The sequence below is a fragment of the Pelmatolapia mariae genome, linkage group LG8 (genome assembly GCF_036321145.2).
Source record: "Pelmatolapia mariae isolate MD_Pm_ZW linkage group LG8, Pm_UMD_F_2, whole genome shotgun sequence".
Taxonomy (NCBI): Eukaryota; Metazoa; Chordata; class Actinopteri; order Cichliformes; family Cichlidae; genus Pelmatolapia; species Pelmatolapia mariae.
The window spans coordinates 22,782,231-22,924,554 of record NC_086234.1 but is presented as its reverse complement, the minus strand read 5'-3'; the positions used below and the strand labels follow the sequence as shown (position 1 = coordinate 22,924,554).

General features: G+C 41.9%; 7 protein-coding genes across 21 annotated transcripts; 3 read left to right on the top strand and 4 right to left on the bottom strand.

Moving 5' to 3' along the window:
• The first annotated feature begins 22,184 nt into the window (after positions 1–22,184).
• maff (v-maf avian musculoaponeurotic fibrosarcoma oncogene homolog F) lies at positions 22,185–28,111 on the top strand. 3 transcript variants are annotated; one of them, XM_063481611.1, is made up of 3 exons: positions 22,185–22,586; positions 25,105–25,198; positions 25,374–28,111. In XM_063481611.1, exons 1-3 carry the CDS (start codon positions 22,498–22,500, stop codon positions 25,815–25,817), a joined length of 627 nt encoding a protein of 208 aa, XP_063337681.1. In that variant the 5' UTR covers positions 22,185–22,497; the 3' UTR covers positions 25,818–28,111. The 3 variants fall into 3 exon arrangements, with proteins under 3 accessions (XP_063337681.1, XP_063337683.1, XP_063337682.1); XM_063481613.1 differs by lacking the exon at positions 22,185–22,586 and adding an exon at positions 22,623–22,709; XM_063481612.1 differs by lacking the exon at positions 22,185–22,586 and adding an exon at positions 22,732–23,025.
• Positions 28,112–30,163: 2,052 nt separating this feature from the next.
• On the bottom strand, positions 30,164–41,646 carry tmem184ba (transmembrane protein 184ba). 3 transcript variants are annotated; one of them, XM_063481608.1, is made up of 10 exons: positions 41,298–41,646; positions 41,167–41,209; positions 39,316–39,549; positions 37,923–38,088; positions 35,132–35,222; positions 34,334–34,501; positions 33,885–34,054; positions 33,601–33,795; positions 33,262–33,288; positions 30,164–32,658 (listed from the first exon to the last, which is right to left on the bottom strand). In XM_063481608.1, exons 3-10 carry the CDS (start codon positions 39,547–39,549, stop codon positions 32,429–32,431), a joined length of 1,281 nt encoding a protein of 426 aa, XP_063337678.1. In that variant the 5' UTR covers positions 41,167–41,209; positions 41,298–41,646; the 3' UTR covers positions 30,164–32,428. The 3 variants fall into 3 exon arrangements, with proteins under 3 accessions (XP_063337678.1, XP_063337680.1, XP_063337679.1); XM_063481610.1 differs by lacking the exon at positions 33,262–33,288; XM_063481609.1 differs by lacking the exon at positions 41,167–41,209.
• A 3,124-nt stretch (positions 41,647–44,770) lies between these two features.
• LOC134632797 (casein kinase I-like) lies at positions 44,771–54,064 on the bottom strand. 6 transcript variants are annotated; one of them, XM_063481603.1, is made up of 11 exons: positions 53,595–54,064; positions 52,180–52,277; positions 51,977–52,087; positions 51,371–51,519; positions 50,140–50,368; positions 49,773–49,943; positions 49,511–49,659; positions 49,232–49,430; positions 48,997–49,142; positions 47,858–47,923; positions 44,771–46,075 (listed from the first exon to the last, which is right to left on the bottom strand). In XM_063481603.1, exons 2-10 carry the CDS (start codon positions 52,253–52,255, stop codon positions 47,891–47,893), a joined length of 1,263 nt encoding a protein of 420 aa, XP_063337673.1. In that variant the 5' UTR covers positions 52,256–52,277; positions 53,595–54,064; the 3' UTR covers positions 44,771–46,075; positions 47,858–47,890. The 6 variants fall into 6 exon arrangements, with proteins under 6 accessions (XP_063337673.1, XP_063337675.1, XP_063337676.1 ...); XM_063481605.1 differs by having other exon boundaries at positions 44,771–46,078; positions 47,869–47,923; XM_063481606.1 differs by having other exon boundaries at positions 47,869–47,923.
• A 1,733-nt stretch (positions 54,065–55,797) lies between these two features.
• tnrc6ba (trinucleotide repeat containing adaptor 6Ba) lies at positions 55,798–80,615 on the bottom strand. 3 transcript variants are annotated; one of them, XM_063481598.1, is made up of 22 exons: positions 80,172–80,615; positions 78,453–78,542; positions 77,827–77,848; positions 77,041–77,478; positions 73,535–76,426; positions 71,266–71,430; positions 70,854–71,050; positions 70,240–70,314; positions 69,885–70,091; positions 69,557–69,676; positions 69,231–69,356; positions 64,919–65,089; positions 64,306–64,422; positions 63,982–64,177; positions 63,622–63,789; positions 63,354–63,500; positions 61,554–61,697; positions 60,766–60,858; positions 60,154–60,357; positions 59,791–59,858; positions 58,815–58,954; positions 55,798–58,242 (listed from the first exon to the last, which is right to left on the bottom strand). In XM_063481598.1, exons 2-22 carry the CDS (start codon positions 78,507–78,509, stop codon positions 57,675–57,677), a joined length of 6,315 nt encoding a protein of 2,104 aa, XP_063337668.1. In that variant the 5' UTR covers positions 78,510–78,542; positions 80,172–80,615; the 3' UTR covers positions 55,798–57,674. The 3 variants fall into 3 exon arrangements, with proteins under 3 accessions (XP_063337668.1, XP_063337669.1, XP_063337670.1); XM_063481599.1 differs by having other exon boundaries at positions 78,453–78,539; XM_063481600.1 differs by lacking the exon at positions 69,557–69,676.
• On the top strand, positions 79,610–86,269 carry si:ch211-141o9.10 (probable endonuclease 4). The gene is made up of 8 exons (XM_063481607.1): positions 79,610–79,858; positions 80,622–80,770; positions 80,849–81,058; positions 81,172–81,354; positions 84,294–84,425; positions 84,577–84,681; positions 84,764–84,893; positions 85,029–86,269. The coding sequence occupies exons 2-8, from the start codon at positions 80,623–80,625 to the stop codon at positions 85,114–85,116; spliced, it is 996 nt and encodes a 331-aa protein (XP_063337677.1). The 5' UTR covers positions 79,610–79,858; position 80,622; the 3' UTR covers positions 85,117–86,269.
• An 11,966-nt stretch (positions 86,270–98,235) lies between these two features.
• On the top strand, positions 98,236–126,980 carry cdc42ep1a (CDC42 effector protein (Rho GTPase binding) 1a). 4 transcript variants are annotated; one of them, XM_063481596.1, is made up of 4 exons: positions 98,236–98,328; positions 118,558–118,661; positions 121,806–122,799; positions 125,223–126,980. In XM_063481596.1, exons 3-4 carry the CDS (start codon positions 122,328–122,330, stop codon positions 125,939–125,941), a joined length of 1,191 nt encoding a protein of 396 aa, XP_063337666.1. In that variant the 5' UTR covers positions 98,236–98,328; positions 118,558–118,661; positions 121,806–122,327; the 3' UTR covers positions 125,942–126,980. The 4 variants fall into 4 exon arrangements, with proteins under 4 accessions (XP_063337666.1, XP_063337664.1, XP_063337667.1 ...); XM_063481594.1 differs by lacking the exon at positions 98,236–98,328 and adding an exon at positions 113,553–113,732; XM_063481595.1 differs by lacking the exon at positions 98,236–98,328 and adding an exon at positions 115,052–115,165.
• A 151-nt stretch (positions 126,981–127,131) lies between these two features.
• sh3bp1 (SH3-domain binding protein 1) lies at positions 127,132–140,813 on the bottom strand. The gene is made up of 18 exons (XM_063481593.1): positions 140,513–140,813; positions 136,003–136,045; positions 135,597–135,701; positions 135,436–135,512; positions 134,852–134,963; positions 134,294–134,370; positions 134,109–134,196; positions 133,954–134,022; positions 133,763–133,853; positions 133,534–133,670; positions 132,673–132,784; positions 132,283–132,364; positions 132,126–132,206; positions 130,496–130,609; positions 130,290–130,387; positions 129,585–129,741; positions 129,080–129,450; positions 127,132–127,748 (listed from the first exon to the last, which is right to left on the bottom strand). Exons 1-18 carry the CDS (start codon positions 140,560–140,562, stop codon positions 127,462–127,464), a joined length of 2,151 nt encoding a protein of 716 aa, XP_063337663.1. The 5' UTR covers positions 140,563–140,813; the 3' UTR covers positions 127,132–127,461.
• Between the last annotated feature and the right edge of the window lie 1,511 nt (positions 140,814–142,324).

Sequence of the window (142,324 nt, the reverse complement as noted above, 5' to 3'; positions counted from 1 at the left end):
GGCGACATAGGTTAAAAGAAAAGAAAAAATCTGCAGAGCCATAGTAGTATCTGCAGTAAAGATCTTTTCATACATTGTATACATTGTACCATAGGCCAAGGTGTCTCAATTTTTCAAATTTTTTAATAATATTTTGTACATTTCAAGGGCTCTTCTATTTTTGGAGTGTATTTTTTATGTATCTGTATTGTATTATACACGCACTCTAAAAGTGAATCTCTGTCCAAAAAATGCACTCAGTTTACTTTTTACTCACTATGAGCATCATTCATTATTCTCCTGCAGTAATTAAGGTTAGGATATGTATTTTTTAAAATTCCAATCCATTCTTCTTTGGCAGTAGTCGACTTTAGCAGCATTTAAATAACCTTTATCAGATTTGATGGTTTTGTTACAGACTTTTCAAAAAAGTGTTTTGCTTTTCTTTCACAAATGTGGGGATTAAATTGTATTAAAATGTACAAAACAGTGATGTCATGTTTTGTGACGAGGACCCAGGCACAGGGAGACTTGATGAATTTAAGAATCTTATGATTTAATAAAGAAATTTGCAGACTTGCACAGAGAGGGTAAAATTATGATGACTGATAATGGAGATGAAGACAACAGACGATGAGGACAGGGAGGAACAGGGGTTTAAATGCACCAAGGAGACAGTCAGAGGGAACTTGGGACAACTGGAGACATTTAAGAATGCAGGGACTGACAGAGACAGGGAAGAAGTCTCATCGTGACGAGTAAAGTTTACCTTGCCTGGATGGGCAGCTCTCTGGGTGCTCAGCACCCCCAAAGCTCTGATCCTAGAATCGCCCCTGCCTGGGATGTTTAAGATTTTAGAATTTCTCTGGTTCATTAGCTTTAGTCAGATAAGTCAGTAATCACTCAAGATTAGTTCCCAAGTCCTCCTGAATTCAAAGAAATATTCAGGGGATTCGGCGCTGTGCTTTTCCACAGGTGAACTCAGGTGAAATGAAAGAAGCAGTGGATGCCCTCCTCCTCTGGTACAATGATAACTCAGAAAAGCTCCTTGGAGTAAGGAGATCAGGCTCAGAAGTGTTTTTTTTTCTAAGAATGTATATCTGTATTTATAAATGACATACTAAGGATGAGTAATGCTTAAAGAATGAGGAATTAAGCAGTGACCAATGACACGTTTAACAGTGTGTCATTGTTATCCACTATTCTATGGATGTTTATGAGTACAAGATCCTTTTTTCTATCACGTAACCTAAAAAATGACTGACTGCACCTTTAAAAATACTAACTTAAATAAACCAAGATAACCCAGCAGTCCATAGGAAATAATGTGTGCACTATGTCACTAAATTTATTGTCAATGCAAATGTAAAAGTAAACATAAATGAACCAAAGAGGAAGTGACATGACTTTGAAGACAGATGTGATCAGGTGGAAAGTGCAGAAAGCTGACTGATGTCGATCTGTGGCTGCATTAAATGTTGGCCTGTCCTGTATTAGGCATTCAGGATTTTCTTTGATGGCCATTTAGCTCTTATGGCATGAACTTGCTCAGTGCATTATTATTTGCTTTTCTACAGTCTGATATTTGTTTACTAATTGATCGATACAGTGTATTAAATAAGTGCATAAATAAGATGTCAAAAACCTCATCATCATATCAAACATGATAGATTTGGGGGGAGTTTGTTTGGCACATGCTGACTGCTGTCATGATCCTGGGCCATGTTGGCCCAGCATTCTTAGTTTTCATGTATTTTTGTATTTTGTTCTTTATTTAGGCCATGGTTCCTGGGTTGCTCTGTTAAGTTGTTTCTTATTTGATTTCCCCTTGTGACTTTTGCCCCTCTGTGTATCTGTGAGCCCTCGTTTCCCCTCGTGTTTCATTCTATGTCTTCCCCAGCCCGTTATGTCTGTCCTCTCTCTCTCCTCCTGTCTGAACCTCTGTACTTCCTGTTTTACTTTGTCAGTCTCCCGTCAGTGTCGCGTCTCTCCTGCCATGTCTTGTTACAATTATCTGTGTCAGCTGTGTTCCCCGTGTGTTCCCACTTCCCTCGTTAACCCTCTGTGTATTTATGTGCATGTCTCTCTCAGTTCAGTGTCGCGTCATCAATGTCTCCTCCCGAACCTGTGTGCCTCCCTGTGTTCCCTCGGTCCTCAGCTTAGTTCTCCCAGTTTAGTTTTGTTACTTTGTCAGTCCTGCATTAAAGCAGCATTTTTGAGTTCCACTTCAGTCTCTGTGAGTTTTGCATTTGGGTCCTCATCTGCCTCCACACAGCGTGTCCATGACAGTATGACGCGACCAGTAATGGACCCAGCAAACTCCCTACGGAATCGGCAGCGTGCAGACTCCGCCTTCCCTAGCGAGAGGAGAAGGCAGGAGGCTCGGCATGCCCGGGAGCGCGAGTCTGCCTTTTATGGGACTCGTTTGGCTCTAGGTGGGCCGCGCAGCCTCCAAACTGCAAACAGCACTGCCTTTCCTCCACCTCGTTCCCCGGTGATAAGAGTTGGAGGATTCAGCTTATCGCCTGCCACAATTCCTCCGACCTCCTCAACCTCCAGTCCACCTCCCCAATCACCGCCCATGTCCCGCGCAAGGAAGGGGGTTACCCGGCGGCCGAAGAGAGATTTCGTGCCTCCAACAAGCAGCCTATCTCCGCTACAGTCCTTTGCGCTCTTCCTGGGACTTCCACGCTCGGAGCTGCACAAGCTCCCTGTCTCTTCGACGCAGCTCGGCCCGTCATCGGCTCAGTCAGCCGACGTCTCAGAGGTGCCTGCGTCTACAGCCCCTGGATCTCACGGCACAGTTCCCAGGAAAAAACGACGCTCACGCCGTCGCCACCCTAAAGTTACTGAGCAAACTCCGGTGGTGAGTGAATCTGACTGTTCCTTCCATGCCACTTCCGAGCTGGACCGACTCGGACAATATTCTATTCCTGAGCCCGCAGTTTTCCATGTCTGTAACTCAGAGAGGAATAGTAAGTTTGTACATGACTGTGTTTCCAAGCCTCATAATGTGTCTAAGTCCACCTCTGCACCTATTAAGCATGAGACTGAGTTCATTGTCCCCCTAGAGACTGCTTTTCACGCTGAATTAAATAATTCTGACACTATAGACTCTGTGCGTGTCATCCCAGAGGCCGTTAATTCAGTGTCTGGTAAATCTGGGTCAGTTAATCCAGAGCCTGCATTACCTACCCTCACGCCCATGTTTGAGAATGACTGTTTTTCCTTTGCTCCTCTCAGGTCAGCAGTAATTAACACACAGACTGATACTCACACCGTCGATAAGCAAAAGACTGTTTTTGAGGTGCATACCAGTGAACTAAATATTAAAACAAACAGTCCTGAGATTCCTCTTCCTGCTGAAACCGGAGAGGACCCCCTGGTGAATGAACTGTGTGTCTTCCAGCCTTCAAGGGTTGCGCTTTCTGTTCTTCAGGTTGCTTTTGACCCTCTGTCACATGTAGCTTTACCTACCATGTCTGTTAGCTCTGAAACTGTATCTCCAGGGGTAAACAATGTTGCTCCTCTCGAGTTAACAATAGCTGCGGCGAGGTCTGTCAACTCCGGTTTTGCAAATACTAAGACTGTGCATTCAATCACTGTTGTTGAGGTTAAGGGCAACAAGTTACCGTCCGTCATGTGTAAACTGCTAAGGGAGCCCGAGTTGCCTATTCCTGAGTTAGTTTCGCACCCAGTTGCTTCAGACACCACCTGTGTTAACTCCCCTACTCCTGTACCTGCTGAACATGAGACTGTGAATGGTGTTTCTTCACTCCTGGACTGTGTTGCTCACCAGCCTGCATACGTAGAAACAGGCTATGTGAATGCTCCTATTTCCATAACGGCTCCTTCTGAGCCAAGGATTACAGACTCTAATTTTGCTGGATCCTTCTGTAGAATGACTGTTTTAAAGACTGCTACTTCTAACATGGACAGATTAAGAACAGCAGAGTTGCTAAAATTGGCCTGCCATAAGTCTCTGTTTTCTGAACCTGTGTTTGGCGCCATTAACTTGGTTTTCCCAGTGTCTGTTACTGTTCCCGTGCTTCGCTCTCCACCTCCAGTTCCTATACCCAGGGCAGCTCGGGCCCAGCTTCCCCTTGCACCCGTATCAGTTCCTCGGGTGAGGGTGGCTGAGGTCCAGCTGGTCCCTGCTTCTGTCTCCAGCCTGGCAGAGGCTCCATTCATCCCGGCACCCGTACTTGCTCCTCGGGTGGGGTTGATGGACACCCAGCCATTGCCAGCACCTGTTCCGGCTCCCCGGGTGAGGTCAGCTGTGACCCTGCCAACTCCTGCACCCGTCTCAGTTCCTCGGGTGGGAGCAGCAGAGGTCCAGCTAGGTCCTGCACCTACGCCGGCTCCCAGGGTTAAGGCTACAAGAGCCCAGTTCGTCCTTGCACCCGTATTTGTTCCTCGGGTGGGGATGGCTGGTGTTCGGCCAGGCCCTGCACCCGTTCCTGTTCCTCGGAGGAGAGCAGCCAAGACTCAGACACCTGCTCAGTCACAAGTTCAACTACCTGCTGTTTCACCATCACTACAACTCGCACTTTTGTCCATAGCGCAGTCATTAGCTCAGTTAGTAGCACAGTTTCCTGTTCTGTCACCAGCTCAGTCTATAGCACAGTCATCACCTCGATTATCTGCCCACTCATCCATTTTGTTACCATCTCAGTTCCTTGCTCCATTGCCTGTTCAGTTATCAACTCAGTCATTAACTCTACCACCAGCTCAGTTATCAGCTCAGCCACCTGCTCAGTCACTGCCATCCTCTGCTGAGGGCTCTTGTGAGCCCACTCAGCCAGCTGAGGACTGCGTGGTGCTGACAAAGCTTGGACAGACTGTTTGCACTGCACAGCCCCAGCCGTTGCATCCCAAGCCGACTGCGTGCCCTGTGCAGCTGCAGTTAGCGTCCACTGAGCCAGAGGTCTCCGCACCTGCTGGCTCTGCACCTCTTCTCGCTGGCGGTTCAGGAGAACCGCTCCAGCCATCCCTGGTCTCCGCTGGGGGTTCAGGAGAACCGCTCCAGCCGCTCCTCGTCTCCGCTGGCGGCTCTGGTCAGCCCGGCCAGCACCTCCTCGTCTCCGCTGGGGGTTCAGGCGAACCTCTCCAGCCGCTCCTCGTCTCCGCTGGGGGTTCAGGCGAACCTCTCCAGCCGCTCCTCGTCTCCGCTGGGGGTTCAGGCGAACCTCTCCAGCCGCTCCTCGTCTCCGCTGGGGGTTCAGGCGAACCTCTCCAGCCGCTCCTCGTCTCCGCTGGGGGTTCAGGCGAACCTCTCCAGCCGCTCCTCGTCTCCGCTGGCGGCGCTGGTCAGCCCGGCCAGCACCTCCTCGTCTCCGCTGGGGGTTCAGGCGCACCTCTCCAGCCGCTCCTCGTCTCCGCTGGGGGTTCAGGAGCACCTCTCCAGCCGCTCCTCGTCTCCGCTGGCGGCTCTGGTCAGCCCGGCCAGCACCTCCTCGTCTCCGCTGGAGGGTCCAAGTCTGCTTCTGCTCCGCCTGGTCCGGCTTCGGCTTCTGCTCCGCCTACGCCGTCGCCTGGTCCCACCTCGTCTGGTCCTGTGCCCACCAAGCCTCGACCGGTACGCCCGACGCTTGAGAGCCGCCGTCTTCCACGCGGTCGGCCTCCGGACCCGCTCTGTAGCCGCCGCCGTCTTCCACGCGGTCGGCCTCCGGACCCGCTCTGTAGCCGCCGCCGTCTTCCACGCGGTCGGCCTCCGGACCCGCTCTGTAGCCGCCGCCGTCTTCCACGCGGTCGGCCTCCGGACCCGCTCTGTAGCCGCCGCCGTCTTCCACGCGGTCGGCCTCCGGATCTGCTCTGTAGCCGCCGCCGTCTTCCACGCGGTCGGCCTCCGGATCTGTTCTGCCGCCGCCGTCTTCCACGCGGTCGGCCTCCGGATCTGTTCTGCCGCCACTGCCACTTTTCATGTGGCCGGCCCCCGGAACAGCCACGCTGAACTTTTCTGCTGTCGCCCCCCTGAGTTGACCTTCTGCCCTTTTTGGACTTTGCTTCCTTGTTTTGACCTGTTTTGTGTATTTGTGGACTCGGTTTTTGGTATCTTGCTCCTTGTGTTTTGTTTGGTTTCGGTCCCGCCGTCCTGGTCCCCCGCCTCCCGCCCTGGGTGGGTTGTTTTCTGTTTTTTCGTGTTTTTGTTCTTGGGTTTGGGCTGTCGGGAGCCAGCCCTTGAGGGGGGGGTGATGTCATGATCCTGGGCCATGTTGGCCCAGCATTCTTAGTTTTCATGTATTTTTGTATTTTGTTCTTTATTTAGGCCATGGTTCCTGGGTTGCTCTGTTAAGTTGTTTCTTATTTGATTTCCCCTTGTGACTTTTGCCCCTCTGTGTATCTGTGAGCCCTCGTTTCCCCTCGTGTTTCATTCTATGTCTTCCCCAGCCCGTTATGTCTGTCCTCTCTCTCTCCTCCTGTCTGAACCTCTGTACTTCCTGTTTTACTTTGTCAGTCTCCCGTCAGTGTCGCGTCTCTCCTGCCATGTCTTGTTACAATTATCTGTGTCAGCTGTGTTCCCCGTGTGTTCCCACTTCCCTCGTTAACCCTCTGTGTATTTATGTGCATGTCTCTCTCAGTTCAGTGTCGCGTCATCAATGTCTCCTCCCGAACCTGTGTGCCTCCCTGTGTTCCCTCGGTCCTCAGCTTAGTTCTCCCAGTTTAGTTTTGTTACTTTGTCAGTCCTGCATTAAAGCAGCATTTTTGAGTTCCACTTCAGTCTCTGTGAGTTTTGCATTTGGGTCCTCATCTGCCTCCACACAGCGTGTCCATGACAACTGCATTCTAATTATAACCAGAACAGGAGGCGAGAGCAGCGAACAAGAGTGCAGCAGTTTGGTGAAAGGAAGAGGAAAGGTGAAGAAGAGGTGAGCATCCAAAAGACGCGCAAGAGGACAGTTTCAAAGGAGACATTATGGCACAATAAAAGCTGTAAGAGCAGTGATTCATTCATATTTTTAAAATTTTTTCTTTAGCTTTTACTCCCGCTGCTTACAATAAATCCAATATAAAGAACAAACAAGAACAACTCAAATTGCATTGATTGTTTATTTCAGTATCACTCTGTGATTGTTTGACATTTCATATATGTGACTGTAAAATATAGTCAATAATATTAAAAAGGTGCTGTTACTGAGTGAAACTTCCAAAGATTTCAGGTCTGGATTTAGCCCCAGTGTTTTAAGATCCTAGCAACACTCGTATTTATGGCCACATTTTTCAAAGATACGAGCTTTCTGGGTGCTGACTCAGGGGAACCACTTTAGTTCATTGAAACTTTAATGCCAGTTTAGTTTAAGACATTATAAACTGGTTGCGTTTTGAATCCGATTGATAATAACAGAACTATGCTGGACATAAGCAACTGTGTTAGTGTGACGGCCTGCATATTTGAAGGATTACGATACACTTCCGTTCTTACTGAATTTGTAACATTGCCTTGATCTGCCTACATCATTTTAAAATGCATTTTTTAAATAGTTTGTGTTGTTAAATGAGTTTTGTGTCACTGTGCACAGTGAAAAACTCACCTGATGTAGTAAGGCCATGTTCACATCAGAGCACACCCCTGTGTCATGTGACCTGGCTGGCGTTGCAAAGCTGGACTCAGACCTCAGGAAGAGAGATCTTTATCAGTCAGCTGGCAGATGACAGTGCTCTTCCTTAAAGATGTTTCTCAGGTTTCAGTTGCAATCAGCACCCTTGGGTCTTTCTCCAGAGCATCGGGCCTCTTCCTAAATATATGGATACTCTTTGCTCCTTCTGTAAGATCGCCCCAGAGACCTGCTCACATCTATTCTAGTCTTGTACCTCTACGTAGATTTTGTGGAACGATATCGCTGGTTTCATCTCTTAAGAACATCTTATCAAATTTTGTGCTTTTTTATCAAAATGTGTTATTTGGTTACACTGACTTTAGTAGGAAAGACTCGAATGCTTTTTACCTTATTAATCTGATTTTACTCCTCGCCAAATACCATATCCATAAATGTAAGTTCTCAAGCAAGAAACCTCACTTTCTCACTTTTAGGAAAGAAATTGAACTCTATGTGAATACAATTTGCTCCTCTCACAACAAAAAAGCTTTAAAAACTACAAATGTTTATAATATGTTTAATGTCCTTGTTCAATTATTCAATGTCATTGTATCTCTCGCATTTTTTATTTTTTTTATTTTTTTCTTTAATTAGATGTTTAATTTGACACGCCGTTTCATTGTATTATGATTTTGCATTACATTGTATCCTCCATGTGTTATATTTGTTATCACCTGAAATAAAGATGGAGAAAAAAAACAAAAAGCTGGACTCAGACCGGGCGGGCCAAGCTGTAGCAATAGCTTTAGCCTAGCCTACCGGCTAGTGTTTCCGGTTCGAGAGCTGGAGGGCCGCGATCGATTCCCCAGCGTGGCAGCACTTTCACTTTTTCTTAATTCATTTTCTAATCACATATTGTGAACACGTGAACATTCCCAATTGTGTTTTCGCGTCTTAGCCGTGTGCTTTACAACTCCCACTTCGCTCGCAGGCCAGGCTGCAGGTTTAGCATTAGCTTAGGCTTTCGGCTAGTGTTTCCGGTTTGGAAGCGGGAGGGCCGGGATCGATTCCCCAGCGTGGCAGCACTTTCACTTTTTCTTAATTCATTTTCTAATCACATATTGTCAACACGTGAACATTCCCAAGTGTGTTTTCGCGTCTGAGCCGTGTGCTTTACAACTCCCACTTCACTGGCGGGTCAGGCCGCAGATTTAGCTTAGGCTACCCTACTGGCTAGTGTTTCCTGTTTGGAAGCATTTCAATCTTTTTTCTTTTTTTTTTAGTTTTTTTGGAGAGAAGGCCGGCATTTCCTTAGCAGATGTCTTAGAATGAAGCCATAACATTATAGGACATAGGAAAGTGAAAACATTTCGTTTTGGTGTGAACTCTTCCTCTAAAATCTGATTCGGATGTTGTATAATCTAATTAATGATATCGTCATTTCTTCTTCCAGAAAACATGCAGGGCTTGCAATCATTAAAATACTGAAACCATCATAACATTTTGACTTTGTAGTAACAAAAACATTTAATAAAGACACCTGCTTATCAGTTCCACTTGCATTTCAGCTACAACCAGCTGATTAGAGGTCATGCACCAGGGGAGGAAAATGTTAGCGCAGTATACAGCCTGGATATTGAAATTACTTTTTTTTATTGCACAAAAGGAAAAGAGAGATTTCTTTCATTAGCAACCACAGCATTTTTTTTTTTATCATGTAGAGAAAACTGAGACATACTGTTGAAATTGCACTTCTTTTTCCAATATTGAGATAGCTCAGAAGTGAAATGTGCAGTTAAACTACTTTACACAGGAGATTTTCACTGGTGGCATGTATGTAGCCCTCGATGTAAAAATCAGTTTAACATCTCTGGCTTAAACAGTGTAAAGACAGTGTATGGGATGGAAATCATGAAACATCTGTGTACATCTTGTTGGATTCAGATGTGTAAATCCACAAAAAGCAGTAAACCTCAGGTCAAGATCAGCTGATCACAGACTCTATACAGGTTTGAGTTCAAGGAGGCAGATTATTGTAAGTAGCCTCTTAACAGCTTAGTATTGACATATGTTTCTCTGTTTCTCTAAATTACATTGGAAATACATTAAAGGCTCACAGTCAGTGTGACAGGAAACAGAGGCACAGAGTTTTAGAAACTGTGAAAATGTGAAAGCCCTTTTTTCTGACAGTTGGAGCTACAACTACTACATCCTCAGATTGGCACCATTAAACAGGATACATCTCTAAATTAGAAAAGGATGATGATTGAGCGAGTGTACAGTGACAGCAATAACCTAGCACAGCCGTTTTCATAAAGCTAAAAACTAAACCTCTTTCTAACAGGAAGTTGTTACTTTGGTGCCATTACATAGTTTTTTAAAAGTATGGACAAAATAGTTTTATTTTATACTATCAAGCAATAAAGAGGTCATTGTTTAACAAAAACAGTTTTACATCAGCGTAGGATCTCAGTACATTAATATTTCTATGACTGAATTATTCATATATACATGTGTGTGTTTTAAGGACTTGGATAATCGATAAATGGAAAAAGAATAAACCAGACAATGAAACAATGATCTTTTATGAGTGTTTATTTTTAAACCAGCCAAAATGATTAAATTAGAAACTAAATATAACAGCTGCTGGCTATGCTTCTAATTTCTGGTTGAAATTGTAGTATTCTTTTAGGCTGGACGTCCAAATTGGGTGAGACGACTTGAGGTTTGAGTGGGAGTTTAATTTGAGTACATTTGATTTATATAGCACCATTTCACAATAACAATTGTTAAATATAATAAATAAAAGACCTTAAAAATAATAGAGACAAAACCCTAACAATTAAATAATCCCCTATGAGCAAGCACTTGGGGATGGTGGGATGGGAAAAAACCCTTTTAAGAAATGTTCGGCAGAATGAGGCTCAAGGACGAGCAACTGGTTGGGGATGACAGAAAAGACAAAATAAGAAAAAAATCAAGAGCATACGAGGACAAGACAAACCACATGATGGGAGGAAGAGGACCAACGTTACTGACACGCAGTAGTGATATATTAACACACTGAGAGTAAAAGACAGAAGTGCTCGGTGCATGATGGGAAGTTAATGAGCAGTTGTGGCCTATAACAGCGTAACTAAAGGATGGGACAGGGTCAGCTGATCCAGCTGTAGCTATAAGACTGATCAAAAAGGAAAGTTATGAGTTTAATGTTAAAAGACGAGAGCATTTCTGGTTAAACAGGACAGGGACAGGAAAGCTGAAGGCTCAGCCTCCCATTAGACTCATTAGACCTCACCAGAGTGAACAACTTTCTCTGCAGCAACACAACTCATAACTTTTATTCACACCCTGTCCTGATACTTCTATTTCATCTGCTATAAATAATAACCATACACTATTATTGCAATCTATACTACAGCTCAAAAGTCTGTAGAGAATTAGAAATGTCTTATTTACTGACAACAGTGAAAATCTTTTTGATGTTTTACTAAATGTGAAGTCCTACTCTAAAGGCTGATCTGAAGAGTTTCACACAACAGTTACATTTATAGTCTCTGGTCTCCAATTTCTACAGTAAATCCCCCACAATGGAAAAACACTGGTTGTCCAGGGGTGCTGACACCCTGACCCCCATCTCCTTTTAAGGTAATGTACATTGGCAATTGTCTGCCCCTCACCCTCAGTAAATCTTGCTACTGACCTGTGTTTGGGGGTTAATTGCCCCACTTCCCTGTACCCCAGTTCTTTGTTCCCATCCCAGGACTATTTTCTATTTTGTAATCTTAAATCCTATCAACAACAAAATCATACTACAACACACACTAATAAACTACATTCACTATGACCTCAATACCTAATACACAGTCCATTATTTCTACAGTGTACTGTTATGAAAACAACAGAATGATGATGAGACACTGTGGTAAAGTTTTACAGGTATATTTGCAGATAGTTATGAATACAGGATAAACACTATGGGCTCCAGGAGACGGGGCAGAGGTAGTGAAGGTTGTCTGGAGGCACACTCAGCCACTGTCACAGAAGGTTGCGGAGATCCGTAACGCTGAAACGTCTGCACAGAAACAGAGAGTGAGCAAAGGCAAAACCTGATGGAAAATGTGACATGACTGTGGCATGATACGTTACCTTGGTACAGCAATGATCTGCTTGTTTAGAAGCTAGCATGAAGACCTCGTGAGGAACAAGCGAGTAATCAGCTGATTGTTCACAAGTGACTGAGGGACGGGAAGGTGGAGGAGCATCCCCTAAAAAAGACAAGCACACGGACAACAACACAGGCATGCACCGAAAGAGGAGAGAGAGGAAGAAGCAGGCCAGAAAAAGAGGGCAAGGGAACCATGACATCTACAGAGGCCCATTTTTATTTGGTACATCGTGTTGCCAGATGTCAGTTTGTGATGTTACATCCCAACTTGTCAGTCACGAAACCTTTTTCCAAAGATATCAGCACAAACCAAAATCATTGTGCGGATTAAAAACAGCAAATTGTTGAAGTTTGTGATGGATCATCCCATTTTCTGTTTGTACTCATCAGATGTGTTCCACGTATATAACCATGTGATCGGTCCACACAGGAGTGATAGTTACTAAAAATGGGCCCATGTGTAAGTGTGTAGACATTTCCTAATGCATCATGGGTGATTTAACATAAATGATTCATTAAACACACATCTGTGAAAACATTACTGATCAATTTCATGTAATATTATGTTAAAGTAAATGTAAATGATTAATTAAAAGACGACTGAATCAGTCTGACCACAAACTTTTGAGCAGTAGTGTGTGTTGTATGCATGTGTCTGTTTGTATCTGATCAGGATTTTGTCATCGGTGTCAACAAAAAGCTCATTTTTTTTAGCTGTGTCTCTCATCAAAAAGTGACTTCAAGTGTTTCAAGGCTGATGGGAAACTCTCCCTAACAAGTCCACTTTATTGCGTGCTCATTTATTCTCTCCTATAAGTGGCTCATAGGTACTAGTTCACTTTCTGCATGCTTCCTAATCTGTCACGCTTATCAGTGGCTCATGGTTGCTTAAAGCCTATGTCTGTACTGGACCACAGAGGCAGAGCATCATTCAATCCTGTCAACTGCCTATCTTGGTAGCATTTCAAGGATGACAGACTCCACTTTCTCTGCAGCAAGACAGCTCATAACGTTTTAACAGTCTCTCCCTGTCCTCATACTCCTATATCATCTGCTATAATCAAGAGCCATAAACTATCATTGCATCTACACTACAGCTCAAAAGTTTGAAGTGCATTAGAAACGTCTGATTTTATAAAAAACACTGAAATTCATGTTTATAATTTTTACATTAATCAGAAATGTCAAGAAATATGAATGTTTAAAAGTGACATTGATCACAGTTGATGAATGAGGTTCAGTGGAATATCTACATAGGTATACAGAGGCCCATTTTCAGCAATAATACCTGCTGTGTTTCAGTGGTACATTGTGTTAACTACTGTCAGTTTCTCATGTTCAATCCCAACTAGTCATACAAGAAACGTATTCACAAAGACATCAACCCTCTCCAAAAGTGTTTTGCTTCTCAAGAATCAAACATTTCCCCACAATATTGTACTGATCATCCCATTTTTTCCTTCCAAGGTTCCACTTTTCTATCAATATACAAAGTCAGGTGTTCAAAATCTTTAGGTTTTTCTTGTTTACCACATGGAATAGTTTTCATTTCTACAACAAGATTTTCATTTTCTCTTTTTTCGTGCCTTTTCAGACCAGTTGAACACATAAATCTGAAGCTTTAGACCCTGACCTTACCTAAACTGTTGAGCAGTAGTGTGTATTGTATACATGTATCTGTCTGTATCTGATCAGGATTTTCTCATCACTTCCAATCCAAGGCTACATTTTTAAACTGTGTCCTTCCTTAAAAATTGACTTCAAGTGTTTCAAGGCTGATGGGAAACTCTCCCTAACAAGTCCACTTTACTGCGTGCTCATTTATTCTCTCCTATAAGTGGCTCATAGGTTCTAGTCCACTTTATACATGCTTCCAAAAGCCCCCAGAGAATTAACATTTCTCTTGTCAGAAGTGTTTTTGTGTCGAGTCCTAGTTATAGGTTCTTGTTAAATCATAGACCTAAGATATCTAACTTCATAGTTCACACTTCTAATTTCTTGTTTCCTTTTGGATTCTTAGTTCATAGTTCATGGTCTTGACTTTTTGCATTATTGTGTTTATTTCTAAATAAAGCTTTACAAACCATGCAGTCCTGTGCTTCCATGTGAGTTCTGCTCTGAGTCAACCTGACAGTAGCAATTGGCCAGTACATAGACTCAGCGGAACCCACACAGATAGCAATTGCAGGGCACCAATTTAGGAGCACACGAACAGTCCATTCAATATTTGCTAAGTTGCGTCCATACTCTCTCTAGTCAGCAAGTGACAATGCAAGCCCCTGCCCAACCCTTGCCTTCTAGTAAGTCCGATGCTGACGCCGGTTTTCCGTGAGCAAAGAAGCATGGCTGATTATCTGATTGACTTCCATACTGCCGCCGCTGAGACAGAGTGGTCGGATCAAGTGTTGCAGGGGATTTTCCTGCAGCCAAATAGAAAACTGCTTTTAATATGCCCCTTGGACACTTTGAATACCTGGTAATGCCGTTGGAATAACCAATGCCCCAGCAATCTTTCAGGGCCTAGTTAATAACGTCCTGCAGGACTTTCTAGATCATTTTGTTTATGTATATCTAGACAATATCCTCATTTTTTCCAACACTGTAGAGGAACACACAACTGTGTGTGCAGTGCTGCAGTGCATTCTTGAGAATAAATTGTTTGTGAAGGCTGAAAAATGTAAGTTCCATGCACATACTGTCTCTTTCTTGGGTTTTATATTGTCGGGAGGGCAGGTGAAGACAGATCCCACTAAGATAAGAGCAGTTATGGAATGGCCAGTTCCAAAGACACGCAAACTCCCACAGAGATTTTTAGGATTTGCTAACTTTTATAGACGTTGAAGAATGACCACTCGGTAGCTTTCCTTAAAACGTTGCTTTATTGAACGAGCACCAAGCATCCATCAGTTATAGCACTCTACAACAGGTATGACAGCTAGGTATATACTGCCACTAGGTATATACTGCCACCAGGCAGCCCTGCTGCAAAGGCACATCAGTTGGCGTAAAGCCGCAATACACCACTACTCAGCATAGGCACAAACATAATCTATTATATGACATTCTCCCCTTTTCCTGTTATTTCCAATAACGAAACCGTATTTAATAGCAACAAGATAATGACAACATGTGACTATCTGATAGCCACTGGGAGGTTCTTTTAAGGATTTGGGTATAATTATCTCGCTGTAGGCCTGAAGGTCAGTGTCCTCAAAACAGGACTTATTAAACAGGTTAAGCCGTTATAGTAATTACATCAACCAGGTAACAGTGGCATTGGTTGTGTCTCAAACCATAAAGTGAGAGAACAGTAAAAATACATTCTGACAACACCCCAATCCTTCCAGTCCTCCCATTACCCCAGTCCAAATGGTAGACACCCCAGTGTCTACAGATCCAGTCTCATGACTGGCTTGCATACCCGGCTGTACCTGGTGCATACCTGAACCAGTGCGTCTGTATGGACAGGTGTAAGTGTTGGGGCAAAAGCCCACTGGGATGGCAGCCCCTCCGTATCCTCGGTGGGTGGTGGAAGGGGTTTTGGTGTAGGCTGTGGAGATGGTCTGAGTCGGAGATGGCGGTGATTCCGTCGCAGCACCACACCTTGAGGTGTGATGACGAGATAGGACCTTGGGGTGATGCTCTCCTTGGAGACAACGGCAGGTGTCGCCCAAACCTTCTCCCGGTCCAGCTTGGACTGCATCCCCTGGTCGGAGTGGAGGAAGAGGCTTGGCTCCATGGCGGCCATTGTCGTAGAATGCGTGTTTGGCCTTCTGAAAAGCATCCCTGTTATAAGTGCGAAATCCGTCTCTCTCGCAAAGTTCTGAAACTCAGACCACGAGAACTGAGGGCCTTTGCTAGGTTTGGGATCTCTGATGAGGTGGTGAGTGACAAAGGATCACTTCAGTTTCTGAATAAACTAAGCACTGGTCATGGACGGTAGACGCAGAATTTCCAAGAAACATGAGTAGTAATCCCATATGACAAGGTAGTTATGCCGGTTATATTCACAGAGGTCAAGAGCTATTCTTTTCAATGGACGATCCGGCAAAGGTGTGGAGATAAGCAGCTCCTTTGTCTGTGTTGGCCTCTTACCAGACAGGCATGGCACTGCAGCACTACATCCTTTATCTTGGTGGAGAGTCCCGGCCACCAAATGAATTAACCCTTTCCCTGCACTTGGTGAGGCCTTGGTGCCCGTCGTGTAGTTTGTCTAGAATGGCTGTTCTCTGTGACTTTGGAATAAAAATCCTGCCTCGTATGACCTGCTCATTCTTCACCTTCATGTATGCTTTGATGTTCGGCGGCAGACTACCTCCATATACGGCCATTGCCTTCGTATGTAATTAATGACAGTCTGTAGTTCACCATCCGGTGCAGTGGCCGCTTTATTGCTTTCCATTCGGCTTGGAGACACTGGAATGCCCTGTATCACAGTGGCTATGTAGCAGTCCACCTTGCTGTAAGTGCTAGTCTCGTCCTCTGCCCGAGTCTGTGGGCTCCGCAATAACGTATCGGTAGAGTCAAGCTTTTTGCCAGGTGACATAGAAGGCCTCCGGTTTATACCTCATGAGCTGCACTTGGAGGTGTTGACACCTCAATGGAACATTGTCCTAAGCCCGTAGCTACTGGCGTTATCGGATACTGCTGTGGGTTTGTTGACGTCATAAAAGGCAAGAACAGGTGCTATTGTAAGCGCTCGCTTAATTTTCTCAAAAGCTGCCTGCTGCGGGTGGCCCCAGGTCCAAATGTTCTTGCTTTTGACTAACTCATACAATGGTTGGCATATTGTGGCAAGAGCAGGAATATATCTGCTGAAGTAACTGGCCATGCCCAGGACTTGTATAAGTGCTTGCACGCTTTCTGGCGCTGGCAGCTGAAGAATAGCTTTCACTTTCTTAGGGTCTGGCCTGACCCCACAGTAGTCGATCAGGTGCCCCGTGGGAGAGGTCCTTGTCTCATATCCCAACCACAATACGGTCACGGATGTTTTCCTCTTTACATGCATCAAATTCACAGTACTCTGAGAGGTCATACAGGACTCTGATAAAACTCTCTGCCTTCTCGCCTGGCCGCTGGACACATTGGTGAAAACATGCTTTCTCGTGTACAATATTCCTCTGCAGGGAAAAAATACTCGTCAAACTTCCTCATTACGATGGTGAAGTCGTCATGATTTTCATCAGCGGCAAAGGTGAGGGACTTATAAATGTTCTCTCCTTCGTTGCCCATCTTTGGTCCAAGATGCCAGAGCTCAGGCACTTCAGTCTGAACCAGATACGAGGACGGCTCTGACTAATTGGCAGTTCGTCCCAGCAGCATGGTTCAAGGTAATACATTGGATTCACATGTCCCGGTTTGCGTGCCATCCCGGAAGAGGCAGAACTGATTCCCTGACTAAGAGGTATTTTTGGTGGGAGACACTGGATAAGGATGTGAGAGACTATGTAGCAGCCTGAGCCATTTATGCTAGGAATAAGCCCCGGGGTCAATGTCACGCCAGTCTGCTGCAACCCCTACTCATCCCACATTCTCCCTGGTCACACATTGCCTTAGATCACAGGACTTCCAGCCTCTTCAGGGAGGACTGTCATACTCACAGTCACAGACCGATTCTCTAAGGCCGCACATTTTATCTTTTTAGAAAAACTCCCAACTGCTTCTGAGACTGCTAAGCTTTTAGTTGAGAATGTTTTTAGGCTGTACGGCATCCCCGTCGAGATTGTCTCCGAAAGGGGGCCCCAATTCACCTCGCAAGTATGGAAAGTGTTCTGTATTGCCCTATGAGCTAAGCTTTGCTTAAGTTCGGGTTACCATCTACAAACTAACAGGCAAACGGAACAGTTCAACCAAGAATTTGAAACCACTCTCCGTTGTGTTTCCGCTCACAATCCTACGACTTGATCCACTTACCTCTCTGACTTCGTCCACCACAGGTATCTCGCCGTTTGAGGCTTCACTTAAGTACCAGCCACCCCTTTTTTTGTGTCAGCAAGTTAGTGGCTGCCTCCTTTATTCACTCCTCCCTCTTTACTGACCTCCATTTGTCAACTATCCCTTACACTCTCTCTTCCTCCTTCTCTCCCTAATTCACTCACTCATCATTATTGCTCACTCAGGCCCTTGTATCCCACTTCTGTCATTGAGTACCCCCTTCTTAACTCCCTCTCTTAGTTACTTATCCCTCACTCTTTTACTCACCTAGTTGCACACAAACACACACACTCTTACACCCACATTCACTAACTGACTTACTCATTCCCTCACCCATACACAAACTTACTAATTTCTTCACTCACTTATCACTCACTCATTCACTCCATTGCTAACTCACTCCCTTGCTTACTGCCTCCCTCATTTAATCCTCCGACTTTATCGACCTCCCTTAGTCATTTATCCCTCACACACTCTCTCCCTCCTTCTCTCCCTCACTCATTTCATCACTCACTCAGTCCCCTGCATCCTACATCCCTCATCTATTCCACTCTTCCTAGATCCCTCCCTTAGTCAATTATCACTTCCTCACTCATTCACTCCGTCACTCACTCACTCATTCTCTCCTATTCCCTCCCTTACCCACCCTCTTCCTCACTCACTCCCTAACTCACTCCTTCAGTTACACACACACACACACACAGAGATTTTTATTCCTTCACTCACTAAATCACTCACCCCCTTCCTACCTCACTCATTCACTCACTCGATGGCACACAAACACACACGCTCACATAACCCTTCCTTACTCACTCCATCCATCACTCACTCACTCACTCACTCACTAACCTATTCCCTGTCCACACCCTCCCTTACTCTCTTGTTTCCTAGCTCCGTCACTCATTACATCCCTCCTTGTCTCCCTGTCTCCATACTTCACTTACTCATGACATCACTCAATAGCTCACTCTTTTCCTCAGTCAGATGGAGTCTGGGTGTCTAAATCAGACCTCACCTGGACTGTTAACACCTCAACCCAGCACAAAGGACCATTAACAGCTACTGCTTCTTGAGCTGCCTCCAAAAGCCACCAGAGGAGCCTTTTTCACTACCAGTCAACCAGAAGCTATTATATTTAAGTTTAAATTTAATAACTTTTATCTTGTTTCAAAATCAGTGTTAATACAAAGACAATACTCTTTCATTATATGCTTTCTTTATTAAATAATATATATGCTGGTACAATTTGTTTGGAGGAACTGAGGGTTTCTCCCCTCCCCTTCGCTCTCAGACAGTTACAATAGCAGCTGTAAATGACTGACAGATAAATCAGCAACATTCTTTTGTGGAAAGATCAACCCTCACCTGACTGTCATGTACAATTAGAGCACAGTCGTTTAACATATTTATTGACTCTTAAAGGAACAGGAAGTAAATGAACAGGGAGTCTTCTTCTCTGACCCGAGATTGGGAGATGTGGATTAAAACAAAAACAGTAAAAATCAGTCCTCAAAGCAGACCGTTGCCTTACAAATCTACTGCAGTGGAATAAATATTCTTTCTTTAAACTGTCAGCATTTTTTAAATGCTTTTTGATATTATTTCAGATCAAGTGTTGAAGTTAAATGGTACAGCATCCGAAATAGAAGAGAGGTTTAATTCTGGCGTCTTAAACTGTTTGTATTGTTGCATTTGATTTTGAGTGTCTGAAGAGGAAAATGAGAGACTGGATATATTGTGCACATTAATTTAATCAGAAGACACTACACAGACATTACATTATTACAGTTTTTCTGAATTGCTAAAACACATTTCCTAAAATCTCATCTCTGTGTGTCAAAACACTAAACACAAACTGTAAAATTCAAGCTACACTCACATAACCTTTAACTTGTCTTGCAAAACCAAACATTTGACCCAAAACTATTTTAACTTTACTCAAAATCAACCACTACTGTCAAAAGCCACACAAAACCAGCCAATGTGCAACAACTTAGCAACGATTACACACTACAAAAATAAATACAAAACACTGTGAGATAGCTGGAAAATAATATTTATCTATTCATTTATTTATTCTTGTACTCACATTTTAACAAAAAAAAAAGAACTGCAGTAAAAAAAGAAAGTTATATATACATTAAAAAATTATATATTTTTACAACATATTCAGATAATTTATCCTGCCTCAGCATCACGCCTCTGTGCTGGGTCAGGCCACAGGACTTCATCCACATTACATGCTATGGTCTCCCTTGCAATGCAACGATGAAAGAATCGTTTAGGATGCGGAATCCAGCTCTGGCGAGATTCCACTCCTGTCTCACCACATGCTCCATTCAATGCTTGAAGTAGATTTTCCTGTGTTTAAGGGTTTCAGTTATATACTTTACATCTCCATGCTGAGAAAAACTCCTCAATAGGGTTCAAAAAGGGAGAGTATGGTGGAAGAAACAAATTCATAAAATGCTTCTCATTGTGAAACCAATTGTGTATTCTTGGACCACGGTGAAAGCTCACATTGGCCCAAATGATATGGGATGCTCTGCCTACTCGCAATCTCTCTACTCAAGCAAAGCATCCCGTAGACCATCCAGGAATGTTGCTATAAGTTTGTTGTTGTATGGCCCAACAGTAACATGACTGTGGAGAACCCCATAGCTGCTGATGGCAGCAGAGAAGAGATAGTTACATTTCCACCACGCTGGCCAGGCAGTTCAATAATGGCACGCTGACCTATGACATTGCGAGCTTTTCTTCTCCTTTTTGTTAGATTCAAAATGTATGTTGTCTTCTACATTCCCTTGCTGCATTTCATGCAGTCAAATTGCATTTTTCTGACGGACCATATCCACAATAAGTGTCTCCTGGTGTTGTGAGTGCATGCGTGTTCTTCCACCCTCATGTGGCCGTCTTTAAATTCTAAACAAAATACCATTTAGTTATAAGTATACTTGTATACATAGCACATGTATAGATTATACTATTTCATTTACAGAACTAAAATTAGTGTGTTGTGTAAAGAGAATCTTTGAGCTTGACTCAATGGTTAGGCCTTATGAATACATCTTCGTGGATGAAGCTGTATTCAATCTAGCAAAAAGCAGAAGAAGAGGTTGTAACATGTGTTTTCAATTTTGAGTGGTAGTGTGTTAATGATGAAAACAGTGTGTTAGTTGTGTTTAACTTCTGTAGCCTGTGTGCACCGTTCTGGGTACAAGTGCACCACACTGCTAAATGTGTTTTGTGTTTGAGAATATGTTTAAAGTTCTGGTAAATGGGAGATTCAGATTGGCAAATGGTGTCCTAACCAGATGAATAGTGTTTAAGATTTTGGCAACTGTGGGATTGATTTGATGAAAGAGTTTTCATAGTTGACAGTTTAGTTTTTACATTGGGATTTAGTGTTTTAGCAATTCAGAAAAACTGTAATGTAAACACCATGGGTTTAGAACTGAACTCAATTGGTTAAAGTTTTTACATTGACAGGAGTAAAAAATATATTGACAGACTTCAGATTATATGGGATCATTGTAGTTCCTGAATTAATTTAATGGGAAAAACAAAACAAAAATCACTCTGTCTGTTTTTGTTACAAGTCACGTCCTTGTTATAAGACTAAGACCTCCCTGACGGAGCACAACGTCCTCTGAACGACAAGAGCTGAACTAAAACTTTGATGCTTTTATTACAACATACTGACCTCAGCCTGGTTTAATACAACACACTGATGTCAGCCTGCTGAATGTAAAAATGTAATGTTTATGACTCAGGCCCTGTAGGCGAACCTGCACACAGACAGAAATGATTAAAAAAAATTCCCTGCCTTCACTGTGGTAACAATAAACAACAACAGATTGATGCAGTTTAAAAATTAATTATTAAACTCAATTTTCCACACATGAATACTCTCATAGCTTTAGTTTTAATGGATCATCTTGCTGATGTCAGCATGACAATATCAGCAATATTTTATAGATCATTGGGCTGACGTCAGCAAGATGACATCAGCAGTTTATATAGGTCATTTATGCTGATGTCAGCACTGGTAATATGGAAATCTATTGTAGTGTATTAATCTTTTTGTGTCATTGTGAAGTCATATAATGTCTTGAAAAAATATTTTAAATGACTAACATTATTTCTTTAAAGTTTGGAAATCATCCAGTGGAAACTAAAGCTTTTACCTCATTTTAATAACACGTTTTGGAGCCTATAGTGCTGCATCACTGTCCTGCTGCACAGTGTTTATATATCAGTGGCAAAGTCTAGCCCTGTGGGATTTGCGGTAAAAGAAATTGAAGAAATAATTATGGAAACTTTCTGATGCTTTTATTAAAAACAATGCAACAAAAGCAACAAAGCAATTTCAAATTGCTTTTAATGTTAAAGTTTTTTAACGCAATTATGCTTCTCCGCATGTTTTCCAGTAGGGGGCGGTAATGTCCCTACAAACGGAGGCATCAGTAATCTTTAAATTGGACCCAGAAGAAGACGTATTCGACCTTTTATTATTACTATTATTAGGTTCCTAAGAGGACGGTGTTTCGGCGAAAAGACGCTCGTAGAAATTTCTCCTAACTATAAGTTATAGCTTTTGATAAGTTGGGTTTTAGCTGAAGTAGTTTCTTATTATTGTTGAATTCTGCTGGATTTTTCATCTTCTGCGTCGTTGGGCTGGACAGTGTTAGGAAAGGCTGACTCTGAATCCTCTCCCAGGGTGTTATGTCTTTCCAGAGTAGCTGGGGGATGGTCATGGAAAAGTTCTGGGATTCAGGGATTCCTTGTTTACATCCTCCCGGAGTACGTCTCGGGGGCGGGCTTGGCTCCGCCCTCATTCTTTAGCCCTGACGTCATTGTCGCTTGTGTTTTTTATGAATGAAAGAATCCAACCTCAGAGAGCAGCGGAGTAATTCCGGGAAAAGGCGGACTGACATTTTGTCGCCGGAGTTGCGTCGAGCCATCAGGTAAACCATTACTTTTTTAGAAAAATACTAAACATTAAAATGTTTAGCCGGTATTCGTGGTAACAGCTGAGCACTAGAGGAATGGTATCTGCCGGGGGACGTGCCAACCAGAGTCCTCGAATGGTAACCAACCAAGGACAAATGAGCAGTCAGCAGCTGGCTTTAATCTCCTTTAGCCTGTCACTAACCGTTTATGCTAGTTGCTAACAGTTCATACTAGCATGTTTAAGATGATACGAATAATTTGGCCCCGCTCTGCATATTTCTGTCTATATTTCGGCTAGACTGACACCCAGAGGGGGTTATCACTTCCTTATTTCACAAGTGTGCTTAAATACAATTTAAATGGATTAAAGTCTAGATGTCGGAAGAGGCTCTAATGATAGCTGTTTACTATAGCGCACATTTGCCCTACGGTGTCCAGCTCCGCTCTTTAAGGGTAAGGCTAGATGCTAACTGGAGCTAGATAAATAAATAAATATAGGTCCCAGGCCTGGCTTGTATTTTCCATTCGGTATTTAATCATTGTATATTAAGTATTGAAGATAGACGGGAGTGGAATTTCTGAAATCGTGCTATAGCTTACGTTTAGCAGTGTTGCGTTCACTTGTTGCTTTCCACTTAAGACAAAAAAAACAAAAACTACTATGTCCTCCAACTGGGTATTTATAGTGTGGCACAAATGTGGATATCCTGTGTTGTTTGGACTGACCGAGAAAGACGCGGTCACCCCTGGTTTTCCTATATTTGTACTGACCGGCAGTCTTGGTGGAGCTGAGCAAGAGCTTTATTGCTGAATCACCCTGACTTTACGAAACGGCGGTCTCCTCGGTTTACAGCCGGAGTCCGACGGCTGGTTGGACAACCGCTGTTGCTGCAACCTCTACTTCCTACGCATTTCGGGAAATGCTGTTTATTGTCCGGCCATAACAGCCTTGTTTATTTAGCTTATTTTGTTTTACCATCCAGTGTGCCTGAGTTGGAGGCCCATGCAGCAAGTTATTGTTTTATTTATTATGACTACGCAGTCATAGAAAATGGGATTCCCCCCAGAGTGAAAGAGATCAAACGTGACATTTTAACTCGAATGACCCTTTTTGGTTATGTTTTGTTTGTGGTTCACTTGTTGGAAATGTAAGTCGTCTCCTGTAATATCTAAGCACATCAGCAGTCTTCTTTTTATAGTCATTAAGGCATCAGGTCTGTATCTTTTATGCCTAATTTACAGAGGAAAAGTCACAATATAACTGGGGTTTCTAAAATTGTTGTGACACAATTTAAATAAAGCTGTGAAAGCTTTTAAATAATTAAAATGAACACACACTGCTTTTTTGTGATTTGTGTTTTTCAAGAGAAAAAAGGCTAAAAGGTTGTTAGGGATCAGTCTGGGTCTCAGGAAGAAAAATAAAGAAAAAGAGATGACTGCACTCATCTCTTAGCTCATCAGAGACGCTGCCAAAAGGTCAACAACAACCTTAAAGTAAGCGGTGAGCGCTCTGTCATGACATGCAGCTTTCTGTGTTTTTTCTCAACCCTTCTGGACTACAGCGTGAGAGCAGCATAGGGAAAGACCATTCGCCATAAGGAGAAAATCCAGTGTTGCAATAAATGAGAAAGTTAACAGAGTGAATTTGCAGAAGTAAGATGGGAAAATCCCCATGGTTTGCATGATGTCAGAGTGAAATTTGGTGGTCTTCATTAAACATTATCATACAAAAAGTTTTAGCAGTATAGCTGGCCCAGAGTACCTTCATGTCAACAGACCACTTGGCCATTTGTATCCTTTACTTTCACATTAGGATCTAGGTGAAGGAAAGACAAGAAAAAGATGTCTCCAGCTGAAGTGCTGAGTGAGTTTTTAGTTTAGTTTTGTTTTGTTTTTTTGTTTTTTAAATAAGCAACCAAGGAGTGACTAAGGTGGGGGAAGAAGTTGAAGTTGGCCCACTTAGGTTAGACTTTAATCCCACGCTGTGGCATTTGAGAGGCGTGTAGCAGTCCTGATAAGAGTCTGTGTGAAACCTCCGTTTCTTAGGTAGACTCTTTAAGAAATTTTATTACATATTTATTTTTAAATCAAGTATTGTAATTTTTCAAGTTTAACTGTTTAAAAAGTGTCCCTTTTAAAAACCACGTATTCAAGTTTTTGGGGGTTTTTTTTAAAGCCAAGGGCCTCGAACCGTTGGTGTTGTGCTGACAAGGGGAAGTGCTCAGGGAATTGGTTAGGACACCTGCTTTGAGCAACCAAAGGGCAGCCACATGATAACTTCCTCCTGATAATTCCAGCTAACAGAGAAAGGCATGTCACTTTCAAAACCTCCCCTTTCTTTCACATGAAACCACAAATTATAATAAGACGGCGTGCTTTGGAGAAGCACGAAAGATCTGCAGGTTCTCCTTTTTCTTCAGTAGTGCATGACTGCATGTCTTGTGAGCGGATGGTGAATGTCAGGCACACTATGAACCAAAAATGCACAGTGTCCCACATTTCATGTGATGTTGTTTGTGTTTGTTCCTTCAGATTGTGTGTATCTGGTTTTACTGGTGCTTGGGGAGGGGAAAAAAACAAAGACAACTGGATCATGACGACAGAAAGAAACAGCAAAGCTCTGAAGGTAAAACACAGCCAGACATAAAACCGAGTCATGGGGGGGTTTTGTTTTGTTTTGTTTTTCAAGAGAGAAAACTGTAATTTTGAAAAGGAAGAAGAAAAGAAAGTATGTTTTTCTTTCTCATTCTTCCTCCTTTAAATGCTTCCTCTCTTCCTGTTTCCTCCTGTTTTTACTTCAGGTGAAGCAGGAATGCGGCGAGAACGTGCCCTTCCTGTCGGACAGCGAACTAATGTCCCTGTCGGTGCGAGAGCTGAATCTCCACCTGCGTGGCCTCTCCCGCGAAGAGATTCAGAAGCTGAAGCAGCGGCGTCGCACCTTAAAGAACAGGGGATATGCCGCCAGCTGCCGGGTCAAACGGGTGTCTCAACGAGAGGCCCTGGAGCAGCAGAAGATGGAGCTGCAGAGAGAGGTGGAGAGGCTTGGAGCCGAGAACGCCGGCATGAGGAAGGAGCTGGAGGGGCTCAGCGCACGCCTGGCTGCGCTTCAGAGATTCGCCAGGGGTCTGGAAGCGGGAGGAGGCAGCCTGCTGGCGACAGCCCCTCGCCTCAACACCGCCTCGGTCATCACCATCGTCAAGAGTCCGCAGCAGCCTCAGCCACAGAGGGAGCAGGAGCCATCCTAGAAGGAGATGCTGAAACCAGACTGGGGTTTGGGGTTTGGGATTCGGGGTGGGGACGGGGAAGCCTGCAATGCAAACACGCACACATCTGCGGGCCTTAATACTCACGCAGGCAGGAGAGCAGGATGACTTGTAATAATAGGAAAATACTAAGCGCCTTGTTCACATTACAATTGACAGAAATCCGATCACAGCTACGATCACCTTTCTAACAAACAAGAAAACAGAAACAGGTTCAGTACTGTAGTTTTGATAGAGATGTCCTCTGTTGATGATCCTCCATGAAACAGCAGTCTGGTCAAGTAAGATTTACTCAGTGATTTTTTTTTTGATTTTTTTTTTTTAATTTTTAATTTTCCTGAAGCACTCAAAGTTTCAAATTCTGTTTAATGTGAACAAGGCGTCGCACATATTTATGCACAAAAAACCCTCACAGTCTTTCCCTTGAGCTACACGGGGACTCTGACTGAAGCCCAACCAAGCCAAACAGGGTTACTGAGCACCATTAGTCCTCAGCAAACCCCCACAGCGAGGCTGGTGTAGCCTGATTATGCTACTTAAAGGCTGGGGTGCCTTTCTGCTTCCGTTTATGGCACCTGACCAACAGCAAAATGCTAGGGTGGAGCTTCCTCGGTCTCCATAATGCCTTCTAGTCTGAAATCACTAGCTTGGCTCAGCCTCGTGTTCCCACCCCCCTGTATTTTTTTTTTTTTTTTCGTTTTATTCCCTCTCAATGCAGTTTCTCACCCTTTATGTCACTTTATGTGCCGGTGGGATAATCTAATCTGTTTTCGCCTCCTTCCATTGATGGCTCTCTAGCTGCTTTAGTCATGAGACTTTTGGGAGCAGAAACGGTCAGAGAAATGCTGCCTGAGTGCATTGTGAATTTCTCTAAGTTGTGCGATTCACTAAGATTTTCCAGGGGTTTTTTTTTTTTTTTTGTTGTTGTTTTTTTTTGGGGGGGGGGGGTCTCACCAGTCCAAAAAGACAATTCTGTATTATATGTGTGCTCATTTTTCACATTAATGCAGTGCCTTCAGTGTATGAAGGAGCTCACCAGTCCTCCTGATTGTCTGAAACGACTCACTTCTTATTTCTCATTGTGATTTCCGTGGATTTCCATCTTTTTCTAAGCTTTAATCCCAAATTTCTCGTTTCATAAAAACTGCCGTGCAGCAGTTTGGCCAAGTCCAACGTCAGTGGCTTCTTCTTTCTGACGAAAGATGTTGGTCATTTTAAATAAATAATTGAATACACGAATGTGTGGAAGTAGAATCACGTCTGGTAGGAATTACGCTCAAGTCGATGCAAATCCTCTGCAAACATTCCCGTTGTTGTGTTGTTTGTAATGTCTGAGAGACGCAAATGTTGAGTGACATTTATATATTCTAAATTTTATTTGTATTTAAAAGTAGATATTATGACAAGACAAGCTAACGAGTGCTGTGATGTTCTGTATGTTTTCAAAAAGTACTTATGACTAGTCTGAGGATATTCTCACGTCTAATTATTGTGCTGCGTGGCGACGATGATTACTTTACAAAACGTTTGATTATTAGCTGTGTAGAAATATGCTCAAAGCCAATGGCCATATTGATGTATGACGATTTGTGTGTGTGTGTGTGTGTGTGTGTGCGTGCGTGCGTGCGTGTATATGTGTGTGTTTTACGTATATTTTTGCAATGTTTGTACTAGCTCGTCGTCGTGGATATCTTGGAGGGACATTATTTTTCTAAGATGAATCGTATGTTGTTTGTGCGGAGAAAAAAAATTGAGGTCATTTCTGAATGGGCGGGGCAGGCAGAGACACAGGAGGTTAAAGAGAGAGAGAAGACTGATGGAGACGAGGGTGAGAGTGGAGGGTTGAGAAGGAGCCGGATGATGGAGAAAGAAAGTAGGCACAGCAGACTGGAAAAGAAGGTGCATAGAGGTGGTGTTTTATTCACTTGAAAAGCCTCCGTCTGACGTAGGCCTGTTTCACTCAGCAGGCTTAAATTTCATGGGAGTTTAGGCCACTGAATAGTGCTAGCAATATAATATATTAAGTAGGCATGGTAACACATGAAACTGTGTTGACAAATAACTCCTAAAGATATGAGGCATATATTTAGCTATATATGAGTATTAGTGTGGCAAAGCATTTATTCTCTATATTTTAACGTCTCACATCTGTCAAACCCTGCTGGATGTTTTATAATACCTGCAAAACAGAAATGGTCTTTGTATTTATTACTTGTATTTTTTCTATTGTGAAAATTTAAGTACATTGTCTATTTTATATATTAATTATAATAAATGTTGTACATATTGTACATAAAACTGTGGTCTTGGTTGTTTTGTTTTTTTGGAACGTGTGCGGTCCATGAGAGGAAGTGGATCTACAGGATGTGTTGCACAACTTATTGATCTGGATGCAAAGATAAAGTCGAGTTACATGTGTGAGTGGTTAGCAGAACCGTGGGGAAATGAACTTAGCCTCCAGTTTTTGATGTATTTATAGCAATTTACTCTTATAGGACAACTCATTAGGTATACTTTACTACTACCAGGTTGGACTCCCTTTTGCCTTCAGATCTGCTTTCATTCTTCATGACAGATTCAAAAAGGTCCTGGAAACATTCCTTGCAGATTTTGGTCCATATTAACACAACAGCATCACACAGTTGCTACAGTTTTTTTTGACTGCACGTCCATCCTGTTCCATCACATCCCAGAGATCCTTTATTGGATTGAAATCTGGTGACTGGAGGTTATTTGAGTACTTGTTGTCAAGTTAAAAAATCAGTTTCAGATGATTTAAGCTTTGTGATACTGTGCATTATCATGCTGGAAGCAGTCATCAGAAGATGGGTACACTGTGGTGGTAACATAGAGTGAACCATGGATACAAGGTGGGATGAATCCATGCTTTCATGTTGTTTACCTGATGTGGTCTTCTGCTGCTGTAGCCCATCTGAAAGGTTTGCGTTTTACTTTCAGAGATGCTCTTCTCCATGCCTTGCCATGTAACAAGTGATTATTTGAGCTACAGTTGTCTTCCTATCAGCTCAACAAAGTCTGGCCATTCTCTGACCTCTGTCACCAAAGAGCCATTGTCCAGAGAAGTGCTGCTCACTGAATACTTTCTCTTTTTAGACCATTTTCTATAAACCCTAGAGGTGACTGTGTGGGGAAATCCCAGCAGATCAGCAGTTTCTAAAATACTCAGACCTGCCCATCTGGCACCAACAAACATGCAACATTTAAGGTCACTTAAATCGCCTTTCTTCTCCATCCTGGTGCTCAGTTTGAACTTCAACGGGTCATCTTGATCATGAATTACTGCCATATGATTGGCTGATTAGATATTTGCGTTAATAGGCAGTTGAACAGGTGTACCTAATGAAGTGGCTGTTGAATGTATATTCTGAGTCAGTGTCTTGATAAACCTTAAATATATAGTCTCTATAGAAAAAAGTGCTTATGTTATTTCAGCTCTTCTGATAAATCCCTGACTGTGACTTGCAGGGCTATTTCTCCTGGTGTTTGGAGGCTGTTTTTAGTATAAATGACATCTAGTGCTCCGTGTGGAGATGTTTTCTATCAGTCTGCTGGCTTACTTGTGTTTCCTAGAGTCTCTAGAAATATAATGGGAGGCAGAGCTTTCAGGATCCTGTCCATGTAGGAAATATCTTCCAGTTTGTGTCAAAGACCACAAGACCTTGTCTACCTCTGAGGTAAGGTAGAAAAGTTTTCTTTATGACAATGATGATAGAGGAGTGGATCATGTGACCCAGTGTCGGCCCTTAGTTATGCAGCTGCACATAAAGCTTATCCTTTGCACTTATCTATCACTCCCAATATATTTTTATGCAATTGCTACATAAGGGGAGGGAGTAGTATACAAAGGTGGATCATCAGGTAGCTGGTGTTCTTTGATATTGTAAAATCTTAATTGTTACAGGAAGCGGTGATCTAAAAAGAAAAGTGAATTGAAGATGGAGGTCATCTATGTGTAATATATGTTTGTTGCCAAAGAGCATTTACTTTGTTGTCCTAGCTCATTTTATTTTAAGACAATTAGCATCGCAGGGCAAATAGCTTCCTTTCTAGCAGATGACCTGCAAAGACTGCTCCTCTGGTGCATTCATTCCAAGCAGATGGTGAAAGGAATAACTTCAATGCTTAATGTAATATTGAAATAGAAGAAGAGGTTAACTAGTTTTAACGAGTTAATCTCCAAAAACACAATTTCATAACATGCAACTCATTAACATTTTCATTATCCCTTCCTTGGCAACATATTTGAAATATACATGTCATTTTAATGCACATTAGAGGAAAATAATGTGAATTAGACACACAAAAAACAACAGTAAATATCTTTATTTTTGTCTTCATGGTTTTCCATCTAACGTGACACAGAAGCATTGTGAGCAGCATTATAATATACAAAGAACTAGAAACAAAAAAACATATTGAAACAAAAGTTGTAAAAAAAAATAGGCCTTTGTTTCTCCTGTGATCAATCTATACAGTATATATGATTATTTAGACATACATTTACTCCTGTAGATAGCACTTAAAAATTTCATGTACTTTATGTGCAACATTAGTCTACAACAAACATTTTTTTCCCACATAAGAACAACTCACACTGCAGCAAACAGCATGGCTGCAGACAAAGATGAGGAGTACAAGGGTGAATTATGACACTGAAAGTGCAAATCAGCATACTGTCTGCTTTGCTTTTAAACTGAGAGTTAATTTAATGCCACGCAAGCAACCTGTCAGTAGGAGCTGCAGTGCAACCTCAGTTTCATCATCGCTAAAAATAACCCCGTTTTTAAAGTGTCTATAAATAAGAGGCTGCTCCTGCACGCACACGTGGCTTCTCTCCTATTTAGAACTAATAATGTCTCAGGCAGAAGCACAAAATAAGAAAAAGAAGGGAAAAAAAAAAACATAAGCACTGTCTGAACATGGGACACATTTCTGCTTTCCAATGAAAATAGAAGACAGTCCTAAGAAGACATTAAAAAAGTGACAAACATTTTCTTGGTGCATTTAAAATATGCTTCAAGCTCTGACTGTATGTTTATGACCTACAACTGGCTCCAAACGCACTCCCTGTGGCCCCCTGGTGTTGAGACAGAGCTACAGCAAAGCAGTGAAAGTAGAACTAAAAAAATGTTGGCAGGTTCGTATGAGTCATTCAGATGACTCAAGAAATCCAGTTACAAATAAATTTAAAAAAAAAAAAACAGCTTAGACTGCGGTAAACTTACACCAAAAAATAAAAAAAAGACTGACTGGAAGAATAAAAGCGAATCCAACTCAAAGAAACTCAGTAATGTCAACAACAACAACGTTTACGACCCACATGTGGTCAAGCTGAAGAAAGATAAACTAATCACAATACTGATATCTGAGGAGATGAGAGTTGTAGGTTGGCTCCATCAGCAAAGAAGCAATAATGCTTCAGCTGGAGGCATGATGTCCATTAAGGTTGTGACAGCACTCAGAATGATGTACTGTCATTTAACAGCTGTGTAGGCACACGCTAAAATGTTTTATTAAATCCCTGCAAAAATAACTGCCACACAGGCAGCTACCCACACACTCCTTGCCTTAGTTGCCAGATCTTTTTTATCAAATTCAAACTTATCCTGTTTTCAAAAATCAAAGCACAACACCTAACTAAGAGTAGAATTGAAACTTCTGTTCGCCTCTGAACGTGAACTACAGTACACCCAGCTTCGACAAAGCTCCAGTAACGAGAAAAGGCATCTAAAGTTAGCTTTAGCCTATATTCCTCTTCTGTTTTCCCCTCAATCCATTTAACCTACATTGTGGCCTGGAGAGGTCTTACTATCAGAGTGAAACACAAGCTTTAATCCCGGCCATTCAAATAACGCCCCAATTACACAAGTGTAATCCCGACCGGCTCTCCTGCCGCGGCCGCAGATGCACTCTGTAATCTATGAGCTGCTCTGCCTCCCCCTCTGCAATATCAATAACAACATTGATCCATGTGTTGTGTTTACTGACTCCTGTTTTTGACATGCTTTCCCTTTAAATGCATCACCAACTGCTGCCCAGGGTCTCTCATCCCCACTACTAAGACCTCCACAACACTGAAAACTGCTTTAAAGCGCTTTGACCAACCAGTCAATGTCTTGACTAAATATTCTTTCAAGTTTATGAATCATGTCCAAAGAAGAAACCTTGGTAAACACTGCCGAAGATCAAAATGTGAATCTGAACAAATAAATAGCAACACCTATGAAGATTACAGCTCCGCTCCAAAACACAAGGAAGGGGAAACAGGACTGTGCATAAAAAAAGGAGAGGGAGAAAAAAAAAGAAATTCAGCTTTTTTTTCAGTTTTTGTTCCAAAGCTATGAGTCATTATCTGAAAGTATGACTCACAACTCAACCGTGTTCCCGCTTGTGACCCTTGGGAAAGGCGGGCCCCTGCATTTTTTGATCAGCCGCAAAACCGGGGAAACAAAAACAAACAAGCAACTACTGATTCGTACACTGAGGGGGATCGGCTGCAGAGAGCAGAGTACCATCAGCTGTTTTGACATCAGACTGATGTCAAGTTTTGCCCGCTTTTGACCTGTTCTGCTCTAGAATTCATCATCTGAGCTGAGCAGCAGCGTTTTCTCTGTGTCCCCGCGGCCGCTGACAGCACTGTGGGCACGGGAGACCGGCGGTGGCGCCCCCTGCTCCAGCGTGGACTGCTGGGTGTACTGCTGGTAGGCCGGGGAGAAGTTGTGGATGGCGTCCTGGACCATGTCGCCCGGGTTCATTGTCTCCTTCAGGCTGCTGGAGATGCTCTTCATGGGGGCACTGCGGCCTGCGGGAGAGCCGTAAAAAAGGAGGGTTAGAGGCCAAAAGCTGGGGTGAAAAATAGAGAGACTGGATGCAGGTGAAAAAGAAGAAAAGGAAGGACGGTGGGAGGATAAACATCAAAAGAAAGTGGATTTATAACATTTAAGCACAGGGAGAGAGAGAGAGAAGGGAAAGGAAGAGAGACAAAAGAGTCAAAAACAGAAAGAGGACTGATTTAAGACAAGGGAAAAGTCTGGGAGAAAAAGGAAAAGGGCATCAGTGATTTAAAGGATGTAAAAAGAAGGAATGGGTGGGGGAAGGGGGGGGGGGCAATTGTACGAGGGCAGCGGATGAGATTTAGAGAGGAGGCAAGAAAAGGGGGCTCACAGTGATTTAAAGGGAAGTAAAACAGGGAGAATTGCATAAAGGGAGAAAGGTGGGGGGGGGGGGGGGGGGGGGGGGGGTGTTGCTTTAGGAAATGTCAGCACAAGAACCAAAACTGAATTGAAATATGAGATTTTAAAAATAAAAGAGGGAGAGAACAGAAACTGCTGGCTTAATGCAGCTCATTAAATCAAAATAGAAATAGCAGCAGTGTGAAAACACACAAGGGCGGTGTTCAACCTACCAAACTGTCCATATGTAGGAACATGTCCTTTAGAGTGCAGCAGAGAAGAGAAGATAAAAAAAGAAGATAGATATGTAGAAACAGGCAAGTAGAAAATGACAAATGGGATATCGGGAGGTGAAAAATAAAGGCGAACACAAACAAATTAAGGAAGTAGTAAAAGAAAAAAGATGGGGGATAAATGAGGAAATATGCATTGAAACGAATGGAAATGAGATGGAGGACAGACACGAAGTGAAAGACTTTTTGAATTCTTTTTTAAGACGGTAAACATTTTACGACAGATGTGTTAAACCCCGCTGTTTCTTTCCTCCCTTCTTTCCTCGCCTTCCTTCTCACCTGTTAAATCGAGACTTTTGTCCTTGTACACGCTGTATGTGAAAGCATGCCGCAGAGCCAGTGCCGCGAAAAACATCTCGATGCATATGATGAAGTTCTGGTAACCGGCGGCGACCGTACCCTCACCGACAGACACTTCCACTGAGTTGATCTGAGGGATGGCACCGCATTTCTCCAGGATGGCCAGCAGCATGCCTGACCACAAATAAATAAGCACAGGAAGCTGTCACTCCACCTGTTTTCATGACAAACGTCGTGTGGTGTCTTGTGCCGCGCTGACCTACCCTGCCAGAAGGAGAGGAAGATGACCGACTTGACCATGAAAAACTTGAGCATGGGGCTGTAAGGGCTCAGCAGCTCCCTGGTGGCGAAGTAGAACAGGAAGAGGGCGTACAGCGACAAGCTGACGGAGATATTGTAGATGATGGTCACGTACAGGTAACCGCTGGCAACACTGCAGAGTGAAGGTCAGATAAAACTGCATTAATGGTGCTGGTTTGTGTTTGGGGTTAGTTCTGACTATCTTTTGTGATTGTTGAAAGCTCCCATTAGAGATTAAAGTCTGAAGCGTTCAATTAATCTAGAAATTAAAGTGGTAATCCTCATTTTGTGGAAGCTGTGAAACGCCTGAAAACGCCTGGATTCTCACAGATATACACCACCAAGTACACCACCAACCCACGAGCTCGTGGAGTTTTTAGCTGGCAACCTTCTTCCTGTCTGCAGCACTTACTTAAAGTCTCCATCCTTGTATTTGCCGTAGGCCTGCAGGATGACGGTGATGACAGCCATGAGCGGTTTGACCACACAGAATTGCAAAGTGGCCTGCTTGCAAAATCGCAAGAAGCCAATGGAGTAGGCCTTTCCCCTCAGACAGCAGGTACCATACATACAGCTGGACCTGATGGAACCAAACATCAGGGAAAAGGAAAACATGTTGAGCAATAGTTTGTATTTTTTAAAAAGAGTCCATGCCATGAAAACAAATACTGTTTAAAGCGGACTTATTATGGCTACACCATGGGTGGCTCAGTGGTTAGCACTGTTGCCTCACAGGAAGACGAGGTCCTGCTAAAGCCTTTCTGTGTGCAAACTGCATGTTCTCACCAGTTTCACTTCCTGGTTAAATTAAAGTTAATCCATTAATTTTTTTTAAGGTGTTTTTCAGCTGCATAATTTCATTCTTGGACTTGACTAGAGCAGCTTTGCTTCACTCACAGTTCAAAATAATCCATATTTATCTTCTAGTGGGCCTCGGTGGGGCCCGTCTGTTAACTGTCTGACTGAACAAGCTGTTTCAGGACAACTTTCTGCTGATTGGCTGCTCCTCATACACAGCAGTAAAAAACAACAACATCTGAAATACAGCATTTAGAGTCTGAAGCCTGAGCTTTTAGGGACTTAAAGGGATTATTTGTAAAAACAGACCTGATTATTTTAAACTTTGCCCATGTTTAATTCAAGTTCACACCAGCGGAACAAAAGGAAAGCATAAAGAGTTCACTTTAAAGGCCTTTTAGGCTGAACTTACTCTATCGGTTTTCCTCTGATCTCCGCCATGATGGCGCTTTCTCCTCCCAAGTATTCGTAGCACAGACTCAGGAAGTTGTAAATAACAAATGCTGAAGAGACACAGGGGGAGAAAAAGAGCTGATTTGATTATAATCGCTACATATGTGATAGTTTTGGTTTGTTATTTGATCGTTGCCTACAGTAAATTGTGTTTCTGGAAAAGCTCTTTTCAGACCACTGTAGGAAACTTGAAATAAATGATGGCTTCATTGACACATTCAAGTCTCCCAGAAGCCATGACAGCGTGACAGTGAACCAACATGCACAATACCAGGAATTCTAAGGACCGCAGCTAAATGGAAATGAGCCATCATTCAATCAATTTTACAATTGATTTTCTAAGTCTGTGTTGTCCTCTGTGACTGGAGCCTGTTCACTAAAACTGTTAATGTTACAACAAACATATTAAGACTTTCTAAACATGTTTGGTTACAGATTTGGCTCCATTTGTTTTACATGTATATAAACAACTAAACATTTCACAACACTGGGTTCAAATTGTCAGAAAATAGCCCATATTTTTATAGCAGACTGAAAAAAATACAGCAGTAACTCACTCGATTACTCACAGACCTCCCAGCAGTCACACAATAACAAACACATCACTTCCTGTCACATTTGTTTTATCATGTGAACGGAAATATACAGCACAATTAAAACTGAGGCGCAGCTCAAAAACAACAGCTGACCACACATGATGTAATTATATGAAATCATTTTTATACTGTCATAGGGACATAAGGCATAATAATATTTCACTAGTAACAAAAGGGAAACCAGCTGTTTATAAATCTGTACTAAAGCATGACCTTCACACACAATCACAAGCATGCTTATATTTAGTATTAGAAAGCAACAGCTACTTATGTCCAAATCAAATCTAGTGCTACTCTACTCAATGCAAAAACACATGGACATAATTCACGTAATCTGACAAGACTTGACCTTTAGTTAATTCTTTGGATATTAAAATTTAAGTTTTTCTTTCATTAGCTAATAAATGTTCAGCCACCTATTTTCTGTCCTCTGTACTGCTTGAGTGAGAAGGTGTTCCAGATCAGGAGGCTCATAAAAAACATAACAGTGCTAATCCCGTTAACCCCCGAGGACCTTCCAGTCCTGCGTGCATACACGCACTCTTGCAGGGGTGTGTTTGAATGCATGCAAGGTAAATCCGCTCTTGGATAACTTTTGTGAACTAAATGCACAAGATGAAAATGAATTAAACACAATCCAAATAAAGACGCGGGTAGTGACTGTGCATCAGTTCATTGTAAAGTGTGAAAATGTAACATATCCTGGGTGTGTGCCATGTTTGTGCATGGGAGGTTCACAAAAGCACTGTGCATGTGCAAGCATCGTGCCATAGCACAGAAGTCTCTGTACTGCTGACAGTGACTATAGTTCATCAGCTCTTTGCAGCTGTGTTATTTCTGCATATTTTCTTGCTCTGTTTTTAAACTCCACCCAAACTCTCTCTACAACTTTCCCACTGCCTTCTATCTGACGTCAGATGTCTGTCAGACAATACTCAGGTAATAAGATGCCACACATGCCAAACACAAAAAGCTCGTCCACAGAGCTGAGTGATGAGAACTGGTTCATCTGCTTCCAGCAGCTCTCCTTGTGTCTTGGCTGTTTACCATTATGTTCTTTCACTTTTCCCCAAGGACTCCCGCCTGCAAGCGCTAGTTGCCACGGTGATACAGTAGGCCTACATACAATGAGAACAGTGGGAGCAAGTTTACAGCAAGTTTGGTTGAGATAAACTCATTATCTGATGCAGCCAATCTGGTTGATGAGGGAGATTTGTGAGCGTGGTTGCCATGCAACAAGTCGGTCCTCGCCGAGGAAAAGGGCTCAGCGGCATTATAGGAAGATGACGGCTGATGAGAGGATGAAGAGAAATGAAAAAGGGAGTGAAGACTTGGACAAGAGCGCGGAGACGGAGGAGGTGAGCCATATGTATGACAAAGCAATATGACGAACATAACGCTTCCTGCCAAAAGCAGAACCAAACATAGCGATCCCCTTCAGCTCACATTCAAAAGCATGTGACGTCATCGGTTCGCCAACACAGGACACGACACGTGAGCCCAGCGTCACAATAAGAAGATCATTTTTAGCTTTATCGTGACAACTAAACTCAGAGACTGAGGAGTGGAGGCAGTCGACTTCCTTTCACCATCTTCTGCCAATTCCTGACTTTAATAGAGCGGGATACAACATGTCGGTTGGAATGTGTTTTGTTTGAGTCACCATTGGCCAAGAAGCCGCCAACCCACCATCTCCGTTAACCAAAAAAAAAAAAGATCCCAGATTTTTTATTAAATCCATTTTTAGTGATTAAACTCATCCTGTCTCTACTGAGATTGGAGTCATGTTTCCTCTCAGAGCCAGTTTTCTAAATCCAACCAGAGAATTATGCCCAAATCAAAATGGCTGAGACACAGCCAAAATATAATGCAGAAAAGGCAAGAATCTAATAAGTGTGAGAGGGCCCTTTACAAAATAAGTATTGACTTGGAGTGGTAGATAATCTGTTAAGGATGACAGAGCAGACTATTCATTTCCACTCTAATCTGACCACAATGTGTTTCAGCAACTCAACTGGAAAAGCTGCCTGCAAAGACGTGAAAAGGATTTAAATCAGAGAGTTCTGTTAATGGGATACAAATGGCCTAGTGGGTCATGACAGCTCAGAGTTTTAGCTTGACATTGATGAGATAAAATCAACAGCACGTCCTCACCTTCATAGCAGTCTCTGACGGTGTCAAAGTAAACATAGTACTGGTCATTGGTGAAGAACAGGAGGCTGAGCCAGGAGTCAAAGGCATAGATGGGAACAATGAAGAGGATCCGTACGATATGGCGCTGCTCCCTGGGCGAGCTGTAGAAACGCAGGTGCATGTAGATCTAGGAAAGAAGGAAGAGACTTTCTGAACACTGGCAGGTTTTTACAATGACTCACAAGTCTACTTTAATGGGCATGGATGATTTCATAGGAAGTGAGCACAGAGTCCTTACAACTCAGGATGGAGCAGAGGTTTTATGAGCATCATCTGCCGTTGTGTAGATCCTCCATTCAGATTTTTTTATTATAAGTCATTTATGCCTTTTTTCTATCTTGTGAGTTGGTCCATGTCACTGACCTCACTAATCAATACATCCCCTGAGCTCAACTCACAGAAATGTGATTTTATAAACCCCTTTCAACGTTTTAAAGTGTCATCTTGTGCATATCTGTGTGTGTGTATTCATGCTCTGTGTCACAAAACACCTGCCGCGGGATGTTGCCCGGCAACTTCTCTCGGCCTGAGCATGTTTGCTGGATCACATCACCTGCGCATTAAACAAACACACCTGTCTGTCTTTTTCGTGAGCACATCCATCACAACAGACCGTCTGCTCGGTCAAACACCAACACATGCACTTCCAGCAGAGCACAATATATTATAGTAAAAGTAGAACTGAACAGCACACATCTCTATTGATGCTACTGGGAAACAAGCAGGAGCCCATAGAGATAAGTGCTGAGCCAATGTGCAAGTGCCAAAAGCTGCAGTCCCCATAATGGCCACCTGTGATTGGATCCCAACTTTGCACCATTAAGGACCTGCTCACAACCTGGTACAATAACGGTCTTCATCTCTATAGACAATTAACATTCTTATAAAAAGTACTGAGATATTTTTTGTTATATAACTCACCTTTTTAAACTTTATTAAGGCTTCAACTATTGTGGTCAGTTTGGAAGCTGACACATGCAGCTGGTGTCTTATATCTTGCTAGCTCTCAAAGTCATAACTGTTTTTGTATAAATAATATTGAATACTTGATACTACCAACACGCATCCAAGATGTCTGTTCTCCTTTTTTTGTAAATGAAACTTTAACATTATTAGTCTGTTACTTAGCACTAATTATTAGCTAACTGAGTATCTGCAAAGCATCTCTACAGTGTCTGGGTGCAGCTTACTGATCTAAGCCTGCTATTGCTAGCTTAGGTGATAAATAAGCACTCCACCCTCACGTGAAATCAAAATATGGCCCCTGCAAGTTCCAGAAATCAAATATGACAGGTAAAATTTAAAACCTGAGGTGGTCATCTTTTATATAAAGTCTACACCAGGAAGCTGTTACCTGGTGACAGGTGAGGATTAGTGCAGTCCAGACGAAGAAGCCAGATACAGCCTGCGCCGCTGGAGTCATCAGAAAAATAGGCGGATCCAAGCTGAGAAGCGGGGCCTCAGGAAGCCATGAAATATTGGGGCCCATCGGAGCTGCCGTGGGTGGGGGGCCAGGTGCCGGAACAAGCGGAGAGTCCTCCCCCAGCCTCTCTGAGAGCGGCACGTCTCGCCTCCACAGTTTTAACATCTGGAAGTGACGTAGACACTGGTAAAACATTCACATCACAAACTGGAAAGAATAAAAGGCACATCAGAGATGTCGAAACTCTTCTCCAACAGTGATCACACTGTGATCTAATCCATGAAGTATGAAGAGTCACCAGTAATCATCAACCTGAAATGTCGATGTCGTGTTATCAGTGTAATGTGTAATCTGTGATAAGAGGAGATTTCAGAATAAATGCAGACAAACTCTAGGTCAAAATATCTTCACTCTGAGTAAAGAATGTGTGTGGACTGTTTGCTCATGGGCACCCACATTCAACTCAATGTAAAACAATGTCTAACAGCAACATTTTAACTCTGGTTTTTAAGCTAACAGACAGCAAAGCCGTTAGCTATCATCCATTCAGGCCTTTCACGGCTCAAAATGTAAGAAAATGCTTTTTGAACAGAAAGACTAGCAGCAAAACATGATGTTTAAAGACAATTGTTTTTAGTTTCTGCATTTCTCTGCAATGTAACTGCATACTCAGAATAAAATCCTGATGATGTGGACCCTGGACATAATAACAACACCGAATGGGCCTAAAATAATTTGTTAAAGTTTATAATGTCACACCTTAGGGTGCATTTTCTTCATGTATGATCAGTGAGCTGAACAAGAACCACTTTCAGCCAGAGGAAATTTAGACAGAGACAAAAGATTTTAAGTCAAGCGGCCCTATCAACAGCTCCCGATGATGGGGACAGCTGCTCGCTGACTCTGACGAACAATGGGAATGTTCTCGGGGTGTCCGTGTTCTTGCTCACTGACAGACAGTTGTCACGTCACTGTTGACAGAACCAGGGGCAATAAATAAAAACAGCAGGCGTGAGTCCTATAAGTGGAAACTGATTGTGAGCGAGAGATGGTAACCTTCAGTCTCACTAATCATGCTGTCTGTCAGAGCAGCACATGGAACAAACAGCACACAAGCTGACATAATGACACCCCCTCCTCCCACACACACACATCAGCAGTCCTCCCATTTACTTTCTTAAAATAAATTACATTAAAGTGTAACAACTGAATTTAGTGGGTTGATAAAATTAGGCTACTTATAGGCGTTTCTTTGGTGGCTAAGATCTGTGTGTATGTGTGTGACAGCAGGCCATTTGTATTGGTTTGCAAGGGATCAGCATATGTCAACAAGAAGAAGTGAAGGCATCAGCAGCCACACATATAATACCAGGCACAGTAAAAAGATGCTCTGCTGAAGCAGAGGGCCATCTTTGTGTTTCATTTCAAAGGGGGGAAATAAATAAAAGGTCAGTCTATGCAGTCTCACACGCACAAGGGAATAATATAGGGAGAGGCAGGCGGTCAGGAAAAAAAAGTAACAGATGGAAAGGGGCAATGGGGGGCAGACGGGGTGGGTTTATCATTAATGGTAGCCAGACTGGATCAGCAGGCGTACAAGCAACAACAACACAAACAGTTCAAAAACAAAAAGACGCTAAAAATCTGTGTGTGTATGCCTTTCAGTTACTCCAGTAATCATTTATTATGTTGCTGTGATTTATTCAAAGTGAATGAATGAATTATAAAGTGGAAATAAGAAAAAATATTCATTTCAACAAGCTTTTATTTAAAAAGACTCACCTTTGCTAAATGTTAGCTACAACAATCCACAGCTGAACTTGAACTGTAAGCGTGAAACAGACAGATTTTTATTATGCTAGCAATGAAGTAACAATTGAAGTTTTCTAGTTTGTTTTGAAATCTAGACTCACCCGCTTGTTTAAAATCGTCCTCAGCTCCGTCACACACACACACCAAAAAAATCTTCGGCTAGAAATAACCCACAAACGGCCTTAATTCCTTCTCAAAGCAGCACCGTTGCTCCCCGGACATCCATGTTGAGTCGTCGGTGGACCGCGCCGTTAACCCCTCAGCGTCTCACCCCAAAAACTCACCTCTAAAGTTTGTCTGTCATGTTACACAACTTCTACTCTATCTTTCTGTTGCGCCTATCCATTTATAACACCTAGCGTCCACCTAGTTTTGTCGGTGTTTCAGAAGTTAGTGCAGCAAACCCTGTCACTCTCCTCCGATCCCCTGTCTGCGCTCCAGCTCCAGTCCAATCCCTGTCGGATTAACTGCAGATCACACAGCCCCGCCTACTCCGCGAGGACAAGCCAACGCAGCCAATCACCTACCTTTAAATTACCCGGAAAGGGGCGCGGTCTGCCTACTTAACACTGAGCTTGCGCGGTTCTATTCTTGGTCCAGAGACCAGCAGCAGTGAGAGTGTGGGTGCTGCACAAACAAAGGTGCTCCCGCAAACTCAGTGAATGATTCATTATTCGTTTACAACTTCCTGTCCAAACTGTGTAGTCGATGTGTGGGAAACGGATACTGTATAACGCCTTTATTTTACTTTTTCAGACCTTTGTAGGCTTTTCATGGCAGAAAAAGCACACGTCTAACTAACGGCATTAGTAATGGCTAGTGAGTTACCATTTAAGTGCAACAGTTAGCAGTTATTAAAAAACACTTTCATCGCAGTACCATTAATATAATCTAAAAAAAAAAAAAAGTTTAATAAATAAACAAATACTTTCAAAATGGCACCCTACAGGTTATTATTTCCACATTTGACACCCCGTCATAGACCTTCATTATCAAGGCCTGGGAATTTGGGAATTTTAACAACATTCATTTGGTAACACAGAAGGTGTGGCTGATGTCCTCAAGTTTATTTTGACTGCCAACATTACTTTTCATCTACAGTAATTCCTGTCTTCTTTATTACGAAATGAGTACAAAAGCTAAGAATTAGACCTGGAAGTAGAGCAAAAAGAAGGGGCCAGTAAGTGTTGATGTGGGGCTAGCATGCTTACTTTTCACGCAAGCTTGACATTTAGACGGAGCTACACAAACATGGAAATACATGACAGACTGGGGAGACAAAGGATGAAACACAGAGAGAAGAGCATGGAAACAAGGGAGACATAACTGAGATGAGGAAGACTTCCACAGGAGACACTAAGGACAAGACACAAAAAAGGAAAAGCTAAAAACCCTCTGAATCATAAGAGATAACAATGCAATGCGAAAATTCACAAGGACAAGAAAACTAAACTAGGAAACATAAGCCATTCTTCAAGATCAAAACAGTAAACAAGCAAGATGCACAGGTCCAAAACAATCAAAGACCCAGAACTAGAGAGGCCCAGAACTCTGTATCATGCCTCTCTCCAAGTGATGGCTGGAATAGGCTAAAGCTTACAAGCCCAAATAGACACGTGCTCAAGAAAGAGGATGGGAAACAAAGAAGAATACTAACTGATATTTTTGCTGCAAACTGACAGAATCATTTTATAAGAGACAATATAAACAGTGTTGTTCAAACGTCTAAGACCATAGGGGACATCTGTCATGTTGAACAGAAACGAGTGATAATATTAGCTACAAAAAAATGTGATATTTATTGTCTGGTACACTTTCCTTTTGCTTTAATAATAACTTTATGTAGAAGCTGACAACCCGTGTTATCCCAACATGATTCGACAGTGTTCCAAAGAGCCTCTGGTGATGTCATGGGTGCTTAACTTTTACAGCCTTCACCTCCAAAAAATGACCAGGTGGCTATGGAGGAGAGTCCATGAAACTCAGCACTCTGTGGATTATTTTGGTCTTTTGGAAGCCCGGAAGCCCGGGAGGATGTTAGCTGGGCACGAGCGGTGCCGAAAGGTCTTATAAGAGACAGGGCTTAGATGGATAAGACGTACAACAAGATGTCCAAAACTGAGCCACTAGAAATGGCCTATAGCTCTGGCTCTATGAAAGATAAAGCAGAGAAGCAGAGCCCAAAAGAATAAATGGCCTGTTCACCAAAGACACATCCAGGGTGTAGTCCCAGCTGGAAGGACAGAACCCCCTCGAGTAGTAGTGTCCAACTCCAGGACTCAAGGGCCGGTGTCCTGCAGATTTTAGATGTGTCCTTGATCCAACACAGCTGATTTAAATGGCTAAATGACCTCCTCAACATGTCTTGAAGTTCTCCAGAGGCCTGTTATGAACTAATCATTTGATTCAGGTGTGTTAACCCAGGGTGAGATCTAAAAAATGCAGGACACCGGCCCTTGAGGCCTGGAGTTGGACACCCCTGCCCTAGAGTAATATTGAAAGGGCATCTCGAAGAAAGACGCATCAAATAAATAAATAATTGGCCCTGAGAGCAGACCACAACAAAAAAGAGCCAGTCAACATCACAAAAGCAGACATTCAAAGACGAGTCACAGAGCTGGACAGCACCCAGACTTGACATGATCCACGCTTACTAGCTAATGATGCTAACGGCACTCCATGAGGACCTGGCGAAGCAAATAACAACAGGTCCCCACCCAGATGGCAGGACAACTTTAAACTTACCAGCCTCTCCAAAACTGGGATTTTCCTCTCAGGCATTGTAGCAACCAACCTCAGTAGCTACAAATCATCACATTCAAAGCTGTTCTTTGGATGTTGTTGGTTGTCTTTTGTTCTGGTTCCACACTGTTTGGCAGACCTGTTGCCACTGATTTTCATTCCAATGTTTGTGTAATTTGGAATAACTCAATCTTTTTCTCCCTGTTTCTCTTGCTTAAGAGCAACTTCTCGACACCCACCCTTCCACTGAGACCATTTCTGATGAGGCTTCAGTGAACAGCAGATGGATCAACTGAAGGGCCAGATGGATCTCTCAGGTTCTGTGTCAGGTCTTTGCTATATTCTTTCCTATTTCTTAAAAAGATGGCATTTAAATATTGTACACCACACACAGGTTTTCTGGAATCACTTTATTCGTGCAGAAATACTATTTTATGCCTATCAAACTGTGTTATCTTTGGCATGTTTTGAGTATTCTTCAAGTTCAAATTCCAGTTTCAAATTGGTTCAAGTCTTGTGCCTAATTTATACTTAAATGATTCACATATCAGCATTAGGTAGCTTAAAAACAGATAACACTTCTCTGGTCAGATAAAGAAACTAAATTGAAAAAGAGGGAAAAAGCAGCCAATGTCCAAAGAAAAACTTTGAAAGACCTCCAGAAAGGCCGGAGAATTGTTGCTTAAGACCGCTGGAAGTAAAATTTAAAGAAATCTTTAGACTTTTGTACAGCATTTGTATTCTGAGATCAGTTATGAATATGAATATTTAAGAATGTTTTCATCAAGAGAAAGATATCATTAGAAGTTTGTATAAGGTGTGTATATTTTTTATTGAATCAGAAAATATACACAAATATCATATTAATAAAGTTGAAGCATGGTAAAGAAATGTACAGGACATCAGTCATCATCCTCTAATCAGAGACCTCCATCCATCCTGACAGGCCTGGGTCAAAATACAGATGAGCACATTTTATATTATAACAAGAACCTTTCTGTCATTGCCTGCCTCAGTGCAAACCAAAACAAACGCGTGGCAGACTCTAAAGGTTTCCGGTAAAATTTCACTTTCTGTCCCAGGTGTGTCAGGAGGTAATCTTCTCTCCAGCTCCGTCTTTAAACAATCTGTCACATCCTGGCAAAAGTATGTACACATTTTACATGTCATATAAAATGGGACAAAAGCAAAAGTAAAGAAAAATACAAATGTAACACCAGACTTGCTCACCACCAAGATCTTACAACTTTCTCGAGTCTCTTCATGCCTGGAGTTGCAAGCTGGACTAAGGCTTCATCATATCATACAATCCACGTTATATCCCGATCTCTGCTCGCGGCAGTCTTTTTGCGCTTTACACATTCAGTAATGTTTTCAGTCTTCCTTAGGTAAGACTGTAACAAATGTGCTGAAAAATAGGAACTCTTAACAGGTTTTACAGCCTCCCTCTTCCCCTCAACTAGCTTTCCTTTCCTCTGGCTCTCTAAAGCAAAGCTGAAGGCAAAACGAACGATTAGGACAATAACACAGACAGACACGTTTACTGACGAAAAGCAGCCTCGCTCCCATCCACTAATTCACATTTATCCCCTTCCTCTGTTCCTCTCGGTGGTCCACGTTAAAGCAATCGCCTGGCTCGCCTCTCGTAGGCCTGGATACACTTTTGTTTTGCATTTGTCTCCATGTCTCCATGTTTCCTTTTTTTTTTTTTTTTTAAAGATATCTATTAATAATAAAGAATACCACAAGCAGCAGATGTAGCTCGCAAACATTAGCAGATTGATAGTTGTTGATTTTATCACAGGTGTAAACCAGAAAATAATTGACTTAGTCCATTTTGTGCACTTTGATGGTTTATTTTATGCGAGTTGAGTTGAGCCTCTGAATTGACCGAGTCGACCCCGTCCAGCAACACTCTCTGAAAAGCAGTATCAAATGGTTCCAGCCTAGAGTTCGTCTGTCCCACTGGTTTTCCATCATCTCAGCAACCTTTAACACTGGGCATGCTCACACCGCATACTGACAGACACACGGACGATCGATCCCCCTTTAAGGGCCTGTAATGCTTTCTCCTCCTGCAGTCACTCATGTTTTCATTCATCCATTTGAAAAGTAAGGGGTATTTGATACCCTGCAGCTGCTGAACCGCAAGAGAAAAAAAGAAGAACAAAACAGGAAAATGTTAGTCTTTAAAAGATGAAGATTTTCAGCTGATTTACTCTGTGCTGCTTCTGTTTTGTAGCCTTAGTCAAATTGTAGTCCACCCGTTTATATGCCTGCTAAGTGCTGTTGTACTGCGCTACTGCTACAATTAATACTACTTAAATTCTGTTTAGAGTAAATATATTAAGTCTGCTTTTGCAGCATTTTCATTTTAAAAGAAATTTAATGACAAATGTCTTATGTTACCCTTTCCTGCATTTATAAAGTCAATTGGGATGGCATAGAGCAGTGCCATAAAACAAGTCATCAAATTTATTTGTGTCATTTGTGTGCATTTTTCCCCCTGAGCAGTTTTACTACTTCCCTCGCACCCTGCTGCACCCATACACTGTATATAAAAGATGGATCCGGTTTACAGGACTGAAAACTGAAGTTAGTTAAAAAAAAAACAGCTGCAATCTTTTTAATTGACCAGAAGGTGGCCGACTCCATCCATTCACCCATTTATGCTCGCCGTTCACCCCGTAGCATGGTGCTGTGTGACGAATCTGTGACGAAACTGATGTCACATCCTCTGTGCTGATTCTGGTTGGTCATGCATCTCTCGATTTTTAACCTGGAGTGCACAGCTGTGTCTGTTTTTACTGCTATTTTAATGCCAAATCAGTACAGAAGCTCAGAGATTGACAGATTCCACAGGGGTAGAAAACAACAGACTGTGCGATGTCTTTGACTCCAGGTTTGACTTCTTCTCTTCCTATATCCGCACTGATGTTTTGTTGATAATGTCTTAGTGGTGACACCTATTGCTCGGGAGAATACTGCAGCACCTGCCTGTATCTTAATGGCATGCATAAATGGAATTGACTGGAATGGAAGCGTGTTATGATATTACTGTGAGCACACAGAGTAACCAGTGGGGTCGGTATACTGGGGCCTTTATTCAATTCAGAGTTAGGGGGTGGGCACAAATGGCCCATCTGACTGATGAGTCACTTGATTCATAACTTCAATAAATACTGATAAAATTATGGTCTCGGTAATTGGTTTAAATTCTTACCGAATACAGCATGATGCTCATTTTGTAAATTATGACCCCCTCTAGAAAAAAAATAGACAGAAAACCAGGGTATGTTTTACAGTGTGGCTGCACTCTTTTGACAAGTTGGTACCGTGTGAGCGTGTAGGGTGACTCGTGACAATCTATTTTCAAACTACACTATCCCTATGATGGGGATGGGAGCTTGTGGTTACACCCTTCTTTTTATATACAGTTTATGGTTTTGTCCCTTGGCCTTGCCTAACACACACCAGCAGAGGAGGTGCACGCATAAAACATACATCGTGAAACAGAGGAGAGGAGAGCGGCAAAACAACGGCCGCAATTTATTGGACAAAGACAATTTTCATAGCTCTGTGGATCACCACAGTGAATTTTAATCAGTACTGGTTTCCAGCTTAATTCAGCTTTACAGTTAAACAGTGTAGTAGTAAAAAGTACATAAATTGTGTCCTTATCCAACACATCCAACACATGGATTAAATCACAAAGCTAGTTGTTGTGTTGTGGCTGGATCTTTTTTTCTTCTGCTGTTCATCTTAAAGTTGTCTAATGTCTGCTGTACTCTAGTGCTGAATCACTGGTTCTGAATGTAGTACACAACATGCAACAATTAAAGCTCAAGAGCAAGGATTTTTTTTTTTTTTAAATAAAAGAAACGCTGTCTGTGTGAGTATGTGTCAGACATGTCCTCACCTGCCACTGACCTGCAGGCCAGGGAGAAGGAACTCACTTTGCCAGATGTTCAAATGGCACACTGACCTGAGTAAGGAGGGAAAACGAGATGATTAAAACAAGGCAAAAGCTAAAAAATAAAGAAAAGAGCCTTACTACGCCTAAACTATGCAAGCCGTCTTCGAGTTTAATTTAAGCAGACGGCCTTCATAGAGTTTGGATCATTTTATTCACTGCAGCAAACAAAGGACAGACACTGAAAAAAACCTGAAGTGCCTACTTATTACCTGTCAAGATCATAGGATAGTCTGGACAGTTAAGTTCCTTGTTTTATATACAAGTACATTATAAAATATTCAGTCAGTGAACAATTTAAAGTCATATTTTATCCATTTGAATTTCATGTTCGGTTCATGTAAGAATCTTTAAAGAGCTCAGTGTGGTCATTCAGGTTGTCTGCTGTCACTGCTACAGGATGAAGGCACTTAAAAGGAGGCACTGAAGGAAGGCCTTGGTGACTTAGTCTGCCTTCATGTCATATTTGACTTTAAGCTCCGCAGTAACAAAAACTCTTCATATGCATGTTTTTGTTGCTAATTATAAGTAGATTAATGATGATTATTTTCCCACTTCCAGTATTTCAGATATGGCATCACTAATTAGAGCAGAGTGCCAAGTATAATGAGAAAATTCAGTAATCTAAGTTAGTGCAAACTCTTCTCATCCACTTTCTCCACCAAAAAGAAGAAATAAAGAAAAAATTTTTTTCAAAAGAGCAAAGATTTGTGGTCAAGTTTCATAAAGTTCCTTGTAGTTCCTGTGTGCTAAACATGCTTGCATAACATGTACGGTTCTCTGTCTTAGTTTACTGTATTAAGTTTTATTTATATAGCGCCAAATCACAACAACAGCCAGCTCAAAGCACTTTAGATGACGAGGTATAAACCGTACAATAATACAGAGAAAACCCCAACAATCAGACCACCCCTTATGAGCAAGCACTTGGTGACAGTGGGAATGAAAAACTCCCTTTTAACAGGAAGAAACCTCCAGCAGAACCAGGCTCAGGGAGGGGCAGCCATCTGCTGCATGTGAGGTGATGTCTGAATATCCATCACCAGTCCTGAGTGTATAGAATGACACAGTGCTAATCTTCCTACCTGTGATGTGGTGATGCGTGATTGGTCGAGGCGTGCAGTGAGATCGGAGGAGGAGACATTAGCCGGGGCCCCGCGATGAAGCCTCATGGCCACCTTCCTCTCTCGCTCAGCTCGCTCTGCTCTCCCAGCCTGAGGAGAGCGATTACCTGTGTGAGCACACAGAAACACACACTTAAAATGAAAGCCTGAACTCTGCTGCTGCCCTCCAACACCCAGAAGAAAGCAACACCCTAACCTGACTGCTGGACCCCACGCGTAGCTGGGTTAGGAGGAGCAGCGTCTGCCTCGTTCCTCACTCTGTTGGCTGCAGAAGGGTTTGGACCCGGCGGCAAAGCTCGACCTCCCGCTCCTCTTTGGCCTCCTCCTGGTCTTTCCTCTCCATCTTTCCCCTCTCTCCTCTCCCTTTCGCCATCGTCTGTTGTCCTGCTGGCCCCCTGAGACACAAAGGAATAGCATAGATGAGAAAGTCTGCTAGAAAAGGGATAAATCTTCCAAGTCCAAGTGCGACACGCACAAACTTCAGCATGTTCCAGTCAAAGACATAGTCGTAGGAGAAGCCTTGTCGGTGGAAAAGGTTCCTGAAGAGCTGCCTTAGATAAGAGTAGTCTGGCTTGTCATCAAACCGTAGGGAGCGACACAGGTTCAGATACGTGGAGAACTCAGCTGGGAAACATAGGAGACAGAAGATTCAGAGCAAAGTCAGATGAACAGTCTGACAGAAAAACTGCAAAAACCTCTTTACTGCACTCAAGAACACCACTCTAACAGCTACTCACATGGGTAACCTTTGCACAGCACCTCAATAGGGGTGGACATTTTCTTCTCACTGATACGTTCATACTTCTGCCGCTTGGTGGCAGCCTTGAGTCCTTGCCATGGCAGAGAGCCCAGGTTGAAGTACATGAGAACATAGCCCAGAGACTCCAGGTCATCACGTCTCGACTGCTCTGTGGAGAAAAAGACGGAGCAAAGGGACGAAAAGAGAGAAGAGAATGAAACAGCAGGAAATGTAGGGAAAGAAAGGAAAAAGCTAAAGCTCTGAGAATCATGTCACAATTAATAAAAAGGAATCAGAAAAATCACATTGGGGTCTGCAGAACACACACAACAAGACAGATACGCAGGCCATCTCCACTGCCTTACCGATGCCCAGATGGGTGTTAATGGAGGCGTAGCGGGCGGTGCCGGTTAGGTTTTTATTCTCACGGTAAGGGATGTGCTGGTGTGTCCGGGCGTCACGGTATTTCTTGGCCAGGCCAAAGTCGATGATGTACACCAGGTTTCCCTTCTTCCCGAGCCCCATCAGGAAGTTATCGGGCTTCACGTCTCTGTGGATAAAGTTCTTGGAGTGGATGTACTCGATTCTGCTGATCTGAAGACAGACAAAGGGGGTCACTAGTTATCTTGTATGCTGAGGCACAGTTAACAAAAATTTCCTTTCATGAAGGTAAACAGCAGTTTTTCAGGTTTAGCTCACAGACTGTATGTAAAAGATGGACGTATGCATGTTAATGAGAAAAGGGAACCATGCAGATTATGCAAAACTATTGTATCAGTTTGGATTTATCTTGTCTTTATTGCCTTTTAGGAGTCATCTACAGTATCTTAAATGTAAGTGTCCTTGAATGCAACAAAAAGAGAGGCGCTGTACCTTTACTGCACAAAAACATAAAGCAGTCACTGTTTAAAGTACAAGACAAAGGCCTCGTGTGCACAAGCATCGAGCAGTTATTCCTTCTCACACAGTTAGTTACATCGACTGCCAGGGCCACGACTCTGCCAGCTCTCTATGTTACAGAGAGCTCAGTGTTACAGAGAGTTTGATCTGGAACTGAAAGTCTGTTTTAAAGTCTCATTGGCTGATGAAATAATAGTCGAGTCATTGGTTTTGATCAATAACCCTGCCAGCGTTTCTGCAGATATACAGAGGTCATTTTACAGGGGTAGAGATAGTTATTACTAGAGGAGAGGAGAAAGACTCTTATGTCCTAGATTGGAACTAAGGGGAACTAACGCTGAGCCTCAAGCCAGAAAACAAGCTTCATCTGTTTAGATGGGAATTCTTCTCGGGTTTTAAATGATTTGTTTAGTCTGAGCTTTAAAACGGCAACAAATCCTGATAACATTTTCTGTAACTTTCTAATGTGCCATGTGCAAGCAAAGGAGACATTTGTGGGAGAAAAGTGATATATTTCTCAGACTTGAGTCTCAGTCTTGAGGAAGTGATTTTAAAATGGTATGAAATTCTGACAAAGTACACAGAAGCTCTCATTTGAGCTCTTAACGTGATTAGTTACTACAGATGATAAGGTGCAAGGTGGAAAAAAAGAAGCCCTGATGAGCTGTTAGGTTTTTTGTGGCCAGTCGGTCTCACCATCTGGTCTGCCAGCAGCAGGACTGTCTTCAGGCTAAACTTGCGGGAGCAGAAGTTGAACAGGTCCTCCAGACTGGGACCCAGCAGCTCCATCACCATGACGTTGTAGTCGCCTTCCGCTCCACACCACTTGATAGACGGGATTCCCACTGTGGTGTGGGAAGGAGCAGAATTGTTAGGAAACTGAATCATTTGGAGTAACAGAAGATTTAGGTTAAAATTCATCACCTAAATTCAGCTTTTTTTCAGATGACACAAAAGATTCTCACTCATATATCAACCTCTGCACATAAATAAAGCTTCATGTTATTTATCTTATGTCCGTCACTGTGTTATCACCAGCTTAGTGCAGCAGGATGATCATTACTCCCAATGACCCTAAAGACACTCAAATGCTCATTAATTGCATTCCAGAAAAAGATAGCTTGAGTTTCAGTGCCTTTGTGTGCCCTGAAATGTCTTTTAAATTCACCATAATCTCTTTGCAATCATTGTTGATAGCTCTCAGCAGCCCTAAATACTCCTTAGTGACCCTAAAACTATTTACTACATCTCAGCAGACCGGTAGTAAAGCTTTCAAAGAGACCCTGAAATATTTCTCTGTACCTCCACCCTGCATCATTTTGTAGAATTTGCTCTCGATGTGGAGCTGTGGATGTTTGGTCTTCACACATTCCAGTTTGATGGCTACTTCCTCTCCTGTAGCAATGTTTGACCCTGATGGGAGAAACAGAGGTTAGATCAGGAGAACTTAAGTCTACAAACCCCCAAAATTGATGGCAATTGGTACTACTTGCTTAGATACTTACCGAGATAAATATCTCCAAAGGATCCACTCCCTATCTTCCTCCCAAGGCGGTACTTGTTCCCCACCCTCAACTCCATGGCTCCTGAGCTCTTCAACTTGCTGGAACGGTTCGACAGAATCACACAGACACACACACGCACAAAGCTGTCATCAGTCACCGGTGATCAATAGAGTGAAAGGATACTGGTGAAAAGACTTCAGACTTTAAAGTGCGAGCGATGAGGCCTTAGGCTGCTGTATCAGTGAAGGGAAACAGAACTGTAAGCCTGAGCAAAGTAAAAAAAAAAAAAAAGAGCCAGTACAATGACGTAGTGCAGCCCGAGTTGAATCTCTGGAGCCAGGAGGGAAACTGTGGCACACATGTGGCCAAACCGTCAAAGAGACACGACCTAATGAAACACCCCTGCTCCTGACGTGTGCCGAGGATGGTTAACAATAAATTCCAGGCAACAATGTAGGCCAATAAAGTATTTATAAACTGCATGGAGCAAAAAAAGGTGAGAGTGAAGAAGAACAGAGCGTGTAGTTGTGTAACATGATTTATTAAGAACTGCGGGGGGAAATCTCACACACACACTCTTCCCAAAGCACTTTAAAGGAGTCTTGATCCTGTGTACAGGTGATTTGCATAAACTTGCAATTTCTCACCGGGGTCCCCTCACAAAATTTGAATGAGTCGTGAGTCATGTTTTCCTCATCCTGGCCCTAACTGTCTGCACAGCCCTGAAATAAGGACATAAAAGTGTGAGAAGATGGAGGGGGCTTTTCGACAAAGGTTACGCTTTTACAAGCCAGCCTGACATCGCATTAATCGCTGACTAAGTCCCCCCCCCCCCCCCCCCCCCCCTTTCAGTCTTCACTGCATTGTAGACGAACCTCCACATACACACCGTGCACTGCTGCACACCGCCAAACCCTTTCCAGCAGGTTTCTCAAGCTCGTTTTCTCTCTCAGCCTTCCAGGAGCTGCTGCTGCTGCTGCTGTGCTGCCAGCGTTACAAAACTGGGACCCACTATTGCAGCAAGAGACTGCAAAAACAGGCGAGACGTGGTATTTTCACCCAGCGTGCAGTTGCCCCAGATATCACAGAGCAAATGAGGAAGGCCGTGCATGCACAAAAAACCAAAAACCCCACAAACCCAAACAAACAAATAAATAAACAACAACATACCGTTCATGTCTGGATGACCATCAGATATGGTAATAATTCCCCATAACCGCACCCTCCACACAGGACCTCTGATCAAGCGCACCCCCCCGCCCACCCCAACACGACTATCTGGACTATGTTTGGCTAACCCAAGCCCTCCCCCCCTCCACGTCTCTCTCGCTCTCTCTCACACACACAGACATCTTCACCAGCCAACATACACCCACCCCCCGAACACCATCACCACCATCCCTGCACCTTCTCACCGGCTTCGTGGTCGTCCGTCGTCTCACTCAGGACCCTGGACAGCGACGTACCGACGCGGCTTCGGACGGCTCATAACCTCGGAGATGCGTGACCCGAACCCGAAGTGTCGACCAAAAAAATTACCAGCTAATCCGAGACGACCCGGAGGTGGAGATGCGACTAGAGGAAGCTCCGTAGAGTCACGTTTATTTAATGGAAAAAAACCTGAAACTAGACACCGAGGTCCTCCTCTTCCTTTCTCCTTTGGCTGCTCCTCTCCGTCTCCCCCTCACACCCAGCCCTCCCTCACTCTACACCATTGACAATATCAATGATGTCATGCACAGGCTTGCAGAGATGCCCGGATTGTCTTAAAGCAGCAGGGCTGCTGAGAGCTGCTGCTTGCAGGCATGAATGAAGCGCCCTGACGCCACCAGCTGCACTCTGACCCCCCCTCGCTCTCGGCCGCCACTCAGCAGACTCTAAAATTAAAGCACAATAGAGAAGTATAAGATGATCACCGCCCTGCGTCTGCTAGAGTAAGCTATGTGCCTGTGTATGGAAGACCGAAGCTGCCAGGATTAAAAAATAAATAAATAAATAAAACATTAAAATATTAATACTTAACAATAAAATATCATTTCCGTTGCTTCTATTATTCAGTTTTCTATTAATTATCCTATTTATTTATTTATTTGTGTTCCCATTAAATGTTTTTGCATATTAAGTGCACTCTCATTCGCTCTGTGATCTCCCAATTTTACCCGCCCAAATAAAAAGTAAATAATTAATGATTAAAAGTCAGATGTGTACTTTATTAGGTACACCTGTCAGTTAGCACAAATAACTAATTATGACAGCAGGTCAATGCATTTAGTCATGAAGACATGCTGAATTTCAAACTGAGGATTAGGATGGAGGTTAAAGTGACTTTGGTGCTAGATGGTCAGAGCGTTTCAGAAACTGCTGATCTCTAGGGTTTACAGAGCATGGTCTGAAAAAAAAGAAAATATCCAGTGAGCAGCAGTTCTCTAGATGACAATGTTGTGTTGATGTCAGGGTAGAATGGCTAGACTTTGAGCTCATAGGTAGGCAGAAAGATCTCAAATAACCATATGCTATGCATGCATCTCTGAATGCGCAAGAGATGCGTACATAGAGATGTGTACATACACACACAAAAGACCACGCCAGGTACCACTCCTGTCAGTTAGGAACAGGAAGACTAGGGTATTGATCAGAGCTGGACAACTAAAGACTGGAAAACAGCTGGTGTTGTGAGTCTCAATTTCTGCTTCAACATTCAGACATGAGAGTCAGAATTTAGTGCAAACAACATGAAAGAATCAATCCATTTTGGCTTGTATCAGTGGATCACACTGGTGTGGTGTCCATCTACAGTGTAGCCATCTTCTGATGGCTACTTCCAGCAGGATAACGCACCACATCAGATCACCTCTAACCAATTTCGTGAAAAATTACAGAGTTCACTGTACTCCACTCACCAGATTTCAATCCAACGGAGCATCTTTGGGAGGTGACGGGAAATCATGGATATGCAGCTGACAAATCTTCAGCAGCTGTATCATGATAATATGGACCAAAATCTGTGGAATGCTTCCAACACCTTGTTGAATTTGTGCCATGAAGAATTACGGCAGTTATGAAGGTAAAAGTGGATCCAACCCAGTAGTAGGGAGATCTAACAAATAAAGTGTCTATTTCAGTGTTTTCAGTTTTTATCATTTAGATTTTATTTACTACATTAAAAAAAAAAAAAAGTATCAGCCTGACATTCCTGTTTAGCTCTACAATTACTGAAGATCTGCACTGAAGATTCATTTTATCAATTGAGAATCTAGCTAAATAAAAAAATAGCTAAAATCTAATTGTTTTGATTACAGGGTTGACTAATGACCCAACATTTTGATGCCATCTGACATTTCACCCCTGCAAATGTCAACACTTCATTTTATCCTATTAAGACATTTGATAGTGAGATCATAATTGGCGTATGATTTAAGTCAAAAGATGTGTTTTGTGAGTTCAGTGATCATGACCTTTTTTTTTCTTTAAATTTTCCTTCCTATGTCAGAGAAAATCAATTTAGTTCATCAAATCTTAGAAAAAATACTTAGAAAAAAAATCCCAAAAGCACAAATAACATTCTGTGCCGCCCTCTACTTTTCAAGAAAACTACTCAGAGGCACAAAGTGAAAAAAAGACAGTGCTTCAATTCAACCTTTATTATCTTGTTCTTTTCTGCTTTAAATTAATTTCCTCTCCTTTTATGTAACATCTGAAACAAAGGAAAACATCCTGAACAGGAGTGATAATAAAGACTGACTTAATTTAAACTGATACATAATAAAAAGAAACACAGTAAAACATAAAATGTCTTTAACGTGTCTGTAAAACACTGTTTCCAGCTCAGCTTGGTATGGTAAGATGTGGCATCTTAATAAAAATGCCTTCGGTTGGTTGCTTCGTCTTAAAAACAAAATATTCTCTTATTGCATTTAAAAGAAAAAAAATATATAAACGGGAACAAAAAGCGGCTAAAAACACAACTTAAGAGACAAATGCAATAGTGCCAATGTTTTGAACTTTTTAGCTATCACAACATCCAGTCAAGCACGCAAAAATGTGTACACACACACACACACACGCAGTCTTTCTCTCAAATGTAAGCTGTCAGATTTACATCTATTCACTTCCCTGACTGGAGAAGATAAGTGTTCAAAAGCAAGCACGCACACACACACACACACACACACACTCATGAATCTCTCATGGACAAGAAAAAAGAAAAAAAAAACAAAAAAACATTCAATGTTGCAGCAATAACACAGACACTCCCGATATAATTGTCATCATAATCACATCCTTCTCCATTCGGTCGTAACTGTCAACACTCAGTTCATGCACACACAGGCAGGCAGGAGGGCACCTTGTACAGCGAGTAAATATGTGATCATAGTCACCATTACATCATGACAATATATAATAACCAACTTGATTTCTTGAGTAAGAAAAAATACAATAGCGAGGTCAGTGTTTGAAGGGCAAATAAGAGGACATCTCTGGATTTCCACTGTTTTTTTCCACACATTTCTCTTTTCTTTTAAAACAGAAAACAAACTGATAAACAACCAACGTACATCGACAAGGAGATACAATTTTGCTTGTCATAAGAGCAGTGTGTAACTGATGAAAAGGTGTGATGACGCTGTTGACATGGAGGGTGGGTGGCCGCTGGGTGTTAGCCAAGGCCACTGCTGCTGTAACATTTAATTGTTCTTTAAGGTCTATGTAGTTGTGTTGTAGCTCTGTTTCAAAAATGGAGGGATTTGTGGAAGGATGCGTCAACAACAAACCCAGAGGCATATAGTGCAAGTTTGGCTAATGTTGTTTTTTTTGTTTTGATTTTGTGTTTTTTCCACCCTGGGTCCCATAGTGATGGCATATTCCCACCAATGTAGACGTGTCGGTACCTACTAAAAAGACTCTCTCCTTTTGCGCATCTCAAACGTTGCTGATCGTCCATTTGACTCAGTAGTGTGGCGCTGTCCCAGATTTTTTATAAAGTCCCGATCCTTCCCACTCTTAAGCTTCCAAAAGTGGGAACTCCGAAGTACGCCAGCCAGGTCTAAGAGGGCTCAGTCTGCATGTCTGACTTTTGAGATTTGACCATTAAATAGCAATATAAAATTAAAAAAAGTGGCACACTAAAAACAGCAATAGCTAAACTTGTTGACGTGTAGGACTCTGGCTGAGCCTGTCTACAGTGCATGCCTGAGTGATTGGGTCTCTGAATGCAGGTGTGTGGTCTGAAGTAAAAAGACAAAGAGCTATCCAGTTACGTCCTAAAGAGTTTAATGGATTTCACCTTTTTCCCCCGGTTCAAGTTTTACTGTTGTCTTCATTTAAAGTTAGGCGGTTTAATGTCTGTGTGAAAGTAATGTGTGCATGTAGCTTGTGTGTAGTATGACTGTTGAGTGTCTATGTTGGATGACCAGTGTAGCTTTTTTTTCCTCCACGTCAATGCAGAGCATGACGTGTTTCACCTTAGGTGTAAAATGTGTGTGTCAGCTGGCCCGTCAGATAGAGTCGGCCCCCCCGCCCAACAGGTCCCCTGGAAGCAGCGAGGCGGGGCTGCCCATCTGGTGACGATCCTCAAGTGCCGGAGAAGCCCAGAGGCTACTGCTGGGGTACCCTGTCCCCCCCATCCCACCCACACTTCCCCACAGACCCTGCCTTCCGGCCTCCACACCTCCGGCCCCACCTATCCCGGTGCCGTTGGTGCTCCATTGGGTGAAAATGCCCAATCCGGGCCCCTGGGTGGCAGACTGGTCCGACGAGCTGCCTGTGCTTTCTAGACTTTGCCATGCAGAACTGGAAGACCCAGCTCCTCCATTTCCTGTCCCTCCGACTGTGGAAGCTCCATCTACTCCTCCTACCCCACCGTTTCCTCCTGCTCCACCTCTCTCACAGCTTGCTCCGTTACTGTTAGCCCCAACTGTGGAGGTTGCTGTAGGCCCGGAGCCTTGGGAGCTGGCTGCAGCTCCTCCGCTTCCTGATCCTCCAGCCTGGGAATGTGCAATGTAGCGAGCCACATCTTCCTCACTCATAAACTCCGCTAAGATGGTTGTGTTACCCAAAACACACCTGGAGTAAACAGAAAGTCCGTCATACACTTGTAATGAATGAAGGGCCTCAAAAGCTTGTAAGGTTTTTCAGCCTCAAAATGAACTGCAAACAAAAGTTTAACACTCAGTTTGTAATGTATAGTCTACACAACTGTAAAAAGTGAAACTATACCAGAATATGGTTTGCTACACATCAAGTTTGCGAGCAAGTGAAAATAACTAGGCTTGTTCTTTCTGCAGGATCCAGATCACCTCTAAACTTCAGAACTTTATTGTAAAAACAACACTTAATGGTTTAACACTTCAGGTACCTTTTCCAGGATCAGTAACAGGGATCTTTGCATCTCTTGAAAGCCAAGCGTTATGATATTTTACAGAGAAAATGCTCAATTATGAAACAAACTAGGACAATATAATGCTGACCTTTAGATTTACTGGTAGATGGTTTTTGTTGACGGTGGATAAAGGCAAGCTAGCCATTTGCTACCACTACTAGTCAACATATTAAGCTAAGCCAAGATGCTACTTTAGTTTCTTTCCATACATATATGAGATTTGCTTTAAAAAGATGTTATCAAAATAATTCCTTACATGTGAAGTGCACTCTGAGCCTTGGCTGCCTCTTGTCTGGAGCTGTAGCGAATCAGAGCAGTGCCCTGGGTCAGGCCAAGGTGAAAGGTCAACAACGGCCCATGCTGCATGCAGATGGTTCTCAGAGTGGATCCATCAATCTGTAGTAAAAAAAACAAGTAGACAAAAGAGATCTTAAAAGGGCAGTAATAGGTTAAGATGTCAAACAGACTGGGATTTTTAAATGTGCTATGTTTCAAACACTGAAACACAGCACTGCCAAAATCAGGGACAACCATGATGGACCTTCACTGCAGTTTCAGGCTGTCTAACTAGATTCTGTTGGGCTGGCTATAGAGATAGGTGGTGATTTCCGCAGTTCATAGAGGATCATGTAACTCTGGATAATAATCGCAGGTCTGTTTGGTGTGTCAGAAGCATCTAGCTCCAGCTAAGATAGCTTTGGGGATCACTAGACCTTACAAGGTGTGCTTCCACAACAGCACCACACCAAGAATTAAGGAAGGCAACAGAGATGGTGACCATGAGGCCTTTAAAAAATAAATTAAAAATAAGTAAAACATTTGTCTAAAGATGCTTTGGCTGGTCAATACTGGACTCCATGTTCTCCATGTTCAGCAGAGAAATTCAGTTCAATTTTATTTATGCAGCGCCAAATCACAACTGTTGCCTCAAAGCACTTTAAGTTAAAGACTCTACAACAATACAGATTATTTAGAGGACTCAGTTCTACTTGTTTAGGCACGTGATTAGGATTGGACGAGAGACATCTCTGATCTGGCCTGGGAGTGGGAGTGTTAGAGATACCCCAAGAGGAGGTGGAGGAGGCTGCTTTAGTCTCAGCTCCCACTGCCACTAATACAAATGTGAAATGGACTAATCAGTTTGAATTAATTAAGAAATAGTTTTGTTTTCTTCTCTGCATTTTGAGAAATTCTTTTTCTGCAAATCTGCCTGCATGTGTGTGTTTGTGTACCTGTGGCGTGAGGTTGCTGAGCACCAACCAGCAGCTTTCTCGAGAGCTGCCGTCACTCCAGGTCGAGCCTGCACAGAAAAGAAACCGAAGAGAAAAATGGTCTTAGTAAGAGGAGTCATCCACGGAGTGTCACTTTATTTTTCCTCCCAGTTTCTCAAAATAAATGATGAATAACTTTCCCACTGCATGAACTGAGCCTCACTTAATCTTCCAAATGAAATATAAATGGATTCTTTAGCTCAAAATAACACTTTCAGTAATCAAAGACATTTTTTTTTTAAATCTCCTGACTAAACATTTTTAAAAATTACTGCGTTCAAAGGCAAAAACCAAAACAACATGAAAAATTAGTCACAACTTTACCAGTGCTGTTCGAACCACTACTCCAGCTGCGGGCAGCCAATCGAGGGGCTCCTCCTGACCAAGGGGAAGGCGATGGCTGCTTTTGACTGGCTAGGCCTGGAGGTGGGCGGGATAACTGGTTCTGGCTGCTGCCACGACTGGCTTTCCCATACTTAGGTCCAATGGGCTCTGGAGGCCAGCTGGTCTTGTATTCTGTGTACTTTGCTGTAGGAGATCAAAGGACACAGGCAAGACGGAGACTTTAAAATATCTGCAGACAGTGAATTAATGTAAGGAGCAACACAAAGCTACTCCCTGATGTCCATGGTTTTCCAGGACTAGAATTTTCTAACATATTTAAGTGCTGTCCAGATTTCACTGCAAATTATCCAAGTAGCTGCAGAATAACATTTAAACCTGAATCTGTTAAAATTGTGAGCTTCCAAGCAATCAAATCCAATTCAAATGTATATTGCAAATTCTTTCAGTACTTCATTTACTTTCTCTTTTTGTAGAGTTTATTAATAACCCGACAATTCACTATTACCAGAAATTATGAAGTAAAAATACAAACGTAGATAAATTAACCAAAAGCCTAGAAGGAAGATGGCATATATTCATGTGTGTGGTTACCTGAGTTGTGTGCGTTGTTGAGAGGACTGTCTGAGGCACTGTAGGGCCAGGCACCAGGTGAAGGCAGCAAGGTGTTGAGGGGAGGGGTGGAATCTGCATACAAAAATAGTGAGAACCAAAAAATGAATGATCATAAACTATGCCAAAAACAGCCTCCATGGGTAACATATGTAGAGCTAAAGTTGCACCTTTCCAATGTCAAACTGCTTTTTATACATGCCAAGTGAACATCAGCAAAATTTGGAAAACAACATATGAATCCAATGAAAATTAATTTTCTATTTCATTTCATAAAGCGCCGAATCACCACAAAAGTGACACTCATGACACTTTTTATACCAAAGTTACAACAACATTACAACATCCTGGAAAAAACCCAGTGACTCTCTCCGACTATGAAATCAATCACAGTGGAGGAAAACAAAACAAAACAAAAACTTCCTTTTAAACTTTTAGGAAAGCCATTAGTTTCAGTTTTAAGCACTTGTTTCCAATTAGTCAGATAAGGGAAAACACAAGAGCGAAAAATCTGTGTCAGCAGGCTGCGACCAAGTTTACTGTGAAAACAAACCCACTTGCACTGGCAGTAAAAACACTGATCTATGTGAAAAAACTAAATTGAACGTTCTCATACCTGCTCAGTAATGCAGATGAGATGAAAAATATAATTTTGGAGCGCGCCATTGTGCAAAAAGGAGCCACAACTCCCTGTTTATATCTTTACTTGGTAGCAAAATATGAGGAGTGGTATCCATAAGAGTATCGGGTGTCGACATGCAAATGCTAACCAGTATTGTCTTGTAACAATTGGTGCTCTGTATCATTGAGAGTGGGTGGCACTGTGTTTCCCATCATGCTCCCTGGGGTCATGTAGGGGTCAGACTCAGGATCAACACGGTCAATTCCTTTCCATGGCACACCAGGCTGGAACTCTAAAGAAAAAACAAACACGTGGTCCGTTAAAGCCTGAAAAGCCTAAAATTTAACCCTACAGGCTTAAAGAGGACATGAAACAGCACAATTTAGCTGGTTTTACACAAAATTAAGAGTTATTCTTTTTTCCTGTTCAAAGTAAATTACAAGTGGTTAGCTTATTACAGAGGGGAAGAAAGCCAAATTAACAGGTAGTTGGCAGAAGATGGCGCTGACAGATGATTTGACAAGCTACCTTTGACACCTTATAGTTTATGTTTTCAAGCCAGTAAGCACGAAAGACATTTATGACAAAAAATTGCTCAAATAACAATTGGTGCTATAAGGAGGTGTAGAGAGGTTGAGAAACACCACCTTATACAGGTATGGTAACTGCACAGGGATGCCACCCATGAGTGAGTCAGTCTGCATAGCTCTACCCACCCTTACCAGATACACTGCTGTGAGAGGGACATTTTGGAAGAAGCAACATGCTCGCTTTGTGAAGTCTGTGTGGAGACAGCCAACAGCAGGTACACTTATGCTAACAATAGCTTGGCTTTAGTTGAAGATGTTGAACTAAACTGACATTTTTTAAAAGTTGCTCATTTTAAGCTGAAAATAAAATCCACAGATGTTGTTTGACTAACAAGTGTTCAAAACTAGTATACCTGCTAGTTAGTAAGCTACTTTGCAAACTTGCAGTAGTTGGCAATTAAGACAGGAGCACAGACTCTAAAGTGACCATTGGGTAACCGCTATTAGTTAAACGGCTAAAGTCACATGTAAGACTATTTTAAGACTTCAATTTTGTTGAAACAGAAGCTTTACTGTTCTCCTGAAATGTTGTTTAGTGTTGTGAATGTCATCTACTTTTCATGTGGACAGCTGGCAGTGACAGTGATGAAAATAAAATGTAACAAAATTAAGCATTGTGGTTATTCTTTTCACAATCATTTACTGAGTGTAGTCTATTAGAATCATGCTGAGTACAATGATCAAACTTATTTTTTTGGGCTTTTATTAATACTAATTAATTACTGTTTATAGCACTACCCAGCCATCTCCTTGCAGCGCACAGCTAATTCTTGTGTTAGCTGGCCAGGTGGGACGATCTGTACACCTAACAAGGCAAAATTAAACACAGAGGGGCCAGCCTCAGACTTCAGCTTGTTAGTCTGAGCCACCCTTTTCTGCACACAGTCCTCATTTATAAAGTGCTCTATAAACTCTAGCATTATGGCTAATGGGTAGATTCTCCCATTTCAGCTCAGCTGGCATCAACAAAGAACCTCTTAAGAGAAAAGAGAGAAAAACTCATTGCTGTACAGAAGTGACCCCCTTAAAGTACTTTTTAGTTTTGGTTTCCTTGTTTTCCACTGGGTTAATGGTTCTGTCACTGTTTAGCTTACATAAACCAATGGTGGGCTATTAACAGCAACCAACCAACACAGTGATGTCACTCAGAAGATTTGCTCTAAAAACGAACTTAAAACATTGAATTTTTAAATCTAGTTTCATAGACTGATAATGTATGACAGGTTTTTTTTGTTTTGTTTTTTTAAAGCAGGTGTCTATGATGAAAATTAGAGGTAATACATGTTGTGTTTCATGTCCTCGTTACATATAGTGCACAAATTTGATAATCATCATCTTGATTTAAGGTAGTCACTAACCAGGGGGCCAGCTTGGTGTGGAGGCAGGCTTGGCACACATCTTGTTGCCAGGGGTGCGATGCCAACTGTCACTCAGCCCTTCTCCAACCATTATGTCATACTGCGAATATGGTGAGCCCCCTGGCATCTTTATGGGGGTGACAGGACCTGGTAGGTAGAAAGAGAGCGATCACTTTAAGATGCGACTTCACAGCTAATCTTATTAAACCTTTCTGCCTTAACAGCCTCCTGCACTATGAAATCATTTTCAAAAAAGTTATAATCTCACCATTTTTATGAAATGCATTCTCAGATGAGGAAGTGTCTGGAGAACAGTTTCCCTCCATCATCCACTTGAAACGGGACTGCTGACTCCCTAGGTCCTTCATGGCTCCAGGCCCCCCCACCACAGAGCCACCCAGGTCCAGACCTGTAAGGTTCACCCCAGATCCAAACCCTGAAGAGAAATATTACAAAGGTTATTTTGTTTTAACACATATGTAGTAAAGTGAATCCACAGCTGCCATAAAAAAACAACCTACACTACATTCAGTTAATTTCAAAATGAAAAAATGTTTCAGTTTCATTGTTGAGCTGATTTTCCACAACAGTTTTAGGACATTTTTTTATTTAAAAAGTAATTGTTTACCAGAGTATGGTCCTAGATTTTTTTGGTGCAGGTCAGCCACAGATGCTGCCAGGCCTGGGTGGGACATGGGATCAGCCCCAGGCAGTTTAGGACCCCCTCCTCCACCTCCACTATGGTGGGAGGGGGATAGTTTGGAGCTGCTGCTTAACCCCCCGACCTGCCTCTGCTGCTGGAGCACCGCCATAATCCTGGCCAGCTGAGATGATGTAACAAAAAACAAGAACAATCACTGAAGAGGTGGAAGTAAAAAAACAAAAACAAAACAAAAACAAAAAAAAACAAGAAGAGAGAAGTCTGTGTGTGTGTGTGTGTGTGTGTGTATACCTGCTGAGGGTCAGTCTGCTGACGTGTGTTTGGTGTGAACTTCCTCTGGTTTTGCAGTAGCTGCTGCTGCTGCTGTTGTTGCGGCTGCTGCTGCTGTTGGAGGAGGAGCTGACAAGCCTGAATGAACATTAAAAAAAAGATGCAAAAGGACGTGAGATCGCAACATAAAGAAAAAAGAATTAAGAGCAATATTTTTGGAAGTTCACTGTATAAGCCAGAAAAAAAAAACAAAAAAAAACACAAAGTTTGCTTCAAGACCAGTTTTAGGTCACATTTTGTTTTGCATCCTTCACACTGCAAAAGTATTTGAATGGATTTTACAATTTCAGTGTTATAACAAAAAAATCTAATTTCCTTCTAGCTATTACTTGTGTTTAGTCTAATTTGGCTATATAATTTCATATATTTGCTGACTGTGTCACACAAATTATGCATGAAAATTAGTCACACATATGAGAAAGTAACAATCAGAGGGAATGACGCCTTGGTAACGGTGGTGTACGAAAAGTACAGATCAGATTCTCCAGTGGCTGCGTACAGCCTTGCCTATGCCCTTAGCAGATGTGTGCTGGAGCCCTGCAGTAGCCTTCAGAGACATAATGCTGCTTCTCACCAGCTGAAACTGGATGTGGGGTGGGTAGATGCTGCTGAGCATTGCAATATGCTGGGGGGACAGCTGCGGAGGGAACACACCTCCCCCAACTCCTGCCACCCCTCCCACACCACCAACTCCCCCCATGTTTCCACTGGGAGGGGGCATCTGCTTCAGCACAGAGCCTGGCACCTAGAGACAGACAGCAGACGGGCACACCTGTTACCAAAGAAACATTTTGCTTTCCTGTAACTATAAGCAAGTACATTAGCTTCTTCCTGATCAACATTCAATCCCTTACATGGTCTCATCAGATGGTGACAGAGATGCACTGACTGAAAGCTTCATGAAATCTTTTCCAGTCTGAAACACTGATTTTTTTTTTGTTGTAAAAACTAAAACTGACTACATACATAATATTTCTAACTAGTGCTGGGCGATATGGAAAAAATATTTATCACGATATGAATTATTTTATATCACGATAACGATATATATCACGATATACCACCTGACCTGTGGTCATCTGGAAAGTATGCAGTCTGTAAACAGCGAGTGGAGAGGGTGCAGTCTTTATTTTGAGTTACCGTAAAGCATGTCGCAAATCCGGGTGCACGTAAAGCAGCACCATGTCGCAAAACCACAAGACGAAGTTTCTTTGCGAAAAATATCATTTTTTTATACTTTATTTTCTCTTGCATAAAGTTAAGAGTATGTATAGTGAGAAGACAACACTAATATATTTGCACAGGCTATTTAACCCTTTAAGACCAACTATAGAACCAAGTCCGCCAGAGCTTATCTTTACATTTTACATGCTGTAGTGCCATTTGTGGGAGCATTTCAAGTTGCTATACATCAATACAACTGTTATAGCCCAAGTTTTAATAATATGTATGCATTAAGTCCATAGTAACTACATAAATTGCAAAAAAGTGCAATAAACTACAAAAAAATTGAAAATCTTTTTTTTTTTTTTTTTTAACATATATTTCTAGTTAGAGAAATTTAAGAGGCTTATCCCTCAAAACTGTAAATACAAGAAAGTTGCACAAAATAGTTTCCAACCACAAGAAATTTATTTTGAGTGTCTTCATAGTTGTATTTTTGAGATACACAAATTTTTATATACTACAGGAAAAATGAAAATAAATAAATGCAAATATGCAAAAACACAGCATGTGCATCAAAATAAACTATTTCCAACAGTGTAATTTGACTTCTAAGCATCCCAGAAACGATACAGAAGAGCATAAAGTCAAACATGACTTTTAAAAACACCAACATAAGCTTTGAAGCTAAAAAACTACATTTTCCGCGAAAATGACGTCACTTCCGGTTTCGGACAGGTAATGGCGGACATGCGATAGTTCACGCTGACTTATATTCCAAGGTAGGAAGTGTTATGAACAGCTGATCGGATCGGCAAAGCGTGTTTCTGGAATATTATGTTTTCGTTCCTGCAAGTCTGGAATATTATGTTTTTGTTGCTGGAAGTGCTTTTTATGCAGTTTTTGCAAAGCTATATGTGGAAGAAAACCATGACCTAGGGCAAGCTAATGGAATAAGATGTAAGTACAACTCCTTCGGTTTCATATACAAAAAAAATTATTGCGCTACCTTACGTGGTTCCAGTTCTACAGGGATTTAAAAATAGTTAGGGAAAACGGAGTGTGCCTGCTCCGACTGGTTGTAAAGGGTTAATGATATATTTTATGTAATAATTTATAAAATTAGTGTTAGAAACGACAGAAACGATAGAAGACAAATGGCACGATGGACACTTTTCTATCGTCCACACGATATATATCGTCATATCGCCCAGCACTATTTCTAACTTTTAATAGAAATTGTAATGTATGGCCATATTAAAATATTAACCATTTACTAACTCTTATAGTCTCGCTAAGTGCAGGGGGTTACAAGGCTTTTGAACGCTTTCACTTAAATGAGAACGTTAAGCAAGAGTTGCTTAACTGACAATCCTGTATTGTAAAAAACTGGACACCAACCAAGTCTACAGACAGATCAGCAGATCTATGAACATGAGGAATGATGTATGCTACATTAGCATATTACTTTTTACTTAAGACTCATTAAGTAATTACATAAGTAATGTATGTATCCATGTATGTATGTATTCTAACCGTACTAAACTGAGCAATGCCAGAAAATGCAGGGCTCTAGAATATGAGTATTTTGTTACATAACACCAGCTACAAGGCAAATCTGGCTTACAAAGAAAAATACAGCCTTTACAGTTTCCAAGTTGAAATCATTCTGCATTTGTATCAGCTACATCTGATATAAACAATAAAAACAACATGGCACAAAATGAGAATGGTTTAATGTATGGCGCAGATGTCAAACTAAATTTACACCACATAGCCCACTCTGATCTTTAAGTGGGCTAGATCAGTTACTCTCCCCTTTCTAATAGAGTAAAGACATTTAAGTAAACATTTAGTGCCTGTAATGTCTTAATATAAGAAGATGAAGTACAATTTCAAAAACAGGTCTCAGTTTTTCTAAATAATAAATGTGAAAACTTACAGAATAAGTTCTGGTAGCTCATTGCCAAGACTATCCAATAGGGCTGGGCCATATTATACCGTTCACGGTAATACCTGTACAATGTTAGGCAACGATAAGAAAATGAAATATCGCGATAGAATATGGGTAAAACGCGCATGCGCAGTGCCTTTGTTTTCATACGCACATGGCCGATTGTTGAGTGAAACGGATGAACCAGAATTGGTTTGTAAAAATGGTGCAACTTCAGTGATGTGGAATTGGTTTGGCGTTTGTCCGTCAGATACACAACAAAGCACATTTTTTTCTGTAGAACATGCAAGCGGGTCGTCGTTATTGCCGTATTTCTCGGACTAAGGTGCTCGTAAATCTGGGAGTAATCTGGGTCCTAAACTCCGTCCGCTTCAGGTCCCAAAGTCAAACGAACACTGCAGCATCACTGAGAGTTAAAAACTGTCTAAATTCTTTAATCTTTAATAAAACGATCAGCATTGCTGCTTTACCAGGTGTAACTATGAAGTTTAACATCCAGGCATTCATGAAAACAGAATTTATTACATTTAACGGAGTTAGAAGTTAGCAGGAAGTTAGCTCGCTAGTTTCGCTAGTTACCTAAGCATGATATAGCATGTTCTGACTGAGAGATTTCTGAAAAAATTCAAACGTACAGCTCTGCTATCACTTCCAACATAAATGAAGATAGGAAACTAAACAGCAGTGACGTTTGTAGGGTTACTGAAGTTGGGCTACCTGGTATATAATGATGTGCTACGTGATCGCTAGCGACACAGCTATGTTAGCATAACATAAACAGTGAAGCTGGAGGATGAACCTAACACTTTTCCACTCGATAAAAGTTAATGTGAAGGTTCCTGATGGTTAGAGACAAATGCAATCGCATGGCAGGATGCTGTAAACAGACCAAACTTCAGTCAGGAGAACAACTGAGATAATCCATCCACAATACGAGGTTAGTCATTAATATACTGCAACAACATGGGAATAGAGCAGCTGTGATAGAATACAGCATTAATGAGTCAATGGTACAGAAGTGGAGGAAGCAAGAAGAATGAGTTGAATAAAGTTTGATTTATCTGACTGCTTTGTTTCGCTTAATGTGCCTTATAATCCCGTGCACCTTATGATCCGAAAAATATGTATTTGACTTTTTTATTTGGCACACTGCAGTTTAATGTTGCAAAGCACCTCTTTTTAACTTCAGTGGATATTATACATGGTTATGCTCAGGATATGTCAGCCCATTTCTACTGGAAATGCTTTTTGGTTAAACTTTCAGCAAGGAATTTGCATTTGCACTGTTAAATCTTTATATAGCTTTAATGCACATAAAAACAGCTTCTTGTTTAAGTGAAAATAAATGGATGGGGGTTTTTTTTGCGCTAGTAAAGTTGTGGAGTTGTATTTTGTCTCGCATCAATTATATCGTCAGTTATATCGTTATCGCAAATTTTCAAATATATATCGTGATAAATATTTTTGGCCATATCGCCCTGCTCTACTATCCAATATTTAAAACAATAATAATAAACTTCTATCGTAGGTAGTGGGAAAACAGGAACTTTTCTGTCATTTAAATTTAAATCTATTAGCTATTTTCTTTGGTTTCAATGCCAAAGGGGGAGGTCTTTATCAGAAGGAAAAGTTGTAAAACCTTTCCAGTGAGCTGAAATGGAGTCTTCGGGGAGCTGATTCTGGTCCCAAGCCCATATGTGTTTGACACCCATAATCTATGAAGTTTCTGCAAAAACTATCAGCAAAGAAGAGGAAATTCTTTTAATACCTGAGGTGACAGGAACTGATGAGGCACTTGCGCTCGTATCCCTGGTGACTGGTTTATCTGCGGGATACTTGGCTGATGTCTGGACTGGGCCATTCCTCCACTACTGCCAAAGATATTGTGACCAGCCTGCGATCAAACACAGAAAATTAAATGTCAGGTGACCTATAGTGGAGGACGGAGTACGTGAAAATCTTAAAAAATTAAGCCGAATGTGACAGAAGGTGGATGTAAAACTTTTCATATTTATGAACATCTAATGAAAACAGAAGATTTATACAAGGACTTTAAAGACATTAGGGCAGAAACAAAAGGAGTGATTATCTTACTTGTCTAAAGGGGATAGAGTGGTTGAAGAGGGAATGGGGCTTGTAGACAGAGGGTGGAGAGTACAGAGAGCAAGGACCCTCCTCCCCAAGGCACCCATCCTGATTGATCAAAGGCAATGTCTGTCACAGTGACAGCCAGTGGAAGACCAGTTTTGGTGGTATATTATGGTGTAGGGGACGTTTGAGGAAAGGAGAAATGAGGCAAATGGAACAGGCAGGAAGAAAAGGTAGAATCACAAGAGGAAAAAATTATGATAAAAGACAACATGTTATCTAGACATGAAAGACACGAGATACAAAGACTATAAACATGGTAATGAGGCATCACCTTGTCATAATAAGCCCCAGCATCCCCAGGTGCTGCCTCTTTGGAACCAGGAGGACGATAAGACACCCCCCCACCTCCTCCTCTTCCTCCCTTCCTCATGTCTCCATTGTAATCAGTCATTCCCATGCCTCTTTTATCCATCTCTATTTTCTTCTCCTGGATAGAACCTGAAGTTGGGTCAATGTTTGGGCCATTGGGATCATCATTCTGTCCAACAAAGAAACCCAATTTCACCATCATGAGCACTGCTTTTAACACTCACTGCACAGAACACTACAACATGTCAAATGTAATTTATGTTAATTTTTAGTATGAATTCCTACCACAACAAGAAGTAAGAACGTTTCTATCTTACCAGCAACCCCATGTTAGAGAACTGTCTGTTAATGGGGCCCATCCATGACTCTCCTCCACCAGCTTTCAATGGGCCCTAAGAGACAAATACAAGGAGAGCAGAGGTGATGACTTTAAAGATTTTTTTGTTATAAGAATTCACAATAAAAGCATTCCAATTGTGGGACTAATTCAAGTAAGTATGTTTACTCGCCTCTGTCAGTGCGCCCCAGGGCAGCTGTGGCTACAATGTAGCTTGCCATCACCAGTGTGTGAATGTGTGTGTGAATGGGTGAATGACTGAATGTAGTGTAAAGTGCTTTGGGGTCCATAGGGACTAAGTAAAGCGCTATACAAATACAGGCCATTTACCATTTACTTTAACTCTCCTAAGGAATGTTGACAAGACTAAATGATGGCTAAATAAATATATTTTTTAAAAAAATCATGAAATTACTTCAAATAATTTAATAAGTTTTTTTTTTTTTTTTTTTTAAAACAGAACAACCTGTTAAGGACATCTGTCCTTCCACTTAGGTTGAAGACCTCAGATATTATCGTTTTGATTTTTAATAATTCTATTTTAATAATTGATTTTTCCTTTACAGAGATTAATTTTCCCCAACAGTAACCCACCTTACTGCTGGGCTTCTTCCCACTGTGGCTCTGACCCCAGCCACCATTGCTTCCCTGTCCCCAAGATGACCCACTTCCCTGGGAGCCAGTACTATTCCACATGCCGCCACCTTCCTCCTCATCCTCCCAGCTTGGGTTACGTGACGCTGCCACAGGGCTTTCTTTGTTCCCCCAGCCATCTTGCATAGTCTTTGAACCTGCAGCATAAAAGTTACAAGCCATTATCAGATTATGATTAAAGCCATTAGAAAATGACATTTATATAAATACAAATACTTTAGTTGTGTGTCTACTGCATCATGCATCATAACAAAACCTGGTACAACCAATGCAAACCTCAAAATCAGACTGTATGACTAACACTTGTGATTCATTTCAAAGACGTGGTTTCGTTTAAAACTGATTTTCTGACCAGATTTGATGGGATTTGAAGAAGGGTTTCCCCAGCATGTTGTCTTTCCTCCAGCATCATCAGGGTCTCCCCAACCAGTCGGAGCATCACTAGGCTTCCCCCAAGCTGCTGTGCCATTGTCTACTGTAGGACTAGTTGGGGAAGTGCTCCCCCAGCCTGATGGACCTGCAGATACACATGGGCATGGTTAAGGTGAGAAACAAGAAAGAGGCTTCTTTTAATCAATGTTTATTTGTTTGTTTTTACAGGGGAAGTAAAAAATCTACACAAAGGACACTTCTTTGAACAGTTCATGGCTTCATGTGGTCTGGCTCACTGATCCAAAAATCAAAGTGTTTTGTCTGCAACCATACTGGCTTCCGCTATCAGTCAGCAATGACGCTTCACTGCTACTGTGGTTCCACAGTCACGACTGCAAAAACGTCAAGCTGCTGCTTGGTTGACTATTTTCCCATGGCTGAGCTGCTATCTTATAACACTAAACTTCAGTGATGACCTATATAACAGTTGCTCTAGCTGTCCCATTAAAACTGCACGTTCAACAGTGGATTTCTGATTTGTTCACTTCATTCAAACAGTGATTTTTGGTGGCAAACTTCAGCTTCTTCAAATTGCTGTTTAAGCAATGAACAAATATCAATTTATACAAAGCAATTATACAGAAAACTGTTTTGTTTTGATTTCAGTACATTTAATATAATTTCCTTGTGTTTAACCACAAGAAAATCTTACTAACCAATGGGATCATTTTTATTCAAAAAAAGATAAAAATAAATCATAGTACAAATCAGACCTTTCTCATTTTCACATTACAATGTGTAACAATGTATAAGGTGTGAACGGGTTCAGCAACTCTGGCCATAAAAAAGACAACAAAAAACAAAAAAAACCAACAAAAAAAGCAAAAAACAACCAACTATACCTGATCTAGTTCACCTAGACACAATGCTTTCAAAGGAAGAAATGCTTCATCACTCATCTAAAGTGAAAACAATGCATTCAGATTAACTCTATCAGCTTTATCTGATCTAAAGTGGTCTGACCTCCACTTCAAGACTTCGCTGCAACAAGGCAACACTTCCTGCACAGAAACCCTGCTTGTGAACCACTTGAGAGTTTAAAATCCTCCAGTGTATACAAAATGGTCACCATTCAATTTAAATTTGGGGAAAGATAAAAAGTCAAAGGGAACAAAAATCTGGTGAGTCGAGTGGGTGGTGATCAACAATGATGACTGGTATGCACGCGTGCCAGTGTACAAAGACACAAACTAAAGTTAAAGTGGTTTCTGCCAAATGCATTTCCTCAGATTAAAGGCTTTTTCACACCGGGTGCGTAAAATCTATATGAATATTTTTCTGCGTTAAAAATATTTTTCAGGCTTGCCCATTCTTAATGCAGCCATTCACACCAATAGTGCATTTTCACTGATATGGAAATAATAAAATGATACCATTTTACCTCAGACACACAGCTAAACACACTCGGCTCTCTGAAATTGTGTTCCCAACTCTGCCAAGAAATGTTCAAACTCGCCTATGACATCCTTTCATACGTAAGAAAGCCGTGATACAGCTTCAACTCCTGGATCAAACCATGAAATTCTCCCTACTCCTGCCTTCCTGTGAGAACTGGATGAACCCAGAATATGTTTCTTCATTTTCTTGTTTATAAACATCAGGACCAGCTCATCATCACTTCATGTCAACCTCATTTTTTATTTCAGTCTTTAAAAAAAATTCTACAAAAATGCAACGCGCTTGGTGTGTATACAGGTTATTTGGCTGGTTCTGATCCGTAAAATTCTGAATTTCGCATTGTTTTTTGCGCAGCACGTTCAGCGTATAATGTCTTTACGCAGACTTGAGTCTGACCCTGAGGGAGACTAATTCAAAATGCACAAATAATAAACAGTGACAGAAATGCTAAGCATGCGGCAGGTTGCATTCAGGTTTGAAAACTATAACTATACCACTAAAAAGTCCTGTTTGGAATCTGAGGCCAGCTATGATTACCAGCAATGATTCTCAATATCTAGGACAGATCAGTTTCCTCCATAAGTTTATCACTGCTCTTTGAGAACATTTTGACATGATGGTGGAAATGCAAACAGTCAGATAAAAGAAATTAACAGAGGTGAACAAGGAGACGAACTGGAACGAGAAATTGATAAAAAATTTTATCAGGTATTGTTGTGGATTTGTATGGGTTGAGTTATGGAACTTATGATTACACCCTGGTTAGTTAAATTAAATTCCTAATAACTTACCCATAGCGGAAGACTTCCCAGGTCCAGTGTTGAAGTCTCTGTTACCTCCAAGTGCTGCAGTCTGCCTGCTGGGCTGCTGCTGCACTGGAGGTCCCTGCTGTTGCTGTTGCTGCTGCTGCTGCTGCTGCTGCTGCTGGGCCTGGGCCTGGCCCTGGACTGCATGACCACTGTTCTTATCCCACAGGTTGACCGGTTTGTAATGATCTGGGTCTCCCCATGCTGATGTTCCATCATCTACTTCATTCTTCCGGCTTATGGACTGCGGCGAGGGTTCCTCCCAGCCGCTTGGTTCAGATCCACTTCCATCTCCTCCAGGGACACCAGGGATGGGCCCTGAAGTCCAGCCTGAGCTTTGGTTCTGATTCTGGGCTTGAGAGATGAGTTTCCTCCCCCCACCCCCTTGCATAGCCCCTTGGTCCATTGCTTGGTGCAGCTGTGGATGCTGATTGCGGGGCTGTGATTGTTGCTGTTGCAGTTGTGCCTGTGGGCCTGTGATGGAGCCCGACTGGCTGTTTGGCATCTGGTGCATTTTGTTTCCTCCACTCCAACTTTGTTGGGGTTTGGACCCCATGCCTCCAACAACACCAATACCCCCTCCTCCACTTCCTCCACCACCCGTACCCCCTGCCCCCCAGGTCCTCCGGGGAGCACTTTCCCCCCAGTCTCCCCACCCACCCACACCTAAATCCCCACCTGAGTGCCCTCCTCCATTCTTCCTCTCATTTCCCCACCCTCCTCCACCACTGTTTAATTTGGAGTCTTGCTCTCCCCAATTCTTACCTACCCCAGCCTTCTGTTCTGATCCCCACCCACCCCCTCCATTCCCACCCATGTCTTTCCACCCTCCTGTCCCTTTTTCATCCTGACTTCTTCCCCAGCATCCAGTCACAGGGTCACTTTGTTGCCCAAGATCACCCCATCCTCCTTTTTCTCCTCTACTATTGCCTCTGTATTCATCACTACCCCAACCTGTGGCTTCCTGGCAATCCCCAGCCCCCATCCCTCCTCCACCCCAGCCTGTAGCTTTCCCCTGTTGGCTAGGGCCTGGCACTACCCCTGACCCTATAACAGGTCCAGTTGGAGTCACTGGCCCAGATTGTGATACGCCAAGATTTCTCATGTTGGGGCCGATAGGTGGTGGGGCTCTCCCAGACAAAGAAGCCCCACTACTGCTACTGTTGCTGCTGCTCTCCCAGCCCTCACCAGAGGACCCAGTGGATGGAACCAGGGAAGGGCTGACCCCTGGAGCCACAGAATCAGTGCTTAAGGTCCTAGGTCCACTAGAATATTGAGAAGGACCACTGAGAGAAGGTGGATGTTTTGATGTAGCTGATGAGGATCCACCTTTACTCTGTCCTGCATGTTTATCAATGTTCCATTCTGTGTTTTGGCGGATCTGTGTCTGGCCCCAGCCTGTGTTAGACAGGACCCGAGGATCCAGATCAGAGCGATTTAGCAGGCTCTGTAAGGCAGCTTCTGCATTAACTGCCTGCCGACGTGGTCGGCTGCTATTTGGCGCGCCCCCACTTCTAGAATTTCCACCACTGGACGACGATCCTCCCCGTCCTCCTACACCCTCACCCCATTCTCCCGTTTCACTCTCTCCTTTCTGATTGTCCCAGGCTCTGGTAGTAGTGGTGGCTGTTGAGGAAGAGGAGGAAGCAGTGGGCGGGTTCCCTGCTGTGCTGCCTCCACTACTGCTGCTGTTACTGCTGCAGGCTCCACTCATTCCCTCACCTCCTGGATTTGGTCCACCAACCCCACCAGAGTTTCCACCCCACTCACTACCAGAAATCCCTCTTTCACCACCATCTCCCGATAACCCCCACCCTCCCTGAGATACCCCAGAGGTTTGACTCATGTTGCCCCCATTTCCAGCACTACCCCAAACATTAACCCCACTTGTGGAACTTGGATAACCCCAACCTGAAGTCCCATTATCCCCTTCTGCAGCTCCAAATACCCCCGTGCAAGTTCCTCCACTCTCCCAACCATCAGTCCTTGAGGCACCCTTTTTGGAGTTAGCTGCAGGGTAAGAAGGCTGGCCTCTCCATGAGGAGACAAGGCTGTGCTCTTCACTCATCCCACTTCCTCCTGCACCATGGTCCATTCCTCCCCCTATCCCTTCTCCCCCCGCAATTTTTGGTCCCGCTGATTTACTGTCCCAATTCCCTCCACCCATTTCTCTGTCTCTGGATGGCATTTGGTGAAGTTGGTGCTGATGGGTGTTTGATTGATTCACAGATAAAGATGGGTGACCCCCCAGGACACCGGCTGCCCCCAGGGAAGCAGAGTTGTTGGCAGACCCGCCAGGGCCCTGATGGTGAAAGGAAGACTGACCTCCTTCACCTACAGCAGCGGGGCCATCCTGCTGCACCAGTGCAGGCCAGGCTGAAGGGTTGGCATTTGGATTGAAGTTGGCACCTGGAATCCCACTGCTGCCATCAACGGAGCCACTGGCATCATGGCTCCCTGGCACAGCGGGGGCTTTGGAAAGTGAGGAGGACTGTTGTAGCAGAGGCCCAGCTGCAGTTACTGCAATACCTCCTCCAAGATGACCCTGGGAGGCAGCCGTCACCCACGCTGAACTGCTGGACGACTGCATACATTCATTGGGCAAAGAGAACGAGGAAGTGGGTGAGGATTGGTTGCCAGAGGCACTAATGCTATTCACAGGCATTCCGTTGTTGCCGCTGCTCCCTCCATCACTGCCAGCAATACTAGGCCACTCCTCTAGGTCATTACCATCAACAATCACCTTCTCCCTGCCCTGAGAGGAGGCCTGGCTGCCTGAGCTTGCCCCCCACATGGAATTTGCATAATTAGAAGTAGTAGTAGAAGCAGCAACTGATGATGAGGTGAGAGCCAATGAGGAGGCAGCTGTGCCAGAATCTGTAAAAGTGAATCCCACAAAAGAGCAACTTTAGACTCTTCATCAGTTAAAAAAACAAAAAACATTAAATAATGCAGTAAATGACCTGTGCTTTGACAGAGCTATGTAACGTTTGCGGATCAGACAGTGCTTTACAACAGCTGTTTCCAAACATGCAGAGACACACCAGGTGGAGCTTCAAATGTTTACATTTGCTCCAAATGTTTGAGTCAGTCACATCAGACAGGAAACAATTCTGAGAATTCACAGTGAGGAAGCAGACATCTTCTCTGCTCTGTTCACACATGGCCAAGGTAGCACCCTTGACTAATAATACAAACAATATTGGTTTAATCACCCATCTCCTGTTTTCTGCTATGTGAGAAAACCATCTAGATTATGCATTAACTTGATTTTCCTGACATTTCCCAGAATTAATGTGTGACAACAGCCTCTATTTCACAAACACATCACAGGTTGCAGGCCTTCAATGCTTGCCTGCCATCGTGAGTAATTCCTTTTTCAAATGACTCTTTAGCAAGTAGACAGGAGACTCTACACCAAAAACACCACCCTGTGATTAGCTGACAAACCCGCTTTAATACTTGTGACCAATAGCATTGTTAACACTTACCTGAAACAGCAGCCACGTTTGCATTGGGGCCATCTCCTCCCACCCCCCCTCCCAGCAGCATGGAGGACAGTGGCGGCTGACCCCTCTTCAGTAGCACTTTATGGTCCTGCTGGCAGCGGAATCGTGGCGGCACTTCTCTCGGCATGTAGCGCGGTGGCTGCTGAGGCGCCTGAGTTCCGCCTCCGCTACTTGCACTGCTGTTTCCAGCAACACTGGAGCCGCCAGCGGTGGAGGAAGAACTGGTGGTGGAGGTGGGCTGTCCGTTGGCCACTGCCAGGCGCTTGGCATTGTTGCCGCCCTGTGATGGGGTGGCAGCACTGCCAGGGCCTGAGGTGGCTGGAGATGGGGAGGCAGAGGGGGTGGGTCCAGGGCTGGGGGAGGCAGAGCTGCTCTGGGTAGCAGAAGACTGGGCAGAAGCTGGCTTAGTCAAGTCTGGCACTACAAGAAGAGCAAGGAGGCGAGAGAGATATTTGTTTAAGCAGGTGCATTTTAAGAATGCAAGTTTTATTTACTTCAAATGTAACCTCTAATCAAGCATTTGCCAGAAATGGATAACAAACTGGACTATAAAACAAAGAAATCACTGATGCAGATGAATGTGCTCTTGTTTAAAAATTTAAAAATGCATCAAGTGTTGTCCAACGCATTATTAAGCCAGAGAAATAATAATGTTACTGTGACTGTGATGCCATCACAATCTTTTTAGACATAAAAATATTCAGCAAATTTAGGAGCAAACTAATATTTATATCAAACTCCATAAAAATATATCACTGTGCTGCTTACCTTTGTTTTTTTGCTCTGCAACCTAAAATGAAGAGAAGCAGAAAGTCGTGTTAAAATTTAGTTCTTTTTTTTTTTTTGAGCCAGACAAAGAAAGGAAACTGTTGTTTTTTAATGTTATTAGTCTTTCGCTATTCACATAATCTGTCAACATTTAGTCCTCACAAAATTAATGTAACATCTAAGGACATTTAAGGACAAGAGATTTAACTGCAACAAGTTCAACAGCTGCAGTGTTGACTGCAACTCCATAGCTTCAGGAAGCCCAAATTAGCCAAGATCATGAATCAGCTATCTTGTCAAACATAGTTAGTTTGGATTTTGAATTTTTGATCTTACATTATGCCATTTCAGATTTTTGGTATACACGTATATACAATATAAATGCTGTTGTTGAACCCACTGACTTAATGTGACAGTTCAAATGTGTCCACCTGAGATAAGAGAGCGCACTGAAGTCACTTTAATAGAACCATACATATATCCATGCAGAACTGCCATTTTAAATGATATGGGTGAATGTGCACATATTTTACTGCCTGCATACTGTGTCAAGATACAAACGTTCATTTGAATTTGAGTATATCTGCCCTAGAGGACATGGAATCTGGTAATACAAACACACTCACCTTCTGAGAGGCTTCCCTTTTCCTTTTTTCGTCTTTTTTCCTTTTCTTGTCTTCCATGAACTACTGCTCCTGTCCTGATGCTCCTTTCTTCTGTAGAAAAAATAGCAGGCTATTCAAAATTGTAATTATGTATCAACTATTTTAGAACAAGCAACAGTTTGTTTTCATATTTTCTAGCTTTTTCCTGTCAACGAAATTTATTCCTCAAGGGAAAAAAAGAAAACATTTAATTCTAACTCCATATCAGACACAATCTCTGTCACTACACTTCCACTGGACAATTGGATAAACGGACCTTTAGGTCCTGTAGGTCCAATCAGTTAAGCTTGATTGACTGGACCTACATATCCAGGAACCCATACCAGATAAACTGAAAGTCTGAAATCTAGATTTGTTTTTGAGACAGTGTGCTGGCAGTTACAAATCCAGAATCATACTCTTTACTGGCTTTAAATAAATAAAATAAGAATAATTTAAAAAAAAAGCAGATTTCAGCTACAGCAAAGAATGCATTGTCATTAGGATTCCCCATAGCTCCTCTATGATCCCTAGAGCAGGATGTCAGGGACAAGCTAAACACGGTATTATTAGATTTTTCAGTTTGAAGATGGAACAGCTGAGCTATACTACGATTTTTAAACGAAACGAATGGTTTATACTGTTTATTTAACAGGGTGATAGAAATGTCATTCATTTCTATTAGAGCGGAACCAGGGAAGCGCCCGTAAATGCGCAAAATGTAAATCATGTATGCATTACAATATGGCAATAACCGCAACATTAGCATGTCTGGGTTCATGTTAGCACGTTAAAACACAAGTCGTTAGTTTTCTCCTTTAAAGTTTTTCGTTTAAAGCAAAACCCAAGCAATCTGGTATGCTCCGGCTGCCTCGGTCTTGTGTTGGTTTCGTTTTTGCTTCGTGTCGTTAACACTTCCATAAAGCAGGATTCCTACATTTGGGAAAAGCGACCTGACATCGTCCCTGAAGCATTTATGATCTCAGGCCTGAAGTATCAGAAAGCCAGACATCATCACGATGTTATTTCAATCTGTCAGATCTGCAGTATAGTAAACCTTATCCAGCAGCTCCACCAGCTTATGCGCGACATACCTGTCAACGTTATTCCAAGCTCACCAGCATTCGGCAGCTAACCCCACAGCACAAAAAGGTTCGAGTTTTGAGCTTAAATGGAAAGGCATGTTCAAAAACTGAAGACACGGGTGAATAAATCCGCTTTAGCTGAAATAGTCAGACACATTCATCCTCGCCCCTTCAGGTTTACACAAGCGGCAAGTTCAGCAGCTGCTGCTAACAAAATATTTCGTCGAGGGTAACGTTAAGGAGGGGTTCAGACTAAAATACGTGGACACGGTGCACAGCAGGCATTAACGAGTTCAAACCAACGTAAGTTCAGTAACTGCTCTATTAAGTGTACACAACGGTCTTGAACAGCAAACATAAGGGGGCCAAATACCCAGCTCAGCTAACGCAGTGCCAAAAATACTGCTAAAACGGCGCTAATGCTACCGAACATTAGCCAGATAAGCTAAGGTAGCATTACCCAGTGACAGCAGCAATTACAAGTAGCCAGGTTAATGGCGCTAGCTTGGTTTGCAAGCGCCGTGGCATGGCATTCCATTAAGATGCAGCCCACTCGCATGCATTCAAACAACGTCCCAGTGCAACGCCGAGAAATGTAAAAATTTCACCCACTTACCTCGGGAATCACATATGAAGATACGCTAGCGTGCTAGCTAGCTTAGCTAAAGTGCTTCAGTGCGATTTTTTTCTAGCTTTTTGAGGCATTCGTCGAGGCTACAAGAACAGCGACGCCTGAGCGGAGAATCAAGTAAAGTGGCAGAAAATGAAAATACACGCGTAATAACGTACTGGTTCGTGAGCACTACCGTTATAATAGTGTAAACCCTAATGTGCAGAAGAATTTAAATTCAAAGCGCTGTGGAGTCAGTCGGGTGACGGGCGGCCATTTTGCTGCTCAGCATGAAGCGTCTCCAATGACCAGCCTGTAGCAGCTGCGTGGAAGCCCTCTGACTGGCTGGCTTCTTCCTGGAGGGATGCATAAAACAGGCTATTTGACCTCCATAAACTTCTGACAGTCAACTTATTGCTTATTTCGTAAGGGCTGCTTTCAACTTTCTCTTCATAGCATGAGTCAGAGAAAAAGGGGAACGAGGAAAAGGAAAAACGAGGATGCCTCTGCAGGAGAAAAGGAGGGCGAGGACACCGAGGAGAGAGGACACAGGAAGAACATCCGCGCAACTAAGAAGTACATTGGAGCTCATGTTGGCATTCAAGGTAGGGCCTAATGTCGTCTTCTTGGAACCCTTCAAGATAAACACACTTACTTACACTTGTGTGACGTCACGTCCACAGGTGGGATATGGAAAGCCGTGGAGTCCTGTACAGAGATGGGTGGCAGCAGTTTCGCCCTGTTCCTGGGCTCCCAGCGATCGTGGAAGAGGCCTGCATTGGACCATACAGCTGCAGCAAAGTTTCAGGAGCTGTGTTCCCAACAGGGGTTTGACCCAGCTCATATCTTGCCTCATGGTTCCTACCTGATGAACTGTGGATCTCCTAAAGAGGGTCCGTCAGACACTGATTATTGTCTACCATTCCTTTCATGCCTAGTTATCTCTTATTATTCTTTGCAATTATTCTCTGTTTTGGTCTAACCTGCATACCATGTTTTCAACTAGATGTGTTTGAAAAGAGCCAGGCCATGTTGGTGGACGAGCTCAGCCGCTGCAACCTCCTGGGTCTCAGACTCTATAACTTCCACCCCGGCTCCTCCCTGGGTACCATCACCACTGAGCAGTGTGTGGACAAGATTGCGAGCGCCATCAATTATGCTCACCAGCAAACGCCATCAGTGGTTACAGGTACAGAGGGCCGCCAGAGTACCTGAAACAACCAGCAGTGTGTATCTACCTTGCAGTCATTGCCTTTTTGATGAAACCCATATGCAGAGACACAGCCAGAGGTATTAATAAAACTCGTAGATTCCATCTAAAAGATGGACATAGGTTCCCAGTCTGAAAATTGAAGCCAGTGCATTCTTTCTAATAACCAACAGGGGGCAGCAACTCTGGTTGCTGAAATTGTGGTTTTATGAATAAGACAACAACTGAAAATTCCAAGTTCCCAGTTGAAACTCTTTTGTGGAACGCCCCTTCAGCTCTGATTTCCCACTTGGAGAATTGAAGCAGACCAACATGCCCCGAGTTAGCAATCCAAGATGGCGGCACTGAACATAAAAAGCAATAAAACTATAAACGTTTAATCTGTACTGCCACTGTACAGAGCACTGATCAGGCTAAAGAAAAGTAAGTATTAGCCATTATTGTCAGTGAAACCTGAATGGCTCCACCTGGCAAAGAACCAAAACAAATCCCGTTTTTCCCAGCTTTTCCTAGAATAGCGACACTCCAGAGATCCGATATCTGAGTACACGGGTATCTGGAACGTGGCAAAAGTCTGTGGAAGAATGACTCTCTGACTCTGATCTCTGACCTCAGCAGGCACTATACCAGTGGGTTTATAGCTGGTTTGAAGTCTTATTTAAATACAGCATGAAGCTCATATTATAAAAAATGCATATGAAGGAGCACAAAATTGGGTAGACCTTAGTGTGGGCCTGTTTTGTGATTGGCAAGTAACTACCATATGAACTTGCTCATCTGGTTTTCAAAACAGAAAGAACCCAATAGCAACAAAGCTCAGCCAGAGGTTTCATAACAAGACTTTACTAAATAATGACGCCATAGTGATTGTATCCATCTTTTATAAACTATATGTGATAAAGCAGTTCTTTATTGTATTTGGTTCTAAATCCTGTGCTGTCCAGCAGAGGACTATAAATCATTACCGTAAAGGTCAGTAGCTGCTCTGGCATACTGTAAACCAATTAGCAGTGCATGTCAATCTTACTAAATGTCCTATCCTCCCCGTTTCTAAAAAATGAGTTTCTAAGCCAAAGTACAAAAGGGAGATAAACAATGTAGCAAAGAACCAGTTGTCAAAAACTCAGTGATTTATGCCTTAATACACAAAAGTGCTCCATCAAGCCTGTGTGGGTGGGCAGGGAAAGGCGTATGTATGTTTTTGTGGTTTTTGTGTACACTCCAGTTATACATCTGGTCTCTGGTGAATACATATTACTGAAAGGCTTGACTAAACAGATATGCCTTTAGCAGACTTTTTAAAAGGAATCTACTGAATCTGCAAACCTTTAGAGTGGAGGCAGCACATTCCACACCAGCAAAGCCTAAAAAAAACGTGATCACCCAGAGGACTGTTTGTGGCGGCGCTTGTAGCATAGAGGTAGTAGAGTCAGGTCGGAGTTTTTCTAACACAAGAATCCCTACACAAAATATAACTTCATGTTGTTAAGCTTTCTGTTAGTGGACTAAATCTCTTTATATATAGTTATTATATACACTCAGTAAAACCTTTATTACATAATCCATGCTACTATGGGGCTGGACCCACTTTTGCCTTTAGAACTCCCTTAAGTTTTTGTAGCACAGTTTCATCAATGTGCTGGAAACCTTATGGTCTATACTGACATGATAGCATCACACAGTTGCTGCAGATTTGTCAGAGTCACATGGGAATCTCTTGTTCTACCAATTCCCAAAGGTACTTCTTTTAGATTGACATCTGGTGACTGTGAATGCCATTTGAGTACAGTACCACCAATAAAAAAAATTCAGACCCTACCATCCAAACTCATCAGACCAAGTAATGTTTCTCCACTCTTCTGTTGTCTAGTTTTGGTGAGCTGATTTTAACCGTAGCCTCAGTTTTCTACTCTTAGCTCAGAGGAGTGGGACCCATTCTGGTCTTCTGCTGTTGTAGCCCATCTACCTCAAGATTTGATGTGTTTTGTGTTTGTGCTCTTCTGCATATCGTGGTTGTAACAAGTGGTTATTTAAATTACCTTTGCATGTCTATCATCTCAGAGCAGTCTTACCATTTTCCTCTGACTTCTGGCATCAACAAGGAATTGACACCCAATTGATATTTTCTCTTTTTCGGACGGTTCTCTGTAAACGATAGAAGCGGGAAAATCCCAGAAAATCATCAGTTTCTATAATATTTAGACCAGCCCATCTGGCTCCCGCCAACCATGCGACATTCCAGGTCACTTAAATCACCTTTTTATTTTTTTATTCTCCCTTTCCGATGCTTAGTTTAAACTTCAACAGGCCGTCTTGACCATGACAGTATGCTCAAATGCATTGAGTTGCTGCCATGTGACTAATTAGATATTTACATTACCAATCAGTTGAGCATGCATATCTAATAAAGTGCCTGATGACTGGATTTTGATGCCTATGAACAGGAATGATGTTTGCATGGCACGTCTGTTAAATACAAAGCCATTTGGACTTTGCCTGACATTTTAATGTTAACGAAAGTTTGACATAAATGCCAGCGCAACTTTCAGTGGTTAGAGCTGTCACCTCCCATCAAGAAAGTCTGGGGTTCGACCCTGCTGATTGACTGGGTGCTCTCGCTCTCCAACTTTCTCCCACAAAGGTATGATGTCATGTTAGCTGTTCTGCGTTTGATAGGTTTAGATGTGAGCGTAGGTAGCACGTTGTGTGGTGTGATGGACGCAACCAAGAGTGTACCTGGGCCTTTTACTTGTTGACACCTGAGGTAAATTCTACAGCATAATACAACAGCAAAAGCTGCGTTCAGACTCTGTTTGAAGAGATAACGACAGAGAAATATTACAAATGTATGAGTGTGTCAAATTAAAACCCTTTTTTTCCCTGTGTCTCTCTCTCTCTCTGCCTTGCTGTATGGTCAGTGTTGGAGAACATGAGTGGCCAAGGCAGTACGGTGGGCGGCAAGTTTTGTGAGCTAAAGAGCATCATAGACAGAGTGAGAGACCAGACCAGAGTAGGAGTATGTCTGGATACCTGCCATGCATTTGCAGCAGGTGAGTGAAACCTGATAGCAGCCTGTGATGTTAACCTCAAATTTGCTTTCTGTCCAACAGGGCTGTGATACCTTAAAATATTCAACCTGGCATAAGACCTGAGAGAGTTTCTTTCTGTGCTCAATTGTTGTTTTATGTCTCGTCTTGGGAGGATACGACCTTGCTGCAGAGGGAGGCGTGAAGGCCATGCTGGATGAGTTTGACCAAGAAGTGGGGCTCCACTACCTCAAGGCCATTCATCTTAATGACTCCAAAGGTATAGCCAGGGCATAGAGACAGAAAAATCACACATGCAAGTCTCTAGTTGTCTTTCCTTATTCTTTCTGTGTAACCTGAAGGTAAACTTGGCTGTAACCTGGATCGGCATGAAGATATCGGTAAAGGTCACATTGGAATCTCTGCATTTCAAGAAATTGTCAATGAGCCCAGACTGGACAACGTCCCTCTGATCCTGGAGACACCCGGACGGTGAGATGGTTGTAGAAACTGTGGGTTTGTTTGTTGTATATGGTAATGTATTTTATTCATTTCCAAGACAGGAGCTGCTAGATCATCCTGTTTTCAGGTTCCTCTTTAACATGGCTGCTATGTTCTTCCCCACAGGCCTGGATTTGAATACGCTGAGCAGATTGACCTTCTCCATTCCCTGTGTGAGAAAAGCACTACTGATGAGTCGGCACTGATAAACTGAACTCTGCAAACGCACTGTTAGCTGTGAAGAGAAGAGTTGTTTTTGTTTTTTGTCTAGTACCAAAGTGGAGGACTGACCTGTTGTGTTATCTCTAAAAACGGTCATATTATTAGTCGTTCACCACATGAACAGTTTCTCCAAATTACAAACCTCGTCTGAATACGAGTTAAATAAAGGTGATGTTGGAAGTTTTTATATGGCGTGGGGAGGAGTCTTGTTCCGAATGAGCCTTTAGGGGGCAGCAGAAACACACAAATGTAACCCAAACCTAATGAGACTTTGGTTTCAAAGGATGCCGGTAGAATAAGTGTGAGGAAATGGTTTGCACATTTGTATTGTTTTTATAGTACACGAGAGGTTTGTTTTTAACTTTACACAAAAAGAATTTAAAAAATTGCTGATAAGTGCAATAAACTGAATTAAACTGAGGAAACATAAATTATTGATCAAAAGGTAAATAAACCTTTTTGCATTACATATTTCCAATGGCAACACAAACACAGGCATACAGATAGAATGATACCTATACCTCATTGAAGTTTCAAACAACACTTTTGTTAAATACTAATTACATTTTGTTACTATGACTAAATTGCTGTAAGTTCTATACTTTTTAATCTGTCATACATTACTCAATTTTCTTTTAAATGCAGGCCTGCATGACAAAATTAGAAAGCAGTTTTATTTTCCTACAACGAAAAAGAAAAATCCCGTTCAATTCTGTTTGATTTAACTCAGTGCCTCATCAATGGGACCTGCTCCAGATTTACCAGTCTAATTCTGTATGCAACTATTACAGACCCTAACACATGACAATCGGCCATTTTTGAGATGGGGCCAATGACTGGAATTTTAAAAACTGCTCATATCACATTACAAATTATATTCCATCGCCATTTGTAAAGAAGGGATAAATAATTACATTTACTTGACAGCTGTCACACACACACACACACACACACCCCACTCGCAACCACAAAGAACCCCCGTCTTCCTTCTCTGAATGCGTCCAGCTCTCACTCTGGAGCAGCTGTTGAGCCATAGGAGGTCATTAGTTAATTTTTTCACACCTACTCTATTTAACACCCTGTGGTGTGCGTGCACACACACACAAAGGAAAACATTTGCAAGCAGTGAAGGCTTAGAAATGTACAACAGCTTTCTATCTAAGCTGAGGGGGTGTGGGGGGGGGGAGCATGAGAGAGTAAACAGACTGGGGGATATGATCTAATGATATCTCTTGGCTCCATGGCTGTGCTGTGACTCATTTGCACTTAAAATAGTGCAAACAATACCAGATGCAAGTTTGATCATGAAGTTGAGTGTCTTATTGTCTATCTTAACTTTTTCCCACAGCTGAAATTTGAATTTCAGATAAAAGATATGATATGGAAGTTTGCCTGTGGGAGGTAAAGTGGAATGGGATACAGTAGTAATGAGACAGATGGGGAATGTGATAGCTGACTTTTAACCTCATGGATGAAATCATAAAAATTTATTGGTTCAAATTCTTCATTTAGCTTTTATGTTCCAGCATTGCATCGTTATCTTATGGTTTGCAGTTTTCTGTCTCACATCATTTAGTTGTGTTCACAGCACTGTTGTGCTCTCTCCACGTTCTCTACGACTGTGAGCTTGCACGTCTTACTCTTGTTTACGTTCAACATCAGTGATATTGCAATTTAAAGCCAATCTGCTTTTGTGCTCTATTTAACCGCCTCAAATAAAGTGTAAAATAAGCACAGGTCCAGACAGTTTGTCTTTCAGTGCAGCGTTAACAGAGACAGGAAGTGGAGGTGCCTGGCTCAAGAATGTCTCTGCTCTCAGGTCCCACCCAGAGGAAATGCCTGTCCGGCCTGTTAGAGTCTGCACGGGTGAAAAAGAAGTCTCCTGTTAGTGGAGTTCTGGTTAAGGATGGAAGGAGATTGAATGATGAGGAGAGCGTCCCTTGGCGAGGGATAGTTTAGATAAGCAGATGCTTGATGGTTTTCAGAGGCGTTCTAGTGATCTGGTTGGGTCAGGGGTTACAACCCGGAGAGGCAGAAGACTAAACAGTGAACACACATTCCTGAATTCTAAATTAATCATTTTATGGAGGAGGTGTGAGAAGGAAAACACTGATGGGACCATTAAGTGCCTTTCCATTATCTAATTATCTTAAGCTGTGTGGTTGCGTTCAGTTCTGGCTTACTGTGCGCCTGTGTTTTATGAGCGCTCGTCCAGCCGTTCCTTCTCCGCTTTGTCTGTCATTACACTGTGCTGCAAATATTTTCCACTGCAGCCTAAAGCCACTGATCTAATTATACAACTTTTTAAAGACTACCAGATATTTTTGTTTCTCTCAGTATCTTTCCCAAATCATATGTAAGTGCTTCTGAAAAGCCAATTGAAGAGCTCTCCCTGGACTAAGTTTTCATCAGCTTGCCAAAGTAAAGTTGGAAAGAAGTGTCAAACAGTTACAATGAAGACATTGTTTTTGTGTTAGATGTCAGTGACTCAGATGGAGGGAAAATCAGTGGAGCAGCAGCATGTACGCAGAATACTTTGCATGAATTTTCTATGCTATAAAAGACTTCTTCAGGTTCATATACCTGCAGATAATCTCAGGAAGGTTTCCTTTCTTTGATTTTTGTTCTGTACCTGCTAACCCACAAAGGGAAATCTTGTTCTTTTTTTGCATTTGCTCAGTTATTTTATTCTCCTTAAATTTACCCAGCAGGCATTGGATATGCTCTGTAAAACCAAGCTCCCTCAGTGAATAGCTCCTTTCGCCCAGGTGCATGGGTTTGGGGGCAACTTTCATGTCATAAAACCACCCCAGTAAAATTTATGCTACTGATTTAAAAAGGTTAAAGAATATAACAAATGTCATAATAATGATTACATAATATACCAAGGTACTATCCAATACACATATTGATTTCATAGCTTGCAGTAGAACAACCTTTAGCATCAATAAGTTTATCAGTTTCACATTGTTGTGGAAGAATTCTAGTCTATTCTTCTTTATAATGTTGCTTTAGTTCATTGTGTTTGGTGGACATTCGGTTAAACACACCTCTCATAAGGTAACTCCACAGCATTTCAGTCAGGTTGAGCTCTGGGCTTTCACTCGGCCATGGCAACACCTTGACTCTTTTGGACAGATACCTTCACATTTGACTCTAGGAGGAGATCATGGTTGGCTCGGTGAATGCAAGGTGGTCAGGTCCTGTAGCTGCAAAACAAGTCCAAATTATCACCTCTTCACCACCGTGCCTGACAGTTGGCATGAAGTGTTTATGGTAGACAGTTGCAGCTGTGTTGAGTTTTCATGCATTAAGGCCAAATACATCCATTTTGGTCTCATCTATATAAAGGACATTGTGGAAACCTAAGCTATGCTGCCATGTTCGTTTCAGAGAGGAACACACCTGAATCCTACAGACCAGCAAACTGGCACAATGGCTTCCTTTACAGAGGTCCTACTTTCTGTGAGCAATTGCATCAAAGCATCAATTACATCTGGATTTAAAATAAAGAAAATAATTATGCTGCACAAAGACAGAAGGGATGCAACTGACACAGGGTCTATGGTCTGTCTGGGGACGCCACAAACCTCCAGATTTCAGATTCTGTGGTGATGGTACTCTATTCTCACTGTCTACAACATAGAGTCCTGACTTATCATAGGAATCGAGATATTAAGTCCTATTAGATTCTTTTGAGTATTGCAGTCACAGTATTTTATTTCACACACTTTAGCTGCAAGGGCTTGGATTGTTTTGTGTTTTCTTCAGTGTGTGATTTTTATTACTTTAAAAAGGGGTTTCAGTGGGATCACAGGAAGGAATGCATTGACTGCAGTGTGCCGAGACAGAAGGCGATCCACGCTGAGGTATACCAGTACAGAGGAAGGACAAATGAAGTGAAAACACTAGATGAAGACTGGGAGAGAGAAATGAAAGCGAGAGGACTGTATGCGTGGCTCTTCTGTTGCAGTGTGGCTTGGGTTGCAGGCTGTGCCAAGCTCTCTATCCATCTCTCTATGCCCACAGTCTGACTCCATCTGCCAGTAGTTCCCAAAGAACATGCCACACACACACTACACACACACACAAAATCCTCTGTACTGCCTGTGCACACATGTTCCTACAAGTTTTAGAACTCACACAAACACACACACACAGAAGAAATAAGAGCTGAAGGGCAGGGTGGAGTCCAGTCTGCTTTCTCAGCAAATCCTTTATTTTTGCACCTCAGCAGCAGCACAGGCATCATAAGTTACCTTCAAGATATGGCATTTCATTCCCCACTGTGAAAAAAAAGAAAGTAACCCTATGGGTCCTTGCATGCTATGTGTATTTTAGTAGATCCCTGCATGGTCAAACTGTGTGGGTTTCTTGTGGCATGAGTGAGAGTGTTGTAATGAGTGAGCAGCTGTCTGAGACTGAGTGGATGTGACTATAAACAGAAGAGCTGAAGAGAAGGTTTATGACCAGTGGGCGCTGTGAAAACTCTGGAAAGAGCAGAAAAAATTGCTCCTCGCCTCTTCAGCGAGGTCACAGATATATAACGTAGTAGAAGACCTACTGTGGTTCTTCCCCTCATTCCTTGGATTTGTCCTTCTCCTCTCCCCCCCTTCAACCCCTTTCTTCCAGTTGGCTCAGGGTGAGGAATGCTACCCAGTGGTGGCTGGGCAGTGGGCCATGAGGAGACAGGCAATCACACAAGCAAGAAAACGATGCAAAAAAGAAAAGGGCCCCAAACCAGAGCTGAGCTGGGAAAAGACTGAAAGTCACTGTAACAGTCGTACTTCTTCTTATCCGCTGTTGTTTCTGCGAGCTGATTAAGAAATGTAGTCCTAACTAAAACATCAGCTGCAACTGTCTACCATTCTTCACATCCCACAACTGCGCTTGGCTCCATCTTTAAAACGGTGGAGAGCGGCTCTTTGACCTCTTTACGCACCTCTTATTAACTTGTTCAGTACAGCACTGCAACACTGGTAACAGTCACCTTTTTCCACCCCACATCTGCACTTGATGAAAATGGCTCTGATATGTGCCCCTTTTGAAGATGTTACCAAAAGTTGAGATAAGTAGGGCATCCTGAAGTGAATGTTTCCTGGTTAGTATGATGAAAGAATGATAAGTAAAATATAAAGTCTATTAAAAAAGAGTAAGACGATTTATAAGTGCATCCCCTTTGGAATAAACAAAAACTCTTTCACTTAGAAGTTGTTAGAAATGGTGCACTGTAAAAAAAAAAAAAAAAATGACACTTCACCTACAGAAAATCCTCCTGGTTCACGAATGCCCTTTTAATGCCCTTTTACTCAATGCTTGCAAGTACTAGCTTGACCTTTTAATGCAACAGCTGCTGTGCTCCGTGTGATAGCATCATGCATTATCCCTAGTGGCAACAAATTACATTTAAGGGCATATGTGAAGAATTCAAGTGGCAGCCACCAGAGCTGAAAAATGAGGTCATAAGAGAGAATCTGCAGTTCCACTTGAAGCAGGCTCCGAATCCTCACAGACTCCCATGATGACTCTACAGTACAAAAATACATGTTTACTGCCCTACACCAAAACTGCTTTGCTTGTGAGATCTTGTTTCTGTCTCCTTCCTAATATTTAAGGTTGTTGAAAGGAACAAGTAAGGGCTGCTAGCTTAACTGGTCAGCTGACCAGTTTTACCTTGCAACTACTGTCAACCTCCAGTAAATGGTCCGAGAATGCACATTTTCCCCTAGTGCCACTGGGTCACTGTTCATTCTCCAGGCCCTCTAGATTTTATTTTTTGCGGTCAGTGAAATTTAAATATTTTTCATATGAGGTCTACAGTCTGTGGATGTACCTTGCTAATCAGGCTAGTTAGCATTAGCTGTTAACTTATCATTACGCTTCCTGAAAAACAACAAGTCAAAAGTCAAAATGCCAGAACTGCAGACTTCAGAAAGATAGCCTATAAACCAATGGGTCATGCTGTGGTGGTTACATAAACCCTTTAAAAACAGTCTCTGGGAGAATTCCTGACTTTAGCACTAATCAGCTGTGGTATCAAATTAGACCGACAACTGTCATCATCATGTCAACGCAGCTATTTGTACTAATTTTGAAGCAACAGGCTTTTCCACTTGTTAGCTTGAAAACATCACGTACTGTTATTTTTCACATTTAAATCCAAGCAATAACCATCACCCCGAATGTGACAAAATACAGCTCTCACTCTTACTCACATGAAAGCAGTAAAACCCCTTTCTTCCTCATCACATTGAAATAGAAACCTTAGTCAACAGCTATTTTCACACTTGCAACCTGACCACTTGCATTTACACGTTGTCATTTAGATGCCACCAGGGCAAACATACTGAGAAATAATTACAGTGAGTTGCAGACAGACGCCGGCACCCGGTGCAGTCCAGCTTAGGTAACCACTTAGCAATCTGTCCAAACACTCCTGGAGCATGTTTTTGGTTAGCATGACTGGGATTTTGTTCATGCTTTAGATCAGAGGCACGCCTGATGTGTTTGTGTGTGAGTGAAGGCAGCGCACACAGGTTCAGTCTTCTAGGTCAATCATCCATATGCAAAGACCACAGAGGTCACACACTGACATTTCTCACAGCACAAAGACATATGAGCCTTTGTTCTGATCTCCTATCAGGGCCTTGTACATCACTGACCAGTGGATTAACTGAGTAAACATTTAGTACAGTTTATATAAGCGTCTGTGTTGTCACACCTTTAGATTCACAGGCTTTGACAAAAGAATCCACACTCAACTGCATGTACACACACACATGCACACATGCACAGAAAACTGCATTACTCTGGCACATATTTGTGGTCTGTAAATAGCCGCCCTTCTCCTGTATCTTCCCCTTCCTTTGACTCTTTTGAGAGTCTGTGTGAAGCCATACATCATCCAGCTTCAGGGCTCGGCTCTCCCCGATAACCTGAAAGGTGACATAGCTGTGGTCACAGCCTGACACTTGGATATGACAGTCAGAAAAACCCATCTGTGTGTATGTCTGTGACTGAGCAGAATAAAGGAAGGTGTGTGGAAAGTTTAAAACAATGTATTATCAGCACTATTTCCCTGGTTTGAAGAGGAGACAAGAGTACTGGGAGGCTCTGTGTATGGTAAACACAGAGGTGGCAAAGGCAAAGAAAAAGGTTTGTAGTGAGTTTTCTGTGAGGACATTAGAAGGGGATAAAGACTTGAATCATTGGCTAGACTCAAAGAATGAGCTGGGAAGGATGTGCAGCAGGTTAGGCAAGGCAAGGCAAGGCAAGTTTATTTATATAGCACAATTCAACAACAAGGTGATTCAAAGTGCTTTACAGAGACATTAAAAACAAAAACAAATAAAAAGCACGATTTAAAATTGATTAAGACAAGCAAACAAACAAACAAACAAACAAACAAACAAACAAAACAGTATTTAAAATCAAAAATCAAAACAGTAGATAAAATCAGAACAGTACATAAAATCAGAACAGTAGATAGAGTCAGTAGTTAAAATGTAAGTTTTGAAATTTAAGCTTAAAAGTGTGGATTTGGTGCTTTATTCAAAAGCAGCTGAGAATAGGTGAGTCTTCAACCTGGATTTAAATAAACTGAGTGTTTCAGCTGATCTGAGGCTTTCTGGGAGTTTGTTCCAGATATATGGAGCATAAAAGCTGAATGCAGCTTCTCCGTGTTTGGTTCTGACTCTGGGAACTGATAAAAAACCGGATCCAGATGACCTGAGGGATCTGGAAGGTTCATACTGGGTCAGGAGGTCACTGATGTATTTTGGTCCTAAACCATTCAGAGCTTTATAAACCAGCATCAGAACTTTAAAGTCTATCCTCTGACGGACAGGCAGCCAGTGTAAAGACCTCAGAGCTGGACTGATGTGGTCCACTTTTTTGGTCTTAGTGAGGACTCTAGCAGCAGAGTTCTGAATGAGCTGTAGTTGTCTGACTGATTTTTTAGGTAGACCTGTAAAGATGCTGTTACAGTAATCAAGCCTGCTAAAGATAAATGCATGGACTAGTTTTTCCAGGTCCTGTTGAGACATCAGATCTTTTATCCTTGAAATATTCTTGAGGTGATAGTAAGCCGATTTTGTTATTGTCTTAATGTGTTTTTCTAAGTTTAGGTCTGCATCCATCACTACACCCAAATTTCTCGCCTGGTTGGTGGTTTTTAGGTGTATAGATTGAAGTTCTCTGGTGACCTGTAATCGTTTTTCTTTGGCACCAAAGACTATTACTTCAGTTTTGTTTTTGTTTAGCTGAAGAAAGTTGTGGCACAACCAGTCATTAGTTTCCTCAATGCATTTACCAAGAGCCTGTACAGGGCCTCGGTCTCCTGGTGACATTGTGATATATATTTGTGTGTCATCTGCGTAGCTATGATAGTTTATTTTGTTGTTCTTTATAATCTGTGCCAGTGGGAGCATGTAGATGTTAAACAGAAGGGGTCCCAAGATGGAACCTTGGGGAACTCCACATGTGATACTTGTCTGCTCAGATGTGAAGTTACCTATTGATACAAAGTATTTCCTGTTTTCTAAGTATGTTTTGAACCAGTTTAGTACAGTTCCTGAAAGACCTGCCCAGTTCTCCAGTCGTTTGAGTAATATGTTGTGGTCAACTGTATCAAATGCTGCACTGAGATCCAGCAAAACTAAGACTGACATTTTTCCACTGTCTGTATTCAGACATATGTCATTAAACACTTTGGTCAGAGCGGTTTCAGTGCTGTGGTTCTGTCTAAAACCTGACTGGAAGGCATCATAGCAGTTATTCTGTGTTAAGAAGTAATTGAGCTGTTGAGAAACTGCTTTTTCAATGATCTTACTTAAAAATGGGAGGTTTGAGATCGGCCTGTAGTTATTCATTTGTGTCTTGTCAAGATTATCCTTTTTCAGTATAGGTTTAATTACAGCAGTTTTTAGTGATTCTGGAAACACACCTGACGTTAAAGAAAAGTTTATGATCTGTAACAGGTCTGACTCCAAAGTCTTTGAGACCTTTTTGAAAAAACTTGTTGGCAGGACATCTAAACAGCAGGAGGAGGAGTTCAGTTGACCTAAGATGTCCTCCAGGTCTTTGTTGTTAATAGGGTGAAACTGTTTGATGGTGTTTAAACAGTTTTTTGGTGGACACAGTACACAGTGCAGATCCTGGATCTGCTGTTGATGTACCAATTGCTTGTCTAATCTTTTGGATTTTTTCTGTGAAGAATTTGGCAAAGTCATTGCAGGCCATGGTCGAATGAAGTTCAGCTGCCACTGACACAGGAGGGTTTGTTAGCCTGTCAACTGTAGAAAATAGGACCCGAGCATTATGACTGTTTTTGGTGATGATGTCAGAGAAGTAGGTCCTCCTTGCCCTCCTCAGTTGTAAATTATAATTGTGAAGTTTCTCTTTATAGATGTCATAATGAACCTGGAGGTTTGTTTTTCTCCATCTGCGCTCAGCTTTCCTACACTCTCTTTTTTCATATTTCACCAGTGTGGAGTTTCTCCATGGAGACTTTTTCCTTCCAGAGATAACCTTCACCTTAATGGGAGCAATAGTGTCCATTACATTTAACATTTTAGCATTGAAGCTAGTGACGAGCTCATTGACTGAACCTCTGGACAGGTCAGGTGTTAATGGGAAGACCTGGTTAAAGATCTCACTACTGTGTTCAGTTATACACCGTTTTGTGATCACTGCTGTTGATATATTTGTGTGGGCTGAGATTTTACTTTCAAAGAAAACACAGTAATGATCAGACAGGCCCACATCAGACACAGTAACCTTTGAAATGCTCAGGCCCTTGGAGATCAGTAGGTCAAGAGTGTGTCCTCTATTATGTGTGGCCTCTGTTACATGCTGAGTCAGCCCAAAGTTGCCCAGAGTGTTACTCAGGTCTTTAGTCCCTTTGTCCTGAGGGTTGTCCACATGGATGTTAAAATCCCCAACAATAATTACACAGTCGAAATCAACACAGATCACAGACAGCAGTTCACTGAGGTCATTAAAAAAGTCTGTGCAGTATTTGGGAGGCCTGTAAACATTAAGAAACACAACTTTGGATGGAGCCTTCAGCTGTAACGCCACATATTCAAAAGACTGAAAACTTCCAGGAGATAGCTGCTTACATTGAAATGATTCATTAAATAAGACGGCAACCCCTCCTCCTCTCCTGCTCACCCTGGCCTCACTGATAAAACTGTAGTTAGGAGGGGTCGTCTCGATGAGAACAGCTCCACTGTTACTTTGGTCCAACCAAGTTTCAGTTAAAAACATAAAATCAAGGCTGTGCTCAGTGATTAAATCATTAATTAAAAATGTTTTCCCAGCTAAAGATCTAACGTTTAATAAAGCCAACTTAAGTGTTTTAGAGGTATTATTTGCCCCCTCGTGTTTGGGAGCAGTCTGTGGCACACAAGGTATGTTTACTACATTTAAAGATCTTTTAGAGTGCAGCTCTTTGTGTTTTGACCAGGCCACATGTCTCCTTCTGTCACCTAAAAGTACAGAAATTTTGAAACCTTCTAATAAACAGGGTCCCAGCTTCTCCTGGGAAAAGTCACCACTGTCATAATCCTCGCAGCCCGGACCCTCCACACATCACACATCAGACTGCGGAGACAGAGCATGAAGGTGGTAAGGAGGAACTAAGGGCGGCGAGGATGCGCAGTGTAACTTTGATTGCTCTGTTGAGGGCGGGGCTCGATGGCGAACCTTTGGCTGCTCTGGTGGGGGGTTAATGGGGGACAAAAAGGGATTGGGCCGGGGGGTAGATCTGAGCCCAGCATTGACCCGCTCCATCATCTCCCCAGTGAATTTCAGGTGTGGGGAGGAGGGAGAAAGGGAGGGGGAGGAGGGTGATGGCCTGTCAGGGGTTTGGGGGACTGGGGAAGGTCGTGGTCCCTGGTCCTGGTCGTTGGTGTTGTTGAGAGAGGTGGAGGCAAATAGGGACCCCTCTTCTTGCCTCAGATGTCTCTCCTTTCTGAGGCTCTTCCCGGGTGGGGGCAGATGGAGCTCCTCCTCAAGGTTTCTGCTGGGCTTTGTTAGGTTAGGGTGACTAAGGATGGAAACATAGTAACAACTGAAGGGAGTCTGTTGAAAAAGTGGAAGGAGTACTCTGGGTAGCTCATGAATGGAGACAATGAAAGCAAGGAGAGGACATGTAGAGGAAAGTTAGTGAACCAGGAAGTGCAGAGGACTAGCGAGGAGGAAGTGAGGGCAGTTATGAAGTGAATGAAGAGTGGAAAGGTTGTTGGTCAACTTAATATACCTGTGGAGGTATGGTAAAGCTAACTGGCCATAACATAGAACAATACAATTACTGGAACAAGTTGTAGGTTAAGAAATGATGATCAGTGAGCAGCAGCATGGCTCCATGCTGAGAAAAGGCATGACAGATGTGAGATTGAGAGGGTTGATGGAGAAGTATAGAAAAGGTAAGGAGAAGTTTCACTGTCTTTGTGGATCTAGAAAAAACAGATAAAAGAGGAACTGTGGAGGCTGGCAGAGAAGTATTTGAGGGTGGTGCGGGACACGTACGAGGACAGGGAGGCAGAGATGGAGTTTAGGGGTAGGAGTGACAGATGCGTTCAAGGTGAGGGTGGGACTATATCAGGGATCGGCTCTGAATCACTTCTTGTTTACAGTGGTGATGGACAAGCTGTCAGACAAGGTCAGGACTATAATGTTTTTAGATGATATTGTGATTAGTAGTGAGAGTAAGGAGCAGGTGGAAGAGTCTGAAGGATTGGCGGTATGGTGGAGAGAAGAGGGATGAAAATCAGCAAAAGCAAGATAGAATACATGTGCTTGAAGGAGAGGAGCAGCCAGGCAGGAGGAAAAGTGGAAAACCACAGAGAAGATTCATGGATGTAGTGAAGGAGGGGATGCAGGGTGAGCTGGAGATAGATGATCCACTATAGGCTCCACGGTGACAACCTCTAAAAGGATCGGCCAAAAGAAAATGAACAGTAAAGACTCCTCTTTCATGTGGAGTAATGTATCGGTCCATCATGTTTAGACCTTCGTCCATAATGTAGTCATGTCAGACACACTCTTTCTGTGATCACGGGAGTCTCACCCACCTGCTGTTCAAATCTTTTGTTTCCATGGGACAGCCAACCAGAAGAGGAGGGTGGCCTTAAAGATCAGCCTGTTTCAAACAGTAAATGAGCTGAGGCTCCGCAACAAGAAAGTCTACAATAAGTTACGGTTCTATCTGTTGTTATTTTGTATTTTCGGTTGTCTTCTTTTTTTATGTAGATTGATGTAGCTTCTGTTTTTTCTGGTTCAGAAACAGGAAGATAACATTTTGAACCCTGCCTTCGTGGCACCGTTCAGTTAATTGTTTCTCCAGCTGGCTAAACGGAATTACTACAAAGATGTGACGCTCCAACATGCACAATGTTCAAAGGTCAGCAACCAAGCTATGAATGAAGATTAGGCTTGACCATAGAGACATAAAAAAGAGCTTTTAGTTACATAGCCACGTCTAAAAAGAATATAAGAGACCCTCCCACATCAAAGGTGAAGTATACCAGTATGTATGGTTCATATTCGTTGTTAGCTTGAAATTCCTGAATAGAAAGACATTTTCTGTCGTCTCTTAAGAGGTAGCTGTTTGGTTGAGGCTTAGGTCAGGTTCAGAATGCAGGTGAAATATGAAATTACTTAAAGACTCAAAGATTGTTACATCTTCAGAAAATATTCTGTCCCCGCTTAAAAACTGGACATGGAACATGACAGTCTTTGTGAGGGCAACTTTGAGTTTGTGTATGCATGCGTACGTCTTAGTGTGGTTTCCTGTTTTAGACTGTACTGACATAAAGCGTGGTCTCACAATAGCCCATTGTCCCGTCTCCCCTCCACGCTTCCTGTCAGCGCAGAATTCACGGAAATAAGGACACAGTGCAAACAAACAGCGGCGGCTACAGATCTCCACCCACTCTAGGGCCCTCCAGGAGGAACCCGTCCTCGACTCAGGGGGTGGGTGGTAGCGTTCCTGCCAGGAAGCTAATCAGCGTCGCATCCCACTTTGACGAATGCAAGAGAGCCACATTTACAGTGTGCATATGTGCGCGCTTGGATACGTGTGGATGTTGACTGATGAGGAATGGAGCAGGAGGTGGTGAAGGGTGGAGTAGAGAAAGAAGAGTTGGGGTATGAAAAACGAAACCAGGAATTGTGGGGATTTCCAACAGAGGCCTCTATGGTTTGTAGTATATCAAACAGTGTGATTACACTTAGAGCGAGTTGGTTTTCTTTGGTGGGAAAGTAGACTTTGCACATTTTTGGGGGTTTGGGTGCATTGTGAAGACATGACTGCTCTCTTTTTCAAAAAGTAAATGTCAGTTTTTTATTAGACGTCTGAGAAAATCATCATGTTGCGGCTCAGTTTCACAGTCATGGATTATGGGTAAATTCTTTGGTCATCTTCACTGTCTTTTCCTTGAAGTCTGGGACTAGGCTTTATCTGTGAGGCTGAGTTTCACAAGAAGTGCAAGTTAAATGATAAAAATACAACTCTGATAAAAAGCGAATAGCTTGAATAAGAAGCTCACAGCCTGCTAGCTTAACTACCTTGGCTCTGGCTGCATTCAACATAACGGCCTGCCAGCTCAATTAATGCTCAGCAATTTAAATGTTATATCTGATTTCATACACACAAAAACCGCAGTGTTAAAATTACAAATTTAAATGTGCCTTACTATTTCTTGGCCACTGTGTTTAGGTGTTTGTATAGATTAAACAAGAATGCTGATGTTGATGTTAGTCAGCTCCAGGATAGTGAGGTCAGCCGTAGCTGATTTTGTTAAGTGGTGCGGTCGGTCTTACCTTCAGTTAAACACAACCAAGAAAAAATATATGATCACTGATTACAAAAAAATGTACTCAAATGAGGACAAAAGAAGGTAAAGATTTTCACACGACATTAGCCGAGAAATAGAGGGGTAAGATTAGTAAGTGCCATTTAGCTTGAGATTGTTTGTTTTTGGGATTGCTAGAGTTGCAGCATTTGAAAAAATGTCATATAAGAGACTTTCTATGGCAGCGGTCCCCAACCCCCGGGCCTCGGACCGGTACCGGTCCGTGAGTCGTTTGGTACCGGGCCGCGAGAGTTGAAGCTCAGGTGTGAAATGTATGGTTTTCAGGGTTTTTATCGGTTTTCAGCGTTATTTTGTTATCGTTTTTATCGTTAACTCGGTTTTCCTGGGTCTTTTCACGTGTGTTATGAATAAATCTTCTTTTTTTCGGTACCGGTACTAGTTTTATTTTGTTGTATTTATCCGCGATACCTTAAAGGCTGGTCCGTGAAAATATTGTCGGGCATAAACCGGTCCGTGGCGCAAAAAAGGTTGGGGACCGCTGTTCTATGGTATATATCTACGGTTAGAGAGACATATTATAAGGTTAGAGATAAAGTATAGAAAATGGGGAGAATATCTAGACCTCATAATATCATATCACACCAACAGGGCACTTCACTCTCAGACTGGAGGCTTAATTGTGGTACCTATGTCACGGTTCTGGGTCAGTTTGACCCAGTATTTTGAGTTGTTATGTTTTGGTTTATTTTTGAATGATGGATTGTTCTTTATGTTTCTCTGGTGCTTTGTTGGGTTTTATGATGAATCTGCGTTTCAAGTTATTTTGGTGTGTTTGATTGTTTTCTTATTCCCTTATAGTGCTTGTGGTGATGATGATGATTATGATGATGTTCTATGTTCCAGCTTATTCTGGTTTATGTTTAGTTCTGCCCGTGTTAAGTCTGTGTTTCTTAGTCTGCGTCCTTGTGTATTGTTTCCTGTTTTATTGTGAAAGTCTTTGTCTTATGTTAGTGTGTGTGCAGCTTTGCTCCCCCTGTCTCGTTAGCCCTGATCTCTCCCAGCTGTGTCTCCCTCCTGTTGCCCATTCCCTCATTACCACCCTGTGTATATAAGCCCTGTGTTTTCCCATGCTCGGTGTCGTGTTGTACCATCAGATCATGCCTGTGTGTTCCCGGTTCTCAGTGTTTGTGTTCTGTTCATGTTTTGTGCTTTGCCAGCAATAAAGCTGTGGTTTTCTGTTGAAATTTGGCTTTTCGTTTGGATCCTCACCTCCGCGTGCCGCACACAGAGCCCTGACAACCTAGGATATTTAAAAGTAGAATCGGAGGATCTCTTCTGTAGAACCAGCTCCCTGTTTGGATTCAGGAGACCGACACCCTGTATACTTTCAAGATTAGTCTAAAAACTCTATTTTTGATAAAGCTAGGGCTGGATCAGGTAATCTTGAACCCTCCCTTAGTTAAAGTGCAATGGGCTTGGCTGGAGCAGTCTAGGCCTGAATCACTGTTTGGGTGTCATTCACATCTTTTCACTCTGTGTTTATGCACCACTCTGTATTTAGTCATTACTTATTATTAAACTCAGGCTCTCTTTCACAGTTTCACCCTGTCTTCCGTCCACATCCAATCAGATATGGCACATGGCTGCCTCTCCCTGAGCCTGATTACGCTGGAGGTTTCTTCCTGTTAAATGGGAGTTTTTCCTTCCCACTTTTGCCAAGTGCTTGCTCATAAGGGTTTATCTGATTGTTGGCGTTTTCTCTCTATTACTGTCAGAAGAATGTTTTGATGTAACGCTACAAAATAAAATACATTTTCCGTAAATACTCAAAGCAGGAGCTTGGATCTCATCTTCTCTTCTACAGTGTATCTCGTATATTTGTGGGTATATATGCATTAATGTGTATATACATGTACATGAGGATATATGTATATAATGTTTTAATTTCTCCTATTTGCTTTTGTTTTATTGTGGCTGAATTCTAATTTAAGTAAAAAAAAAAATTAATAGTGATGAAGCTTGTCTGACTGCTGCCAAGGAAGATTGCTGATGACTTGTTGGGCTGTTTGAGGGCGGGGGGTGCTGAAATGAGCTGTCTTCTGTTCTGATGTCCTGTATTTGGTTTAAAAAAAAAAAAATTCTTAACAAAGAAAATGAAATCTACACAGACAGAGTAGATCATGACCATTAAGGGACAGACAGTCGATGGTATTCAGCCTCATAAATATCATGGAACATTTATTGATTCAAATCTGACCTTTGCAGCAAACTGTGAAGCTGTGCGCTAAAAAGGGCGCCAACGTCTATCATGTCTAGGGATGGGTATCGTTTAGGTTTTATCCGATACCGGTGCCAAACCGGTACTTTTGAAACGGTGCCGGTGCTTAAACGGTGCTCAAACCGGTGCTTAAAGAATGAAGAACACAAAATTGGTCCAAAAACCTCTCATGTTTAGCTGTGTTTTTTGTAAAAAGATAACAATGTTAGCCTATTCTGCAGCTATATGGCAGATATGGTATCACTCTTGGCTGGAAGCAGTGCTTAAACAATGGAAAAAACACAAAATTGGTCCAAAAACCTCTCATGTTTAACTGTTTTCCACTTTTTCTTTGGTCATTTTAGCCTTTTTGGCCAGGGTGAAGGGAGTATCTGCCATCAAACAAGAAGACAGCCGCATGTAACTACGACGGTGTTTGCTAGTTCACCTTACATGCATTAATTTAATAACGTGGTTAGCCTACTCAACGTAAATTACACACGAACAACATTAAGCTACTCACGCAGAGAAGAACGGCTGCTGCTGCCATCATCATCCGTCATCATTTCTGCTACACTGGCAGGGCTAGGGGCCAGGACTCTCCTCTTCGGGTTTTTGGGGGATGTTGCTAACTCCAGGTCCGATAACAGGCACCACACCCGCAGTAGATGTGCTCGGTGTGAGGTCTCGCAGCAAGCTATCAAACACGGCGCATTTCTCGGCTTTAAAAAAAACGCTATGCGTCGCCAGGTGTTTCATCAGATTCGAGGTGTTACCTCCTTTGACAGTATCACAGTACCAGCTTAAAGCACTTGTTGCAGGCTGCTGAGTTTGCATCTTTTGCTGTGAAGTACAGCCAGACTTTGACCGCTTCGCCTTGGGCATTTTTAATCTGTAGCTCTGCTCTAAAAGAACGTACGTACCTGGGCCCGCCTACTATCCTCGGAAACGTAAAATGATTGGCTAGAATTGGCTCAGGGAAAAAAAAGCACCGAAATAAAGCACCAAAATGTGCGCTGCTTTTCGGTCTGGTTACTACCGTTTATGTCAGAACCGGACACCGGTACCCATCCCTAATCATGTCTGAAAAGACTCTCTCATTTCCACCCTGAGAAAGCCATGATGCTTTTATTTTAAGGTGTTTTTTCTCTTATCCCTTTCCTTGGTGTCATGGTTTGGAGATGTGTCTGTAAAGAACAGATACTCACTAACTCAGTCTATTTGTTAAATGGTCTAATAGACTGATTGGTGAGCCACAGCTGAACCCATCATCCCCGTACGCCAGACAGTCACACTAGCTGGCTGCTTTGATTTTACTTGACAGCTCGGTTCTAGTCCCAAAGTGCACAATAACAAGGCTTAAAAATAGCTTTGTTCCAGCAGTCATTAGTCAAATGAGTCAGATTGTTATTTATCTCTTCATTATGATGCATTATGTTTGTCTGTTGGCTGTGTTTGTTTAGAAAATGCGAGCATCAGGATGGACGACCCGCTTAGCGCAGAACAAATCTACCTCTGGGTACGAATATAGTAACCTCAACCTGAACTTTATTGATCTTATTCTGTTCCACAGGGCAGCAGCTCAGTTCACTCACAGTCTGAAAAAAGCCATTTAGAGCAGTCTGAATGCCCCCCGGCTCACAGGGTTACTTTTAAATATCCTGACCTCATTATATAAAACATTGTGAGCATCAACCATTGTAACAGCACATATATGACAGAAAAACATAACAGCTGATAGGTATTTCAACTAAGCTGAACATGAATTTTTTAAGTCTTTTGTGAGCTGATGTTTTCTTGCATAATCTTAAAAGGTGTTAACTGCCAGACTGGCCCCACACACGCATGTATACAAAACATAGACTCATAACCACATGAGCGCACAGGGAAAAACACACTCGTGCTGCCAAATCCACAGACACGCCAGAGAGTATAGAGATCCAATCAGGAAACAGTCTTGATGAAAACAAGACATTTGGGATTGTTTCCACTAAAATAGCAAGAAGGTCCCTGAACACATCATTCAGACAGAGTCATAGAGAGAGAGAGATAGAGAAAGGGAGAGAGAGAGAGCACCTGTGTCCACTGCAGACTCCCCAGACAGACGTTTGGTTCCAGACTCCTGAAAAACACAGTAGCTGCTGTTATTCTAAGAGTCAAATTAGCGGACTGGACGCTAAAATCTGGAGAGCCCTAATTTAAACCAGTCTGGCTGCTGGGGAGTAGAGAAAGGATTTACTAACTAGTGCTCAATGCCGACTGCAAAGTGCACCAGTGCAACAAAAAGAGTTATTGCTTAGACTGAGAATTTAAAGTGAATTAAGTTCGGCTTTGATTGAAAGTGAGAGTTCGGATCATAGCGAGCAGTGTCTTCTGGCAACAGGCCACTCAAAAAGCAGGGTTAAGCTTTACTTTCTTTCTACGTTAGCAGTGTCCAGATGCTTTTTTCAGGTCTACCTCTATGGGTCAAGCAGCGGCACAGTAATAAGATTGACCCAAAACAAAGCCATTCCTGTAAGCACACTCATTATAAAAGTAGTACATATTTCTGTAATGTTGCGGCACATTTTGGGAGGGAGAGCTTTTTTCTTTCCAAACCATTACTTATAATTTCAGAGGGCTGTTGTTCATTACCTGAAAATGTCTCTGGTCTCAAATGCAAATATGTTACAGTTCATGGCTGGCTTGAAAATGACTTTGGAAATTGGTCAGGTTTCTTGGGCTTTTGCTGCTGGAAATGGTTTCAGCGTTTCTGGCAGGCTTTTGCACTGTGTGAAAGTTGCTTCCTGGAAAGTCTTCCCGACTTTTTAGTCTGTGAATTATTCATCCTGCTTCAACTCACTCCACTCACACCTTCCTCCTTAAGCCCCCCGTATTCCCTCTTCTGAATGCTTTTTTTTTTTTTTGCAACTTGACATCATTTCCACACATTGATGCCCTTTTCTTACTTTACTGTATGCTTTTTAAATGTCATTATGCCATAGTGTTTTGAATCTACAGTCTGCTTAGCCCCACTCCACTTAGATGCAGTTCTTGTACAAAGCATGCATTTTACAATCATGGCAGATTTATCACCGAAATCCATATTTAGTTCGGATAGACCAAGAAAAAGATTAACAGTTCATTTCACACCTGTGTGCTTCAAGCAACTAAGCTGAGTTTATCAGTTCATGTTAGCTAGCTAATCAAACTAACAGTACGTCACGAGCTGACTAGGGCTAAGGTTTTGAGAGCAACAAGTCAGCATCCTAACACCTGTTAATTCAAATGCATGACTAACATTAAATTGGTATTGCTGTATGAGCTGGAAGCGTAGTTTGGGGGATTTACACTTTTGACTGCTAAGCATACTCGTGGACAAGCAAGATGGACAGCTTAGGCTTTCAGGATGAAGACTAATTTGTGTTATATGACATTAAACCTTAATTTCCCCTCATTTTCCACAATATCCACTCTTTTTTTGGACTCCAGAAAAAAATCCCTGGCCAGCCAAAATCTCTTTTGCTTTCGTTTCCTATTGTTACATTATATCACATTACAAGTTCTATGCAGATGCGGTGCAACATTATGTAAAGCACTGGATACCATGATGTGGGATTCCAATAAATACAGCAGAGCTAACATTAAGCAAGAAAGAATTGCACTTAATTGCATGAATCATAGAGTTGGTTAACTAATGCAACAATACTGTAAAGCTACACTCATCTTATAGTACTGGGTTGGACATCCTTTTTGCCTTCAGAACTGCCTCTTTGTGGAAAAGATTTAAAGTGTGCCAGGAAAATATCCTCCACATCATCACATCACTGCCAGCCTGAACTGTTGATATACGGCATGATGGATCCATGCTGTCATGTTGTTTTTGCCAAATTCTGACAGTGCCATCAGATGTTACAACAAAAACGGAGATTCATTGCAACAGGCAGTGTTCAATCTTCTGTTGTCCGAGATTTTTATTGAGCATGTATGAATTTACAGTCTTAGTTTCCCGTTCTGAGCTGGCAGGAGCAGCATCCAATGTGGTCTTCTGCTGCTGTAGTCCATCTGCTTCAATGTGTTGAACATGTTGTATGTTCAGAAATGCTCTTTTGCATGCCTTGGCTGTGATTAGTGGTTATTTGAGCTACCGTTACCTTCCTATCAGCTCAAGCCAGTCTAGAGATTCTCCCCTAACCTCTGGCATCATTGAGGCATTGATTTTTTCTCTTTTTCTGAACATTTTCTGTAAACCCTAGAGATAGCTGTGTAGATCAACAGTGTCTGAAATACTCAGACCAGTCCATCTGGCACCAACAACATCCCACATTTAAAATCAATTAAATCATCTTTCTTCCCTATTCTAATGCTCAGTTTGATCTTTAGCAGGTCAATTTGACCATGTCCACATGCTTGAACTGCTACATGTGATTGGCTCAGTAGATAATTATAAGAACAAGCATTTGAACACTTTACATTCATCTAAAACACATATTGATACCTGTGTAACTAAAGAAGAAAATCTTACTCTGATAAGTCAAGTTTGGGTAGAGGTGCATTAAAGTATTATTAGTGCATTAACAGTGTATCATAAACGGAAGCACTGCAATATATACAGTATAATATATACTGTAGTGATATTTTTCAGAATGGTTATTTAATCCAAACCCACGACAAACAATTTTTCTGTGATTGCTGATTCTTTCACCAGATGCATCAAATGCCATCATTTGCACACTCCAACTGACAAAGATCGCGGTCGAATATTTTCTTTTCCAGACAGCACTTGGAAGGACTCACTGAAGAAACAAGCCACAGGCAAATTAGTTGAAGCCAGACAAGCGACTCTGACACTCTCTGACACCAAGTAAATCGTAGCAGGCGGTTAACAAGCGCGTCATGTGCTGATGTTTGCCGTCACACACCTACTTATGAGGCAGGAGGGTGGTTTGGTTGTGCATTTGTGAGTAAGACACAGACATAAATATATTTTTTCACCGCTGCCATTGGTCCTCGCAGGGGAAATATTTAGCTATAAAAACAATGAGAGGGTCACTCTGGTTCACGAGGGGAAAGGCTGCCGTCCCTCCCTCTGTCTTCTGGACTGCTTGTGCGGCGATACCCAACTTTCCCCGATCCTGCTCTCTTCTGTTTTCTCTTCGGATGGTTATAATTACCCCGTCGTCATGCTGAGGAAAAAGCAAAACAGTGATCTGTATCTACATCAAGGACTGGTGGCCATAGTTTAAATACAGGGCCCTTCATGCTGTACATATTTGTGTGTGTGTCATGTACGAAAAGAGGATCTCAGCATGTGAGTGCAGCAGGTTACTTAGGGAATAATGTGTACTTGTATGTATTTTTACAGAATAAAGTGTGTGTTTGTCACATTCTGGAATCCCCTAAATCCCCAAAGGACCTAAACTCACACGTTTGCACGCATTCATCGGAGAAATGTACACTTCAGGTCATTACCCCAAAAAAGTTTTTCCAAACAAGGCAGCGATAAGCAAGTGCCAAATTGGGAATGTTTGGCCACAGAGTCACTGAAGTGTGTGTTTGCGTGTGACTCTCACAGGGACTCGACACAAGCTGCCCAGAGCCGTGATAAGTCGTGTTCTCACGTCAGTTTCTCGCCCCATGTGTTAATCAGAGGAGACATCCATAAATCACCATTTGATAAACCAGAAGGTTTAAAGACTGTACTGCCAGACCGAGCGGGACAGAAAGAGCAGGAGGTTAAAAATAAAAGCGGTAAAGCATCAAAACTCTTAAATCCAGGGATTGCGAGTTTTGAGAGGCGTACAAGCCGTAAGAGAGTTGGAAGGGGGGAAAAACAGTGCAGCTTAGACCAAGAAAAATGAAAACCAGAGGGAGAGATTGTGAAAAAGCACTAAATTTGTAATCTTGCCTCCCTTCGGGGACATGGTCCTGAACGGCATCCAAAAACTTGTGAGCTTTTTTGAACAAATAGCTGAGATGCCTCAGAACAGGGGTTGTTTATCTTGGGATGGGGTGAAGGAGGGAGACAGAAGAGAGATGTAAGGGAAGCCTAGAAGAGAGGGAGGGTGGCAAAAACATAGGGATGAACAGGAGGATCTGAGATTGTGTAAGAAAAAAAGATTAAAAATTGATGCAGAAGAGAGATGAGATGCTTGGGAAAGTGGTCTTTACAAAATAATAATAATAATACTCGGGCAAATCTACAGGAATAATATTTGGTATCTCGACCTCCAGCAACAATGAAGAGAGCAGTCTTCAAATCTAGACAACCAGCAAGCCCAAACAAAAATTTATTGGAAAAACAAATCTAGAAAACAGCCTCCACATGAGTCTGCAGATGAACAAAATACAATTTTTACTTGTAACATCTCAACAAGCTTTGCAAACTGAAGTGCTGACTTAATGCTGATAGTGTATCAACCGAGATAACTGCAGTTAAAAGTCCAAATTTATTAATGCTTTCTAACATGATTTCATCAGGCCAGTGCAGGGTGATAGCAGCAAGATACTGATTAATTACATTACAATACACAAAGGACATGGCTGTGGTGTTTAAACTGTGCTCAGTTTGTTATGAGGGACCCAAAATATGCCAATAAAATATCTCCATCACCACCTGCAGCATGAACTGTTCATACAAGGCAGGATGGATCCATGCTTCATGTTGTTTCCATCAAACACCCTACAATCCACATGCTGCAGCAGAAATGTAGGCTCATCAGACCAGGCAATGTTTCTGTAACGTTCTGTTGTGAGCCTGTGTGAACTGTAGCCCCAGTTTTCACAGACAGTGTGGTCTTCTGCTCCTGGGCTGTAGTCCATCTGGTGTAGCCCATTCATTGTTGTGAAGGAAAACCCTAATAGATCAGCAGTGTCTGGGTGCTAGAAACCAGTTTGAACAGGTGTATTATGAATGGAAAAAGCTTCGTTTAGAATATGAACTTTTTACTTAATGAAAAGAACAAGTTTTAGGATCAAAATATATGTAAATGGTTGACTGGTTCTTGTGTAGCCTTTTTCTAGTCTACCTCAAGTGTTTAATAGAACATGCCTCGTTCAGCCATTCACACAAGCACCTGTTTTCCTACAATCAACTACTTTTAAAAAAAATGTAACATTCATATACATTTACACTCTGAATCCATCGGAGAGCAACTTGGAGTTTAGTATCTTGCGTTGGCATACAGAATGGAGCGGCCCGGGCTCAAACCACAAACTTCTGATTAGGTAGGTGATCTGCACTACCTCCTGAGCTAAAGCCTCCCCTATGTAAACGTACAAAACTTTTGTCAGTATAAAAATATAAGAACATAAATCAGACTAGTGAACAACTAGTTACAACTTATAATGAAAACTTAAAATATTTTTAATGCAGGTCTGAGTGTCTCAAACCATAAAAATGTATTGCAAATTAAAACTAATTACATTTTTGTGTTATTTTTATTCATCCAAATCAAAAAAGCACTATATATAAGTTAGTTACACTACACTGCTCAAACTAAAAGCAAAGTTTTAAAATAGCATATTATTATTTGTGAGATAAATAAAACAACACTTTGAACACAGCTGATACGGTACAGCTTTACAGTGCAGCTGCCAATCAAATTGACCACGCCCCTAAATTTAAGCCTCAACAAAACCTAAATGGTTATGTTAGAAAAAGTAAGTGGTTTTACAGTGGTTATGAAGAGTAGATTTTCCCATAGGATACTTTTTTTTCCAGGTTGTAAACGTGTTCATCTGAGTGCTGAAGCTGAGCATTTAACGTTGCGTCATTTGGAGCCAGCCTGTGATGGACCGAGCTGAAAAAGCAGGAGTCACAGGAATTATTAGAAAAATAGGGTTTCCATTTATTTAACCCAAAAATTATATTTACAAAAGTAAAAAATGTTGGGCTCATAAAAGAGGTCAAAGAAACAAAACTAAACTAAACTCAGGCAAAGACTACAAACTTAACAAACCAAACGACTGCCCAAACAAACATAACTGACCTAAACAGCAAATGACACACAAGGGTACATATAATGGCTGATCAGACCACTATGACACACGAGGGGTAACTAAACAAATCACATCATAAACAACAAACAATGCAGTACAGTCTGGTTTGTTAATAAACTAAAGACCAAAGAAGAAAATCAAAACTACTGAAGCCTAAACTAAAAATTTAATTAAGTACAAATACTTTGTTTTTAATTAAAGAAAACACAAATTCTCCCCTTCAGCAGGAAGTGGTGGTGCGGTCCAATTATCCCTCTTTGTATTTAACAGCTTCAAACCCTGGCCACCAGCTTCTGTCTGACAATGCCCAGGGATCATGGCAGGTAAGAAGTAAAAGAAACAAAGGTTAGTCAAAAATCCAACAAAGTAATGAACTGGTATGAATACATAAGTAAACTAAATGTGCACACTTACAAATAGAACAAATGTATCCAAACCAATCAGTAAACTTATTGGAAACTACATGTGTTTTTGTGTTTAAATGAAGAAATGAAAATACATAGGAGTTACCGACTTTTAGAGTGTGGCCATGGGTTTGGCCATCACACAGCCAATGACCAAAAGAGGAAGTATTTGGCACTTCCAATGCATTTCAAACTGTAACTGAAAGTAAATGTCACCAAATAAGTTCATTCTGTATTTTCCATGTTCAGCTACACACACACACTTAATTCTATTTACCCCACTGGGACAACAAATCACAGACATCCGTGTTCACAGTAATAACAAAAGAAAAGTGTAACATTTCTCAGTAGCATCAATTCATTGTTAAGGCTATTTTTCATTGGGTCTGCTGAATGGAGAAACTTAATATTATTCAGTGATCTGTCAGTGTTTTAAGTGATGGTTTGCATTCCTACGTGATAACTAAATATAATCAACTGTAATTTTTCCAAAGTTTGTTACATTTGTAAAATGCGATTCTCTGTAAGAAACGCCAGTTTGACCACATAAACCAAAAGCATTCAAGTGAATATTTGCGAATGAATCTGCTGCCTGTTCGCTCATCTGAACGAATCTCTGTTGAGGCTGGCGTGAAGGCAGCAGCAGCAGCATAAGCAACACTTCATGCCTGGGAAGTGTTGGCAAAGGCAGCAGGTGACAACACAGACCAAACACAGCCATGCAGTCACTCATTCTCACACACATACACAAATCCTTGAATACCCCCGGGTACTGTTTAGACAGATTAGAGGTGTGTATTAAACAGTGTCTGTGCTTAAAGAGCTCAGCCCTTTGTCACCAAACACACTGTAAATCAGCTAATGTACTAATCATAGACCAATCAGCAACAAGTAACCAAATTTCATCCATTTGGTTTTCTCTGCTCATCTCAAAGCTCCTGAAACGGACCAAGACTGCAAATGTGAGACATTATTCAGAGCAGAATGGCCGACAGATGAACAACGTCTGTCATGTTGATTAAACATGTTCAACTATGTGCTAATGAACATCAGCAACTCATCAGTCCCTTGAAATCTGGTAACAAAAACAGAAAACCCAAAGTGGATATTTGAGAGCAGATTTGCAGCATTAAGCAACTTTATATTCAACAGAATGTGTAAGGCCAACTTAAGCCTTTGGGAATGTGAGGACAGTTTTTTTTAAACATTGAATGGTGGCAGTTTTCCAAGTTGCGATACTTCCTCTTGTGTGTGTAAGTGTGTGTGCCCCTGTGTGTGTATAGTACCTGGGGTTTGGACACGTTTTAGCTCACTTGTGAGTGGAATGTGGCTGTGGTGTCATCAGCTGAAGTGCCAGAGCTGGCAGAGCTGCAGGCCACCCCTGAGCTTTAACGACAGACGGGCCTTTTACTGGCCTTTGAGGACGGGATGAGGACTCTGTTCCTGTTGATAAGGCCCTGTTTCCTGTTGGACAGGTCAGCCTGGGACCATTGTCATGTGCACTTAATGGGGCTGGACTACCAAAGGCTGTTGCCTAAGCCCTGCACTTGGGGCGTAGTTAATTTAATTGGAGTTTAAAGCTGAACATGCTGAGACATTTATGGAGAACTCGGCTCACCTCAGAGTGCATTAGAGTAAAGCCAACTTATCCCTATGATGGGAATGCTATGCTGTAGACTTAAGAGACTTAAAAGTAAAATACATTTGTGTCATAAATAGCAGGCACTTATCCTACGACCAACAAACCTCCACTCCCCTTTTCTTACTGTTGAGTAATCACAGAAATGAGAATGACGGGTGTCATGTTTCAGGATTTCAGTTCAAACTGTTTTCTGGAAACACTGCTGAAATACAAAACTACCCTTAGTGCGATTAAATGTCTTACGTGTAAGAAATTTAACTGAAGGCAATTTAAAGGAATAAAACTATCTCTAGACCCCTATAGCGAGGCAATCTAGGGGCTCTATGATGCTGTGGAGAAACTTGGCATAAATTTGGTTCACTTATCCCCTTACAGAAAAGGATCACTGCAAATCAATACTAGCTTTTGTTACCGATCACCTTCGTCCACCTAGAGGTGAGCTTATCCAAGATGACCGAGAGCTCAGTGCAAGGTTTGTTGAGGATAAAAACGGCATGAATTATATCCTGTGATCTTCACACTCAGCAGTTCTGATTCCAGTTGGAAGCCTAGGACAGAATTTGGACCAATACGTTAGGCATCATCCTTCACAACCAACAAAAAATCACTAAATACAGAAATATTTTTTGGGGAAAATGTCCTGGCACCACCTTAGTGAGAAATTTTATGTTGCTTTTTCCTTTCTATTTGTCACTCGTCTGTGCTTTTGTCAGTGTGCAGCTGTATCAACAGAACATTTATGGCCCTGTATGACTTTATTCAAAATTTTATATAACCCCACAGTTATGTTGCCCATAGTTAAAGGAGAACACCAGTCTAACGCCGGTTGATTGCATGCACTTTTTTCCCCACTTTATTAGGTATAAATGTCAACTGATCTATAACACAAACATCTAACCAGCCAGTCACATGGCAGCAACTCATTTAGGCATGTGATCATGGTTGAGATGACCTGCTGAAGTTCAAACTGAGCAGCAGAATAGGGAGGAAAGATGATTTAAGTGACTTTGAACATGGTTGTGGGTGCCAGATGGCCTGGTCTGAGTAGAAACTGCTGATCTGCTGGAATTTTCCCACACAACCATCTGTATTTCTCACAGAGAATGGCCCAAAAAGGAGAAAATATCCAGTGGAATAGTCCTCTGTGTGAAAATGCCTCATATTAAAGGTCAGAGGAGAATGGTCAGACTGCTTCAGAAGACAACAGTAACTCAGATAACCACTCGCTACGACTAAGTCATGCAGAAGAGCATCTCTGAACACTCAACTCTGAAGCAGATGAGCTAAAGCAGCAGAAGGCCACGCTGGGTGTTGTTCCTGTCAGCTGCTCAGGCTAATGACTCACACAGGCTAAAAAAAACTAAAAAAAACCGAAGCCTGGAAAAATGTTGTCTGGTATGATGAGGCTGCTGTGATATTTGCATGGCAGAATCAGAATTTGCCTTCTATCAGCTGTTCAGGATGGTAATGGTGTGAGGAACACTTTCTTGGTGTACTTTGGGGTCCCCAGTAGCAAGTGAGCATACCACAGCTTACAGGAGTGTCGCTGCTGACCATGTCCGTCCCTTTATGACCACATCTTCTTCATGGCTGCAACGATATTGTTAGCAAAATTAGCAGCCACAACTCAAGTTGTAAATTTTAAGGAGTCTGCAACCCATAGCAACCAAGGGCTCCTCTGGAATATTTTGCTATAAAGTATAAAACTGCACTGCATCATTCAAGTGCATATAGAGAGATTAAAACATAAACACTGTGTCCGTAGTACCATCCCCACGTTGTAGACGCTCTGATATGTGACACATACTGTGACACATCAAGTCCATCTGTCATGTTACTCAGTCATTACTGGTGCTGTGAGGGTGGTGTCAGGATGATGAAGGGTTTACTGAAAAATGTTCTAACTCTGTGAAAACCCCTGGTTTAAAATTCAGTGAAGCTCACTGGGCTTAGTTTGACGTATATTAATCACTTATTAAGACAAAGTCATTGCTACACAATTTCATAATTAGGAGGTTACTTCCTCCTAGCAAAGTCAGCAGATACTCAGCTGATAAAGTCTGATGATTCCCAGTTGACCAGAGTTTGCGGGTAGTTTCTTTAAAAGAAAATATATTATATTACATATATATATTTATATCATGTTGGAGTAGGCTTCACATTTGTCAGAAAGCCTCAGTCTGGCTCTAAAATCACGGCGTCATTTCTTATCGTTTCAAAACCTGCACACAAACCCACTTTGGGGAGAGACAGAGAAGCGGAGCATGAGGCAATGTAGGAGCTCCCGTCGCGGCTCTCTAATGGTTTCGCTGCTATTTGAACCTCAGCCCGCCCCTTTCCTCATCCTCCGCGCTGCCCCGCTCCCCACACCCGGCGCACCAGCGGGACAGTCCGGCTGCACCAGCGGCTCGCTCAGACCACCCCAACCTACACAGCACTGCCCACTGAAAAATAATTAAACCTGAGGGAAGCGGTCACTGTTTCTGCGCTTTAAAGTTTCCTGAGGTGAGTTCATATTCTCTTTGGACGTTTAGCCATTATATGTTATTGTGAAGAAATTAATACGACCAAGTAAGAGCTCCGCAGTGGTAAGTTACTGGGAACACGATATGACTTTATTTTAGATAACCACGCAGAGACTTTAAGCGTGCGTGTGGAGTGCACTGACTTTGTAGTGATTTCTGTTGTATATTACAGCAGTTATGTCATATGAATATATAAACTCAACGTGAGAAATGCATTACAATCTTATGAGGGACTTGAATTCGCCTCTATCTGGATACGTTACCTGCTCGGTGAGGACATGAATCAAAAGAACTTACTAACCGCCTGCTGACATTATTGTTGTGGTTTGATGTGATTAATTATCAGCACCTTTAAAAAACTAAATATACTGTTTAATTAACTTTATAACAAAAAAGTCTTCCAGTGATGAGAGAAGGGAAGTAAATCCAGGTTCAGTTACGGCTGAGGCAGTTCATTTAAGACGTGTAATAATGTTGACTGAAGCCCAGCTGTTAATGGTCACACTGTACAGCAATAAGGGCTTTTGTTGTGTGTCTGACATGAAACTCAGTCTTTTCAGCAGCATATTTATATCCAGCAGCAGCAGTATATCATTTCACCACTGCAGCCGTGGTCAAAATAAAATCTGGCATGTGCTTTGATTTTTATCACGCTACTTTGTAATTACAGCAGTTACACGACGTAACCTATCAATTTTTGTACATGTCAGGGATGTTACCAAGATGTGCACTGATTCAGTGGAACTTGACTTGGTGAAGTTAAGGCTGGTGGTGGTGTGTTGGGTGGGTGGGGGTAGAGTGGCCTTCTGACCCTACGCCCTGCAGGAGAGCCCCTGAGGGAGCCCACCCTGTTAAATAACACAAACAGACTCACACTAACACGTATGCAGTGATAAAACAGATCCCTGGACTGCAGTAGGCAAACGTGCACTGAGGTGGTCGATAATCATCCAGCCGTGTTACTGGTGATGATAACTTAAAATTCAATAAAGCACATGCTGTTATAGATTCAGCCTTCCTTTCTGAGGACCTGTCTGTACCGTGGTTGACCTTTTCATGTTTAACTGGCTCTGTAATTCCCTCAATTAATCTCCCCACGGTAGCCATACAGTATATCCTCCTTGAGTACTTGCCTTGATATTGTCATCCTGTAGTACTGTACGCAGCAGCAGATGGCTAACACATGCAGTGTAATGAGTTTTCTGTACACCCCCCCCCCCCCCCCCCCACATGATTTGCACTAATGACATAGTTCTTGAAAACATACTTGATTAAGTAAACATGTACATACATTCCTCATTGCTTTCATCTCTTCATTTTTCTTTCTTTCTTTTTTTTTTACCTGAGTCCTACATTCCTCTGAGGGAAACTCTGTGACCTTTAGGTGTCATTGACGCAACTAACCAGGAAAAGGTCAGTTACCAAGGTGTGAATCTAGTTGCCGTATTTGCTTTCACACCACGCAACAAGTTCCAACCCACTGGTTAAAGTCTACACCAAATCTTTAAGAGGCTGAAAATGGCAAACCTATCCATCAACAGCTGCCTGGCCACTGCTGGCTGCTGTTGGCTCATGGAAAGATAAACCATTTGCAGCCTAAAAGGTCTGAGGTTCAGCCAGCATCAATTAACATAATGTAAGCATCAAACATAGAAGTGAAGGATCCATCTGTGCACGTTGTGCATATTGTATGTGTAGCCACCAAACCTATATTTGAGACAGTTTTTAATAAGATTTTTAAGAGTCACCGCCACACATAAAAAATCAAAAATCAAGTGTTTCCAACAATGATGAAAAAATTTCCTGTTTGAGACAACTTCTTAATTCATCTTAATTCATAACTTTGTATTTTAGGCCTAGTGAACAGACCTAGAGACTGGTTGGTGACCCTCTGGTAGCCTCTGGTCAGTAGGGAAACATTTGTATTCCCGACTACTTAGCGAGTAGTTGCTGACAGATTTTGTGGTTGTTGTACCGCAAAAATGTCCTTGTGGTTCCTTTCCTCACTCACAAATTATCACAGTTAACCATATTTTGCATGGAAGATGCTGCCTTGTCTGCAAAAATTCTCTAACTAGCCACTCACTGAGCACTTTCAAAGTAAAAGTTGTCTGAAACCAACAAGTTTTAAAAGTAGGAACTTTTACTTTGTAGGTAAATGGACTAACTGTACAGTTTGCATTGCTGTCTTTGGTTTTACAACCACTTAGCAAGTAGTTAACAACTGTTTGAAAACAAGCCAGTGTCTATGTTCCCTAACGATAGATAGTTATCATGGGGTCACTGGCTGGTCTTTTGTCCTGTGTGACTTAGCTGTCAGTTTCACACCAACCGCTCACAACTCATTGGGAAATATTCCTTTTTCCCCAGGAATCAGTGTTTGCTACTTGGTGACCAACTGGTTATGTGCCTGTGTGACCAAGTTATTTACTATAGTATTAAACTCTGACTACAACTATCTGACTCAATGTGGGGGATCATGAGCAAACCTGCAGCTCACTGCACCTGTGGTGTCACAGCTTAGCTAATCTAACACAACCTGAACTGCTGAACTAGAAACACAAATGATATTTAACATAACATGTAAGAAGATTGCTAAAGAACTTACCCAATGTGATACTGGGTGTCTGTACACCATAACAGATGGCCTGAAAATAGATGTTTGTTGTGTGTATTTATCCAGAAGACTTTAATGATCACTCTCATTGGGAGTAAAATATTACAGAAATTTCAGATTCTCTCCACTTCAGAATTTAATTGAAACACATTTAATTTAAGGAGGTTATTTTTTTAACAAGATTACTCAATACATTTTGTTAAGTAAAAAACTTTTTTCAGCTGATTTAATTTTGCTATAGGCTACATTACATATGTGTAGATGTGTTTTCATTAGCGAACCAGCTGTGCAGCTAATGTTAGCTTAATTATTGAGCTAGCTGTAGCTTTAGAATAGGAAAACTGCCTGCAGCAAACTAAAACTGAGACCTTTTGGAGTATAACTGCCACCGTTAACACTGTTAATGATGTACGTGTTGTGAAGAACAAAAAACTTGGCAATGTCAGCGGGAGTAAGAAACAGGGTTAGGCTTAGCAAACAAACCAAAAGGAAAAAGCTACCTGCTAAAAAGTGACACTAGCTAATTTCAATACTGCAATGTCTTGTTCTTGTTAATTCATATATACTGTACAGTGAATATTAGTTATGTGTGGTTTGTAGCACTAGTGTTTGTGTATTCTTTTATGCTCATAAAGAAAGTAAATTGACTATCTCAAAACTTGAAATATTCTAAAACTAGTACAGGAGCAGTAAAGAAAAAAGTGTATGTATGAGTATGAAAGAGATAAAAATAGAAAATACCCAACAAAGTAGGCAAATTAGGTCTGCCAGTTCCAGCAGATGGAGGAACCAGAGAGGCTCGGACAGTATGGATATTTATTGAAGCATGAAAATGTTTTCTTGACTGAGGAGGAAGTGTAGCAGTGTTTTGCTTGGATTCAAACTGAGTATGGTTGGTGAAAATAGGACGGTAATTGAAAGCCAAAGACTGACCCTGAAAAATGTGGCCTTATCTTGTATGTTTGTTCACCTGGTTAGCGGGGTTAGTGAGTGGAGGACATGAGAAGGGAGAGAGAGAGCAGGGAGGGGAAAAGCCACGATAAAACACAAAGTCTGCCGCTGATTTTACTCAAGACAAACTGTAGCAGAGTAAACATTTTGAGTTACAGTCATGAAAAGAAGTGTGTGTGTGGCCTGACGGCTGTTATATTTAAGCTTTTACATCCTTCATAAGTCAGTCAAGACGTTCAAGGAGTAGGAAAACAAAGAAGGAGCAATTAGAGGTAAAGAAAGCTAAAATGGACACAAAACTAACAAAGGAACGAGGCAGAATGAAGAAAGAAACAAAGTTTAAAAAAAGACAAATTAAAGGAAAGAAATGAAAAGAAAAGAAAAAATGGAGATTACGACGTAAACATGGTTTGAATCAGAGGAGAGGTTGAAGAGACGGATGTTTGATAGTAGTTAAGACTCCACCGACTGATGCTATGTTCAGGAATGTGTTCGTGCACACACAACAACCAACACACACGGCTCCTATTAGACTGTGGTTACTCTGGTTTATATCCAGCAAAGCCACCTCAGGAAAATACTGTACAAAGTGACATGGAAATGTTGTTCTGAGAATCCCCTGAACAGTAACTTGGCCAAAAAAACAGCTTAAAACTGAATATAAAAGTGTGATGCTCGATTTTCATCATTGGGCCACATAAAATCATACTCACATTAACACTTAATAGGTCTCAGACACTGGATCACCAAAGTCGCTGAGATTCACTGTCTGGGAACAGCGAATGTCCTGTGCTAACCCTATCCACAATAAAGGGATCTCTCCCACAAGTGGAATCCAGCCATCTTTAATAAACCTGTGCTTTCAACTGCTCTGACAAGTCAGAGTTTCTGCTGTGAGACGAGTCTGTCCATAAAACAGCTGTTGAAAGAGTGATTATATTAATAAGGTCGTGGACCAATCTCACTGCTTTTCCCTTATGTCACAGCCTGCGTTCCTTCTTTTCTCCTCATAAACATCCATCAGCGTGCCATCATCCTCTCACATCTTGTTCCCTTTGCTTTCTCCTCAGCTGACCTTTTCTCTTCCTTTCATTCCTCCTACCACCTATCCCTTTCATCCTCTTTTCCGCCTGCATTTGCCATCCTCTCCCTTCACTCCTCCTTCTTACCCTACTTCACTTTAAACTCGCTCTTTCCTTCCCTCCAACTCATTTGTATTGTATTTCAACTCTTGCAGAAATCAGAACTAGTGGTTCCAAGCTGAAGCAGCCAGGCTCTGCCCAGACAGAGGTGCCATACCGAGGATAATGGAGGAGATGAAGGATTAGGGGATAATCCAGGGTATGTCCAAGTCCCTGCTGTCAAGTGCTCCCCTATTTTTCTGATGTCTAAGATGAATGCACAAAGACTGCTCCCTGGATTATAGCATTAGACTTATTACCATTTAATGTGTTTTTGATGCTTGTTTTAAATTCATGCTGTTTATATAATTCACTGGAGTGTGCAGAAAACAGCAAGAGCACACGAATAAGTTTCTCAGTGAGGAAAGAAGGACAGTGGATGGGTTGTTGAGCTTTGCCCGGAGGCTTCAAATACATGACATGAGTCAGAGGGACCGACCCCCTCTGAGCTGTGGTCAAAGGTTTTTTTAACAGGATTACAGGCAGAAACAAAAGAGCAGAGCTTTCCGTAAGTACACAGCCAGAGTAATTAATGCCTTCATGTGTGCAGTATTCCGGTAATGCTGCAGGTTATCAATTAGGATGGGGTTTTTCTCTCTAACTTAAGATGAATATTTCCCCCTTATTTGGAATTACTCCCTTATTGTCTCTAACGACATGCACGTTATTTTAATCAGGGAGGTAGCCTGTTGCTTCAGCTCCGCTCATGGGAGCATCTACCAGGTTCTTGCAGGCCTGCACGCTGTCTCAGATTTAAGATCGCACCTCGGTATAGCGGTCCTTCTGTGTCCCTTTGCAAGCCTTGATATGGCTTTACTCAGCGCTGGTATGTGGTATATTTCCTCCCCCTCCACACCCAGATGCCCCTCTTAAAACGGCAGCCAGGGGAAGTGGAGCGGAGGGCCTGGGACTGCGGTCAGGAGCAAATTAGAAAGGCTGCCTTGGACCTGACGCAATCCCCATTTCATGAACCATAGCCAGTCATTAATGAAGCCAGACGGGGCCTGTGCACGCGTGGGAGGCCCACTGATATTTAGACGCTGCATCTGGAAAGTGGAGAGAACGAGAAGTCCATGTCAGGGTTGGCTCATGCTATTAAAATATTTTAAAATTGAATATCAATTACTCTGCTGGCAACGAACACATGACAAAGGGCCAAGACAGACTTAGAGAAGTGGGGAACTCCAGGACTGAAAAAAGGCAGCAAAAGATTATCAGTTATGTTACATAATTAAAATGGAGAATAAAAAGTTAGTTGCTAGCTGTTGTTAATTACTGATGCTCTGGTATCAGATTGGGCTATGTTTTGTTTTTATTTTTTATTCATAAAGAGTCCTATATATGCTGAAGCTTGTCAGAGTAGATGACAAAAACAGCCAGAATTAAATCTCCCTTCTGCTTAATGCTATTTGTCTAGCTGTGCCAATATTTAACATGAAATCATCTCAAATTTCAGCAACACAAAGGTGAAAAAAAGAATAAATAAATATTCCACTACAGAATATTTACAAGAAGACATTCTGCTTTGATGAGGGGTTTTTCTGCTTTCCTGCTGCATTTCATCTGCAGCCTGCTGCTCTTTTACCCTCATCTTCAATTCTCCGTACTAGGAAGGACGCAAAGTCTGCTACTGTCTCATTTAGTGAGATCAGCAGCATTTTTTGTAGTTTAAGAGTCCCCGTAATGTGTTTTACAGCATCATGGAGCGCAGGTTCTAACTTGTGAATAGGTTAGAGTTGATCCTCTCTATCAGCCCATCACAGCAGCAGTGCTATGACTTGCAAAGCCTACAAACCATGAGCGTAACATTTCTTTAGAGACACACGTCATCCACGCGTTTCTCTTTTATGTTGTTAACAGTAGTTTTCACTGTCAAAAAGTGTCTTTTTCCAGCGTCATGAAAAGTTGGAACACAACAGCATCCAGATCATGTCTTCAATGCCGTGTCATCTACGGCCACAGTTACCAGGGGCTGAAAGTGAAAGTCAGTTTCTTGCAGTGTAGATAATTCATTCATCTGTTGTTGATAATGTAGCAGAAGCAGGGACCTGTAGAGCAGAGGTGCAGCACGCTGCTATAGAGATAGAAATGTGGTGCTTGAGAAAAGGCTAATTTATGTTAAAATATTTCAGCTTCTCCTACAAAAGGTTACATAATGCCATCCTGCTACATTCTAAAGAAAAATAAAACATCTGATTAATATTACCTGAATAAAAATTAAAAGCAACAGCACAAGGCTAAAAGCTTAAACCCTAACCCTTCAGATAAATTTGACAAACAGTCATCTTAATTTCCTGATGTTGAAGCAAAGCAGACATTGAAAACATGGAAAAGAAATATAATTATAAGCTTCTTTTCCCTCAGCCACAAGGGGTTGCCAGCATGAATGAATCTGCATATTTGATTTGGAACTGGCTTTTATGTCACTTCCTGACGCAACCTTCCCAGGGATTTGCGTCTTCTCCTGGAATCTCAAGCAAATGTGTTAACCACTACACCGTAGAGCCACTGGAAAAAAATATAAAAGAAGGAAAGAGATAAATGATTAAACTTGGACTAATACCAAAATTCAGAGAAGGTACAACTAAAGAGCTAAGGGGAAAAGGTAGGATAGTGAAAGATGTATTTTTTTTTTAAAAAGAGTATAATATCTAACATTTTTAACATATTACTTTTTTTTCCTACTATACAAAGCACGTCGCCTGTACTTAGAATTGCTGGGAGCTCTATACAGCAGCAATCTGGTGTTAGAGCCAGATAGCAACAGTAATTTTCTTATCAGGATATTTTCATTATCTCTTCCTATCTCCCTGAGAATATTTTGCTTGTTTATAAACAAATGTGAGCTTGCTGAATGAAGCCTGCTGCTCCTGCTTTGAAAGCTTTTTTGAAAGTCGTTTTTCCAGGGAAGTGTAAAATGAAATTTGTGTAACCTGCTCTCCAGACAAAGCAGGACAAAATGGAAGCAGGAATTCCCTGGAAGTACACCCATTTCATGGATAAGAAGCAGACTTTGGTTTGCTTCACAGAGCAGTAACTGTGGTCTAAATTTAGATGGTTCCAGACCAGCGGACACTTGGAACGCGGAATCTTAAAAAACCTGCGGAAAGAAAGAGAAGTTACTGTACTTTACAACGCCGTGTAGCATCCAGAAACAGAAAGCACCAGGGTCTCTCTCTGAATCTCCGCTTACACATTACAAACTGCAAGTGTGATCCATTTCTGTCAATATACCTAAAAAACAAGCACATCCCTGTCTACATTTTAAAGATAGATGTTTTTTCCCTGTTTTTACTTTCAATAGATGGCTCCATGGTGTGACCGCAGAACCGTTTGCAGCTGGATTTGGACCTATTTCTGAGCTGATGTTGACAAAGCCAAAGCCCAAAGCGAGCCATTCCACCTGACCACACTCCAACTGGATCGGCTGCCTCCAGGAACACAACTGCATAGTGTTCTCCTCAATTTGTGCCTGTTTAATTCAGCCAGCTATGCATGTCAACAAGCTACAAAGACTGGGACAGAACTTGGCCTGTACATAATAAACAGACATGTTATTCTAGTGAACTATTTGGCACTGTAGGCCTGGAGTTTTACGTTTCAGCCTCAAAAACGACACAGCTTCAGATCTTGGAATAACCATTGAGAGCTATTTTCCAGGTCCACACTTTGGACTGATGAACTGTCAGTGACTTTGGTAAAACTCTAAAAGGAGACAAGTTGAAATTTATTGTTAAGTTTGACCTTTCTGTGGGATTAAAGGCAATTCCAGAAATTGTTTCGAGTTGATTCTCAAGAAGATCCGAGCCATTCTTGATTTCTGATCATGAATCTTCAGGAAAAGCTGTCAGGTCTGAAGGGTCTGGTCTCACATTCCCACAGCAAGCGTCGCCATAAAGGAGACCTAACGGTGGACATGATTAGCCCTCCTCTGGGAGACTTCCGCCACACCATGCACGTGGGCCGCGGTGGCGATGTATTTGGGGACACATCCTTCCTCAGCAATCATGGCGGGAATGCCAACGGGAACAATGGGGAAACTGATTCTGTTTCCAGTCCTGACAACAAGATCGGAGCTTTCTTCTCCAGGACCCTCCGTCAAATTAGGAGGGGCTCTGATAATCGACCCAGAGAGGCATCCAAGGATTTCTCTCCACCGCCCCCTGCCATTTCTCCCATCATCAAAAATGCCATCTCCCTGCCCAGGCTGGATGTGGATATGCCTAATGGAAGCCCCACCACCAAGGTGCTCTTCCCCAGTTCTCAAAACACGCCTGAGGAGAAGAAAAGCTCTTATGGTGAGTGGGAGATATGGTTTTTATGGATCAAATGATTATGCATGGCATAATTTGATTCACTTTTATCACTCTTATTAGCCCTTAGCAGCCTACACCAAACATCAGGAAGGAAAACTAGAAATTAGCGGGTAAAGAGACGGATTTTCCCTCTGGATTTAGTAGAGTAGTAGAGTAGAGGATATAAAATTCAGTAGGTGATCAGAAGCACAGAAACACTAAATGAATGCTGATTTTCTCCAAGGTACTGCCATGGTACTTTGCTTGTAATGAATGTTGTAAATACACTGAACAAAATGGTCATTAGTACCCTGGAGTATACCGGCTAGCAGAGTCGTATTCAAGCTAAATTTATGGATATTGTCACCACGAGCAGTGCGCTGTTGGTGCTTTATAGTCGTGCACACAAGTTTCTGTTTCTGTAGCCTCTGCATGGGTTGATTTCGCATAATTACTCTCTCTGTGTAGTTAAAGCGCTATGAAAATGGATCCCAACATGGGACCATAAATGCCACAAATCAGGTTTGCTATATAAGCTAATGTTACACTAGTTGAGCCCTGTTTACTGTGGGAAACTAATTGGATAATTCGTGGACTTCTCGGGCTCAGGCCCTAGTCCCTACGCTCTTAGGCTCACCTTTGCCCAGTCCTTCAAGAATTCCTCTAACAACCAAATCACCAAACTGTCCCTAAGTGGCTTCCTTTCTATTAAATGACATCACTGGTAAACAATGTCTCATGTGGGCGAAAGTCAAATAAGTTAAGTTCCAGCACAGTGTTCCAGCGTTAACTAGGAACTGTAGGAATGTGGGGATCATCTGTTGAAGTGCAGTGAAATGAATCCATCATGTACCCAGAGATCTAGAGGCAGACTGCCCCAGATGTCCTTATGAATCACCTTGGCTCGTAATCAGCAGCGTTTACATTGATAACACACCTAGGTCCAGACAGAGCTGGCAGCGAGCTGTCTGGAAGGCTGTTTGAATGACCCCTGTTAACACCACACTCATGGCTGATGCAGTCTGGCCTGTGTGTGTGTGTGTGTGTGTGTGTGTGTGTGTGTGTGTGTGTGTGTGTGTGTGTGTGTGTGTGTGTGTGTGTGTGAAGGGTTTGGTGAATATAAAAACAGCCCACAGGAAAATCTTTTTTTTTAACCTTTCTAAATTTTCACTTTATCATTAACTTATTTGTCTAATGATTCAGTGACTTCATGATCTTCAAATTTAAAGAAACAGGTTTACATTTTTGGATATTGTTAGAAACAATAAAGACCAGAAAAAAGCTTAAAGGACGCCTCATTGTTCTTAATAAACAAGATTTGAAGCTTTAAGCCTAACTTTAAACAGAGTCAAGGTGGCAGTTTGCCCATGTTTACCGTCTTTTTGCTAAGCTAAGCTAACCATCACCTGTTTGCAGCTTCATATTGACATCAACATCTTATAGTTAAGTGAAATGAATCCAGTTTCTTTCATATCTGTTCCTTTAAATGACGAGTGAGTGATCAGATTGTATTTGAGTTCCGGACCTCTTTAATCCCTGAAATGTGATCAGATCACCAGTGAAAGTGAAAGAAAACAGGTTTTAAATAAGTATATATAGGTATGTGTGATGTTTTTATCTGGAGTTGAGTTATGAGTTGATGTCTGCAAACATTTTTATTTATCTAAAACCTTTAAAATAATAAGTGTCTTACATTTGTAGACGGAGCTGAAGCTACTTAAGTTTCCAGTTATGTTGCGTTATGACAGACTGCACGTTTTCTTGAAACCAAATCCTCCATAAACTGGTTTAATTCTTTCTCTCTCTTTGGTTAAAATGTGTCAAACTGTAAAATCCGTAACTGTTTTCGTTGGTTGAAATGAAAACCTCCAGACTCTTGGCCTGATACAGCTGGCACTGAGAAGTGCTGTAATTTACCCATTTGGGTCCTGCAGGCAGCATTTTGTGAGTGCGTGACTTATTCTGTGATCCGGCAGCATCAGGCCGATGATTCACTGTTCAGAGCGGGACAAGTCAGCACTTTGGATGCTGAAGTGTTTTTTTGCCAGGTTTTAATCGTGAGGCAATATGAATACACACTGCCGCCTGCTGGAATGGAATGTAAAGTCATGCAAATGCATCAATCTACTTTAAAGAGCTGCATATGCAAACTCTTCAATGCAGAGTTAACTTGTTTGTATTCAGCTTGTTTTTTTGGTATTCTGTGGTTGTTTTAATTAGTTGGACTATTTTCAGGTAGAATGTGGTGGCTTCTAGGGTCAGACCATAAGTTTTTAGCTTGTTACTGCTTTAGAGGTTTCTTTGCAATCTTTGGACTGAGCTGATTTTTTTTAACAAGCTCTCAATAAGAAATAAAGCATTCAGTGTTTAGAAAAAATACAGTCAGTTATAATCTGATATATGGATTTCATGTGTCTCCTCCTCAGGTCTGGAGTCTGGTTTCGTCACCTTGCCTCGCCTTTCGCGCTCCGAGCGTCAGCAGCCATCCATCTCCATCCCCACCTCCTGCTCCACCAACATTCACCGCGGCTCTCTGACCGACCCCTCTGACATCATCCTGTCCACCTGCTCCGCCTCTGTTGAAACTTCCGACCCCTGTCGCACCACTGCCTTCTCCGACTCCCTTCCTTCCCTCACCTCCCTGGATACCTTCACCTTTGACCTCGGCCCCTCCCTCATGAGCGAGGTATTTAGCCTCATCGATGGCCACCCGGAGGAGCGCAGCCACACCTGGGAGGGAGAGGAGATAGGGTCAGCATGCGGGCTGACCGCTGAAGGTTCAGAAATGGACTCCTTGGCCACAATCTCATACGTGGATTCATTGCTGAAGGAAGACTGTGGGGGTGGAAAGATCCCACATGGGGCCCAGTGGGAAGAGGAGGGGAGCGCAATGGAGTCGAATGGAGTCGGGCTTTCTGTTAAAGTTCCTGATGTAGTGATGGGGTCTTCTGAGCGGGGAATGATGGGAGTAAGGATGGAGAGCAAACGATTTCAGAGTGCTACAGACGTGCTTGCTCGTCACTATGGTGCCGGCCTCTTAAAGGGACAGAGCAGGGCTGAGACCGGAGATTCAGAGTTCATGAGCCAGCCGAGGAAGAAAATATCCTACAGTTATATGGATGACGAGGACGAAATTAAAGTCTGAGCTCAGAAAATCAAACGTGTTGGAAAAAATTGTTTAAAAAAATGTGATGTGTAATTCCTCTGAAAGTCCAATCAAATCAATCACGTAAAATCATCATGTGGTTGAAAAAAGGCTGGTTCTGCTGACAGAACGAGCATGGAAACTTAACACCCTTCGCCCTTAATACAGAATTCCTTCTATGCAATCGTGCTCCAAGGATATAAAATTTTGATTCAAACCTGCTGCTGAATGTACCTAAAAGGAGTGAAAGACTTGGCTGCTGCACGTTTCCTGCTCTGCACAGGAAAATAACTGAAGCAATGGAGGGTATGGAAAGTGCGGATGTACTAGCGAATGTAGTTACAATCAAAGGAAAGCCCAGCGTTACTCAACGCGGAAGTTGCAACGCCTGACGTTCACTTTATCCTTTTTTACACTTCCTCATATACGAGGGGAAAAGGCTTCCGGTGCAAGACCAGATTACTAATGAGAACACAGAAAGGAAGTCGGGGGGGTTGGAAAAATATATTTGGTCTTAACACAAACTTTTGCTATCACTACAATCTCTTTTTACTCAGGAATATACTAGCAGGGGAGAAAAAAGGGAAGAACAGTACTTAACAAGAAAAGGGGAAATCCCAGAACTTACAGTATAAAGTCTCATCAGATAATCAGAGATCTCATTTATAACACTACGCGGACCAATGTAATACTACACGTAATACTGGTATTTGCTAGATGCAACTAAAGCCTGAATTATATATTGTGCATTGTATGCTGCAAACCTTCTATATAGATAATCTGTGCACCTTTTTTATGATTATGAAGTCCGACCCGTGTATTGCTTTTTTTTTTAATAGAGGAAACATCATGCATATGATACTTTATACAGCTGCACATGAAGATATCTGATGACCTCCTATGAATATGTACATACAGTATGAGCACCTGCAGTAAGTACATAGTGCAATTCACATCCATATGCTGCAGCCAGTACCAGCGATTATACTACAAAAATATAAAATGACAATAAAGGTGTTTTTAATGAGTTGTGCATTCATTTCAAGTTGGTTTAAAGGAATATTCCAGACACACTCTATAAACCCAAAAAACTGCTGTAAAAAGTTTGAATTTTCGAGGACTGTTCAAAGTGAGCACAACCACTATCGGTTTATGGGTGGGGTATCGTTTAATAAGTGAAATGCCAAAACCAGAGAAAAAAAAAGTTTTCCCACACTAAAATAGCTTACACAAATACAATTGTTTTGTACATTTATGGACAATTCCAGCCTAAAACAGGAAAATATTTTTGCTGTGAATTCATTTATCATAGGTCTATTTTTTTTCTCTGACCGTACAACCATGGGAAACATCAGAATAAATAAAAAAAATCTGCAACACTTAAAATCAACTTACTGAACAATCTAAGCGTACCCAGCACTCTTTGTCTTTTTTTTTAATGACAAAATATAAAAGTGTTTCAGCGGCTGTTCTGCTCGACTCAATAACAGACGTTTGGATGTTTGAGGGACATTTGTTTCTCACTGTGCCATAGAAGGAACCTCTTTTGCCTGTGATGGTGGGGGAAGAGGTGGAGGGCAGTTTGGAGCTTTGAGTCCAGGCTTTTTCGGAGGAGGCTTTTTCATGCTGGCCTGCTGTCCTCGGGGTGCAGGTGTCGGATGGGGCCTAGTGTCTGGAACCGTCGCAGGTGCGATCGGGGGTGGAGGGGCATGTGACTTGAGAGGTGGCGGCAGTTTTGGTTTGGAGAACTGAACCGTGACCTGCTCGTTTGGCTGGTTAGACTTGCTCAGGGGGAAAGTTCTCCTCGCTGTAAGAAAGATAGCGGGGGGAAAAATGACAGCACTGAGCGCACGAGCGAAAATCACAAACCTTAAACAACTGAATTATATCTGTGGTATACACTGTAAATAAAAGACAGATTTAGCCGCATTTTTAATGCCTGAGCTGAATCACCAGACACGATGTGATATAACAATAATTCACTCGTAATATTTTGCAATAACACATATTGCAATTTATCGCCTCTTTTGCAAATTATGTCCTCACATTTAAAAGATGTCATTATCTGTGTTATCCAATAAGATAAAGTTATCTCACTTCAGTTTTTTTTTTGCTGTAAAATGAGATTTTTGAGCAACACTGTCACTAAAACCTGCCCCAAATGTTGACATGTTGAGTCAGTCTGCTGCCAGTCTTATATCAGTCTGCAACTGAATGGCATTAAAATGGCAATTATATGCAATCTGTTTTTCCTAATACAGCAGTTAACACCAAATAAATCACATGTCTGTTACAATCTGCTCTAGAGGTTAACACACTCTTCATGTTACATAGACTATAAACCTATCACTATATACATGTGTCAAGTTTAGCTACGGTTTCAGTGCTCGTACAGTCTATGTTTAGCCGATATGTACAGATATGTAATTTCCCATTCAACTATATTTGATTTATGTGTTTAGTTTACTTCATTGACAGAGTTTCATTTAAATTCTAGTATCAAATTTCGACATCTGGTGGAAGTATATGACTACCCAGTTGCTTTAGATTGTTAAAAGTATAAGCTATTATACAAATGCACTGCATTTAAGGAAATTTTTTTGGGTAGATAGATGAACAGCATGATACTTATAAGGCAACATCTTTCAGCCAGCGAGGCAGTTACAAAAGTGTAAGAGATGACGCATGAACCTAAAGATTGATACTCTGGTCAGCGGTGTGAGACTTCCTGTTTCCTGTGTACATCCTGATTGTTAAAATAAGAGCGGTAGATGTATTTTTCCTCATAAGGTTGAATTACCAAGTCACTATTTTGACTAACGAGTCTGTACTGAGCTTTGCACAATGGAAAAGAAACAGTAAGTGCTGATAGAGATACCCTCAGTGCAAAAATAGCTCCTTTGGGAGGGATATTTATAATATAGTAAAAATTACCCTGATGATCTCATCTTTATGTACTGAGACCATGATCTTTAAAATTTGAAAGATAATGCGTAATAGGATATTCCAGCTTCGCCTGCGTCAGCTTATATTAGAGTAATATAATGTCTCGTGTGTACGTCTAAAAAACTAAAGTGCTGAAAGTGCTTCTGGAGAGGCAGTCCCAGCTCGACCTGTTTGACTGAACTTTTGACTTACGTTTAAACGGTGACGCGATCTTCACTAATGCCCTGGGAGAATCTGGTGGTGCTTCCAAAATTGGCTCGAGCTGGTTCTGTTCTGAGATCTGCCTCTGGGTGGGACTCCGGGCCTGGCCTGAGTTTGTCGCAGATCCCGCTGCTCTGGGAAGCGGAGTCGGGTTCTGGTTTGCTGTTGAGCTGGACACGGCTGTAGAGTCAGAGGCCGGAGACGGGCCGGGATCGGTCAAGGATGAGCTGCTGGGCGTCCTGTTTGGTTGAGCGGGTGCTGCCGTCTCCGCTTCAGGGCTGCCCCACGTGGAGGTGCCACTGCGGCCGCTCACAGAGCCAGATTTCACCAGGAAGGAGACGCCACTGTCCTGAGAGGCTGTGCTGCAGGTTCAAGTATTTTAAAGAGTTTTCACTTTTTAGCATTTGTAGCCACTGAATATTTAACATCATATCATAACATATCTTAAAATATAAATATCAGCCACATTATGATTACTGCACTTATTACGCAGTACCTGTTTGTCTTGGAAAGAGGGAAGTGATATGCAGACGAGGAGGCTGTGGAGGAAGAGGAGGAAACAGTTCTGCTCAGTTTCCCCTTTTCTGGGACAACGGGAGAGGGCAGAGACCCATCCAGGACCTCGGGAAGTTCTGGGATCTCGAATGAGAGAGCTGATCAAAACAAATAAATAAAAAGAGTCTTACTCATTGCACTAAGCTGATGTAAACGTTCATCCCCGTTCACATCATCTACATTCATCTTTGACCTGCTCCACTTGCCACGTGCACAGTTTCCTGTGCAAGGGTGCATCTAAGGGTGTACTAAGTTTCTGAGCGGGTGTTGCAGAGAGGTGAAAAATAACACAGGCTTTATTAATTTCCATGTTTTTCTCCCGTATTCTTGACAGAACAAAGCAACATTCATATTAACTGCAACTCGTGTTTTTAGCAAGATATCGCAGCAGAAGAAAGAACAATAAAAATAATTGCGGTTATTGCAAATACGAAAAGAAAAAAAAATGTTACATTAAAACCACCCACACACGAACAGTGGTTAGCAGCAGACTCAGTCAGAGCAACTGATATTGTGTAAAAGTGATTCTGTGAAGATCTGTATTGTTCGCGATCTGGCTTTCTTACCAGATAAGTAAGTCACATACATGTCTAAGGGCCCAGTTCTTCAAAGAACAACTTTCAGTTTACATTAAGAGTGCATTTACCTTCGGGGAAGAGATCAGAGCTGTACTGAATAAGAGGCTCAATGACTGTCACCACCTGGACTGAAGAAGCTGAAGCCATGTCAAAGAGAGCAGCTTCCCTAAAGAGGCAAAATGATTGAGAGTGCAGAGAAGGACTCACATAAAGCACAAATATTGTTAACAGTGTAAGAGCAGGAAGAACTTGGAATATGATTAAACACACGTACCCCTCAGCTCGCGGCCAGAGTAGGTTTGGTCCCAGGACGATGGCGATGTTACTTGGTGTCATTTTGTTTACAGCCTGCTGCGCAGACAACAGAGACAGGAACTGGATCAGGTACCTGATAAGCAAAAAAAAAAAAAAGAAGAAGACTTATAGGCATATTAACACAAGATATATGAAAATTTAAATAAATATAAGACATGCAAAAAAAAAAAAAAAAAGAGCAATGTTGCATAGAATGACAGCTTCCACTAGATCTGTCAATGATGTAAGGTGAAAAAGAGAAGTTGCAATGTGTATTTTTAGGATTTGAACTTGTTGATTTCTTTTGCCATGTTAGCAACACTGAGGCTGTGCTTTGAAATAATGGTGGTATGAGCCAAATGTTAAGCCATAGAGGTGGGCAGATATATCTGAGCGGTATCAGATCAAAACTTTGTTTCTTTGCTTTAAGTTCACTGCATAGCCCACTCAATGGTATTACTTTTATACCTCCAACATGCACAATGAAAAATGTCTGAACATTTGTTTTATTTATAGCCTACAGCACACTGAAATAATAGAAGCTGACTCAAAGTAACCGAGAGACAGGTACGTTTATATTCCAGGTCTAAAAAGTACACACAGTGATTTCATGATCACAAAAATGTGTTCAGAATTTGCAATGTGATGATGAGTCATCCCATAAGTCATGACACACTGCTCTCCCTAAACATAAAATGCCTTAAGGTTAAAAGTATCACCATTTGTATAGGTATTAGCAATACTGGCCCTGTATTGACTCAGTATCAGATTAATACCTACATTTGCAGTATTGCACAGCACTATTAAGCCACACATAATGATAACATGTTGATGCATAGTTCGCTGACTTAGTTGATGAGGTATGGTGGTCCTTAAAGGTCAAAAACAAGAAAACAGCAGCAAATAGAGAAATTCTGCAAAATCATGCAAAACACAAAGGAAGTTAAATAAAGCACAAAGGAAGTTAAATAAAACACAAAGGAAGTAAAATAAAACACAAAGGAAAGAGGAAAAATGGCAGCAAAAGCTCCAAAATAACGTGACAGCACAGCTGCAGAAGTGAGACGCTAACAGTAAAGGGCTAACAGCAGGCATGTGTCCACAGTTACATGAATCATGTGATTAAAACACACATTACACATTATGTTTTCCTCCCACAAAACATCAGGGGGTTTTTTTCACTTCTATTGTGTTTTTCTTTGTTGTTTATTGGGTGTGTCTTGTGTTTTTGTGTGTTTTTGCAGCGTTTTTTCTATTTGCTGGTGTTTTCTTAAGTTGCAGTGCATTTGACCTCTCAGGTCCACCATACACAGGACCAACATAACCTGGTACTAACAGAAGCTAATTCAAGACACATTAAAAACTAACTAGACATCTGAGCAGAAACACAAGGGCCAAAACTGAACCCAATACATCTTTTTTATATTGTCTTAACCACACATACTATATATAGACATACACATACAAAACAAAGAGCCATCATGACTCATGAGCCAAAAATACTGCTGAAATATTTCAGTTAGGTAAATTTAAAAAACAACAACTTCTTCGTCAGAACATTTGATCATGTGAGTGCAAAAAAAGAAAAAAGCTATTCAAAGACTACACACCTGAGGTTGTTGTAGTTTTCAGGTGGCAGTTTCTTTAGAAGTATCTTGAATTGCTCCAGCTTCTCTGACAGCTCTTTCTCCCTATGGGGTCAGAGGTCAGAGTTAAGGAACACACCACAGTAAAAATGAGAAATGTAGAAATCGATTTTGTACAGACCCTGCTGCTTTAAACCAGTCATTGTAGAGGTCAAACGTCATTAGAGGTTCGGGAAGTTCTCGGAGGTAACACTTCAAAGCTCCTGTCAACACATTCAGAAGTAAATCCCACCGTTAGATAAAAAACATATATTCATTAACCCAAAATATTGCATTTTGAATTTAACCTTCTTGCTGTTTTCTCAATATAATCCATTAATAAATGCTTTTATATTGCACTGCTATAAATAATTCTAGCGCACTGAAATGGTGTTTTTGATGTTCACAGGAAGCTGTGCTTGGAGCAAACAGAAGAGGAACTAGGTTGTTAAAATGAGCTGTGAAAGTCACATTGGCTGGCCAGATGAGGAAGAGCCCTCATGACGGGAAATGGAAGTGGGCACAGCCTCACCTGCCACGGCGTGAGGGTCCATGCTGAACTCGCTGTGGTCCACCGTCCCTTGATCTAGACATGTCTTCAGCCTCTTCATCACCGAGGCTGCGGCGGCCAAGCGAAACAGACCCTGAGGAAAGACGACGGTTCATCAAAAACAGGAGAAAAAAAGAGCGTTCGAGCGGTAGAAGTCGCAACCAGCCAGCAGTCAGTCAGTTCAAATCAACATAACCAGGGAAAGCCCCCACTGCTTAGAAAGAAAGTGTTAACACCCTCTTTACTGATTATATACGTTTAGACACTGATTTTTTTCCGCCCTTTCAGTTTGTCCATACAGTTTGTGCTTAACATGCAAAACTGATTACTTTCCCATCAATCTTAACTGTACTTTGTAGTTACTGCAAATGAACAAATATTAACACACCAATGCTCTAAACTTCTTTTTAATTTTAGTGAGTAAATCTGACTCCAGTTTTGCAGAGCTGCTGGCCCCGTACACTTTGATTTAAATAGGACCTGTGATGTTAATTTGGAGCTCTTTTCTTTGTTCCTGTGATGCTACACTAACTTTGGTTCAAAAGAATCACTATTCATACAACACTGGGCCTTTGTGCAGCTCCTCAATTCAGCCGATAGCTGAGCCGTGAGCCTGAGAAGACCATGTGATGCATTACAGTGATCCAAGAGTATACAAAGTGTCTAAATTAGTGCTTAGAGCAGCATAAATCCTGAGAGTTACATAACAGTAATAACCTCAGAGACCAATATGATGTGCACTCAGGCTTGGACGGTGCATAGCAATTTAAGTGGGCAATGAAAGCACTTTTAATTTGCATATTTCTGGGTCTGCGTGTTATGACTGCGAACACTGTGTGGTACCTCCTCTCTCATGCCTGTTCTCAGCAGCATGTGAATACACTCCTGGATGGGCGCCGCGATTTCTCTGTTGCTTTGAGACAAATGTGAGAGCAGAGGCTCCCCGTAGACCTTCTGGTTGGAGAGGCTTTGTGATGGCTCTGCAAAACACACAGCAGGCATGAGGACACGTATGGCAATATTACATCAGTGCAGCGGATGAAATGCACGGACCAGAGAAAACTCGGGTTACCTTTTTGACTGTGATCCTCTTTGAGTTCGCTGATGTTTCTATCCAGGAACATATGAGAATTCTTGTGGTATTCTGCCTGCAGCTCGAGAAGCTATTTTTTGACCAAGAGAGAAGCAGAGGCGGTGGATATAAAAAGAAACAAAAGTCAAAGTTTGAAAATAGGTCACATCATTACCGTAACGGTGACTCACACGAATAAAGTAATTTGCATAGTCATCCTCCTTAGTTGCAAAGTGATACAGGTCTGCAGAGTACTGGTCCTACGGAGACAACAGCAAAAGGTCAGAGATCAAGACTACGCCATTGATTCCAGACAGGCGGAAGACAGACACTTAAACACTTGTACCTTGATGCTCTCCAGCTTCCTCCAAGCTTCTTCCATTTCTTCCCTAAGCCCATCCTGCTTTGCCTGAGGTCCAGTGCTAGCCTGACTCCTGACCACACATGCACACACACGCCGACACATAAAAAAATGTGAAAAATTGTGGGGTGGGATGTGTGGTTAAAGTGCAGGATATTTAAAAACCTCACCTCATTCTTGCATTGTTCCAATCTGTTGTGAGCTTTGCAAACTGCTTTTTGTTCCTTAGAATTTCAGGTAAATCATCCTAAATGGACACAAAAAGGGAAAAAAAGATTTTATGTGATCATTTAGCTACATCCAGGTGATTGTGCATGAGTGTAGTCTATATTTCTAAATAATCACATACAGGGGATGGGCAGAATATAGCAAAGACTTAACAATGACATTCAAGTGGCTACAAAAGCACAAGTAGTTAACTCATCTAGCATTTAACAACCTCCTCTGTACCTATAATGACAAGTTTTGACACCTCAGTGTACATCAATAAAGTTGTGGTTTGATGACCATTTGAACAGTTGGGGGGGTTCCAGTTAATGTTTGATGCAAACTGGGTCATTTTGTTCAACAGGAAAGCCTAAACTATGAGAGAAACCCCTCCGTTCATGAAAGAGCTTCACGGGTTAAAAAGTTAAAAAGCACTTTTAGCCTAAATTATATCAGAACATATTCTTGGTTTTGCTCATCACTTATTCTGTTCAGCAACATGAACATTAAGCTGTTGTCACCTCACTAAGCTTGTTGAGTGGCTCCAGGACCTCCTTCTCCAATTTCATCTCAAAGTCTGCCAGCATGTTGGCCAGCATCTTCTCCATGAAACAGCACATTTCCAGCACCCTCCTGTCACACACACACACACACACACACACACACACACACACACACACACACACACACACGACCAAATCATGATAAATATCCACCTCAAATCTGATATACTGTTTTGGAAATATATCAGAAGACATGCCATAAATTTAATTTAAAAGTGCAAATAATCAGATAAAGCATGTTCCTTCAGATTTAAACTAGATAAATCAATATACAAAGCAAATGGCATGGATTCAACCCATCAGGCTAGCCTATTACAGCGCTAAACTCTAAATAAAGCAGATGCACAGAGCTCTGGTCACAAGTCGTAGACAGCATCCTCTTTCTTTTTTCACCCAGAACTGAAAACTCGAAAACCTCCACACTACAGTCATGAGGTTTTTGCATGACTCTAGTGTCAGTAAGAGCATTGGAGTTCAAGTACAGAACACAGATGGATCAATGGAGGGGTGGATGGGTAACTGCAGAGGATCAAACCTGTCACCTGATTGAGGACTCTGCATCGAAGTCTTTCAGACTTTCTGCCATGCTGACAGACAGAAGCATCAGAGGAAGCTTTTTCTGTAGAGAGAGGAGGACATGTGACATTTTTCAGTAACTAACAGAGCATTTCCATAAACCACGCAGATGTATTAACACTGCTACCATTCGTTTTTCGGCCTCCAGCCCCGGTTGACTCTGCATGCAGCCCTGCAGCTTTTTATGGAGGACCTGAGCTGCCTTCCTGGCTGGTTCAATCCTCTGCTCCACCTTTGGTCAAACACACATACGGTGAACCTTAGAGCGTCTAATGATGGTATTTAATTTATTATTTTACTGCTATAAATGATGTGTGCAAACGAAAAATGCTATAGTTGCATAAATTTACATGAAATAGAACGTGGGTGGTAGGTGAATGTGTCCTCCAGTAGCGCTAGTAGAGCATCGCTGTGGTAACCATTGACAATATACAGCTATGGCTGTAAACCACACTGTATCTTGAATAATACGTTATTCATAATAGTATAAGAATAAAAAAATCTGTAAGGGTAAAGCAGATTATTTTTCTCACCATAACCAGGTCTTCATGTAGAAGGTCGGTAGCATCTTGTGACCTGCAAAAAAATTGATATTAATTTAGAAAAGATCTGCTGTTTAATGTATTGTTTTAGCATGATATTTAATGCAGCGGTCCCCATCCCCCGGGCCACGGACCAGTACCCGTCCATGAGTCGTTTGGTACCAGGCTGCGAGAGTTGAGGCTCGGGGTGGGAAATTTATGGTTTTCAGGGGTTTTATCGGTTTTTATTGCTATTTTTTAATCATGTTTCCTTGGGTCTTTTCCCGTGTGTTATTTTTTTTGGTACTGGTACTGGTGTTATTTATCCGCGACACCTTAAAGGGCAGTCCGTGAAAATATTGTCGGACATAAACCTGTCCGTGGCGCAAAAAAAGGTTGGGGACCGCTGATTTAATACATATAATTAAGCTAAGGATAACACGTGTCTGTTGATATTCAGGGTTTTCTAAATTTATTTAAATCAACTGAATTCAAACATGCAACCTTGGACTGTGATATTGTGCTGCTGTTTTTATATTCTGTGGTCTAAAAATTGTTACTCGGCTAATCAAAATGTGAAAAAATTCTGTTAGCTGTAGCTAAAAAGAAATAAATGTCAAAAAAAATAAAGGGGCTTGAAATGTACATTTTGACTTAAAAATCGTATCAGTCTCAATGTTTGAAACCAACCTGTAACCCGTGCTTAAAACTGAAACTTGAAAAATGCTAGCATTAGCATGCTAACGTGCTCAAAATGAACATAGCCAACATGACATCACACACTGGTTTTGAAGTTTAAAGTTCACTATTTCAGTCATTGCTATCTTTTTTTTTACATATATATTATTATTTTAAACTAGACATAAACCAGACCTGGACTTTAAGGCTGGTAAAAATTGAAATACACCATTACTGCTTCCATAGGAATTCATTCAGAGGATAAGTAGCAGAGAAACTGTTAAAAACCGCAAGAGCTACATTTAAATTAGTATCTACAGATTACACAGACTGTGTAATCTTTTCATCTTCATGGCAGTACAGCTATAAAAAGATTGAACAAGTGTGACTTGTTTGGAAGGGTTTTTAGCAGAAAGGCTCTACAAAAAGAACATTTCAGCTCAGCACGGTGGCCGTGCCTGAAAAAAGTACAAATCTTCTGGAGCAATGTCACAGCTCCATGTTTGACGAAAAACCCCAGAGAATCAAACCCAGAGCTATACCCAGAGTATCGACACAAATGTCTCATGTATTAAGCACGGTGGTGGAGGGGTGAGGATTTGGACTTGTTTTGCAGCCACAGGATCTGTGAACCGTGCAATCACTGAGTCAACCATGAACTCCTCTGTGCACCAAAGTACTCTAGAGTCAAACGTGAGGCAATCTGTCCGTTAGCTAAAGCTTAGCTCAGAAAGGACATGCAACAGAACAATGATCCTAAACACTGCAGCAAACCTACAAGAGAATGACTGGAAAAGAATCAAGGTGTTGTAGTGACCACGTCAAAGTCCAGACATCAACTTGAATGAAATGCACGACATGTGAGAGAAGAGTGGGCCAAAATAATTCCGTAACGATACGAGAAACTGATAAAGTCATACAGAAAATGAGTACTTCACATTACTACTTCTACAAACTGTTGAATCATGGGATGTTAAATCTAGTTTTCCAGTTCATTAATCGGGTAAAATACAGTTTCAGCCATTATTACTCATTTGTGAGACTAGATAGTGGGACTATCCAAAAGTTGTCCAGTTATAAATAGAGACCCAAACATCAAGTAATACACGTGAAACACCAATATAACCTAACATAACCAAAATCTCATGAATATATTCATGAATCTTTCTCATATATATGTCTATAAGACTAGACTTGGACGATGCATCACACCCTGCTGACCATCAGAAAGAATGCCACTTTAAGGCACTTCTGCACTGGCATCAATCTTTTACATACAGTCATTTAGCAGGTAAGTGATGTTTACCATGTTGACTATCTCAGTTTAGCATGTTGCTGTGCTAATTAATATTTGCTGATTAGTCACAAACACAAAGTACAGCCCCAGTTGACTAGACTTGCTTTTAGTAACAAATCAAATGAAACTTTCACAAAGAATTCATTTAAGAGTCATCGCAATTTTTTGGTGTATTTGAGTATATCACGTGATAAAGTTATTTCTGTACCGGGTAACTGACTTTCCTGCTGTTTCAGTGCAGCGGCCTCGCAGTTTGCGCCTCTTCTGCATGGGGGACATAAATATATCTAAATGTGGGGGTGGTAAAAGATAAAGGACATTTTAGGCCTGAATAACATGCGACACCATGACAACAGCCTAAGCATGGGCGTGTAGGGTAGTGCTGTGGTTTATTTAGCACCAGGTGGGGAGGACTGCAACACCACAAGTTTCTCTGCTGTCACAAGAGGAGGCAAAGCGATCTACAGAGAGCCGATAAAAGTCACTGCAGCCATTATGTTTGTGTTAAGCTGAAAGGAAACCAAGCCCAGTTCACAAAGAGTTCAGTTATGCTTCAGTACTTCTAAGGTATAGTTTTAATTCCTCTCGTGAATCTAACATCTGGCCTTTCGAAACACAAGGAGAAGAAATCCTCAGTAGGTGCGTGTTTTAGAGCACATATACTTTATTAGGAGTTGTATGTGAGACCTTAGAGGTGTATGTGTTTAGATCAGTGTGCAATATGTCTATTTATATGTGTGTTTATTTCATCAGAGCTCAACGCTCCAGTACAAAGTGAAAAGTGCTGTTCGTGCTAGTTGGAGCCCACGTTGCCCTGCTGCAGATGCACGCTGCCGAGTTTATTATTAAACCAGAATGCGTCAAAGGTAAAGGGAGCACGGCCTGAAACCGCACTCCTCTAGCCCTGCTGCATGCAAGCTTGTACCAAGAAAACCAAATAGCGCATAGGTGCATGATTTAGTCACCCACTTCTTTGCTAATGCCAGTGACTCAGTGGTAGTCAACAACAGGAATGCCTAACACAATCTGACACCTACTTTCGACTTTAAGGTGTTGTGCAAAAGTCTTAAGCCATCCCACATTACTTCATTTTTTTGCAAGGAAAACAGGAAATGGGTGTTTACTGAAACATGTGCAAACCTGCATGGAAATACAGTATATAAGGCAAAAACAGAGTTTTGAATAACTACCAAGTCTATTTTTCATATGACATATTTATTCTTCAGGGCAGTTTGAACTCTAGTATGCAGGTTTTGTGTAGTCTTCGGGAATAGTTCTCTGGGCTTCTTGGAAGATATTCAAAGCTGTTCTTTGGATTTTGGTCTTTTGTTCTGTTCTCTGTCCAGATGTTCCCAGACTGCTTCAGTGATGAGGTCAGGGATCTATAGAGCCCAGTCCACTACTATTCCACTGTGTTCTGATACTGCTCTGACAGCGCGTTTGGGTCTCAAAGACAAATGAAGTCAATCAAACACTTTCACCGTGCAACATGGCTAAAGTCCAGTAAATCTATGTGTTCTATCAATTTTGACAAGCTCTCCAACACCACTCGCTGAAATGCAAACCCAAACCATGACAGAGCCTTCACCGTGTGTTACAGATAAACTCTCCTGACCTGAATTTCAAATTTGGATTTAACACTCCATCAGACCCAACAATTTTCAGTCCACTTCTTGTGTAATTAGGCATACCTCAGCCTTTTCTCCCCGTTTCCCTTCAATAAGCTACTTGCCAGACACCCTTCCACTGAATTTCTAACAAGGCTTTAGCGAACAGTATGTGAATCAGCTGAAGAGCCTTCAAAAAGCCCGGAGAACTGTTGTGACAAAGGCTTTTATTTTCTACTTAATGTTTGCACTGCTGAAATATCAGTGTAGCAATTTAAAAGCAACCTCCTGGCAAAGAGCCACCATCTTTCTACAGTGAGTTTCTAACATTTACCACAACCTTGAGTCAGTTTCTCTGTTCAGAAGTGCTCAGCCGCTCTGAGTCCGAGGTTTCCCTCAAAATCCAAACAGTATGAGTCACTTTAAAGAGGAACCAGCTACTTTACACACTTCCATCACAATGAAAGTGAGAACATACAAAAAACCAAATCAGATTATCAAACTGATACGAAAACTGCACTGAGAATTCCCCTCCCTCTTAGAGTTAAAGAAAATAAAGTCTTTAAAGTCTCAAAGTAAAGCGATCCATCATATTAGTAACGCAGCGGTGGATAATTTTCATGTAGTCTGATAGCAGGAGTGGCATTAAGGTGACTGGTAGTATAGGATGAGCTTAAATGACAAAAATAGAGCAGAGAAGTCTCAGTGATATTTCCCTACAGACAGCCACCGAATACTACTGTTCAAACTGATGTATATTCATTACACTATGGTCACGGCTGTGGTTACTGATTTCTTTATCTAATGCGGCCATATGTAACTCAAGGGACATCTGTCTTACACGACGCAGTGTTTGGGGCCACAGAAGGCCTTAAATTTACTTTAAATGCGATCATAATGTCGTTTAAATGCAACATTCAGAATACAAGTTCAGGCTTACCTTGTCGCAGTGCCCAACTGCTTCAGGATGCTCAGAGACTGCCGGAGCATGCTGGCAGCAGAGTCCAACCAGCCTTTCTACCTGACCTACCCACTCTTGATCGACTCAACAAGGTATCCTGTTAATTAAAAAAGAAAAAAAGTGGAGGAAAAGTCCACACAGGTTCCAGGCTGCGTTACTGCATCAGGAAGAGAAAGCACAGACCGGTGGCTCTGCCTCTGCTTTGTCTGTTTTTTTGTGTGTTTATGCATGCGTGTTTTGGCCTTCAGTTTTCGTTCTCGTTTCAGGAGCACGCTCTCAAGTCACGTCGAGCACAAGTCAGCGAATGAGGAAGTTGCACAGATGATATGCAGGCTGTGAGAGGGAAGAGAGATTTTTTTTTTTGTTGCATTGTCACACTATGATTTGACAGTCTAAAATGACACATGAAGTGACAGAGAAGAATGAGTGGGACTGTGTAGGTATCATTTGATTTTTAACTACATGAAAGGTTGATCCGCCTTTGCAGATGGATATCTCATGAGGAATAATTTGTGCAGCGCTGCGTTTGTTTGTTGCATCTTGTAATTAGAATGATGCTCGCCCACTTAAAATATCCTTCAGGCACGGCTGTGGTTAATGTGTAGTTCTGTAAACTAAGGTAAAAAGGATGTGAAATGGCCAAAAGAGGAAACTGAGCTGCTGTTTGTAACATTTTTTTCCTGTCAGCTTAAAAGTTATTTCCATTTTAATGAGTCCACTCTATTCCTCTTTAAAAATCTGGGCATTTTAATTTTTGCTTCAGGTAGTCTGCTTCCTTTTCGGTTAACATTTTTAGATCGTTTGGATTTTTTTGGTTGTTGTTGTTTTGTAAACACAGCACTGACTTTCTGCAGTCTCTTTAAGTTTAGTGTCAAATAAGCGTAACTCGCCTTTAATCGTGTCTGAAGTTACTTTACTCATCCTTTTAGCTCCGTTTCTGGATTCGAGAACCATTCTTATGATTTGGGATTTATTGTTCTTAAATTTATGGTGATTGCAAATCATGTCTCCATTCATGGCACACAGATGTTTTTATTCTTCTTGTTTCACTTTGACTTTAGATTTAGGCAAGCAGTCACAAAGGGCTCTACCCTTCCTGTTTGGGCTCAGACACTCTTAGTACGAAATCTATTACCAAAAACTACAGTAAGGACACGTTAATCCCATGAATTACATAGAAACGAATAATGATGCCTTTAAAAAAATTAAACATTACTGTACTTGTTGTTTCCACTTAAAACATCATTTTAAAGTTTGTAGAGTGTTTGTAGATCGAGATTGTGATTTTAATAAAATGCACTTCATAACTCAATTAGGAGGCACATGAAATCAGCTTATCACAGCCATTATGTTTTTGTGATGTTATTTTGTGATATTATTCTGTTACTTGTGTAGTGTTTTGCAAACAGTAGATAAATGATCTTTATTTTCACTGCTCATTCGCTGGGGGTTAAAAAGTGCATGTGTAGGATTTGCAGTGAAATGCAATACGATTACAAATGTTGCTGTATTTGCTCCAAAATACCTTCCAGGAGGGAGCTATGACAGTTCTGCCTTTGGATCACGGTGAAATGGCACCTGAGCTTTCTTTCCAGATTTTTTTCTTCTTTTTTATTTCAGCATTGACACTAAATCGATCAGAGGGTGCAAGTGAGATTGAACCAGCCCTCAACTGCCACATGCTACAGCCTAGTGGCAGCATTGTCAAAATGCACATGACAAACAAACTGAGTCTTTATTTTTAGCAGTTTCCTGACCATTTCTTTTGGCTTCGAGTCAAATTACATTTCT

Coding starts and splice junctions, on each gene's coding strand:
- maff (XM_063481611.1), top strand. CDS start 22,498: ATGAAAGAATCCAACCTCAGAGAGCAGCGGAGTAATTCCGGGAAAAGG. Junction 22,587..25,104: donor GAGTTGCGTCGAGCCATCAG/GTAAACCATTAC, acceptor TTGTTCCTTCAG/ATTGTGTGTATCTGGTTTTA. Junction 25,199..25,373: donor GAAACAGCAAAGCTCTGAAG/GTAAAACACAGC, acceptor TTTTTACTTCAG/GTGAAGCAGGAATGCGGCGA.
- tmem184ba (XM_063481608.1), bottom strand. CDS start 39,549: ATGTTAAAACTGTGGAGGCGAGACGTGCCGCTCTCAGAGAGGCTGGGG. Junction 34,055..34,333: donor TACAAGGATGGAGACTTTAA/GTAAGTGCTGCA, acceptor TTCACTCTGCAG/TGTTGCCAGCGGTTACCTGT. Junction 33,796..33,884: donor CTTCCTCTCCTTCTGGCAGG/GTAGGTCAGCGC, acceptor ATTTGTGGTCAG/GCATGCTGCTGGCCATCCTG.
- LOC134632797 (XM_063481603.1), bottom strand. CDS start 52,255: ATGGAGTTGAGGGTGGGGAACAAGTACCGCCTTGGGAGGAAGATAGGG. Junction 49,431..49,510: donor ACTGGAACATGCTGAAGTTT/GTGCGTGTCGCA, acceptor TTTGTGTCTCAG/GGGGCCAGCAGGACAACAGA. Junction 47,924..48,996: donor CACGCATCACCACATCACAG/GTAGGAAGATTA, acceptor CTCCTTACTCAG/GTCAGTGTGCCATTTGAACA.
- tnrc6ba (XM_063481598.1), bottom strand. CDS start 78,509: ATGGAAGACAAGAAAAGGAAAAAAGACGAAAAAAGGAAAAGGGAAGCC. Junction 63,790..63,981: donor AAATCTAGGACCATACTCTG/GTAAACAATTAC, acceptor ATTTCTCTTCAG/GGTTTGGATCTGGGGTGAAC. Junction 59,859..60,153: donor TAGTGGTTCGAACAGCACTG/GTAAAGTTGTGA, acceptor TTTTCTGTGCAG/GCTCGACCTGGAGTGACGGC.
- si:ch211-141o9.10 (XM_063481607.1), top strand. CDS start 80,623: ATGAGTCAGAGAAAAAGGGGAACGAGGAAAAGGAAAAACGAGGATGCC. Junction 81,355..84,293: donor AACGCCATCAGTGGTTACAG/GTACAGAGGGCC, acceptor CTGTATGGTCAG/TGTTGGAGAACATGAGTGGC. Junction 84,894..85,028: donor ATCCTGGAGACACCCGGACG/GTGAGATGGTTG, acceptor TCTTCCCCACAG/GCCTGGATTTGAATACGCTG.
- cdc42ep1a (XM_063481596.1), top strand. CDS start 122,328: ATGAATCTTCAGGAAAAGCTGTCAGGTCTGAAGGGTCTGGTCTCACAT. Junction 122,800..125,222: donor GGAGAAGAAAAGCTCTTATG/GTGAGTGGGAGA, acceptor TCTCCTCCTCAG/GTCTGGAGTCTGGTTTCGTC.
- sh3bp1 (XM_063481593.1), bottom strand. CDS start 140,562: ATGCTCCGGCAGTCTCTGAGCATCCTGAAGCAGTTGGGCACTGCGACA. Junction 134,371..134,851: donor CACTCAACAAGCTTAGTGAG/GTGACAACAGCT, acceptor GTGTCCATTTAG/GATGATTTACCTGAAATTCT. Junction 129,742..130,289: donor CTCTGATCTCTTCCCCGAAG/GTAAATGCACTC, acceptor TGTTTTGATCAG/CTCTCTCATTCGAGATCCCA.